At 49.1% G+C, this 143,779-nt stretch overlaps 1 protein-coding gene across 2 annotated transcripts; it reads right to left on the bottom strand.

Annotated features, from left to right (window-relative positions):
- Positions 1 to 23,438: 23,438 nt before the first annotated feature.
- On the bottom strand, positions 23,439 to 135,358 carry FLI1 (Fli-1 proto-oncogene, ETS transcription factor). 2 transcript variants are annotated; one of them, XM_004280476.4, is made up of 9 exons: positions 135,026 to 135,358; positions 74,374 to 74,585; positions 65,200 to 65,354; positions 60,869 to 61,072; positions 52,619 to 52,684; positions 30,102 to 30,167; positions 28,398 to 28,457; positions 26,490 to 26,537; positions 23,439 to 25,425 (listed from the first exon to the last, which is right to left on the bottom strand). In XM_004280476.4, the coding sequence occupies exons 1-9, from the start codon at positions 135,041 to 135,043 to the stop codon at positions 24,896 to 24,898; spliced, it is 1,359 nt and encodes a 452-aa protein (XP_004280524.1). In that variant the 5' UTR covers positions 135,044 to 135,358; the 3' UTR covers positions 23,439 to 24,895. The 2 variants fall into 2 exon arrangements, with proteins under 2 accessions (XP_004280524.1, XP_049569561.1); XM_049713604.1 differs by lacking the exons at positions 28,398 to 28,457; positions 135,026 to 135,358 and adding an exon at positions 101,965 to 102,148.
- Positions 135,359 to 143,779: the final 8,421 nt, after the last annotated feature.

Here is a 143,779-nt window from a genome sequence, read left to right as displayed (position 1 = left end):
CTCCCCAGCCAGATGCACCCAGCTGGACTCCTTGGAGCTGAGCCCTGCAGAGAGGGAGACCTTGCACGGGGGCTGCGGGGGCGAGGGACGGGTGTGGGCCCTCCTGCATCTCCATCCCAAGCACCCTCCACCGTCCTGGATGTCCTAGAGGCCGGGAGCATCTTTCAGGCGCGTGAGGAACCCCAAGTTTCTCTCGTGCTATAGTAGGAGAAGCTTACTCTGGGGCTACTTACTGACTTCTTACTATGTCTGAAGTCCTGTCTAAAGCATTTCGTATACACTACCTAATTTTATTTCCCCAATGATCCTGTGAGGTACTATCATTCCACCTATTTTTCACCCGAGGCAGCTCAGGTAAGGAAATTGTCCAGAGTCACTAGCTAGTCAGTGGCAGGGCTGGGACTCAAACCCACATCTGTCTAGAAAGCTTCTGGGTTTAAAATCATTCATGTCTACATCCTCTAACATGGATCACCCTCTGGGAGGACCCACCGGGGCTGCCAGGCATTTACCTGGGTCCCATCGATAGTCAGCACCCGTTCCTTGTCCCGTCTCATGCTTTGGGAGAAACCCCTCCCTGCTTGGCATGGGGTAGAGCCCCTGGACAGGGCTTAATAAATATATTTGGACTTGCATATTCTGGGGAGACTGGTATCTCCTATGTCTGCATATACCTTAAATATCTGTACTAATTAGATATACGTTGGTTGGTTGATTTCAATCTCTCAGTAACCCTTCATTTGAGGGAGAGACAGATATTTCTGTTTTGACAGATGGGGACATGGAGCCTTGGATAACCCTGGAGAACAGTGTCCATATTCTGTATTCACCTCTGTGTACCTACAGCACCAACACACTGCCTCACATAGTCAGTAAATGGGTTTTGAATCAGTAAATGAATCAATGATGTGCTCACGACAACATGGGTAATAGTGGCTTTCAACCCACATCTGCCCAAAGAACTTTTGGCCAAGCTACGTTATTCACTAGCAGAGGGTCCGTGACAAATAACTTCATCGAATCTCAGTTTCCTTATTTGTTAAAGGGAGCTTTGAAACAGGTTTAGGGGAGGATTAGATGAAATAATCGACGGAAAAATTCCTTTGTAAAAAGTAAATGACTTTTGGGCTTCCCTGGTGGCGCAGTGGTTGGGAGTCCGCCTGCCGATGCAGGGGACAAGGGTTCGTGTCCTGGTCCGGGAAGATCCCACATGCCGCGGAGCGGCTAGGCCTGTGAGCCATGGCCACTGAGCCTGCGCGTCCGGAGCCTGTGCTCCGCAACGGGAGAGGCCACAACAGTGAGGGGCCCGTGTACCGTAAAAAAAAAAAAAAAAAAAAAAAGCGTAAAAGTAAATGACTTTTGACATGGCAAAGTGGGGTAGGAGCGTGGGTTTGAAGCCAAGAGCACTGGTCCCCGGGGTGGACTCCCGGCCACCTGATGCTTCATGGGCAAAGGAAGAAGGTACCTGGTTGGGGCACTGACAAAGATCAGAGGTCTGAATACTGCATAGGCCATGAGTTGGGGGAATCTGAGTAGAATCCTGGTACCTTGGGCTTCATTTCAATCCAGTGGGTGTTCATTGAGGGCCTCCTGTGAGTCAGGCACTGGGGATGCGAGAATGAGGATGCAAGAATGGTCCCTGTCACTGTGATAAAGGATCCTGAGGGGCTTAAACCAGCTTGGGGGACCAGAGCTAAATCAGAGAAGTGCTGATTGTAGAGAAAGTAATTTTTTGCCTTATGAAACATGCATATAATAGTTTCCCAAAAAATGGCATTGACATTACTGCTAACAAGGAGACTATTGATTATGGATTTATAATTATTGGGAATTTTAAAAAATCTTTATAATATATCCTACTGGGATGTACAGTCAACAAACTGCTGTCAAGTCACTTGAGGGAGTTCTTTTCTCTATGTGACCGTGCAGCAATCTGACATAGAATTAGGTCCCTTTGTCTCAGCTTATTTCCAATGATGAGAGCTTGCGTATTGTTTTCACTGTTTTCTTTGGTTAATCGCGCAAAGAACGGCTCTATGGTTTCAAAATCCTAGAACCGGATTTAGAAAACTCATTTCTATTCCTGTACCCTCTCCTTTCCCTTCCTCTTATATCAAGGTAGCCATTCTCATTAGTTTTATCATGATTCTATTTCTTTTTGAAAAATATAAGCCATATACATATACTTATATCCCCCCATTCTTACACAAAAGGTAGCATTCTAGAAACACTGTTCACTTAACGATACCTCCTGCAGATTACTGTGTAGGGACCATTGTTTATAGATAATTCTGACACCTGTGGGCTCCCCACCCCACTTGCCTTCACTGGCTTTGCTGTAGTTGCTGGGATCTTGCTCCAGAGGCCCCCTGCTCTGCTGTTACGAGCCTGAGAGATCATGGCTGTGCCTGTCTTGCATTCCTCTCCCATTGCAGAGCGCCTGCACGGCTTACCCTGCTTGGCAATGAGCTGGATTCTCAGAACCAGGGTTCTCAGTGGGAGCCGATCTGCCTGGACTAACAGCTCTTTAAGGATGAAACCTTCCTGGAATTTTGGCTGGTGAGAACGTCAGAACAGGTGTCCTCAAGAGAAACAGCGCCACTCCGGTACCCGGTCTAGGGTCTCTGCTAGGAAGAGGGGGCTTCATTCCCAGGGCTTCTGGGTCATCACCTTCTGATGAGGATCCAGGCACCCTTTGGGAGATGGAGGTCATAGAAACTACCATGTACGTGAAATTTTGTGCACAGGTATTAAAATTGAATTCAATGAATGAAATAAATAAGGTGCTACAATTGAAGTATGAAGAAAATGTTGAGGGGGCCAGAGGAAGGGGAAGGCTTCCCAGAGGAGGTGACAGCCAAGCTGGGCTTAGTGGATGGGTAGGATTGAAAATAGGGAAAGGGGTAGGCTAGAGAGCTGAGCATCCGCTGCACACACGTCCCAGACTCATGGAAGAGCAGGATGGACATTTGCTTGGGTCTCCTGGGAGGTGATGTGGTGTTTCCATGGCCACAGCATTGGCACAGGAGGGAAGCATCACTCTGTGGTCAGAGCAGCCGGGGGCTTGGTGCTGACCTGAGGTTGCATCCTGGATCTCTCAGTCAACCACTGGGGTCCTTGCAGGGCAATGACATGATTAAATGTGTGTTTTAGGTATCTATCTCTGGTGTTGGTGTTCAGGGTGGAATGGAGAAATTAGAAGCAGAAGCTCGCTTTTGGGGGCTGGGGAGGAAAGTGTTAGCGTTCCCATTTTCCAGGAGGGGAAACCTGCTCAGAGAGCACATGGCTTTCCCAGGTCACTAGTGATGCAGCGGGAAGGTGGGGCGAGGGCCCTGGGCTTCTGCTTTCGAGTCGGTCAGGGCTCTTTCCTGGGGCCACCCACAGACCTCATGCCTGGGGGTCACCTTTCCTGAAGGAAAGCTCACCAGGAAGGTGGCAGCCAAGGTCAGCGGGACTGCTCACCAGGACCAGAGGGAGTGAGTCTGGGGAACGGAGAAGCACATCCTTGAACTGGTTCTTTGGGGACACAGAGGTCACATGCATCTACCATGGCACTGATCACCCAAGGAGTCTGGGAAGGTGAGAGGCTTGTCCACATCCCAGAGGTGACTTCCTCTGTCCCAGTGACATGAAAAGTAAGCGATTCACTGACGTGTGGGCTCTGGACCACCAGCACTGTTGGTTTTAGTTGAGCTCAAAGTGGCGGTGAGAGACCACAATGATCCTGACGGCTTTCTCACTTCCCCATGTCACTGGTGGTGGCCACACACGACCTGAGCCTGGGACCGCCTCTGAAGGACACGCCCTGCTGGCAGCATGGAAGAAAGGACGGAGGTGATGAAGAACAGAGGTGAAGGCAGGAAGTCCAGTGTGAAGTTCAGGGCCTTGGAAGACAGACACACTTGGGCAAATGCAGCTTTCCCCCTTGGTTGTGTTGTTTAAAACTAGTTCTTAACCTTTCTGAACCACTTTTAAATATTTAAAATTTTTTCCATTTTTTAAAATTAATTTTCATTGGAGTATAGTTGATTTACATGAACCACTTTCTAAAAAATCATAAATAACGATAATCCCTCTCTTAGAGGCTCACAGTAAGGACAACAGTGTGAAATAATACACAATGAAGTAGTATGTAGAGCACCCAGCACAGAGCCTGGTACAGCCTCCCAGTAGATGGTAGCTTGAGTGATGCTACAGCCGAGGAGATGATTCTGATGATTAAGACAAGGTGGAAAGGTGAGTCTGGCCCTGTGGTTGGTCCCATACTGTGCCTTGTGCCCTCGGCCTGAGCCCCACCACTTCCTTTCGCTTTCTAGTCCCAGCCTTGATCTTAACCTGAGACAAAATAACTCACCTTCCTCCCACCACTGCTTCTGCTTCCGCTGCAAATGCACCAAATCCTAGAAGCTTAGCGGTGAAAAGGCCCCATGAAAACCCTGACCAACCTTGTCATCGTACAAGTGGAGAGACAAGTGGGTCCTGGAAGGAGATGGCTTATTCAGTGTGTCTTCATGGATCTCGGAAAGCGCTGGTTGCTGACCTGGCCTGTGCTTTAGACACTCCATCAGGTGACCTGGGGAGTAGAAACATAAAGAAGATGTGGCACATATATACAACGGAATATTACTCAGCCATAAAAAGAAACGAAATTGAGTTATTTGTAGTGAGGTTGGATGGACCTAGAGTCTGTCATACAGAGTGAAGTAAGTCAGAAAGAGAAAAACAAATATCATATGCTAACACATATATATGGAATCTAAGGGGAAAAAAAAGGTCATGAAGAACCTAGGGGTAAGACAGGAATAAAGACACAGACCTACTAGAGAATGGACTTGAGGATATGGGGAGGGGGAAGGGTAAGCTGTGACAAAGCGAGAGAGTGGCATGGACATATATACACTACCAAGCGTAAAATAGATAGCTAGTGGGAAGCAGCCGCGTAGCACAGGGAGATCAGCTCGGTGCTTTGTGACCACCTAGAGGGGTGGGATAGGGAGGGTGGGAGGGAGGGAGACGCAAGAGGGAAGAGATATGGGGACATATGTATATGTATAAATGATTCACTTTGTTATAAAGCAGAAACTAACACACCATTGTAAGCAATTATACTCCAATAAAGATGTTAAAATAAAAAAAGATATTACGGACCTACCTGGAAAGGAAGGTGAGAGGGAGGGGAATCTACGCAAGCCATCAGTCGTAAGCAAGCTGGCACCTTACGTTAGCGCCTCTGGCCAGCAGGTAGCGCCATCCACTTCCAGATCACGAAAGTGAAAGTGGTCTGAAGTCCGCCTCCAACTGTTAGGCAGGCGGTGGAGAGAGGGCTTTCGCAGACCCGGCAAGCTCTTTAATAGCCATTATGCTGTTTAAATATTTAACAGAGAGACATAAGATATCTGGGTCATCTAATCATTACTGGGATGATAAAACAACGGTGGAAGACTTTGGAAAAGTAAATATGATATCAATGTAGAAGTTTATAACTCTAGAGAGGGTATGGTGGCAGAAGAGACACTTGTTACTGTTTATCAAGAGGCTCCTAGAGTGCAAGAACTTTCCATTTTCTCTACAACAAGCTGAAATAATATTATTATCCCCATCTTATGGGTGAGAAGACTGAGGCTCAGATACTTGCCCAAGGTGGCTAGTGAGGGCAGAGCTGGTATATATCTACATATTCAACATGTATAGCTTACTCATTTTTTTTTTAATTTTTTTATTTTTTGCGGTACGCGGGCCTCTAACTGCTGTGGCCTCTCCCGTTGCGGAGCACAGGCTCCGGACGCGCAGGCTCAGCGGCCATAGTTCACGGGCCCAGCCGCTCTGCGGCATGTGGGATCTTCCCGGACCGGGGCATGAACCCGTGTCCCCTGCATCGGCAGGCGGACTCCCAACCACTGCACCACCAGGGAAGCCCTATAGCTTACTCATTTAATCCTCATAACTACCCTAGGAGGAGTAGGAACAATCCACCCATGCAAGCACAGGTCATGCTGTGTCAAAATTCACGGCTTTCCACCAAAAACAGGCCAACTCCTGTCTCCTGGTCAGGGCCCAATCCTGACCCTTCTAGTTGCTTTCTTATGAATTTGGGGCGTTACTTATTCTCTCTGAGTCTTAGCTTTGTCATCTGTAAGATGTGGATTATAACCGCACAAGGCTATGGAGATCAATTGGGGAAACACAGTGTTCATTTTAAAGCAAAATTCTATTTTATGGCATTATTTTTACTGCAGACACCTAATGGCTTAATTCACATAAAGACGTACACAAGGCCATTTGTCACAGGATTATTTGTAGTGAAGAAAGACCTCCGTGTACCACAACAGGGAGATGGCATTAGTGCTGTGTGGACCAGAATGAGGTGAGATGCTATGCTGCCTTCAACAAACATTTGGGCACACAGCAGAGTCCTGGGACATGCTGGAAAACGAAATGCACTGGGAGCACCGTGGAGCTCAGATTCCAGAGACAGCCGACAGGAGACACAGTTGTCAAAGGAGAGACCAGGCACAAGGGGTCCTAACCTTGTCAGGGGCACCAAGGAGGGGTGCCCGAGGAGCAGACATCAAGGTGAAGCCTGAGGCATAAGGAAGAGTTAGTCAGATGATGGGGGCGGGGTAAGGAAGGATCATGGGGTGGGCAGTGCTCCAGGAATACACCACTATGCGTTACAAATCGCATTTAACAAGTGTAATGATTATAGACAATGGTCTCAAAAATGTCACATGAAAGAAGTATGAACCAAAAGTGATAAAATTAAATTTTATAAAAATTGTTTAATTAAATTAAAAAAATAAAACTTGAAATATTTTTTAAAAACACACAATTTTGTTGCGTATATATACATATGTGTACATACACATGAAAGAAGACTCAGAAGTAACCACAAATCCATTCACTCAGTCATTCATTCATTCATCAAATGTGTTTGGAGGGCCTGCAGTTCTGAGACTGCTGAGGGCAGGGGGGATACACAGTGAGGAAGATGGTCAAGGGCTTCACCTTTACGGACCTACTTTCTAATGGGGGGAGGTGGAAAATAACAGTACATGCAAATACCTTTAAGAAAATTTCACATAATCATACAGGTCACAAGGAACATTCAGGTGGGTCAGGACTCAGAATGACTGGATGGGAGGAAGATGCTTTAGACAGAGTGGGGACGGAAGACCTCTCCCAGGAGCTAACACTGAGAAATGGCCAATGGTAAGGAGCCAGCTACGCAAAGATATGGGAGGAGAATATTCTAGGCCAGTGGTCCTCAACCTGTGGCACACAGGCATCACATGGGGAGCTTCAAAAAATACCAATGCTCGCCACCACCAACCCCCGGATTCTGACTTAATTCCTTAATGGTACAGCCTGGCACTAGGACTTTTCAATCTTTCACAGGGATTTTTACAAGCTTTCCTGGTGACACTAATACACGCTGAGGCTGAGTACCACTAGACTAGGTGGAAGCAGGTATAAGTGATGCACGTGACTATCTGATCATCTTTGGGTGGTAGCATAATGGTCATTTTCATTGTCATTTTTTAATATTCTGTATTCTACAGGTTTTCTTTTAAGCCATGCATTTCTTTCACAATAATTTTAAACAAAAGATAACTTGGACAACAAACTAGTGAATATAACAGAAAAAGAGAAGCAGACTCACAGATATAGGGAACAAACTAGTGGTTGCCAGTGGGGTGAGGGAAGGTGGGGGGAAGATAGGGGTAGGGGATTGAGATGCACAAGCTATTATGGCTAAAATAAGCTACAGGGAAGTATTGTGCAGCGCAGGGAATATAGCCAATATTTTGTAATAACTATAAATGGAGTATAACCTTTAAAAATTGTGAATCACTGTACTGTACACCTGTAACTTATATAATATTGTACATCAACTATACTTCAATTAAAAAAAAGATAAATCAGAGATAATACAGTGTAGTATCTAGGGATCTAGGTAAAGATCTAGGCCTGGACTGGATCTAGGAAATTTGAATTCTAGCTGCTGCTGAACGAATGAATAGCAGTACGGTCTTGGGCAAATTCCGTTACCTCTCTGTGCCCCAGGTTTTGCTCATCTCTAGAACGAATGCTATAATTTCATGATTCTAGGAACTGGAGTTCTGAATGAGGAAGAACTAGCAGACACCTGAACAATTATAAACCTGGCTTCATGCGAGGGAGGGTCTCCAAATAAGAGCCAGCTCTAAACTGGCAGCTTTGGAGAATCTTCCCAGACGCTTCTTTTGTTCTTTCATGTACTTTTCATGTGAACTTCGTTTCAGTTGTTTTCTTATGTCGGCTTGTGAGGAAGCACAAAAGGATGAACCATGCCCTTCCCTTCATCCCGTTCCTCCCGGCATGACCTCACTCGGCTACCCACCCCGTCACAACTCCAGCCCAGTGCTTCTGAGGCCCTGGTTAGAATCGTCCAAGGCCAGCCGGCAAAGTGCCTTCTCTTCGGCCTCCCATCTTTGGCAAGACTCTACCCCATTTCCCAGGATCACTCTCTTGCTTCGTTTACTTTCCCCCCCAGAGAACACGAGCCTCGGGAGCTGGGCACTCAGGCCCTTCCCCAGCCGTGCCACATTTTTAAGAACTTCATGATGGCAAGGTGACGAGGAAGGAACGGCAGGCGACATTGTTTGTTTACTGTTCTGCTTCCTGGTTTCGTTCTGGTTGTGGTCAAAGTCACCAGGATGTGGGGCTCACCCCCCGGCTGTGTGGTCATGATTTCTGCTAACTAAGAGGACTGCCAGGCTCTGCCGTGGTCAGAGCCCAGGATTCACGTTCCTCTCCCGACTCTGGACCCAAGGAACCGTCGCTTCATTGCTGTGGGTCTCAGGGGAGGTCCGAGTGACAAGAGCCGAGGGGGCGCATCTCTTCCGGGCTCTGAGTTCAGAGCTTTCACGGTGGTTGCCTGAAGTCGGCCACGTGGAAGTCTTTATACTCTGGAAACCAACAAATGCTACAAATCAGGCCCCCTGCTGCCACCCCATCTCAAGAGCCGGTTATTAAACATTTACCAGCATACAACTGAGGCTGTCTGCCCGGCGGGGCTGTGTCCGCATCACCTGAGAGGGCTTCTTATAAATGCAGAATCCCTGGGTCCCACTGCACACCTCTGGAATCAGGACATTTAGACGCCCTAGGTGATTCCAAAGACCTGTGCACTGGACACTGGTTTTCTAATGACATGTCCTTAAAGGTGATTTTTAGCTCTAAAAAACTCCGCTTCTGGTTGTCACCTGCTCATACGTTGGTGACTGTGGCCGCTTTGCCTCAGTGGCCAAGCCTGCTGACGTCTTCACCTGGAGCAGATCATTCCTGCTCTCTGGTCCCGGGATGGGAGGACTTGTAACTAGCCCGTCCTCGCTAGGCTTGGAGGGAAAGCCAGCGAGGTTGCCAAGATTTCCTTCCGAAGAGGCTTCCCAAGGGAAAGCTGAAGAGCCCCAGGCACAGCGAGGCCCCCAGGGCATCCTTCCTGGCTCCGGTTCCTCCTGGTGGCGAAGCCGTCCTAGCTCTACGGGGGCTGGCCTGCTGCTGACGCCACGTTGGCCTTAATGGTAGCTCTTGCTTTGATCTGGGGAGGAGAGGAAATCACTGCCAGAGAGACAGAGATGTTCTGAAGTAGACACCACTGTCTTAAAATTCTACCTGAGCACACCTAGCGTCCTGCCAGCAAACGGACCATCCGCTCAAAAGCAGCCCCCAGAAAGGTCTTCTCCAGCGAAGTGAGGGCCTCCCGGGGTGGGGGAGGGTCTGTGGCTGAGCGGGAGGGCGGTGCCAGGTCTGTACCCGCCTCCATAGCTGGGGAGCTCTTTCTGGATCCCCTCTTGCCTCTTGACAGCACCCTGCCCTCCTGTCATCTGACCCGGACAGGATAGGTTTACTGCATCTCCTTTCTGTGTCCTTAGCTTATTCCCTTGCCTCTCATTTTCTGCCCCCGGCCGTTCTGTCTTCCAGAATCCCTCTGAGTTAGACGGTTCCTGCTTCCTATGCCCCATACCGTTTTCAGGGCCCAGCCTTCCACCCTTGGCTTTGGATAACCCCCTCTGGCTGCCGGGGGCGGCCTCCTCAAAGCCTCTTCCAGAGGTTGGTTATGGCCGTAGGCTCCGGTCTCCCCACATGGACTAAGCAGCGGCCCCGCTTTCCTCCATAGCTCCCCTCACCCACCCAGCCGCCGCTGGCCTTGGGAAGAAGGTGAGCTTTGCGATCTGCAGATGCACGTGAAGACTTCTCAGAGGCTGGGGGAGGGAGTGGGAACGCGCAGGAGCGCCCCTGAGGGGATGTCAGTGCTGACCCTGGGCGGGAGGCCGGGCAGCGTTTGCGCGTAGAATGGGCGAGAGGGGACCCACGAAGGGTCAGACGAGGTTTCGGCTTCCTCCTGATTTGCGCCCCCCCACACACCAGGTCTCCCCTCGAATCAACATTATCTTTCTAAGAAAGCCACTTTATCACTGCCAGGTCACATGAGGCTGGACCGGGGAGGGCCTCACGGTGGAGCCGGATCCCCGCTGCCCCGCCGGGCAGGGGCGCAGCCTGGCACTCACGCGGCCCCCGGCGCCTCCCGGAGCGGCTCCGGCTGTCTGCCCGCCCGCGCTCCAAGGCAGCGGGGTGGATGGCCAGCATCCAGCCCGGCCGGCAACTTGAAAATACAAATAAAACAGAGGGAAAAGAAAGAAAGAATAAGGAGCGCACCGGCAAGCCAAAGAAAATATAATTCCCAGGCCCGGGCAGGCTTGGGGCCTGCAGCCGGGCCGGGCCGCGAGCCTCTGGCAGGGGAACCGGCGGCCCTTTGTGCTGCCCTCGGCCGCCCCCCGCGCGGCCCCGTCCTAATTGGAGAAACACAATCCGGGTTTGCGCCCGACGCGCCCGCGGCCGTGGAGGCCGGAGAGGCCGGCAGCGCCCTGCCCTCAACAGGGCCCGGCTTGTTCTTTGTGCGGCAAATATTTATTTTGGTTCAAGTGGACCCCTTTCCACAAAGACCACCTGGTTGTGATCAATAACACCTATTTTCAGATAATCTGCCGCTCTCTAGGCAGAGCCTAAGGAGCTCACCCAAACAGAGACCTTTTCAAAGGGAATTGTAAATGGGCTGGATTCACGGCGGGCGGGCCGGAGGGGGACCGGGTAGGGGCAGGGGGGAGGGGGGGGAGCCCGCGGGCCTGGGTGGTCAGGCCAGAGCTGGGCGAGGCTGCCAGGTGGCCGGCTCCGCTCAGACCTGGCTCTCTACCCTGGCTGGGGGTGGGGCTGCCCGGGGGAGGGGGGGCGTGGGGAGGGCTTCCAGGGACCTTTCTCAAAACAAATTCCAATTCTTTCTTCGGTGGCCAAGTCTTGCTGCGGAGGTAAACTTCTAGAAACTCCGACAGCAGCTTCCTCTTCCGCCCCAAAGAGCATCTAACTTGTCAAATGAGGGTTCGGGGATGCCGCAGTGTGAGGCTTCCCGCGCCTTACCTGCAAAGTGAGCATCCGACCCCGGACCTCTCTTGGGGCAGCTCTTGCTGCAGGGGTGCACGCTGAGCACCCAGGGGTTCCCAGCGCTGGGATGCAACAGGAGACAGAACACAGGGACCCTGCCCTCAGGGAGCTGACCTTCCTGCACGGAGAGCCAGACGAATCAACAGGTGAAACACTTAGTGATGTACAGGAGAAAGGAAGCATGTGAATAGGTATTTTGAAAGCTGTAAAGTGCTTCATGTGTCAGCTCTGAGATGGAAGCAGCTCTCCCGCTGGGCCAGTTTGTCCCCTCCACGACAGGTGTCAGGAGATGAGTTCACGCAGGTGGAAAACCCCAAGGAGACTCAGGAGGTGCTGTGAGCTCCGGATATCTCAGGGGTGGACCCAGCAGGCCAGAGTCCAAGTCCACCTACTAACGAATTTCAAAGCCTCGGAATCCTTGAAAAGGAATTGGGCTGGATAACGTCCATCTCTTGGGTTGTCATGAGGGTTAAATAAAAACTGAGACCACACATCCATCAGTATTAGTTCCTCCCTGCCCCAAATGCCATGGAACCACGGCACGTAACCAGACTTAACAGTCTGGGCCCGGTGGAGGTGCAGTATCTTTTTGTAATATGACAATTTTAGGGTTTCCATAACATAATTTAAGATTTGGGGGCACAGACTGGAGACCAAATAAGTTCTGGTAGCTGGGGCCTGGGATTCCTTCCACAGGAGACGCTACTTGGGGTGGTCCCGCACTCGGGGTCGTCCTCACTCTGTCGGTAGGGATGGCCTAGGCTGGCCAGTCTGGGTGCCTGCCGTGCCCTCAGCTCCACTGGGGAGAAGCTGGGCTGATCCGGAATAGGTGACGCCCCCCTCTCCCAGCTGCCGCCCCTGGGCCCTGAGCCCTGAGTTGAGGACAGCCAGTGCACAGAATTCAACTGGATGGACCTCGAGGGGTCAGAGTTAGGTGACAGTAATTCGCTTGGCAAACCTTCTCTCTCAAACGTTTTAACTGGGTTAGATGTAGGGTTTGAGGCCCGTGGTGGTGGGAGGACGGGTGGGAGGATGTGGGGAGTGTGTCTTAGCCGTAGGAACATAGGTGCGTTCTCCCTCACACCCCTGGGTCCCCAGTAGCTTTCTTGTTCCGGCTCCAGGAGGCTGTCTGTCCATTTTTAAAAGGTCTCCATCTCCCCCAGCACCCATGGGTGTTTTACAGTCAATGCCCAGTTCTCCAGGAAGCCTGAGTGGCTGCCTGCCTCTTACGACTCACAGAGCCCACCTTCCCTGCAAGCTGTCTAAACACTGCAGGGAGGCTCTTCAGCCATATGTGGCCAGGCTGGGGAGAGGGGAAGGGCAGACCAAGGGTAGGATGAGTGTGCGCGATGGTGTTAAAACCTCAGCAGGTAAAACTGTTTCAAGAGTTTTCCCTCTCTGTCAGTTAGTAAAGGCCTCCATGCTGTCAGAAGACCTGCTGTAAAATCTTGAAAAATAGCTTCTCGTATCCTGGTGCTGCCTTCTCCGTACTCGGATGTGGCTGGAAAGAGGGGATAGACTGATTTACTTCATCTTTGCACTGGTTGGGCCAGGCTGGGGCTGCGTTTATGTCACCACTCGTCATCAAGAATGTGGCCTTCTCCCTCTGATGAGATGTCCTCAGTGTTGATTCCTAGCTCCGAGTTTGCTGAGATTAAACCTGGATTCAGACAAGCTAGTGGGGGGTTGATGGCCCAGGAAAGATTATGATAAGAAAGGGGCGAGGGACAGGAAGGAGGCTGGTGTGTCGGAATTTGGGATAATTGAATTTGCGGTGCAGCCAGCAGTTATGACCTGGGTCATCCGCTGAATCTTTGGTTGTAAATCCGCTAAGACCAGGAAATTCCATGATTAGGCCAATCTTTCCATTTTTTCTCAAAAGACCAAGATGGCTGAAGATTTAGCTAGGGACGGTTTTCACCTTCTAAAGATACTGACTCTGAGTAAACTAGTATTTTTGCATTAAGATTGTTTAACTTATGTCCTGGAAACCAAGCGTCGGTCCCCCTGTCTTTTTGTCACAGTTTCTCCCAGGAAATCCAGCAAGCCCTCATACTTAAAGGACATCTATCCATCTGCCCTGATTACCCAAAACGCTGGAGGCGGAAAGGGTTTCCTCCAGGGACCTTACTGCATGTGAGTTTTGAGGCCATAGTTTTGACTCCAGTTTTCCCTCCATTGCCTTTTGGGCATTTGCTAATGCAAAGCTGTGGGGCCGTTTGCAATGAACTCTCAACAGACTGAAAAACTGATGTCCTGAAAACGAGTATTTCTTGCCAAGTAAGATATAACCTAAGTGCACACTGAATGCATATGTGATGTTTATGGAACCTTGAGAGTTTTCTGGAAGCTCTACAAATACTCAGGATTTCCCTCTTGGACTTAGGCAAATCCCCTCGAGGTGAAGGGCTTGCTTCTTTAGGGACACATTCTTCTGACCATGCAGAGCCGCTTAGGGGATGACTGTGTCTTTGGCCACGAGGCTCATTGCGGGGCTGGAAACTCCTGCTCTGCTCCACTGCTCCGCCTTCACTCCCCTTTGCCCCAGACCTTCCAGGGTTGGCTTTGAGCCCAAGTGGCAGCCCTCTACTTGAAAAATTAGATCCATCGGAGTTTTGTGCCTTGGATTCTGATCAGGTAATCAGTGAAGTTTGTAAAGATTCGATGCGAAGGGAAAAGACTGCAGATCATCAGAAATACTCTTTTAAAAGCAGGTTTAAGCTACAATTTGATTAGCTTTGCTTTCCAGAAATGAGTGGCAAGCTCATTTTTCTTCCTCACACACTAAGTATCTGTGGCTAGAAAATTCATATTCTCTACTTTTTGAAGTTCTCAGATAGAGGTCTGGTGCAAACTGGTTTCTTAGTGGTCATATGTTCTATTATTATTTTTTTAAGACAAAACTTTGAGTTACTCAGAAAAATGCTAGATAAGTAGAAGGTCCTAAAAAGACAGAGAAAGAGCAAAAGAAGGGAAGTTTTCAGGAAGAGCTGGGATGTCTGGAAAGTATTCCTAGAATATATGTGATGCTTGACTAGACGTTTCTGAAAACCAGGGCCTCCGGGCACTGCAATAATCAATGGGGAAAGGAATACTGCATCTTCTGGGGAAACCAATTGGCACCAAACACTGACTTGGTAGAAATTGTTAGCAAATTATAACAATGCTCTGGTCTTATACTTTAACTGTGTCTTCCATGTTTTTTATCTTCTCCATGTATCTCTGGGACAAACCAGAGCAGAGGCTCCCACCCTGCCTCTCAGAATTGCTGGGCAAGTGGGCCTGGACAGTTTCTGTCCAGCAGGTGCAAACAACAGACATGTATCGGATCCTTCTATAAAGCCAGGCGCTTGCTAGGTGCTAGGAATAAAAAGAAAGAATTAGACACAGTTCCTGCCCTTCATGTCTTTATAGTCTAATGAAGGACACAGATCTTCAAGCACAAATAGATTCTGGGGTCTCAAGTTGCCGTGTCTTAGCATTGCCCCAAAACCAAAATTAATAAAAAGTCATGCCATTTTTGCCTCCGTTTCTCTCAGAAAACATTAAAGGCATATCCCAGAGCATTGCTTTTCCACACTCACCAGCCATATCCTGTCCCTCCTCCTGCTTCCAATTGTTCCCCTGGATACACAGCACAAGATTTTTTAAAAAATTTATTGAAGTGTAGTTGATTTATAATGTTGTGTTAATTTCTGCTATATAACGTAGTGACTCAGTCATATATATATATTCTTTTTCATATTCTTTTCCATTCTGGTTTATCATACGCTATTGAATATAGTTCCCTGTGCTGTACAGTAGGACCTTGTTGTTTATCCATCCTATATATACAAGTTTGCAACCACTAATCCCAAACTCCTAATCCTTCCCTCCCCCACCCCCTCCCCCTTGGAAACCACAGGTCTGTTCTCTAAGATTGTGAGTCTGTTTCATAGCTATGTTCATCTGTGTCGTATTGTAGATTCCACATATAAGCGATATCATATGATATTTGTCTTTCTCTGTCTGGCTTACGTCACTTAGAATGATAACCTCTAAGTCCATCCATGTTGCTGCAAACGGCATTATTTCATTCTTTTTGATGGCTGAGTAATATTCCATTGAATATATGTACTATATCTTCTTTAGCCATTCATCTGTCACTGGACATTTAGGTTGTTTCCATATCTTAGGTATGGTAAATAGCTAGCAAACAATTTTAAAATGTCATTTTCTCCATCTATCCCCCATTCCCAACTAGCTCCTAACTTGTAGTCTCTCTAGTTAATTTCCATCCCTTTCTCTCCTTTCTCTAACTGTTCTCCAATTCTGCACCGTGAAAAGTGCAGGGGTGTGTGTGTGTGTGTGTGTGCGCATGCCCTTTTGTGCACACACACACACACACACATTTGGATGCGAGAATGCAGAGACAGGCAAAAACCACAAGTTAATGAATCTTGTAATCCCTTGTCCCCACCCACATCCACCACATACACATGTCAATGAGATACACGCAGTCTTCACTGTGTGTTCATGGATCTTCCCTTTTTCCATTTTCCTTCCTTTCCCTCTTTCCTTTTCCTGTCTTCCCCTTTCCTTCCCATCCAGAAGTATTTATTCCTGAGGCCACAGGTGGAGCAGAGCAAGGTAAGTATCAGTGCAGTGGTGTCAGGGCCTGAACGGGGCACCAGATGGAGTGTCCTGGAGTGTGGTGTTTGTGTCCGAGCAGAGTAAAGAGAGCATCCGTGGGGGGGACAGGGGTGCAGCTGTCACAGCAGTCAGGTTTGAGCGGGTTGAGGGTGGAGTCCCAGATAGGAGGGAGTCCCAGCCAGCCAGTCCCAGGCCTGTCTCAGGACGTCAGAGCTTGAATGGGGAGAGGAAGGCATCCATATGGAGGCATGGCCTGGTGTAGGGTAAGGAGGGTGTCCATGCAGTGGGGTAGCCAGGATGGGAATTGAGAACCACAGCAGGGCTCACGTGGGGTGCAGCAGAGATAGGAGACTGGTTACATCCAGAAAGATTGATAAGTAGGTATATATATTATGCATAATGGAAACCATGTTTCTCGTTGTCGAACAAGAGAATAACAAATGTGGGAAGGGAAAAAAACTGGGGTGGGTCTTGTGGTGTTAGATTGGAAATAGATGCATCTGAGTCAACTCCAGGCTTTTGAGATATGTGTATAGATATAGAAATAACTATAGATATAAATGTCTATGCATATGAGACGGCTAATTTCATGTGTCATCTTTTTTTAAATAAATTTATTTATTTTATTTATTTGTTGGCTGCATTGGGTCTTCGTTTCTGCGCACAGGCTTTCTCTAGTTGCGGTGATTGGGGGCTACTCTTCGTTGCGGTGCGCGGGCTTCTCATTATGGTGGCTTATCTTGTTACGGAGCATGGGCTCTATGCGCGCAGGCTTCAGTAGTTGTGGCACTCGGGCTTAGTAGTTGTGGCTCATGGGCTCTAGAGTGCAGGCTCAGTAGTTGTGGCGCATGGGCTTATTTGCTCCATGGCATATGGGATCTTCCCGGATCAGGGCTTGAACTTGTGTCCCCTGCATCGGCAGGTGGATTCTTAACCACTGCACCACCAGGGAAGACCCATGTGTCATCTTGATTGGACTAAGAAATGCCCAGATAGCTGGCAAAATATTATTTCCAGGTGTGAATGTGTTTCTGGGAGAGATTTGCATTTGAAACAGTAAACTGAGTAAAGAAGATCCCCCCACGCTAAGGTGGGTGGGCACCATCCAATCCAGAGAGGAACTGAGTGAAACCAAAAGGGGCAGAAAGGGTGAATTCTTTCTCTGCTTGAGCTGAGATGTCCACCTTCTTCTGCCCTTGGAGACGTTGGTGTCCACCTTCTTCTGCCCAAGGAGACGTTGGTGCTCCTTGTTCTTGGGTTTCCTCAGTCAGACTGGGATGCAACACCACTGGCCTCGCCCACCCGTCATTTTCGAGCCTTTAGACTCACTCAGACTGAATTACACTATGTGTTCTTGAGCTTGCAGACAGCAGACTGTGGGTCTTCTTGGCCTCTGTAATTGTGTGAGCCAACTCCTATAATTAATCTCTTCTTATATCTATCTATCTATCTATCATCTATCTATCCATCTATCTATCTATTTATATTTTCTTGGTTCTGTTTCTCTGGAGAACTCTGATTCACACAACGCATGCATGTATATAAAAGTCTATGTATGTATACATGATGTATATGCATATATACACATAGGCTTCCTAGCTCTGTCCACTTGAGAGGTCTTGGGAGCAACAACATTGCAATGGCAATGAGCACATCCAGCACCCTGATATTGGCTTCTAAATATCATTTTCCACTAAAAAGAACCAGTGATATTTGGAGAAATGAATGACTCCAGAGCTGAAACAGGGAGCCTCAAATATGTAACTGGGGGAGAAAGCAAGACAGCGCTCAAAGACTGAGGGGAACGCATCAAAGGACATGGAGGCCAGCTTGAATGACCTCCCATGGGGACAATGTAATCATCCAAATAAATAATTGTAAGAACTGTCATACCCACTGAATAAAATAGGAAAACACCCATCTTTAGAGACATAAATAAATGAATGAATTTATTGAAATCTGATGATGAATGGAATATTTACCTAATTTCAAAGTACCTCCCCACAAAATACTTATTAATTACAAAGGGGAAAAGAGTAACCTTACAGTGGAGAAGCCTGGCAGACACCATACCCTAATCACATCATCGAAATGAACACCGTCAGTCCTGGGGTACACTGAAATTGTCAGAGGCAAGGAGGAGGCAGCAGCATCAACTCTGTGATGTCGGAGATGCCTAACATCTAATCATGAAACACCAGACAGCCCCAGATTGACGGCCATTCTGCAAAATAACTGGCCTATAATATTCAAAGTTGTCAAGAGTCCTGGAAGTTAAGGAAAGTTGGGAGTGTCCCAGACTAAAGGGATGTGACAACTAAATGTAATATGTGATTCTGGATGAGATCCTTTTGCAAAGACGAGACATAACAGGGCAACTAGTGAAGCGTGAGTGGTGCCTGGGGATTACGTGGCTGTCTGCCCATGTTCATTTTCTTATTGTTGTGATTGTCCCAGATCACGTGGCAGAACGTTGTTGTTTATAGGAAACACACACTAATATTTGGTGGTGATGGGGCATCAGGTTGGCAACTCACTCACATGGTTCCCTAAAAATGTTCTTTGTGCAGTTCCAACTTTTCTGTACGTTTGTGACTGTCTCAAGCTTTTGTAACTTTTTAAGTTAAAAAGGTATATTTGCAACATGTGAAAGAATGGAGGAGTACGATTGACTCCTCTGTCTTAGGATGAGAGAGCAGAGACCAGGACAGAGTTTTGAATGATAAAGAGGGACTGCTCATCAACTAAGACAGTATCTGGTACTTCTGTCCTTCTTTTCAACATACACAGCATTTTTACTTACAGTCTCATACTTAACTCCTGTCATAACATTGTGCGGTTGTGACTATAATCCTCATTTTACAGATGGGAATCAAGCTCAAAGACAGTAGTTATAATTAGGGAGGTGTAAATGCTGGGCTTATGTTCAGACCGCGCTGACTGCATCCCTGTTCTTTACATATCCACTCAGCATATAGTTACTGACTAACTGCTGTGTGGCCAGGAAGGCAGCAAACGAAACAGAGGCTCTTCTCTCCTGGAGCTTACAGGCTCTTTGGGTCTGCAAAAAAATCTGGATTCAAGCTTACTAGGCATAAAATCCCAGCTCCCAGCCTCTATTTCTTAGCTGATTTGAAAACCCCACACAGCATTTCTGACAAAAGTGCATTTTTAGCATTCCTTCACAACAATCTCCTTTGCAGCGTTCTGCAGCGTGTAAGCCTGGTCTGCTGGGCTTTAGGGGTACACAGAACCAGTGGAAGGCAGGAGGCCAAGTGGGGTGTGGCGAGAGCCGGGGATGGGGAAAATCCAATGTACTCCCACTTTTCACTCATTTGGAAAATGCCTTTCTGACTGTAAAACAAAACCTACACTGTATTGCACCCCCCAGACAGAGTGCTCTCTGGTTACCAAGGACTTAATAAAAGTTCTTGGAGAAACTTAGCAAACACTAACAGGTAACAGTCATTATATATATATATATTTATATATATATATATATATATATATACATTTTATATTATATACATGATTTTATTTATGCATATATACTTCCTGTACAGTATTTTGTAAAGGGTTTTCCATGTGTGTCATCTAATAGCTCACAGGAACTCTTGCGGGACTTATTACTCAGCTCCCCAGTCCGTAGGTGCAGATAAGTTGCCCAGTAGGTGGAAGGGCCAGAATTTGAACCCAGGGCCTCTGGAGTTACATCCCTGCTCATTTATCTGCCTAAATTGCCTCTCTCCTCCCACTAAGAAAACACATGAGGTAACAGTTAAAATCCAGAGGGTTAGTTGAGCCATGGTAGGTGAGTGGTCTCCCTGGAAACTTTTTCTGTTTCCCCCTAGAGCTTTTAAGCTAAGTGTAAATTGACTATGAGCTTAGGAATTTACCAGCTCAGACAGACTGAAACAATTACAGTGGAGGCCAAGTAAGAGTGAGAGAGGGAGACAGACCCCAGGCGTGTGAGCTGAGCAGACATTCCTTTTCAAAGCTTCCCTCCATCCCCTTTCTCAATTGGCTGAAACCCTAGAGGTTTGACTGGCTAAATCACTTCCTCTCAGAAGTGTCCGTCCCCCAAGGGAGGCTGGGATTTGTAGTCTTGAAATCAGCCGACCTTTCAGAATCCTTCAGCCAGACTCCCTGGGTGAAGGAATGCAGTGTCGATTTCAGTAGCTTTTCTGTAGAATGAAGTGGCCAGTGTGCTTTTTGCAAAACTCAGAGTCCTTCTTGGATGAGAAGAGTTGAAGCCTCTGTTTGTGCACCAGGACCCCGTCTCCTGCCCCCCATTCCAGTTCTTTATTGTCTCCCCTCTCCTTCCAAAGAGACTAAGCACCATTTATTGCCTCATCACTGCTGTTGATGAAAGGGAGACCTGCGGGCGGTGGGGGGGTGGGGAGCAGCTCCCCGGCTAGGTGTGGAGCAGGGCTCAGCAGCAGAAGAGCCTTGCCGGAGGGTTGCTTCCCAAAGTGGTACCTTTTCAATAGCTTCTAAGGTAACATGTTTACATAATGGGTGTTAATAATAGATTTTAGAGGAAGTAGAGTGTGAAACCAAGCCCCCAGACCACTTAAGGACAGCACTCACGTTGTTTTGTTTTGCTTTTCTCTAATTTCCTCACCAGCCATCGCCTTGGCCTGGCAGCTCCCTGGCTTAGTGCAGAGTCAGATGTTCTCTTCCACCTGAGAGTGCTGGAACCTCACGTTCTCGTTTGGTCTAAGCTAGTGATAACCTGTGTGAGGGCCCACACTTTATGCATGACTCATGGCCTAAATAAACATTGTACACATAGATGGTTCAGTTGCATGTACATGTCATTGGTTTAATAAAATAATGATCATTTTAGGTGTTATTACCTTCCTAGTGGTCATTGACCATTAACAATGTTGTAAAACAACAGATTGGAAAATACAGCTTTCCTTGCATGGGAGTCAACGATATTTTTTGGCACACACACACACACACACACACAATGACTGCCTGCTCAAAAGGGCTGTTGAGTAGCATCTTAAACTGTGGGGGAGACGATTTCCATTAGAACTGCCCACAGGCTTGCCATGCTCCGCTCTGCTTGGCGTGCCGTTTGTTAGACTGAATGCACTTCATGGCCTCGGTACAGAATGGTTGAGAGGGGGAAAGATTGGGCTAGCAGCCAGGATGGTGAAGATCGTGTGTGTCCTCTGTGACGAGTCAGCTGGCTGCCTTGGAGTAAGTGAGCAAACCCTAAATCTGAGTATTACAGGGACTAACTGTCAGCCCTCACTCCATACAAATGCTTCTAAGGAGGAAATGGTGTCCAGGTCCTGTTACGAGTGGACCAGCTTCCTAAATGTGGAATAAATCATGGGGGGATGAGTTCTAGGGGCAATATTTGGTCAAAGTTCCAAGACCTTGTAAAGGTCTTAGCCAGTGCTTGAATAGGACATACTAAGAAAACCTCTTAAAAGGGTGACCTCTCCAGGGTCTCAGCATCCCATCCTTCTCACAGCAGTCAGAGGTATGTGCCTCTGTTTCCCCAAATGACTACTTAGCAGATTTCAAAATTGATGGGAAAATTACTTGGCTGAGAAAAAGATTTGCAAAAGAATCCAGCTAGACAATTCTTAAACATCCCTGGCCTTTATCATTTCTCTTTCTATGCTTAGGCCACTTATATCAAATTTTTATTTTCTTCTTTCTTAGAAGTCCACTAGAAAACACATACAGGTGTATACATACATATTTATTCCTCTAAAGACTAACATTCTTATTGAGTGTTGACAGTGGGAGATATGCAATACAATGAAAGTAGGAAGAAACCATTAGAATTTCAGTTACAATTTATTTTTATATCACTCTTTAAACTTGTTTATTTTGTGTTTGTTTTATAAGGTAGATAATAATAATGTAACAGTTTTATATATGCTTTATAAATTAATGTGCATACACTGAGAATATTTGCTTACATTTTTTGGTTTTTTGTTTTTGTTTTTGCTGTATGCGGGCCTCTCACTGTTGTGGCCTCTCCTGTTGCGGAGCACAGGCTCCAGACGCGCAGGCTCAGCGGCCGTGGCTCACGGGCCCAGCCGCTCCGCGGCATGTGGGATCTTCCCAGACCGGGGCACGAACCCGTGTCCCCTGCATCGGCAGGCGGACTCTCAACCACTGCGCCACCAGGGAAGCCCTGCTTACGTTTTTTAATGGCAGGGTGCAAGTTAAAAAATTTAACTGGGACATGTCTCCTTTCGTTTAGGTAGACAAATTGTCTAGAAGGTACTCACTGTCACCCAGGGAAGATTACAGGGTGATCAATGTTGTGAGTCTAATTTCTCACAACATCAAGGACTTTCCAAACCTCCTTCGTTTTCATTATAAAATAGAGGAAATGAAAATGAGCTAACTAACAGTGAAACGATTTGAGGCTGGTTTCTTCCTTGGGAAGAAAAAAGATCTTAAAAATCCACATGGGCCATGAGCTCCTGGTACAGGACCAGAGGCAGCTGGGCCGTCTGATTCTCTGCTGGAGTATCAGGGGGGTGGCCACTTGGGTTTGAGGTGCTCAGTGGATGCAAGAGTGAAGTCCAATGGATGAGGTCTATCCTGGATGGACCTGATTGCTTTCTTCTGGTTCTTGGACGCAGACTCTCCATGGCCTTGGCTGTCATCCTATAAAACCCTTTTAGGCTGGAGGAAGATTTAAATAATATTAAAAAAAAATCTCTGCAAACATTAGGCACAACGTGAAGGTTAATTTTAAGTATCATTTTGACGGTGGCCAATATTAAACAGTATTTCCGGGTATGTAAGTGAGGGTGTTTCTGAATGAGATTAGCATTGAATGTGTGGACTCAGTGAAGTAGACTCCCCTCTCCAACGCCGGCCAGAGCACCTCATCCAATCACGGAGGGTCTGAAATAGAGCAAAGAGCAGAGGAAGGAGGAATTCACCCCTGGCTCCCTGCTTGAGGTGGGACTTTTCTCCTGCCCTTGAACTGGGATTTACACCATCAGCTAGTTTCCCTAGTTGCCTAGAGTTACACACCACTGGCTTTCCTGGGTGTCCAGCTTGCAGACCGGGGGACTTCTCAGCCTCTAGAATCACATGAGTCGAGTCCTCATAGTAAATCTCCGTATAAATCCCATTGGTTCTGTTTCTCTGGAGAACCCTGACTAATACAAACAACAATAAAAACCGAATTGATCCTATACTTTCTGCTGTATGTACATGTGAAAAAGTTTTCATGGTGCCAGAAGACGTCAATAGGAAACTTCCCCTGGGAAAACCCTTGGACCTGAGGGGGGCAGGGGAGAGAATGCTGGTTGTGAATAAGAAGACGGTGTCCTCGGTTCTGAGAGAAAAAGGCACAATTTATTTAGTCAAATTATTGTACAACATAGTCTTCATTGACAGTTGTCAGCTTAACACTTAATATAGTTTAAAAAAGTCAATGATTACCTGCAAAATTATATATATTTTAATATCTAAAAAATATATTGCATATATAAGGCAGGAAGATCCCTTGTACGCACAAGGGAAAGTTTGGTTGTTCTTTTCCAAGTTATGATTGTTGCAGTTCGGTTATTTACAAACATCTCCAAAGCAGGAATGGTTTAAAGAGTTTGCCTTGATTTGCTTCTGCTCACTTGTTAAATAACAACACCAGTGGTTCTCTTTCTAGTAAGTCAGTGACTTGAACGTCCTGTGTTCTTTTCCGCAATAAGTCACATTATGCTTTTTTAAAAACCAGCTATAAAAAACATACAAACAGCTCAAATGTACAGATTGACAAAAGATGTACAAATTACATTAAAAAAAAATAACGACTGATTTGATAGTAACATTGTATTTGTGACCGAGGTCAACTCGTTTCTTTACTCTTTTTCACTTTTTAATTATTTATTTTTAATACTGCGAGATATAGGAAAATAACTCTGCATAATTTATACAGTAAGTTGCCTTCTGGTTGGTGGACCCTGGACTGATCTGACAAGCGCACAGCACTTGCGAATCTGTTTGTGTTTAGAAATCCCTAGGACTTTTCAAAGTTCTGGGACCCACTGTCATTATTTAAAAAAAAAAAAAAAGTTATTTAACTCTCTGGCTTTCAGGAATGTCTGCATTTGCATTAACATTTCTTAGTTCATATCTTGACTATTTCCAGAGAGAATGGTCAGCCTAGTGCATATTTACTGCCCACTGAGAAAGATTTTGCAATGCCCGTGGCTTCTTAAATACACACTTGTTCTTTCTCTGAAATTCCAGTTGGGTGAAAACTTCACTAGCCTTACAATCAATGTTCCAGTTTGCTATCCACTGAGTTAGGTCTTCCTAAGATAAGATGATAAGCTTCCTGCCTCTATTTTCACTAAGTCTCAAACCAGAGCATAACTGGTTAAGTCCATGATTCTTTATCCTATGAACCCTTCAAGGTCCAAGATGAGACCCGTGTGTCGATAAGTAACTGCTTTGGTCCTAAAAATATAAATCTACAGTTTCTTTCCCAGAACCATGACACAACTATTCCAGTAATCTAAATATTCAACTCGTAGGCTGACAGGAGACTGAGACTCCCAACTGGCATACTGGCCCATGGAATTATCCATCTCTTTGTTCAAGGTAGAGGAAGCAGGAGTTACCAACGTTAAAAAAAAAAAAAAAAAAGAATCGTTTTTAAAGAACAGGTACACAAGTTCTATCCAACAAGAGAGAGCATCCAGTTTTGTTTTCTCTTCAAGGCCACGTATGTCCAACAAGAAGTGTGAGGAAGGGGACTTCAGCGAGAAGGCCACCGGTGATGAAGCGTCTAGTAGTAGCTGCCTAAGTGTGAGGGCACGTGGGTGTTTGGGTGGCGGGGGACATTGGGGTTGGGGTAGATGCCACCCGTGGGGGAGGTCCAGTACTGTGACGCTGCTCCAAAGAGGCTAGAGGAAGTGACCGGCATGGAGGACGGGGGGGGAGGGACAAAGTTCACCTTCTGCTGGTGGGTGTGGTAGGAGGGCATGTAGGAGATATCCGAAGGGTACTTGTACATGGACGACTCGGTGGGATGTGGCTGCAGGGCCTGGGCGATGCCGTGGAAGTCAAATTTGTAGGCATACCTCTTGCCGTGCACTTTGGTCATAATGTTTTTATCGTAGTAGTATCGGAGGGCTCGGCTCAGCTTGTCGTAATTCATGTTGGGTTTGCTCTTCCGCTCCCCCCAGCGCCTGGCCACCTCATCGGGGTCCGTCATTTTGAACTCCCCGTTGGTCCCCTCCCAGGTGATGCAGCTGGCGTTGGCGCTGTCCGACAGTAACTCCAGAAGGAACTGCCACAGCTGGATCTGCCCGCTCCCTGCAGGCAGCGAGGCAGACAGGAGGAAACAGAGGCTCAGCCTGGGAAGTCAGAACCTAATTTCCGAAGTGCAAGGGTCCTCTCACCCTGGTTAAGAATCCCTTGATTTATTTTTACGGTCAGAGCCCACTGGCCCCTGACGCTGGTGTGATCAGCAAGGTTAGATGGTAAGCTAATCTGCCCCGGGCCAGGTGACGTTCGCCCAGAACCAGCTGTGTGGTTTTGGGCCAGCCACTCCCCACCCTTCTGGGCAAGGTGCTGACTCTCTTCCTCTATAAAGGCCTGAATCACTGTCTTCTCTTTACTCAGTGCTGAAGTCCCTCAGGGTCCCGGGGGGAAGGTGTGACAACGCTTTAGGCTGATGGGACCTGGACTGTTCCTTAAGCCCTCGTGCTTGGCTCTTGGCTCTAAGCTCTACAGAGAAGAACTTGGGCAGAGAGGAAACCAGAGGAGAGGGAGCTGGTGCGTTCCCAGCCTTCTGAGCAGGACCGGCCTGGAGACACAGGCAGCAGGAATTCCCTGGGTGCCCGTCTCACTATTGCAAGGGCCTATTAGCTCACACAGGAGGTGAGTTTCGTTTAGAGCTCGCTTGAGAGTTAGCTTAATCACAGACCCTTAAAATACACTGTCAAGTTTATTTTAGTTGCAACCTCTTTCATGTAGCCAGATAACGCTGCAATACTTTCTAAAGTCAAGACTAAAGAGCCTTTGGAATATGTATTCACTTACGTGAGGAAGATTGCTGTGAGCTGGCTGGAACTGTTTCCTGGTACCCCACCCCCCATCTTTCCCTACTGAAACTTATCTCAACCTCAGTGCAGATACACAGGGCTAAAATGTTTGTTGTCCAGAAGCATCTCCAGCTAACGGACATTATCACCATCATGACAAGTCCTGTCCTCTCCTGTGTGCACCAGAGAAACAGGGGTCGAACATTTCAAGGAAAGAAGTACATGCTACTCCCAGGTCAGGTATCTGAACTGAGGACACCTAGGAGGTCCCTGTGACCACACAAAGCTATGGAACATTCTGGAAGACGACCTCTCAGGTCAAAGGAAACTCACCGGGATTGGCTAGGCGACTGCTGGTCGGGCCCAGGATCTGATATGGATCTAAGGAAACAAGAAAGGAAATTTGCTTCACTGTTATTAAAAAGATAGAATCAACAGCATTAACAATGACAATACCCCAAGGGTTTACACTTTTATTTCAATATCATAGGAAAGCCTGATTTCAGAAAATTGCACTGCCTTTTTTTGCAGACCTCAAAGATCTTGACCAGTTACTGTCTTTATCCCCGTAATTACAGAAACAACGTGAAATAGTATCATTTTTTCATACTTGGTGTCTAAAATTTGTAGGTAATGCTGTCATTACCTAAAACAGAATAGTAAAACCACTTGGAAGGGAGCTAGCTAATATTCAATCGTCATGAAGAAGGTGAAGTATGGCTTATTAAATGGGCTTAAAGAAGTCTAATGATGACTGGACTTTAATAGCTCTAACTATTACTGACAACTTTACACGTCTCTCTTTTTCTGATGTAGCAGAAACACATGCCCAGAAATCAAGCAGCCTGGGTTCTAGCCCAGCAAAGTTATAAACTAAATAACTCATTGGACAATCTCTGGGTATCGGTTTTCTCATCTGCAAAATGATGGGTTGGGTTCCTGGATTCCCCAGTTCCCTTCTAGAATAAGCTTCTCTGATTTTAAGCTTGGAAATGTCAACAGCAACCAGAATTTGGATTTTAGCTATGAAATGATTCTTCTTAATATCTCAGTTTACTTAAAACTTATGTAATTGTTTAGCCATAAAAGAAATCTTGGCAATATTGACTTATGTGAGGTTTATCTTCTTTTTGTCAGGCGAGGGAATCACGGTGGAGACCTGGATCGCAACTTGGCCATGCTATCGTAAGTTTGATACTTTACAATTTTCATAATTATAATTTTAAAAATCGACACGATTTTGGGGGTTTTGCTTACAACCACAAATTAACTTGAAGAGTCCTTAAGCCCTCTTAGTCTACCCCTGTTTATCCACACGGTATGACAACTAAAATATTTTGGGCAGGTAATGTCTAATTTCGTTGTTGTTGGGGATTCTTTAAATCCCCTATGTCAAGTCCTCTTTGTCTGACTTGTGTTTCACAGTCAGCAAATTCTCAGCCTTCCTGAGGAAATGTAGGTCAACTTTCTCTCGCTTATGGAGATGGAAAACAATGTCTGTCCATCCCAAAGCAATGGCTTGTTTGGAGCTCACTCTTAGCTCTGTCCCACAGAGAAGACCAAGCTGGGCTTGGAAGGGGCACAACAGCTGTCTTTAGGTACATGAAGGACCTTCACAGAGAATGGGAGGAAGACCTCTCCTGAGGGCAAACTGGAAAGCTTGAATGGAAGATACAGGGAGGGGGACTTTGGCTCACATGGTGGAATTGAGCCTAGCCAGGTAGTGAACTCCCCGTTGCTGTAGGTATTCAAGTGGAGGTGAGGTAATCATAAGACTGAGATGTTACAGGAGGATGTTGTAGACCTAGATGTCTCTAGGTTCTCCTTCCATACTAAGAGTCTCCAATTCCATGGTTTTAACAGTTCCTCTGCCTTAATTAAGTAGATCCCCCACAGGGAACGTTTGGTCAAGCAACTTGGGAGTCTGGGATGGTAGCTCTAGTTCTCCCATAAGCCAGCCGTGTGGCTTTTCGCAAATCACTTCACCTCTTTGGGCCTCAGTTTCTTTATTTTACAACGTGAGGCATTTTAATCTTCAGGCTCCTTTCACCTCTGATATTCCACGAGTCTCTATGTGATTCCAGTGTCAGGTACCCAATTCACAGATCTATTATAGTGTCAAATATAGGATGCTATGAAAGACACAAATGCCGTATATTGTCTAAATCCTCCTCCGCTGACCATGTGGGACCAAGGGCCACATAGGAAGCAAAGGAGGGTTCGCACATCATGGACAGGTACCTGGTTGGGGCCGCTGTTCAGTATTCTTACTCATTGTTTGTGCTCCTGCAAGGGGGGGACCTGCAGCAAGAAGAGAAATACGGTAAGTGGGGCCATTCTCCACGAGGGGAGGGGAACACCTCGTCCAACGCCCCCCCCTGGAAGGAGGACAAATGTGCTTTCTCATTCATTCATTCGCTCACGCTACTCATTTATTCATTCTATTTTATAAATATTTATCCAGAATCTACTCTGTGCCAGCACTGCTCTCGATACTAGAGAACCCAGCACTGAACCAGTGATTCCTGTTTTAATGGGGAGACAATGATAAAAAGCAGTAAGTATGTAGAAGAGCATGTCTAACGGTATCGGGGCTGCGGATTTCATTTTTAATGAAAATTTAGAAAGGTCCTGAAGGAGAAGGTGACATTTGAGCACGGGTCACCTGCCCCTGCGTTTCCATGTTTGTGAGCTCCCCTCCATGGCATCTCTTAGGTACACCCTTTCCACCCCTGTCATCATGTCTCCATGTTAGAGCTGCACTGTTTCTTGCACTGTCTATGGACTCATCTGACTGGCGTGCAGCCCACTTCTCTCTCTTCCCACCGACCCATCAAATGCTATCTAGCCAGTTTCATCTCCCTAAAACACTACATCCCACCATCCAAAAACCTTAGTGACTCACTGTCGACTGAAGCATTGAGGTCTATCTTCCTGGCATCTTTGCCCTCCCTTCCTTACCTTTCCAGACTTATTTCCCTTCGTGCATCCTAAACCCCAGGAACCCAAGTCCTCCTGATTGTCAGACATGTCAGCCTTGATGTCTTTCCCTGGCCCCACCTCTCCTGGGAGGCCCAGTCCGCCCCACTGCTGCGGGTCCAAATCCTGCCTCTCCTTGCAGAGCCAAATCATATGGCCCCAGGTCCACTTGGTCTTCCTGATACCGCCCAGAGGGAAAGAGTTATATGTGTGCATGACTCCTGTCCCCTGCCTGAGAGATTGGTCCATGTCTGATTCAACACTGTGTGCCCCATAGGGCCAAGGGCTGGGGGCAGAGTAAACAGATAAGGCATATTATTAAAAGGGATGGTGGTTATTGCTGGCATTAGTTTTCAGTCCCAACCTCTTTCTTGAAAGAATTCCCTTCACCATCCATTTCTGTGTTTGATACTTTACTTCCTAGAGATGGTAAGACTGACACATTCTGGGTCGGGACCATACGAGTCAGTCTTTCCCGCTACTCCCTTAATGGAAGATTTTGGGTCAGATTTCAGCACAAATTGATGTGTCAGACCCCTACCATCCCCTCATCAGGTTATCCTCCCTCTCAGCCTTTCATGAAATCAGGGTAGAGATGTTGGTACAACTACATCTTGACAATTAGAAAAGCAAAGCCATAGAGGGTCATTATCGTAACTTAAACGACAGAGTCTGAATCTGGTGATTTTTCATTCATACAGACCTTGTCATGAGAGAAAGCTTCCAACTTCAAAAATTCTAAAGCCAAATGCAATGAAACAAAACTCACAGGTCTGAGTGAAAATCCCATCTTTCCAGGACTAGGTATCACTGACAGGTCCTACATTGGCAATTAATTTTGATGGCCATTCAAAAAGCAGGAAAACAAAATGCTCACTCCTCTCCTCCTTTATCTTATGACCCTGTTCTCCACCCCGTCCTCAGAAAAAGGTTTTCTTCCCAAAGAATAAGGTGACGTTTACTTACTTTTGTTGAGACCAGAATTCATGTTATTGCCCCATCCTCCTCTCCTGACTGAGTCATAGGAAGGGTCTAATGGAAAAAACAAATAGAGGTACATCAGCATCTCCTGCTCTTTAGAAAGATTGCGTGAAGATTGTCGTTTAGTGACCTGGAGAATTCTGCAATAACTTTTCAAGCATCAGTAAATTCCAGAAGTGTACTCTTCCCCTGGGACAAAGGGGAATGAATGGAAGGAACATTGACACACTGATTGGGAGCCCAAGTAATGGAAAGAACCCTGAATTTGAAGTCATAGGGCTGGTTCCAAATTCTGTCCTTCCATCATTTCTTGTGAGACCTTGGATGAATCCAGACATCCTTGGGCCTCAATTTTTTAAAATACGGAAATAAAAATTTACATGATTTACCTACCTTACAGGGTTGTGCTGATGTTATCAACGGAATATTTGTGTCCCCTGCACAAATTCATACACTGATGTCTAATCCCCCCAGTGGAATGGTATTGGGATGCGGGGGTCTTGGGAGGTAATTAAGTCATGAGGGTGGAGCCTCCACGAATGGGATTAGTGCCCTTACAAGAAGAGGTCACAGAGTTAGCATGTCTGCCTGCTTCCTGCCATAGGAGGGCACAAAAAGAAGTCAGGTGTCTGCAATCCAAAAGGGAGCTCTCACCAGAACCTGACCACGCTGGCACCCTGACCTCAGACTTCCAACCTCCAGCAGTGTGAGAAGTTTGTTTCTTTTGTTTGTAAACCAGCCATCCTATGGTACTTTGTTACAGCAGCCGGAACGGATGAAGACAGGTAATGATCAAATGAGATAGCACATGTGAAGCATCTTATAAGGCATTCTACAAATATCATCTAAGTTTAGCAAGAAAAAAATGTCTGAAGCTGTATAGCAAAGCCCTTTAAGCAGCTCTGGAGAGATGGGTCACGTCCAGATTAAAGGCTCACAGGCAGACTGTCTCACAGTGAGGACCCTGGTGGCGGCTCCAACCCCTCACTCCAGCACACTGATGCTGTGGGCACGTCTGGACTCTCCTCGGCCTCTCATGCTTTTTTGCTGATAGTGAAGAGGGCTGGGTAATGACCACAGAGAAAGGAAAAAAGCCAGAGGTGTGGCTGCAACCAGAAACGAGGGGCTGGAGAGATGCTTCCTGCCTGGAAGTGCAGAGAGGTTTCCAGATCGCCTTGGCGGACACTCCATTGACATGGAACATTCGTGATCCCAACCCCTTTCTTGAAAGAATACACATGCCTCCCTAACCCCGTTCAGAAATTGCTTAACCGACTGGCTGGAAACATCCTCCTTTCCTTTCTCATGGTGTGAGTCCCATTGAGACACGGAGCAGGAATAGCAGAAGAGCTTAAGGATACAGAATGATGACTTTCAAAGTCTTTCCATGGACAACAAAGAAACCATAAAAAACATCTGAACAAATGGAGCACAAACCTCATCAAACAACGGTCAGGCGGGGTGAAACGCAAACCATCCCCCTCCACCCCTTCTGAGCCTCTCAAACGAATTAGAATAAGAACTGCAAAGACAGACCGGCTGGTCCCATGGCTTGTTCTTGTTGTTTCTGGCTAAGAAGAACCAAAAGACAGGAATGATTTCCTTGTGGAAAAATCCACGTGCGGATGCACATTCCTCCTGGCTCTGGAAAAGCCAGTGCAGTTTTAAAATTACAGTCTTTAGCAATTGGCATGAAAAGCAAAACAGAAAGTGAGGGGGATGCAGATGGGAGGAAGGGGAGGGAAGGGGGCAAAAGAGAGACAAAGCTCGGCTCGTTTGAGTCGTCTGTTTTTATTTTTCTTTGACTTTTTTTTTTTTCACAATTCCTCCTGCAAATAGATTCTTGTGCTTTCTTAAAAACAAAATAAAACAAAAACAAACAAAGAACCTAAGTTGTTTTCAAGCTGGGGATGCGGTTGTAGATTCTCATGGGTATCTTCTGGGCTGTCTTGCAGGGGTCTGCAGAGTGTGTGCGAGGCTGGGGTATCCTCGAGGAAAGGCCGGGTTCTTCCAAGATTTCTCTTTGGTGGAGGGGGATGCTGGTTAGGCCTCCAGCAATTTATCTGGGACTGATTTCTGCCATGTATTGTGTGTTTGGCTATACAGTGGATGTGAACAAATATGACACAAGTCCCCAGTGCTTGCCTTTAAATAGGAGACAATAACAGATTGTGAAGAAATATGGGTCGTGTACCAAAGGAGTGCTGGAGATACTGGGGGTGAAGGAGGGAGAGGCTAGTGTGACTGGGTCTGGGGTGACTTGAGTGAGGCCTCTTTGGGAAGGAGAGAGTGCGCATACCCGGCGGGCATATGGCGGAAGTGAGCAGTGAGATGCTAACGTGTCGGATGCGGGGAACCACGCTTGGGGCTGTGGGACTGCAGTGGGGGGACACGGAAGAGAGGGCCGAGGCCAGGTTCATGGCCAGGTCCACGGCCGCTCAGCCAGCTTAATGGCTCTGGGTTACAGGCCATGGAAGAAACCAGGAGAGGCTTGGGGCAGGTGGCACTACCACGAACCCACGGTGTGGTGGAGAGTGCAGCTCGTGGTGATGTGTAGGATGGATGGATGGGGTGGGTGCCGGGGGAAGGAGATGAAGCTAGCAGGAACGGAACAGAAAGTGGAATAGAAAGTGACAAATTCATGAAAGAGAAAAAGCACATCGCTAAGTTCCAGGAATTGGTGTGACTTAACTTCTGACTTACTGCACTGATAATATCTCTGACTCAGAGTTTTCTAATCAGCGTTTCTTCTCAATCCTTAGTTTACCGGAGGCTTCCATCCTCTCTTGCATCTTCTCTAAAGCTATGTTATATTCGTTCAGAAAAACCTTTTTTCTTAGTCCAAATTATGGCCTTTGGCTATAGTTATACTTGACGTCTTGCCAACTCTTCCTCCTATTCTTTTATTCTAGCTCTGGGGGCACTGCAGACAGGCAAAAGCTAGAGAATGCTTGGAAGAATTCCCTCTAACCAACAGAGGGCGGGTGGTGGCTGGATCTTTCTCTGAGCGCCCAATCATGTTGGAAGTTGATGCTTTATCAGAGAAGTGTCTGGCAGCCCCATCTTTCCCGTGATGCCTTGGGGGTTGGGAGGGGAAGCCTGACCGGGAGGACTTTCGAGGTCCCAACCAACCTTAAAGTCCCCTAGTAGGTGAAGAAAGCAAGGGACAGAAACAGAGAGGCCACCAGCCATCAGCCTGGACTGTGTCCTCCTGTGGAGTTAACTGAGCAATAAACTGCAGCGGGCCGTGCCGTGAGCCGGCGTCTCTAGCCGGGGGTCCCGGAGCAGAGTGTAGAATCAGAGCAGCAAAGGCCACCAGGCTCCCTCCCATGTGCTCTTTCATTCCTACCCACCTGCATGGAAAATCCTGCCACTGGCACCTGAGTCTACAAAGGACACCTGGGTCCATTTACTGGGGAGTTTAACAAACGCTCTCTGTGGGCCCTGGGGTTTGTGGGGTCATCTCCTAAATGGAAGATTGACATGAAAGCCAGTGTTTTTGGAGTAAGTCCTACTGCAAAGACAAAGCTGAAGATGGAGAAGGCCAGCATCAAGAGCTAAGGTCTGGCACTCCGCCTTAGAGATTGGAAGTACTGGGGCAGCCTTGCAGATTAAATTAGATATCCAAGCAAACAGCTGGCCCAGCGCCCAGCACAGCATCAAACTCGGTAAATATTAGCAAGTAACATTATTACTGTGTTTGCATCATTAAATACCTTAAAATGTTCAGACCCAGAAACACGTTTGCCAGCCCTACCAAATACACATTAACCCCCCTCTCCTGTTTCCATCCGCCTTACCCTGCTCTACTTCTTATTTTTCCACTTATCACCTAATTTAATCAATAATTAATCCATGATGTTTATTGTCCACATCTCCCACCTGAACGTCAGGTCCATAAGGGTAGGGACCCCTCTTTTGTTCTCTGATAGAACCAAGCACCTAGAACAGTACCCAGCCCAGAATAAGCACCCCATAAATATTTGTTGAATGAATGAATAACTGGGCCAATTATTTTCTCCTTCTTGCTCAATATACACACTTCCTCCTGTTGTTCACTCTCTTCCTAGCTGGAGAGAATTCAAAGCCTCTACCCCAGCTGCTCCCCACTAAATGAAGTCTTCAGGGCATCCCAGTCTGGGTGATGGGTGATGGATGAGTGTAGACTGTTAACCCTGGCTGTCCTCTGCGCAGAATGGACAGCAGTCCATGTATGACAGGGCGTAGGCTGAGACCTGTCCCCACAGGAAGCCCAGGGCTACATGCCATTCATTCAGGTGGCCGGCTTTTTGTTTCATATATGTTTTAACAACGTCATTGTTGAAACGAGGGCTTGTTTTCCTCCTAAAAGTCATACCAGTGAGAACTCAGCTGTGTGGTCAGCTCTAGTCCCAGACACACAGACAGAAATATGTCTACAACCAACATGGAAAATCCTGGACCCGGAGCTACCCAACGACTCATATTCCTGCACAAACACTCTTCCTCCCCGGGCCTGACGCCCGACGGTGCCAGAGCTCCCTGACCCTCGGCTGCCCGTCAGCACGTGGGTTGCTCTCCAGTGGGGTGTGCCCGGCCACAAGGCAGCCTGAGCATGCCCTGGGCGCCCCCACCCTGAAAACGGTGCATACTGTCTGCTTTCTGAGAACTGACTTCTCAAAACACACACTTAAGGGAGTGGCCAAGGGCACAGAGGGCAAAAATGTGACCGTTAGAGACCCACAGAGCAGCTGGTCTCAGAACTTCTGGGTGGTGGCAGACGCTTGAGCAGCAGAAAATTACCCCTATTCTGACCCTCACTTTTTACTTCAGTGAAGGCTGGTACCCCTGGCTTGATGACGAATCTTACTGTGATGCGTTTTCAGGAGTCCTCCCAGAAGGGCTTTGCCTGGAGCTTATGGTTTCAGGCGGTCCTGAGATCAATTTTTGCCAAAGCAAAGAGAGACCAGAGCCTTATTCTGGGGAATCTGGGCACTGCCAGGCATTGCGGGTAATTCAGCTTCAAGTATATAATAGTCTGAACAGTATCTCCATCATGGGATGCCCGGTGCGGCTGACTTTGACCCTAAGTGGCCTCTTAGATTCCAGGAGAGCCTCCCGGGGTGGAGAAGGATGAGCATGGAGATTTTTTTCTGAAAAGTCCTTGTGGGAAGGGGAAAACTTTCTCTGGACGTGACTTTCTCGCAGACGTCCCAGCGTTAACTCAGCTTCTGTGTGAAGCTGTTAAACGGGTCCTAGAAACCTGGCCAAACATCTCCGGAAAGACATCTCTTTCTGCTCGGATGCCGACGGTTCACTGTCTGAAAGCCCAACATCCCAGGCAACGCGCAGCTCCACACTTTGTCATGCCCTCACCTGGAGGCCAAAGAGGCAGAGACACCAGCACAAAAGCCTCTCTCTTCATCCCGTATGACATGAGACCATGCTCCCGATTACTGGATAGAAAAAGATGGATTTTCTCTGAGACTTCTCTTCGAATTTCTGGTTGGCAGTACCTATAGTCCTGCTCATCCTCGGAAAGGCCGGCTTCTAAATGCAGACCTTTTAGCAGAACGGGCAAGGCCGCCCCTGCTCAGGGCAGAAGCTTCTCTCAGTCCGATCCAGACCTCTTTTCTTGGAAGACTGAGGATGCCAAAGGAGAAAAGCTCTAATAAAGGGGACCCTGAACCCAAAGCCCCAAACTTCCCAAAAAAGAGCCAAGTCCGCCAGGAGGAAGACGCATCGCCCAGACTTTCCCCCATACAGGGAAGCCTGTACACGGGGGCAACATCCTAGCTGCTGGCAGAGGACGAGATGTTCCTCCAAACCCCTCCTCCCTCTGAGGCCCTGGGTTAGAAGAGGCCCAGCCTTTGAGGAGAAGCAGGGCCCCACTGGCCACCAACCCCATTCTGCTTCCCTCTGGGCTCTCCCTCCTGCGGTGCCCACCCGGGACAGCCTGCCCTGCTTCCCGAACCTTCTCAACTCAGGACCGGCCCCTCGTCTGCCACTGTCTCCATACGACCCCTGCCGGCGACCACTACCAGATGTCTGACCGGTTGGCCTGGCCCCCCACCTCCAAAGCTGTGCAAAGGCGACTGGCGCCCGGGCTGTGGAAGGTCGTGGAGGGCGAGGACGCCCTAGTGCAGACATCCTTTCTCTCTGGCAGGTCAGTGGTTACGATGTGGCATTTAGAATCAGTCCACCCTGGGTTGGGACCCCAGCTCAGCCATCTACTGTGCCAAACAATCTCTGTCTAAGGGTTCCTCCTTTTGAACCCCAGGTTCTGCTTCTCTAAGTTAGCCTTAAAAACACATTCCAATATACATTAGGTGCAGACTAATACTGTTTGATTCCACTTATACGAGGTCCCTGGGATAGTCAAATTCATAGAGTCAGAAAGCATACCGGTGGCTGCCAGGGCCCCGGCGGGAGCGGGAACGGGGAGGCCGTGTTTGCTGGGGACAGGGTTTCAGTTTAGGAAGGTGAAGAATTCGGGAGACGGATGATGGCGAGAGCTGCACAGCCATGTGAATGTACTTAGTGCCACTGAACTGTACAGTTAAATATGGTTAAAATAATATGTTTTATATTATGTGACTTTTACCACAATAAAAAAAGGATTAATAACAAATGCTTTAGAGGATTGTTAAGGGGATTAAATAAGCATTCGATAAATGGCAACTTAAAAATATACACAGTATACACGTGGTCTATACCATCTTGTTTGCACCTCTAAGATGCTGACCTTGGTGAACTGAGGTTCAAAAGTCATTAGAGGAGGCCCTGAAAGTGAAGAGAAGCGCAAAAGAGGAAGCATAATTCCTGTGCTCCGAGATCAGTGATTCCCAAATCAGAATAAACGCTGGCTCTCTTTTAGAAGAAGAAATGGATTATCCTGTATCCCAGTTTAGAATCGCCGGCCGGGAAGCTGGCTCTGGCTGGTGCCTGCTGGTATATTACCAGGCTGAGGGTTTACCCGGCATCCTTCCTGCTCCCCTGACGGTCCGCTCCCCCAGCTCCCTGCCCAGCCAGCCCTGGAGCTCCAAGCTGGGTCCTCACCTCCTTTCAACCCCGTCTATAAGGGTAGCTTGGCCTTTACCTCAGGGGCATCTTATGTTCTAAAGAGCAGCAGAGGATCTTGGCTTCCACGGAGATCTCAGGAGGAGGGCAATATCTAGGGAAGGCTTTCCTTAAACTTGGAACGCACAGAAAAAGAACATCCTGGATCAGATTTCCTTTGCTCAAGGATCTTGTCCTGGAATCCAAACAGCCCCTCAGCCTCAGAGCCGGCCCCGCTGCGTGGAGGAGAATAAAACTACTGTTTAAGACATTCCACGTGCAAAGGGAAGAAAGGACACGTGAGAGAAATGCTTGAAGAATGGATGGCTTTCAAGGATGAGAATTTGGAGAGGCCAGCGGCACCCTTGTGGGCACAGCCTCGCCACGGTCTCACGAGGCTCCCCACCCAGCCGGGACCCTCGCTCGAGTTCGTCCCTCCCGTGGGCTCTGTGTCTAAATGACACACGAGTCTAAACGACCTCTTTATTTTGATGAGGCCTCAAAGTGGGATTTGGGGGCCAGCCTTGTGTGGAAAAGCAATTTATACTGACTCAGTTAATTGGGTGTTTGCCCAAACTCCCCTCCATGTTGGGCCATGCAGACGCAACTAAATTGCAGCCTTCCTGGGTCAAATCTGCCTCAGGTTTAAGAGGATTCTGGGTCAGAAAAAGAAAACCTAACAGCTGACTTAGGTAAGAGGGCTTGAAGGTGAATGAGAAGCAGTCTGTGTTTAGCCCCCTGGGCTCTGCTGAGAGCCCGGATCTGATCCTCTCCCATCCGCGTTCCTCAGCTGGGTCGCCCTCACTCTCTGGCGATACGGGATGGTCTTGCATCTGTTGCATGCTTCAGCTTCTGCATCTCTTTCTTCCAGAGTTCTGCAAAGGCTCACCGGTGAAAGTCTCGCGTTTATTGCCCTCATCTTGTTCAGCCTCCTGGTGTAATTCTTTGTGCACTTATGCCCCTTTCTTGGTGAGCATCTCTGGGAAGACACGGACTGTATCTTATCACCTTGCTTCCTTCTCTTGCCCCCAGGTTCTTCCTCTTCCCAGCACCAGCTATTGGGCTTAGCTAATACCTCACATCCCACTCACATTCATTCATTCAACAACATTTTATTGAATGTCTACAATGGTGCTGACCCTGTTCTATGTGCTGAGAATACAATGGTGGCCAGGCATAGATCCTTGCTCTGGGAGCTGACATTCAAAACAAATAGCAAACGACATCGTATCTAAGAAGGTGGTGAGTGGTATGGAGAAAAAGAAAACAGGTGAAGGGGAGCGGGTAGTGCTGGGACAGGGAGGGCCTCGCTGACAACACAATTTGAACAAAGACTTGACCTACCTAATGTTATGGCAATAAAGCTCTCCACAGTGCCATAATTTTCTTATGAAAAGTGACTGGGTCGCCCAACACTGATTTCAAAGCCCTTCTGGAAAGGCAATCCCTCGTTAGCAGCTCTTTACCTTGTGAGAATTACTTTATGTTGGAAGACGAAAAAATAAGCTAAAAAACTTGACAGTATCGGTTTGATGTCTGGGTGAGAGACAGTAAAAGGCGAGATGAGCTTAGTCTATTAAAGAGTTCACCAGTTTTTTGCCTATTTAGAATCAGGGTAATTGCCAATTCTGTTGTCTTAGAATCACACTGACTTAGGAAGGCCATTCAAATGAAGAAACTTAAAATCCCAGCGCTTCCTAGGATTTGTTTTTGACCTGCCTCTGAAGCGTTTTGCAGGAAAGGGAGTTTCTGAGGGGGTCAGTGTGGTTGAGAGGAGGACAGGTGAGTTCTCCCTGAAGGAACACTCCATCTTTGTGGCCTGGCAGGTGAGCCCTGGAACACTCCCACCTCTGTGTCCTGCACCCACACATCAAAAAGCACAGGAGTTAAAGACAACCATCAACTCTGGGCAGGTGGAATGTGGTCTCACTTATATAATAGAATCCGAGGTTTCTTTTCAGGCTGGAGGGGACTTCAGTCATTATCTAAACCAGACATGCAAATTAGCACAGGCCTGGAGGCCCAAAGCCTGAGAGAAAGCATATGTGGCCATATAAGAATTTTAATAGAAATTGAAAGTATGACTCATAGCAGAAAAACTGCCTTTCTCTCAACTCCTCTAGGATATTGGGCAGGCCAAAGACTTTTGAAGCTCGAAGAGTTTTCATAGTTATACCAAGAACGGTTTTCATTTCTTTGGAAGAGGGGTACCTAAATCTTATCAAGTCTAAGGTCATTTGTGGTGTTATTAAGGGCTCTTAAAGATTTTCATGGGAAGGAATTCCATGATTTCTCTTTAATCCATTCCAAACAGGGAAACAGTTCACTGCCATGGAAAAAAACTCTAGATTGAGGTTCAGAACTCCTTGGTTCCCCACCCATTTCTGCCAGTTATGAGCTGTGTGAACTTAGGCAAGTGACAATCTCTCTGAATCTGTCAACCTATCCGCAACAGGGGAAAAAACGATTCTCCTAAAATTTAAGAATTTGGAAAAGCAAATAGCCTGTTTAATCCTCACAGGGTTCTTTTGAGAATCAATGAGATCATGCATGTGAAAATGCTTTACACACTCCAAATGTCTTCTAAGATTATAGCTGATTTTCTTTTCCAGAGTTTTATTCCTTGGGAAGAAGTTAATCTTTCTTGTGTCAACCAAGGCTAATTTCTTCTGGTTCTTTGTTTAGGGAAGCAGAAGGATTGAGTAAATATTTAATTAAATTGACAAACTAGATTTTCCTTCCCCAGTGAATCTATCAGCTGTCAATGTTATTTACTGAATATCTACAGGGCTGGAAAAAAGGGATACAGGACAAAACTCACCATTAAAGACGATAAGATAATCTGTAATTAGGTCCATTGATGGCTAGTGACTGAGATAGGGTCCCGAGAAGAGACTGTAGTCTTTGTGGGTAAGGAAAAAGTATCCTGACGAGGGTGGCACTTGAATTGGGCTTTGAAGGATGTCCTGGATTTTGATAAAGTAATAATCTCACGTAATTTACCACTTTCTCTTTAGAATGTGCCTAACACACGAATTTGAACTTCATCAGAGGTGTGTTAAACTTTTTATTGATCCTCACATGGGATTGCTTACAGATCTCTGAGGCTGGAGGGGAGAAGCCCACGTGGGTTAGTGTTTCTAACCATAGTATTTCTTCCTCAGAGACTTTATCTTCTCTCAGAAGGATATTTCATGAGAAATAATTATTTATTATCTTAGATATGGGCTTCTCTGAAGAGAGTATGATGTTACATCTATAAAAAGAACTTGGGAAAGGTTTTTATCTTAAGATAACAAATGATGCTATCTATGCCCTGGCTTTTCACTAGAAGATTCCCCAAGTCCCTATACCTCTGTCTGGCAGGAGAAAAGCTTCTCTCTTTCTCTGGGGTGGGGAAGGGGGGAGGGAGAGGGGAGGGAGAGAGAGGGGAAGAGAGATGGAGAAAAATTTGGTTTACGAGCGTGGGAATAAACAAACTTCTTTTAAATACTTTCAGCAACTACTGACCCTCAAACAACCTCTCTGTAGAATTTCTAAAAATCAGTGTATTTTGCAGAACAAATGCATTTGGAAGATTGTGTGTGGAGGTGGCCACCAGTGGATTACCTAGAGCACTTGTGGACCTTGCCTTTTCTTCCCAGAGTACTCTGGGACCCCCACTCCTCAACACAGCTAACAGCCATCACTTCCAGCTTCTATTACAAACCAAGACCCTGCGGTCATGGAAATGGAGTTACATCAACCAAGGCCAATTTCATTTTGAGTCGGAGCTCTATAATCTGGAATGGGATGACATGTCTGAGTCAAAGTGAAACCTGGTAGGGACGGGAGGGCTAAAATAACAGTAGTCAAGAGTCTGGAGATGAATTGGAAATGCAAAACCCAAACGGCCCACTCAGTAAGTGTGAAACGCCACTGACAAGTTAGTGGAGCTGTGGTGGCACTCCACCTCACCCACCGAGTGTCCACCGTCGGGACACCCCTCCCTGGCACTGGCGGGTGGAGCAGCTGTCTGGCCGAGTCCAGTTGCAGGGGTGCTCTGGAGGTCAAGTTGGCCCCAAATACCTTTCCCACAGCCTTGCACCTCTTCCCCTCCCGCTCTGAGGTTTACATAAAGCGTTTTTCTTTATTAAGGTGCAGCTGGGTTCATGTTTTCACTGTCACCTTCACTGACGTTGCAGAGCACGGTGGCGCCTAGCAGATTCTCCGAGGAAGCATGTAAGAGCAGTTTTGATAAACATGACGAAAGATGCCCAAGGGGGCAGGAAGGCCAAAGTGGGCACTTCGAAGCAGCCAGGAACAATACCAGGGGCCAGGATGCCTGCTGGCACAGGGAAGAGGAGAGACCAACGGTGCAATGGCAGAAAGGACGCCGATGCAGAGCAACGAAGGCACACTTTGTTAAGTATTCAAGTAAAACTTGGCTCTCGGTGGTGGGGTGATGTGTGGGGCGAGAATTTCATAAGCAGTGGGAGACGCCTACTCTCAGAACACTCAGCTCCAACTTCGCCAACCAAGGGCACCTATGGATGGAGAAGGGGGTGTAGGCTGGGATGCTGGAGCAGCCTGGCTTGTGTCTTTAAAATGGTCCAGGTGATGCTGATCTCCTTCCTTTTCCTGGAGAGCCATGGGTCAATAAAGCTTATTGAGGCAAGGCCTTGCCTACCTCTTGTAATCTGAGGAAATTTCACAACTAGATGTATCGAGCTAATATCCACCACCCTTGTTTTTTTAAGTTACGTTTACTGCAATCCTTATTGATCAACAGAGTGTTACTCAGGATAGCATTTCCTTTTCTAAATCTCTTCTTTCTTTCTTTGATTTTTAAAAATGTAATATTAAACACACAAAATGTATAATGTTGTATAAATTATAAAGCACAATAAAGAAAAGGACATCTGTGAAGCCACCTAATATGCTTCTTGAAATGCAAGAACCGAGTACCCTGAGTGAGGGTCCTGATTTGGGGACCATAGCAGAAATCAGTGAATCTCACCGTATCATCTTAACAACTAGACGACATCGGCTTCCTGGAAGAAATGGGCCGTTCCATGTTGTGCTGGATGGAAGAGGGAGATGCAATTGGGGGCCTGGCACTGCCTGGGTGGGGAGTGGGCTGCGGTAACAGGCTCTGTGCTGCTTTCTGATTCCTACTAGCGTTGCCATTTGAGCTTAACGCATCTGTGCCCCAGTTTTCTTATATGCAAGATGGGAATAATAATCGTACCAACTACATAAGGTGGTTAGGAAGCGTAAAAATGAAGTGAATAGAAAAGTTTTTGGCACAGAATAAGCCCTCAATCAATGGCAGTTGTTATCGTTATGGGGTGGGGGGGGGGTTGATAAGAAAGGTAAGGAAAGGAGGGTTGAATGAGCAGGAGTTAACCTTTCCTGCAATATGACTTTCCCTTGTCCTGGTCCTGTCCTTGGCCTCTTTCTCAGTGGCACCCGTAGCAAGAGGACCCAAATCTGAAGGGCCTCCAAGGGGAGTGTAAGCTGATAAAAAATGGGGCAAAAGGGTGTGATGTGGAACCATCACCTTGTTACTGAAATCTGCTCTCGGCAAGCTCTTCCCTCTACTTCTGGGTGGGACCAATCACAGCCTGGGAGGAATCACGTTGGGGTCAAATGAAGGGGAAATTGTGGCAGAAAGGGAAAGGCAAGTCCTGAGCCCATCTTTGCAGTGGATGAGGCCAAAACATCACTCTTGGATTTAGAAACATCACGAAGGGTGAGTTTTACAGTAAGTCCTTGGGGAGTAGTTTAAGGCAATTTGTCTATATTTTCCATCCATCCATCCATCCATCCATCCATATCCATCACCCATCCATCCATCCATCCATCCATCCATGCATCCATCCGTCCATCCATCATCCATCCATCCATCATCCATCCATCATCCATCCATCCATCCATCCAACCATCCATCCATCCATCCATCCATCATCCAACCATCCATCCATCCATCCATCCATACATGGCCTTTTCTAAGGCACTGTCCCTGCCTCCAAGATGCATCAGGTCTTGCAAGACCAAAGGCTGTTGGATATACTCTGTCGGATGCTTCATTGGGAAGACAGTGGGTACAAGCAAAGCGCCGTGGGGCAGGGGTGGTTGAGGAGACATCGTCTGACCTGGGCCACCAAGAGTGAGTGTGGCTCATAGGGTGTGGATTGGGGTGGGAGCGAGACAGCCGAGGATGGTATGTCAGGCAATGGGAGAACGGGAAACATTCAAAGTTCTGTTTGAAATGGTCTAGACAGGAATCCATTCACATTTGAAGGACACATTTTTTTGGTCGGAACCTAAATGGGTAAAAACTGTGCTGCTGGCCAAGCTGTCACTCCACCCAGACCCCGAAGTGACCCAGGCCGCGCTGGGCGGTACCTCTGTCCATCCTACTTGGCGGGACCTGGACAGCCTGCAAACTTGCACACTCCGGAAAGGGCGGGTTTTGCCTCACGATCCCTCATGAGGTTGCGGCAGTCAACTGATGTGAGTGGCTGGAGAAAGGGGAGCAGTGCCTGCTTTACTCCAGGGGGTCACCCAGTTGCGCCTGCCTGTCTCAAACCCTGGGGGCTCACGGCTGACACCCACCTACCTTGGAATTCCCTCCCCGAGATGAGAGAGACCTATGGTGGTAGATTTCTTTAAAAATTATCAATTAATCGATCAAACACAGAAACTGAGGGGAACGATCATCGGAAGATATATTTATACATATTTAAAAAAAAAAATCTTCGAAGGAATAAAACGTACACAATTTGAATTATTCCTGAGATGGAAGAGCTCCTTCAAATAAGGGGATTCGTGCCGTAACTGGGACTAAACAAAATGCCCCAGCGAAATCCCTTTACCTGCCTCTAACGTGCAACACGGAAAGCCGTTTGCATCGTTATCCTGGAACAAATTTACACTTGTCTTAGGAAACAGGCTAAGTGTTTCCAATAATTTAGAGAGAGTGTGTTCTAGTCGCTGTGGAACCCACACATGCGGTAACAGCGCACACAGCACACCCACGGAACAAAATAACAGTTCTTTTACTCAGAGAAAGGAAGGATAATGGTTACTTAGAAAGTGTCCCAGACAAGCTGTCAAATTGAATTCAGAGAGCTGGAGTCTGACTCCAGGACAGGGCTGGCTGGCTCAGCTCCCTCGGGATTGGGGTTTCCTGCCTGCTACAGCTTACAGACAAAGATTCTTTGTTTCCAGCACTCTCTCTCTCTTTCTCTCTCTCTTTCTCGCTCTCTCAATCTCTCTCTGGTGAAAACACACACACACACACACACACACACAACATGTAGCTCTCCAAAGAGGGTCAGATTGAAAGCAGACAAAACATTAAGTCTGGAATTTCAAAGGAAAACAATTAAAAAAAAATAAAACGGAGAGAGCAAGCTACTGTCTGTTCTATAATCATAAATCTTGCCTTTGGACACAGAAACAGCACACACTCACACACACACACACACACACACTCAGCAATCATCCCTGCTTTTGCTAAAAATGGATTAGGGGTAGTTCATCATAAAGGAAAAACATATAATGACAAAGTTCTTAACAGGCTCTCCTGGGAGGCCTGAATACCCTCAAATTTTAAGTGCACATTAGCGGACACAGACAGAGCCCGTGGAGCCACATAACCTGCTCCATGAGAGATGTTATTTACTCCCTAAAAATAACAGGCGATTACCTCACAGCATTACAGGCCTTCTCCTCAGGCACACGTGTTCCAGACCAACCCGCACTGGCCATCCCGCACAGGGCAATACGCACACGGCCCAAGGCCCCGCCAAACACACGCTCACCCCCTGAGACCCTGACTCAGGCTGCTGCCTCGAGCCCACCCCCCCATGCTGGGCCCCCAACCTGCCACCCTTGTTCACTGCCACACACACAGGGCACAGGAATCCACATTCTGCACGCATCTACATTTTCTCCATCAAAGCAAAACTTCTCGGGGCATCTTTTAAATCATGGAAAAATGTGGAGATGTAGGAAAGCAGAGAGAAAAGTCTACTGCACCCCGAAGGGCCCTTCGGCTTTAACAAGCATGAACTCACGGTCAACCTGACTTCAGCTCCCCCCACCCATGCCCCCTCCCTGCCCTGACTATTTTGAAGCAAATCCCTGGCTCCTTTGCTGAGCTTCCTGTCACACAGTGACACTATACCCGTCTTTCGGTTTCGTCTAAACCACTAAGAGTCCCACCCAAGGCTCCCCCATCATGCTCGCGTCACACACCCAGGCCCTGGTGTTCCCAGGGGGCACACTCAGGTATACCCACGGGAGCCCACCTGGTCCCGTCCCCCAAACCCAGCCCGAGCACACGCAGCCCCCGCACAGGATAGATCCAGACATGCTGGGTCTTTGATGCCCACCTTCCCTTCATTCGATACCCATTTCCAGCACGACCGTGCTGGGTCCTTCCAGAGGCCTCCCATCTTTCACTACGACCTCCATCATTAAATCATCAAGGACACCCCACAGGCGCTGAAAATGCAGGGGAAAGTGCCGAGAGGTGGTGCTGTAGCAGCCGTAGTCAATACGCAGCACTGACTTACAGGCCCATCTGTATCTCTGACTACATCCTCCTGAGGGTAGCTGGCTGGGTACCACGTTTCCGAAGCTCAGCCTAGCGTCCCATACATGGTAGGTTCTTAATAAATGAAGAGATGCGTGAACAGGGTGGAGGAGGGCACGAGTCCTGACTAAGGTCCTGAGAGAAGCCCTTCCCTTCCTGTGTGGTCTTGGGGGAACCCACACCTTCCCTGGCCTCCTATCGCCTCTGTTCCATGAAAGGTTTGGAGTGGATGGTCCACTTTAACATTTAATGATTTTTCATCCCTTCATTTCTCTTAGGGAACTTCTTGTAGGTCACATGCATTTTGATTATATGCAGTTTCATATAATTCCTTAATCGTTCCATATGTGAATCTCCCAAATAAGATTTTAAACAACTTGGCCATCTCATCTACGGTGTTACCACGCCATCTGATATGGTGTCTTTCATAACCCTGGGCGTAGTGTCAGCATGTGGTAAACCCTCAAGAACATTCTAATGATTTTGTGATAAAATCCTAATTACTGCTGTAATCCATGGAGCAAGCATATTGTGTACTTCCTGGTGCATCAGATGCCCTGGTAAGTGATTTCTAAGCATAATAGCCCTCTTGAAGGGGCACTAAGATTGCCTTCATTCTATACGGGAGGAAACTGCGGCAGAAAAAAGTAAGTGACTTGACCAAAGTCACACAGCCTGTTTGAGTCCAGAGCCTGGGTTTTGAACCGATATGCTCTAAGGCTGAGATATGAGATAAATACCTGCCTTGGGGAAATGGAGAGCATTAATTAAAGAAGGTTTAAGATGTTTGTTAGATGCTTGATGCAAACTATTATATAGAGAATGGATAAACCACGAGGTCCTACTGTATAGCCCAGGGAACTATATTCAATATCCTGTGATGAACCATAATGGAAAAGAAGATGAAAAAGAATGTATGTATATGTATAACTGAGTCACTTTGCTGTGAAGCAGAAATGAACACAACATTGTAAATCAATTATACTTCAAAAAGATAAATTTTTTAAAAAGATGTCAGATGCTTGAATGAAATATGTTGAGATGATGAGGTGAGAAGCAGCCTGGAGGGAGGAGTGAACAGCAAGACCTACGTTGGAGTCCTGCTCTATCCTAAGACCTGGGTGACTTCAAACGGACCCTGTTATCTCTGTGCCTTGTTTCCATTATCTACAGAACGGGGATAATAATAATATCAGCCCTGCCAGCTCACGGGATGGTGAGGGGTGCAAACGACGTAATAGATGTGCAAACGCTTGGCAGACAGTGAAGGGCTGCAGAACCGTGGTCCCGGCTATGTGCACAGGTCCTGCCATCTGGAAATCTCCTTGCAAGAAGCAGGGCTCTCATTAGCATAATCTTCAGCACCGGTTAGGCATTTCACTCTGAAGGACATGGAAAGGTGGTTTCTCCCCCTCTCTCTCCCACACTCAGCATGCAAGAAGACAGACTTTTTATCCATTAGCCCAGGTGACTGCAGGCCAGGGCTGTACCCCCGGCCGCAGGTGACCTGCGTGGGTTTGCATTTCACAGCGGGTCCTGAAAGGCTTCCCGGGCGGGGGCTAGAGGCTCAGCTTCCACGGGCCGGTTTATGAGTTCCAGGAGTTAATAAACAAGGAGCTCAGTATCCTCTGACTTTTGGAGACTCAGAGGTATTTAAACAGATCCAGCACAAGGAGCTAAGGAAATGAGGGTTTAGGATGCAAAGCAGCTCTGAAGCAGAGCGCTGCTGCCCGTCCTGGGGATGCGCTGGCAGGGCCCAGAGCAAGGCTGCCCGGAAACACGGTGGAGCTCTGACCTGCATCCCGGGCGGACACACTCATCCCTGGGCATGGAGGTCGGAGCTCGAGGTTTAGAGAATCCTCAGTCCGGGCCCCGGGACTCCCACGTATTGGGTTGGCCAAAAAGTTCGTTCAGTTTTAAGCAAAAATAAGACACATCTTTCATTTTCACCAAGAACTTTATTGAACAATGTATTCATTAACAGAACGAACTTTTTGGCCAACCCAATACTTGGAATGGCCATTTAACTTCTAGAATCCCAGTGCTCTCCGGATAAGATCAGGTAACCAACACCAATCCCAATGACTACTTAGATACACACGATAAGAACATATAAGAATGGGATTTCTGAGAGCTGAAGGGATGGACTCATGTAAAGCTGTTGGAATCAATATCAATACAAATTATAACCTCATCAATGACAAGGATGAAAAAGAACTAATAATCCAGTGGTCAGTTCAACCTGCTCTTCCATTAGTATAGCATGAGGTCCTGCTCTGTCTTTTCTAGGTCAATTTGGGGCCAGGAAAGATAAAGATCAACCTCCCAGTGTGTCTCCAAGACAACCTGGGTGGCTCTGAGACGGGTCTCCCTTTCCTCTTTCTGGTTCCTGTCTGCCGTGTAGGTCAGCACTGCTCACTCTTGGCTGCAGGTTTAAGAGTAACGGGGAGAGCTTGAAACAATTCCCAACGCCCAGCTGTCACTCCTAGAGATTCTGAATCAGTTGGTTGTGTCTGGGACCTTGGCATCAGTATTTTAAAACATTTTTTATTTTTACTTCTGTTGTATTTTTTTCAGATATATATATATATATTTTTTTCCCCTGTATTATACAGTAAATCCTTGTTGCTATTTTATACATAGTGGTGTGTATCTGTTAATCCCATACTCCTAATTTATCCCTTTCCCCACCCCTTTCCCCTTTGGTGACCATAAGTTTGTTTTCTATGTCTGAATCTGTTTCTGTTTTGTAACTAGATTCATTTGTATTACTTTTTAGATTCTACATATAAGTGGTATCATATAATATTTGTCTTTCTTTGACTGATTTACCTCACTTAGCTTGATAATCTCTAGGTCCATCCATGTTGCTTCAAATGACATTATTTCATTCTTTTCTATGGCTGAGTAATATTCCATTGTATGTATGTACCACATCTTCTTCATCCATTCTCTGTTGATGGACCCCTGGGGTGCTTCCCTGTCTTGGCTACTATAGCTAGTGCTGCTATGAACATTGGGGTGCATGTATCTTTTCAAATCAGCATTTTTGTCTTTACTGGATATATGCCCGGGAGTGGGTTGCTGGATCATATGGTAACTCTATTTTTAGTTTTTTAAGGAATCTCCATCCCGTTTTCCACAGTGGCTGCATCAATTTGCATTCCCACCAACCGTATAGGAGGGTTCCCGTTCCTCCACACCCTCTCCAGCATTTATTATTTGTAGGCTTTTTGATGACGGCCATTCAGACTGCTGTGAGGTGATGCCTCATTGTAGTTTTGATTTGCATTTCTCTAATAATTAGTGGTGTTGAGATCTTTTCATGTGCTTTTGCAGTTTTTATTGTGGTAAAACATATATCACATAGAATTTACCATTTTGACCATCTTCCAGTGTACATTTCAGTGGCATTAAATGATTCACGTTGCACAGCCATCACCATCAGTACTCTTTCATCTTTCCAAACTGAAACGCTGGGCCCATTAAACAATAACTCCCCATTCTTCTCTCCTTCCAGCCCCTGGCAACCATCATTCTACTTTTCTGGTCTCTGTGAATCTGCCCATTTACGGTCCCTCCTATGAGTGGAGTCATACAATATTTTCCTAGGGCATCAGTAATTTTAAAAAGCTCTCCAGCTCATTCTCTGTGCAGTTAGGAATAGAGGGTAGTGCCAAGCAGGGGTTATGTATGAATTCATCTTTGGGAGGAGAGGGTAGTGCAGGGATGTGGATGGAGATGATAGTAGAAAAACTGCAGGGACAGAGAAAAATAATGGAAAAAATTCACATCTCCACCCACACGACATTTAGGCAAGGTGTTGCTTTCATGAAAAGCCAGCTAGAAGGGAAAGGCTGTGTTTGTCAGGGAGACTATCTGAAGTAAGGGATTTTGAATCCTACACCCTGGGTTTGAATCCTTGTTCTGCTGTTGAATAGCTGTGTGCCCTTCAGGGAGCCATTTAATAGTCCTGAACCTCACTTTCTCTGTCTGAAAAATGGGGCTAATTCAATCTACCTCTCGGGGATGTTGCCGGGCTTAAAAGCAGAGGCAAAGCACGTGAAAGTGTCTGAGGCATTGCAGAATCCTATACATATGACAGCGGTGGCTGCATTGAAAATGAGTAGCAGTTGCTTCCATTCTAATTTATTTTCTTAAGTGCATTAGCCTTGGTATCCGGTAGAGAGAGCATAATTGTTCTAGCTCGGTCCAATCTGTGACCATAGAATATTTAATTTTGGAAAAAGCTTAAAAACTGCTACAAATTAATTTTTTAAATCTAGCCTTACTTCTTGGGCACCAATAACCCTTAGAGAGTGCAATTGTTTTCAAGAGACAAGCTGGAAGGATGATTACGCCATTTTAAAGTAAAAAGACATACTCATTTGATAAGCACATTGAAGAAGCATTCATAGAAGCATTTACCTCTTCAACTTCTTTCTTTTGTGCTTGATGCCAGCACCTGTCCTTTGTGAAATAAACACGTACACTCATGCACACACACACACACACACACACACACACACACACAGAGCTCTGGTCCTCTTGTTGGACTCGGTTTGTTTGGGGCTGTGTGTGTGCCTTATTCAAACAAGACAGAGCTAAGGTTGCATGACGTCTTCTCTTTATTTTTCCATTTAATATTTTAAGAACCCAAGATAGCTATTAGAGAAAAGCAGAAGAGAGAGGTGGGGAGGAGGGTGAAAAGCAGGGAGAGAGGAGCGTGGCTAGCTTTGTCTTGCTAATGTACTTTGTTTTGTGGACGATGGGCCGTTTAGACAGATCCAGACCACCTCAGGAGGGGGAAGGCGACAGAGCAGCAAGACAACTCAAGTGGAAAGCTTTACTGGGGACAAAAGCTGCACCTGCAAAGCGCAGATGTAACCGTTTCTGGAGGCCAGGGCCGATGCTGGGAGATAAATGCCCAGCACCACCTGACTGAGGGCTTTGCAGTGCGCACTTGCCTGGATACTGCAGTTCATTCATTTCAGAAGAGAGGCAGCTCCTGCGAAAGCCCCAAAGAGCCCAGCGTGGCATTACAAACTCACAAAAGGACCGAGGGAAGGAACAGCAGCGCAGGTAGGGGAGAGGCTGAAAGCTAGGACCCCTGGAGGAGTAATGAATCGTTTATCAGCGCAGTTCAACCCAGAAAAACTTGCTTCTTAACGAAAATCTGTATTTTACGTCCAATATCAGATATTCTCTCATAGGCTCTGCCCCCAGAGTCTCCCTGGTTAATCCTGGTGGAGTTAGCAGGTCCCAGCCTGCAGAACTGGAGGAGTTTTCAGGGATCTCCTGCCTCCCTCCCTCCCTTCTTTCCTTTCCTTCTTCCTTCTCTCCCTCCTCCCTTCCAAGACATGGATCCCTATCTGCAGACGAAACGAAGTTCAGTAAGTGAACCAGATCAGAGCAGAGGGGGCCTGGACGAAAGCAGACCCTCACCTGCAGCAGCCAGGAGCTCGACAGTCAGGGGTGACTCTTACTGGTTTAGTTTGGCCCTTTTATTTGACAGGAAACTGAGGTTCAGGGCATGAAGTGATTTCCCCAAAGTAAACCAGAGGTGCTCCGACCTCAATCTAATATGTTTGACACTGTAATATATTTTGTCTCTTATGGACATTTGCAACATGATGGTAAATGGGTCACCTAATAAAATGTGGCTTGGACTGTATGATGAGTCAATATGACTTCAGATTTTTTATGGCAAAAGCCAATAACTCTGACTTTGAAAGAAAACAGTAGCAGAGACTGGCCCAAGGTGGGGTAAGAGGTGAAGAAAGTCACAGAAAACCAGGAAAGTTTACAAACATATTCATTATGTTGAATTTTTCCTCCACAGAATTGTCTGGTCATCATCTGATTATAAATTGTTAAAAGGAAACAGGAAGTCTAATGTGATCGAAGGTGTGAACTTGGTCAAGACACCCAGGCTCACTGGGTCTCTGTTTCCTCCATAACCGAAAACAGTTTTGAACCAAATGTCTCTAAGATTCTTCCCTTAGAAGAGCTTTATGTTTCTCTGAAATATTATGCTGTGCTAACTCCATGCAACCAATACTGAAAACTTCTGCCTTCATTCATTCTATGCAGCAGGTGTGCCTTAAAGAAAAAGTATTGAAAGAGAGAGAGCCAAGGAAGAGAGTGCCCTTCATACTCCTACTCATCCTTCAAGGCCCCACTCAAAATGCCCCTCCTCCATGGAATTTTTCTTCTGCCTCAGGCAGAATTTTTTCACTCCCATTTTTTCTCCCTTAAACCAGGTACCATGAATCATTCACTTGTTTAAATGCCTGGAATCTAACAGTGTCTGGAGCAGGAAATCTCCACAACGTTGTTTCATGAATAAAGATGCTGAGAAATGTATTGTAATGTTTGCTAAAACCCTCACTGGCGAAAACCATTGTCTGAGACCATTTTCTTTCTCTTTCAACCAAAGCAAAGCAACTAGACCAAATCTCCAAATCACCACTTTAAAAATGAATTGATATCGCTTAAATTTCTTACCAACACCCCCCTGAAAATATGACATTGCAAGAATCCTTGAAATCTTCATTTTGTTTCCTTCAACAAAGAAATCCCCCGCCTTTTGGTTTTGAAAGTGAGCAGCATCCGTTTCCTTCCAAGAGCAACACGCTTTCGTTCATGGAGTAACAACCTCAAGTCGCATCTTTATGGAATTATCACAAGATATTTTACAACCTTGTCATGTTTTTGCAATGAGCAGCATAAGGGGGATCAGCTTAGGCTTCTAGAAAAGCTGAGTGGACAAGAGAGTTGGGACACACACCTGAGGTTCCCCCACCGCAGTCTTACCATCGTGGACTGTGCTGGGCTGGTAATGAGGACAATTCTACATGTGAGAGAACAGACTCACCTTCTTTGACATTCAGTCGTGAGGACGGGTCCGTGTGGGAGGTTGTGTTATAGGCCAACAGTGAACCTGAAAGGCGAAGCAAACGCATCAGGTTATAACCAAGACACTCTTCCGAGATCAAGACTAGGAGATGGGATGAGAAGTGAGTGGGGAGGGCAGGAGACAGGGAGAAGGATGGAAGGACAGATGACTGAGTCCTTGAGAGAAAGAAACAGTTAATGTCACCCATTTGGGGGGCCAATCACGCAGGACTGTAATAGCTTCCTGGAGTTAGGGTCTGAGGAAGGTAGGACAGAATGCTCATGGGCGGGACACACACAGCCCTCCCAGCAGCCACGTTTAAGGTTCTAAAATTCTTGGGGTCCACACTATGTCATAGCAGGAACACAGGGCTGGGCACCATGTCCTGGTCCTTCGACCGACTTCCTGTGTGACCGTGAATGAGGGACTTTACGTGTCTGGATCTTGATTTCTTCGCCTTGAGCTACAAAAGGGGGTGGCAAACTTTTTATACAGACCAGATAGTAAATATTTTAGTCTCTGCGGGCTGAAGATGGCCTCTGTTGCACATTCCTCTTTGTTTTTGTTTTGTCTTGTCCGTGGGCCAGCGCTGGCCAGATTGGACTGCAGCTTGTATTGCCACGCCCCGGAGGAGAAGCCCGGCCACTTTCTTCCCACTGTGATGTCCTTTGGGTTTACAGGTGGGCAAGGTGCTTGGTGAAGGGGGTGCTAGGAGCTGGGAAAGGGGTGGGGCTGGCAGCGCTCCCTGGAGTAACTTTTGTCTCCCTTTATGCGTAGCTAAGAGAATACAACTCAACGTGAGGCGTAAGCCGCTGAATTTTCTGTCATCACAGGGTGCTGATATACAACCTTTTAGAATTAAATGTTCATGCAGAGCTACTTTTAGCAAGCACTGAAAGCAGTTCTAGTCTGGGCATTTTCTAGTAGATTTAGTCTGGGCATTTTCTTTTTTTTATTGTTGTTGCATGTAAAAAACTTCTCCCTTCTTTCCTAAAACTAGACGTGTGCCTTTGTTTCCAGCAAATCCAAGAGCTTTATTTTGGAAACGTAGGCATTTTTGTCGTCCTCCTTGAGGCTCTCCCGTGGAAACTCTGAAGCACCATCAGGTGGGCTGGGATCTGCTTTTATAAGCTTTTGACATGGGTGCTGGGAGCTAAAACATCCTTCTAAACCATCCTTTGCCTGCTCCCTGGGACCGAGTGGACGGACTCGGGTGCCAGGGCTTGGAACAGGGAATGGGCTGTCAGACACTCCTATTTTTAGTCTCAAGTCCCGGAAGGGACACGGGAGTGGAGTGGCTGCCTCACCCAGCTGTGGGCGTCTGGTTGCGTGCCTCAGAGAAGCTGTGCGCCCTTCCAGGCCAGATGACGAAGAGAGAATTTTGGAAGAGTCATCCAACTGCCTAGAACCTCTGACTTTGGGCTTGAGCAACTATTCCTTTCAGCTCTGCAACAGTTCCAGACAAAAAAAGCAGAGGGGTGGTGATGGTACTGAGAGAACTCTATGCCAAAGTGTGGCTGTGTGGAGACACATTTAGAAAGGAGGCGGTCATGCGCTTGGAATAGCCGAGAATCAGATGCGTTTGGTTCTTCCATTCTCAAAAATATCAAGGACAAAGCGATTTCTTGCACTTCGTTTAATATACATTTTTATGCACATGAGAGTTTAGAATTAGACCTGCTTCTTACCACTTACTAGCTTGGTGACCTCCATCAATTTACCCAATCTCTCTAAGCCATAGTGTCCTCCTATATAAAACAGGCTAATAATAACACCTACCCGATAAGGTTCTTATGAGGAGTCAATAAAATAATACACACAGCTGCTCGGAACAGACCTTGGCTCAGAATGAATGTTCAATACACGCTAGGTATTATCAAGACTATTTTTGTATCTTTTCTCCCACAGACACAACAATGACACACAATAAACTCTTTATAAAAGAGTTTGCTGGGCATTTGCCTTGTTCTCTGGAATTAGAGTTATGAATGGGTTCTGCTGCAATAAGAAATAATCCTCCATGACTGGAAGGAGGTTAAGAAATGGAAACAAGTGTTCCAAGGGAAGAGAAAACAGTCTCTGGAGTAAGACCAAGAATGTCTGCCTCTCTGTCCCTGACATTCTCGGCCTCAGGCGGAAACCTCACGGCTGGAGCAAATAAAGAAAAATGATGGTCTCGGAGGACCGAACTGCCTGAGTCATTAGTGCAGATGTAGCTGAGAGCACGAAGCTTAGATAAACCGCACTTATTAAATTTCCCCCTCGGTGAAAGTTCTTCCTTGGGCACACGTGAATTCCAGAGGAAACTCCCAGAAAGCCAAGAGGAAGGGTCGTTTGACCTCTGCAAAGCTTGCATGAAATACATATTTCATGGTAACCTAGGAGAAGGATTTTGCCCTGAAGACTGTTCTTGGTTCAAATTTCACTCCTAGAAGGAGAGGCTGCCTTCCCTGTGGAGGGGCTGATTTGGGGTGTCTGACCTCCTTCCCAAGGGACCAACTTTCCCTTCTCTCCTCCCATTTTTTACTTAACCAGTTCCTCAGGCTACAGAGAGTGGCAAGGCACACTCTTTCCTTAAAGGAATTTGTTCAGATGCAAGAAGGTCCTCCCTGGAGCCTGACCTCTCACTCTGTGGCTTTGGATATCTCTCTCTCCTTCTTTGAGTCACCTTCTGCGTGGGGCGAACACCACCTTGTCAGAGGAAACAGGCTGTGATGCTAGGAGGGAAGCCAACACTCTCGGGATGCTTGTCGTCATGCGCCGGATGCTTTCTGTCTATTCTCTCACTTAACTCTCACACAGATGATGAAATCAATATTCAGAGAAGTCAAGTAATTTGCCCAGGATCACGTAGCCAGAAAGCCCAGGAGGCAGGATACCCATTCTGGTCTATCTACAAAATCTGCTCTCAGCCCAGCAGACCCTGCAGCCTCCAGGCTAAATCGAAGAAACAGACAACACTCACCTATGGTGTTGGAATCAAGACAGTGGCTGCCTTTGGGGAGGAAGTGGGGGTGATGGAGTGGGGCACACGGGGGCTTCTAGTCTCCCCCTTGACCTGGAGGGACTCATATGAGTGAGTGGATTCACTTTGTGATAATTCCTTGACATGTGCATTTATGGTTTTTGCACTTCTCTCTCTGTGATACTTTAATTAAAACGTTTGTTGCCTTATCTGTTTACGTATTTACATACACATGAGGGCTTCTATGTGTATCTATGTATTTGGGGCCCCGCAAAGCACGGAGCAGCTGCTGCTGAGAACGGAATAGGCTCCCCAATGGGAAAGCACAAGGACAAAATAATTTCCCATTGTCGCGTCCATCCGTCACTGGTACAGTATTTGGGATCTGAGAGAGGATGGAAATGAAGAGTGAAGCTTGCAGGTGTGGGTGGAGCCCAGCAATCGGGCTTTCTCCAGCTCCACATTCCCACGAGCGGACCTGGCCTTCCTCTGGGGCACCTGCAGACGAGACAACGGCCGTCTGAGCGCCAAAGCCTTTGTCTCCCGCCTTGCAGACACCTTGCGCGCCCCACTGCCAGCCTCTGGAAACCGGGCTTCCTTTTCTCTGCACTGCCATCAATGGCTCTGGCTGGAGGGTGCAGGTGGGCAGGGAGGAGGGAGGAGGCTCTGTGTTCTCTCTTCTAAAATTTTTTAACATCTTTATTGGAGTATAATTGCTTTACAATGGCGTGTTAGTTTCTGCTTTATAACAAAGTGAATCCGTTATACATATACATATGTTCCCATATCTCCTCCCTCCTGAGGCTCTGTGTCCTGAACAACAGGCCTGGCTGACGACTGAGTCCCGGGAAATCTGACCTTTTGTTCTCCTTCACCGGTCAGACCCGGCCTGGAAGGGATAATACTTCACTGGCTTAATTGCCCAGAGCCATCACCTTTGCCGGAACATCTGAGGCGGCCGGTGGGGACACCACAAAACGCAAAATGTGTTTTCCATTATGTTTAAATTAAAAATGGGAATCAAGATAGATACCTTTGCTGTGGTCTCCCTGTCACCCCATATATTTCATCTCTCTAGCGCTGCCACTATTTCCAAACGCATTTCCTTAGCATTTTTCATGGGTCAGACGCAGACAGACAGACAGAACACAACTTTCTGTAAAATGAACAAAGGCTCTTTCCTTCTGTCTCTGGCCGCCCCACCCAGGACCTTTTGGACTCCCAGAAACCCCAAACTCCCCCCAGCGGCCCTGGGTCTGAACTGCCGTTTGGGGACAGCTCCCACTTCCTTTGAGGTCCGTCCCAATCTTGCCTTGTGACATCCAATCTCATTTCCCGCAGCCCAAGACTGTAAATACGGCCTCTGCCTGCATGAGATACTGAAGGGGCTGCCCGTCAGGTCCAGAGTGTGGGGCGCCGCACGGAAGAGAGACGGGCAGAGTTGGCGTGCAGATAGGTTTGGCTTAATCGGCCTCATTCCAGGAGGCCACAGGGAAGTTTTCGGAAAGCATTTATCTCTGGGTACAAAAGAAAACAGAAAATGTTGTGGGGAAAGCGGCCTGGCCCTCCACACGGGAGCCCCAGGGGCGTGAGGCTAATTCCACAGCAGGGGAGGGAAAGACCGGGTGGCCCAGGTGAGCGGGCGCTGTCTGTGCAGCCTGGCCTCTGCCCTCAGAGCGTGAGGCTGTGGGCATAGCTGCACCCCGGGTCTTAGGAGGCCTGGGTCTCGGACACCAGGCTGCTCTCCAGGGGCTGGGCACGTCTGAACCCATTTCCGAAGCACTCCAGGCCTCATTTGCTTTGGCTTTAAAATGGGGATTTATAATTAGTTGTCCATGGTGTCCACAAGGGGGCACCCTGTCTGTCCCGTAAAGTGAATGACACCTGGGCAGATGCAGCCTGAGCCCGGGTGTCCCCAGGAGACTCCGGAATGATCCCAAGAACTGTGGGCATCTCCCCAGACCCGGCCCCCACTGTCCTCCTCCCATTTCAAGTGCGGGTGACATTACAGAGGGATGGTATAAGGTACAGTCACTCCGTCTGGGCCAGCTGAAAAGCCAGGGTATGGAGAACAGGAACCTCCAGGCAGGCCAGGTAAATCCTAGCACGAGACAGGGGGCTCAGGACACTGTTATTTCTTCTCCACCCTGGAAAATACATTTTCAGTTTGGAGTTTGGTTTTTAAAATTTGAAAGTATAGCTCCTGTTCTGACAACGCGAATAAATATTCGAGCACCTTTTGTGAAAGTGTAAATTTGGTGTCAGAGCTTCTCAATCCTACCATGTCCTTTTTTCTACTAAAGTCCAGAAAGCTCGGACGCCTCTGGAGAGGCGCAGCTGCCCTGCAGTCTTCTGACCCGGGGCTAAGTTAGAAGGGCTCCAGTTCTCTTCTATCCACTCTCCTTAGCCCCACTGCACTTCCTCCCTCTGTGCTGAGGAGCTCAGCTCTTTTCCTTCCACCTCTTGCCAAAGTGGAACTGTTTGAACGCCACCCCCTCCTCCACGAAAGGACATATGACAATGCACGAGGCATTAGCACCCTTCTCCCAGCCTCAACTCAGCTGCCCCAACCTCTCCCCAGAGCCCTGGCCTCCCTGCCTCCACACAAAACATCCACTGCAAGTAAGTCTGGAAAAACAATACAGTGTTTGAAGCCAAGTCGGTGGGCCTTGCGGGGTTCCCAGCAGTCCTGAGAGCAGACAGCCACCATGCACGTGACCTCCTGCAGGCGTCTCAGTGGATCCCCCCACAACCAGGGGTCCCAGAGGCTGCAGCTGAAAGTGGACCCCAATTAACAAGAGGCATGAATCAAAAATTGTTTCCATGATAGCAGATCATTTTAAGTCTAGGTTCCTCAAAAGGCCTCTAGGGTAGTACAACACTATGCTGGGGCAAGTTTTTTTGGACCTTAATACAAGTATTTTAATTTTTGTTTTTGCAGGCAGACGTGGTTTTGCGTCGTTGCTCAGACCCCTTTATATTTTGCTGTTGCACTCAACTTTGTCTCATATATGTGCTTTGTTCATCTCCACTCAACTCTGGAAATTTGCTCCGCTAATAAGCTCCTTTCTGGAAACTTCATATTATTATTGCTTTGGGGGCATCTTCCTTAATGTCTACAAATACTCTTAGAAAGAACGAAGAGAAGAAATCCACCCTTTTTCATGTCCTGCTACAAATACCCAGAAACCCAACCCTCTGGCGTCCACTTCTTCCCAGCCTGCTTATTCCTTTGCTCTTTCTTATCTGTTCTCCTCCGATAGAAAGCCTCCTCAACAGTTACCCACGACCACCTTATGAAATTCCTTGGCCTTCTGAGCATAGGTTGGTCTTGCTTCAGGGTCTGTGGCTTGGGTTCTTCTGTGAGAGGAAGTCCCAGCGGGGACTTCAGTTGTTTATGGACCCGCCAGAAAGGGCCTGGAATCACACGGTCTGAATGGGCTCTCCCAACATCAGTCAGAACGTGCTTGAACATGCCCTCAACAAGGGCATCTGATAACTGGGCCCTTTAAGTGCTCCAAGCTCTCTGTCCACACTGCCGTCCATCTCTTCTCCCACAAAGTGATTCCCAGACGTCCAGCCGTATGACACCAGGAGGGGCAGAAAGGCAGAATCAGTCAGCGTTTTTGCTTTGCTGCTCTCTCCTTCTCATGCCCAGCTTCTGTGTGCCCACTTCCACCTCCTGCCCTGCCCAGCTAGCATTACTGCAGGACTCTGTGCAAAGATCCTTTTTAAAAAAATTCTATAAACACTTAAAGAAATACAGATTGTTAGAAAATGCTCATTCTCCAAAGCTCAGAAAAACTGGGTGGAAAACTGCCCCCGTTTTTGAAATTGTCATTCCTTGGGCTGACCTCATGCTGCAGCAAGACTCAGACATGAGGTCATTCCTCTGGTGTTAACATACACGGCATCACCCACACAATCCCACTGCTTACCAGACGCCTCGGAGGGTGACTGGGGAGCCCAGAGGCACCAGTGGAAACTTCCGAAGGCATTTTCAAATTCTTTCATTTTTACACCCAGGGTGTGTTGCCCCTACCCCACAGAGTACACTGTTGCAGGAGACAGAAGATTACAGGAATGGTGAGCTGAAGACCCACTGGACAACAGAACACGGATGAAGAACTAACTAACCCAGAGCCCAGGAGACCAGGGAAAGCGGCCCGTGGGCACTGTCCAAGGATCTCAGCGTTAAAGCGGCTTTAAAATCATCAACCTCATTCTTTCCGAAGCTGAACTCCTGCAAGATTCTGAGCAGCCACGGACAGCAGACACTGCACCCTGAGGCTGCCAGTGGATCTTTGGGCAGGGCTGGCTGTTAGAAAGCCCCCTTGTAGAATGAATCCACAACTGTTTTCCTGTAGCTTCAACTTCCCCATCTTAGGACCATCTTTTCTGGCCACAGAACAGTCTTTCGGTACTTGGGGTCACCGATATACCACCTGTATTTCTGGGGAAGAGTTAAGGCTGAGGTTATTAGCACGTTTATCAAAATTCTGCTCTGATGTGTATGTTTCGTATCAGATGAAATTCATATCAAATTGATGGGACTTGGCAATAGAGAAGCCTCGTATCGGATAAATCCTTTGAACAACCGCGCACTTTCTTTCATAAACTCTCCCTTTCCAAAGCTCTTTGCCTTCTGACTCTGCCAGGAGAAAGCTTCCAACAGATCCTAACCCCGCTGTAGCATCTGCTACACTTCCTGTTTAGTTGGGAAGGGTGTGTAGGTAACAGCGGGTAAAGGTGGGTTAGGGGGTGCCAGAGTGACCCCAAGAATAAGAGGAACTTAACGTGTAAATATTCCAAAACGTAAATCTAGAGTTTACTGTAGGAACTTTAAATCATCGCTCCAGACAGTACCAGCCAGGGTGTCCATCTATTTATAGTTTGGGGCAAAGTAGTTTCTGGAAAGTTGTTCTCATGGGAAGAGTGTGACTCGCCTCTGGCAGACCCCACGGGGCTGCAGCTCCCTACTTTTTCTCCATTCCTCGTTTTCCTTCCCTTGTCATGGCAGGACTGGGTCAGTCCCCTCGCAGGGTCTCTGGGAGCCAGTGCGACCTTGGCAACTTGACACCCAGATGGGCTGCTCCTATAGCAACCGCCCAGCATAAACCGACAGCCCGGGACCCTATCTCCTTTCCCTGGGCTGGCTCCGTGGGAACCAGTCTTCATCCTGAGCGGCTGGGCGGAATTCTCTCCCAGCCCTGGGGGCTTGGGCTGCAGCCCCTGGGGTGTAAGGAAAAGGACCAGGTACTTACTTTCCCTGAGGTAGCTGAGGTGTGACAATAGCACTTCCGTGTTGTAGAGGGAGGTGGCTCGGAGGAAATCCTCCTTGTTCAGTTTACACAGTTCCTTGCCGTCCATGTTCTGGAAGAAAGATGTGTCGATCTCCATCAAGCCGTACTCCTTTATCGCCCACTCCAGCCACTGCCTCACGTGCTCCTGCGTCCACAGCGTGGGGTCTGCAGGGGAGATGGGCTGTTAGCAAGGCTGCAGGACGCAGGGTTCCACCCCTTCTCTGTCTCTGCCTCTCTCCTCTGTCTTTTCCTCTCTCCCTCTCTCCCCATCTCCAACTCTCTCCCCTCCCTTCCTCTTCCCCTCCCTTCCCCCTCCTCAATCCCCCCTCCCCCCAGTGAGAAAGTGGTTCCCTCCCAGATGGTCCTCCCAGAATGCCCATCCGGCCCCGTCACATCTGGCGCTGCCTGAACCACTTAGCGCTCTGGAAAGGTTCTTAGACGCCTCACTACGCATCTGGACAGGACATTCTCTTTAAAGCCTTTGGAGGGCAACCGAAACCTCTGCCTGAGAAATGGTGGCATCAAAATGAAAACAAGCACAGTTTCCAACACCCAGGGCCACCATCTGTATCTTAAGAACATCAGTGATTTCACGGAAGAACAGTGATCTCTCCGATGGCTGCAGAAAAGAAGATGTACGTGGACACTTGGACCACAATTCCATGTGTGCAGTTGGAAAACCCAGTGGTGTTAGTCTTAATAACTTAACCCCAATCTGGGTTTTCTCCCTTTGGAGACAGCTGTGTTGAAATTTCTTTAAAATCATCCTGACAAAGTTTTTAGGATATTTAAATCCCCAAAGATGGGAAATGGGGAATTCCCTGGTGGTCCAGTGGTTAAGAGTCCACCTTCCAATGCAGGGGTCACGGGTTCGATCCCTGGTCTTGGAACTAAGATCCCACATGCTGCGGGGCAACGAAGCCCTCGTGCAGCAATGAAGACCCAGCGCAGCAAAAAAAAAAAAAAAAAGATGGGAAATGGTGTTGGAGGGAGAAAACATGTTAGCTCTCAAGTGAACATACATAATGTAAGGACTGAGGTTGTTAAGGTCTCCACTTGGGACCCTCAGACTCCTCCCCAGCCAGGTGTGTGTATATGGGGAGCATGTGTACTTTGAGTGCTGGTGATGAGTTCTAGCAGGTTCCATGCTAGGCAGAGCCCTTATATCTTATCATGTATCACCACGTCTTTCCTTGGCCCCCAATTATTAGAGAGTCCAATATGCAGTTAAATATGCTTATCACAGAAGAAAGCTACATGGGTCTTGCGCTCCTGGAAGATGATCCACACAAAACGCTAGGGCAGGAAAGCACGGAATTAAGCAGCAGATTTTTCTTGTGGCAGTTCGAGAACTCGTGGCAGAAGGGGTCACTGTGGATTTGGAGTCATGGAAGGCTTCCTGGAGGAGGGGAGATTTGATGGTCCCCAACTTCTACTGGGCCTGTTTTATTGGACTGCTCATTGGGTAGGAATATCTGTGCTACCTCTCAACCACCTCACCTCTCATTCTAAGGGTCTGTGAAGGCTCTTGGCAAAAATGGGAGCAGGTCTGAATGATTAGGAGGGGTTGTGGGGAAAGAAACAAGGTTTATGCCAACCACCCAGAGCCCGGTAACTCATAACACTCCAGATTCTGAACGCCTCCTAGGTGCCTGCTGCTCCACGTGTGCCATTTTTCACTCATCGAGAAAAGCCTGCAAGGTGGCTTTTCTCTTCGTTTTGCAGTTGGGAAGTGGCATCTTGAAGGCTTAAGTCCCCAGCTCAACCTTCAGTCCCAGTCTGAGCTGGAATTCCAGTCAAAATCCTCCCAGGACTGCACTTAGTTGAGGGTCCCCCACCCCAAGCCTCCTCTCCTCTCCCCTCTCACCATCCTGCCTTAGCTCCCCCGGGAGGTGCTCTGCCATCACCCCAAAAAGCGGAGCTACTCGGGGCTTCATTGTACAAGTCTGTATCTCTCTCTCTCTCTGTCTCTCAGATAAATTTCTTGCTCTGTCTTACTCTTTTGCTCTCCAGGAACAATCAGGCACAGACCATTGGTAAATGGAAATAATTTTGCACCATTTCAGAATTCTAAAGAAAAGTGTCCTGGGGGAACTTGGATTACGTAGCATATTAATTTTTTTTTCATCAGCTTTGCCTCTGCCTCTCCTAATTCCTCACTTTGAGTATCCAAGGCCTCAAATACAATTTTACCCTGTAGATTTTATTTATTTTCTTATTTCCTCCCTTGCTTTGGGCTCCGTCACAATATTCTTTCTCTTCCTTTTACAGCACACTGAATTATAAATTTTCCGCTGTGGAGCATGCTAAGCTCTTCCAAATATATTTCCTGGATGATTGAGTCCTAGTTTCTTCCCATCGGAACTTGGAACTGGTGGTGAACTAGGGACCTCGTTTATACTCGTCTTAAAATCCCACCATAAATTCGGTTGGTTGTTCCACTGATGCTTTATTGCCTTGATGTGTGGACTTGCCCAAATGAGACTTTCTGTTACGTCCAGGAGGCTGACCAACATGTGTGAGGATAATCCTTCACCTCTGGACCCAGCCAGAGGTGAAACAATGAAGTGAATCCCTAGGTAGGGAATTCATGACACCAAGTGCTTTGGAAACCCTTTGATAGGAATTTATGCTATTTTCATTATTACTGCTGGGGTTACTCTCGCCCCCTAAGACTGCCATCCTGATACTCCTTTGAAAGTATTTCAACACCACTTCAGAGTTGAAGGGTCAACCAAACAGTCTGGTCATTTCCCCCCACCCCTTCCCTACCCCCGCCCAAAAGTGACTATGGAAATGAAATGGTGTCAACATGTGGTTCAGAGACAACCTCTGGCCTCTTAACTCTTCTGTCCTCAAGATTTCCTCCCCATGCTGGCCGCTGTTTAGAGGAGCAGTGTGCAGGTGGGAGGGTGGGGTTTGATTCCAAGTCAGCAAAGGCCTGGAGAGGTTCGGCTCCGATGGGGGGAGTCCAGAAGTTTCCCTCCAGGCCAGCTTTAGCTCAGCGTCATTTCTGCCTTCTTTCTATAATAAAGGAGAAGGCACCGTTTTCTTGCCTCTCACAAATGCACCCGAGCTACACACGCCTAGCTGGTGTTCCCGGGGAGGGGAGATCGGACGTTACAAGATAGAAGTAGGGATGAGGCCATCTGCACAGCGCCTGGCACCGAGAGGCACTCAGTATACGGAGCTATTCTTCCCCTTCCTCTGTGAGGTCACGCGCTTGTGGAGAAAGGAAATAAACATGCTTTCTGAGCGGTTTGCAAGTCCTGCCGGGCACAGAAAAGTTCCCGCTGGTCCACCCCTCTCCTGCCTCACCTGTTCCCACACCTCCCGCGCCTGCCACCTTGAGTCTAGCCCAGAATACAAGCATGTGGCTGTGTTCCTAGGAGACGGTGACACACGGCTTCCCATGGAAGGGAAACATACAAAGAGCCTAGGACGGAGCGGCCCGTTACAAAACCACACCTTCTGGACCGAGCCGCGGATTCCTTTGGATTTACCTCAAAGAGACACCTAACCCTTGGCGCTCAGACACAACTGCATTTACACTTTTCCAAATGGAAGGGGTTGGCCTCCTTGATAAACTGATTCTGGTAAGTCATTCACTTTGCTTCAGATTTGGACACCCTGGCTCCTTCTACCTGGCATGGACTCTACACATGGTAGTTTTTCCTCCCTTTTCAACCAGGCAGCTGAGTTCACCAGCCGAGGCGGAGGGTCCAGCCAATGCACGGAAGGCTTGAACAATGATTTTATCTTCTGTAACCCAAAGCACCAATACCTAGGAAAAACCGCCTCTTTTTACCTCATGACGTACCTCGCCGCACACATGCTCAGCCTCTCCTTCTGTTAAATACAGTTACTTCTGTTTTGAATCTGGAAGAGCTGCCTGCAGTTTTGGAGAGGTGAGACCCTGCAGCTGCCAGGAAGCGCCTGCCTGATGGACAGACCTCTGTAGCCACTCTTCTCCTTAAAGGCAAGGGTGGGCACATCTGGGTGTCCCCGGGATTCCTTTTGGCCTCGTCCTGTGGAACCAGGCACCAAGGCTAGACTCTGTGATGTGACCTGTTAGAGGGCAGGGCTTCCAGAATCTGCGCTTCGGGGCTCTGGTGACATTTGGGAAACTGTCTTGGAGGGCAGCCAGGGAAGAAAGTGGGAAGTGCAGCTTCCCCAAGGAAGCATGTCCATAGAGAACAGGGTACCAGGTGAAGGTGTAGGTGCCCACTGGGACGACTAGCCCAGAAGACTGAGGACGCGGGTGGCAGCCAGCGAACTGGGTCCCAAAGTACCTGCGGGGACGATGACCCTCCTCTCGTTGGTGGTCATGTTGGGGGGAGGGGGGCCGTTCTTCTCGTCCATGTAGCTGTTGTAGCTCATGGCGTTGGACTCGCCTCCGCCCACTAGCTTGCCGCACTTGCTAACACTGCAGTCCACCGGAGACTCCCTGGAGTAAGAAAAGACAAAGCCCAGAGAAAGTGATCAGCATCACTGCCACCGCTGCCACCGACACATCCGTGGAGCCACTGCCCAGCCCCATTTGGTGGAATGACGAGGACGAGGACGCTGCTGACGCTGCTTTATTTCTATCCACGCGGCCACCAGAGTTTTCTCCAAATCCCAGCCCAGTCCTATAATTACGGTACTTAAACACTTTCTGGCAGCCCCTCGCTGCCCTCAGACTGGAGTCTGGGCCTCTGAGCTCGGCGCTGCTGCCCTCCCGCTCTGCCTGCAGCTGACACTTTTAGCCTTGTGGCCAGGCGACCTACGGTCCCGAGGCGCGTGCACTTGACCTCGCTCCCAGACAGGCCTTTCCCCGCTCCCAGAGCACCCTGTTTCTGCCATGGCTCTAGGACTTGTCACATGATGTGATGGTTAGCCTGGCAGGTGCCCTTCCCCTGGCTGGATTGGGAGGTTCCTGATGGTGCCATGACTTTTTTTTTTTTAAGTTTTTTTAAATTATGGTAAAAGTCTCATAAAACATACTATTTTACCCATATTCAACTGGACAGTTCAGTGGCACTAAGTACATTCACGTTGCTGTGCGACTCTCACCGTCATCCATCTCCAGAACGTTTTACCTTCCCAAACGGAAACCCTGTCCCCAGCAAACACTGCCTCCCCGTTCCCCTTCCCCGCCCCCATCCCCCGGCCCCTGGCAGCCACCAGTGTACTTTCTGACTTTATGAATTTGACTACTCTAGGCACCCCGTATAAGTGGGTTTTAGACAAATACACCTTTTTAAACCCTCTCTATAGTGCCTTACAGAGGGGGTGAGCCATCACTGTTTTTGGAGTGAATTATTTCTGTTGCATGCATATCATTTTAAAGTGTTTCTCATACAATGTTCTATTTGAACTTCCCAATCACCCGCCAGGATAGGCATGGCAAGGGTTAATATCTCCTTTCTATGGTTAAGGAAACCAGAGAAGTACACGGCCAGGTTAGCCCCTGATACTTTGCAGTGTGGGAGCAGAGGGCTTCAGCTCAGCGACGAGCATCTGTCCGATGACTGAGCTGACATCTCAGTTGTGGCCACCTGGTGCCCACAGCAGCCTGGCAGAACACTCTGCCTACCCCGAGCCCAGGGCCATGGAACTGCCCCCATCAGGCACGCCCAGGCAGTGCCATCCTACCCTGCCCTCGCTTCCCCTCAGCCCCTCCAGCAGCAGCAGGACTGAGGGAGGTGACTAGAGGCCAAGGAAAGGCTGCGGCCCTGTCTGGAGCAGGGAGCATCAGCTCTGGCAACCTGGGAGACAGCCAGTCCTTGCAAGAGCTCCAAGCCAGGCTTTCAGACCCGGGAGTTCAGATAAGGTTCAGATTACCGCCCGCCAACTCCGGGCCGCAGAACCTCACAGGGCTTTCCAGAGGCCTGGCCGCTGCCCTCCCTCACTCTGCTGTGGGCAGGAACAGACCATCCCGAGGCCTTAAGGACCAGGGTTGTGCCAGATCGACCCGCCCGTCCTGCAAAGGCCGAAGCCCCGCGGGCAGGAGAGCAGTCGCTGAGCCGGGAGAAGGGAGTAACAGCTTGGGAGGGCGGGGACTCGGCAGGGTGGGGGAGGCCAGAGCACATTCAATAAAGAAAATTAAATGAATTTGTTTCTTAATCTGAAAGGAAAAAAATATTGAAGATCACTTATCATAGCTGGGAGATAAATGCCCCACTGAGATATTAGAAGTCAGACGGTAATTTTTTCCTGATGTCTTACAGAGGGGAACATGGGCTGAAAATGAAAATAAGATGTATAACTTACACATGTTAGAATTTAAGGTTTTACTATTCGCCTACTGTTTTTCCAGGCAGAGAACCAAGAACCAGCCGTCAGAGCCCCAGATTGTTAAAGGTTTAATGTCCCCATAGCAGTCTGAGAGGAGGCAGTAGCACATCGGGGCTTTGCACCAGAGTTTGGCCCTTTGGCTTCTGCTGCAGAAAGACTTGGCCTGAGATGAAGCAGTCCCAGAAAGACCCTGGTGCTGCGTCTGAGCGCAGCACTTGCGGAGCTGGCGGGGTCTCCTTCACCCTCCTCAAGGCTAACCGCAAGTGGGCGCATGCGCACACAGGCGCATAGGCCACCCATGCAGGCCCACGCACAGATGCACGCATGCACGCACATGCATGCATGCACGCACACGTACACACACCACCACGGCCTGGCAGCCTTTCCCAGCATACTTGTCCATGGTGAAACAACCCGAGTGCAGCAGAAGTTTGGAGGATTAAGTTGGCCTTTAACCAAGAGAGCAACGTTTTCATTGGCTGGGAACGCAGTGCAGAGGGTGAGGTTGCCAGAGCACTCACTTCCCCTGGCGGGGGCCAGAGAACTTTCTGCGAGGGGGCGGGGCCAGAGAACTTTCTGCGAGGGGGCGGGGCCAGAGAACTTTCTGCGAGGGGGCGGTGTCGGGTGGGGGCGGGCGTGGCGGAAGGGGACTTGCCCTCCGCGGGCTGCGCCCCACTTTGGGAACATCGGGGAGACAAGTTGTGAAAATTCTTTTCCACGTCAGCTGGGCCACTGGGGATTTCTGTGCCCAAAATGGACCCCTTGCCATGCAGTGGTGAAAAGTCAGACCTCAGAAAGCATCGCAGTGAAATGACCCCTTATGCCATAGGTGCCTGGGGCAGGGCCAGTCCCTGGGGCCAGGAGGAGAGAAAAATAAATTTGGAAAGAGGAATTGTTTGGTAAAAGCTGCCTGGTATGTCACCTGGTAAGGAGTCTGAGCACTGCGGTGAGAGAGGCACCTGCTTGCGGGGGGGCGGGGGGGGGGGTGGCCAGGCCAGATCCCCGGGGAGGACATCTGAACAGAGTCAGGCCCCGGGTTCTCCTGCTAGGGTGACCACGGGGGCCGGCCAGTAATGGGAACCTTCTCGTTTCCTATCGCAAAGAAGCGGCCATATTTCAGGGTCCAACCCCTCCCCCGCCCCGTGTTCGCACCTGCTCCCCAGCGGGGCAAGGTGATCTGCTTGCCCTCTCGCCCGCCTGGCTGCTTCTCCTCCGGGAACAAGGCCCTGTCCTTGGTTCCAGACCCTAAGATCCGCAAAGGGGCGCCCTAAGGGAGAAGCCCTGGCCACCACCCTGGACTCCGCCCTTGCGCAAGCTGGCCCTCCTCCGACCTCTGGGAGAGAAGGAGGGAAAGCCATGCCCTCGCCACCCACCTGCCGCGCTCCCCTACACGCTGGGGCTCTCGGCTCTGTGACTCTGCAGGCAGCACAGGCCTCTCTCGAGGCCTCCCCAGCTACTGCGAGGAGGGGGTGGGGGGGTTAGTGGGGTACAGTTGAATCAAGCATAAAGGCTGCTCTTTAATGAGGCAGCTGGTGCCTGTGAAGAGGCCCGATGACAACAAGGGGGGGCACGCACGGAGGGAGAGAGGTTTTTGCCATTCAGCTTGCCCATAATGTTGCTGATTTGTATTGAGACCTGTACTTACAGCTAGCATGGGGTCAGGGCCCACAGGCAGCTGATAGCACTGGGACAGGTGACAGGAGGGCCTGGGGCTGCCACAATAGAGCGGGGAGGAGGTGGTGGCTCTGAGAGTGTAACTCAGAGCATCTCCCGTTCAGCCGTGGCTCAGAAAGCCACGCAGCGGAGGCCACAGCAAAGGAGTCGTGACCCTGCAATCTTGTTCTTTCTTTTCACCGCTGGACATACCCTCTATACTCCTCTGGTTTTACTTGTGTGTGTTCAGGGAACATTGCTTCAAAAAGGCTACTGCTGGTTTCCAGAAGTGCCTTGCAAACGGTCAAGTGATTTAAAACAAGATGAGAAGTCTTGAATATTTGGATAAAAGGAGATTTCAAAGACTTTGCCCAAAGATAACCCCTTCAGACTATGCAAACATCTTCTCTACCTTCCCTTTCAACTCAGAGCAACTTAACTCAGGGTATGTCACCCAGACCCACAGATCTGCAGGCCAGGCTTACTGTCAATGGATACGCAATATCCACACAGCTAACGTGAGGTCCCAAGGGCTACTGGAGCCCTGTGGTTGCACGAGGACTATCAGGTGTGTCTTCCACATCATGTGTGTCTTCCACAACATGTGTACACTGTATGGAAATTAAGCAAATCTGTGCTGTCTTTAGGATTTCCGTAGGAGCCATGCAGAGATGTGTGCATATGTCTTTTTTGTTTTTGAAAAGGAGATGCAATATGTTAAAAGCAAATTTCAAGACAAGAAATCACCTGTAGTGAAGCCATCACCCTAACTCGTACGTAGCAGATGCTCACAGCTTCTCCAGAGCCCTGAGTGCGCCTCCCACCAGCTTATGTGTGACATGCTTCATACTGTGAGGTTCAGAACTTTAGGAAGCACCTTAGGAAGGGACTCTGCATCTGGAGGCAGAAGTGACAGGGTGTGTGAGGCTCGTCTTCCTGTATGTAGAACTGAAGTCTGTAAGTGTTGAATAAGGGCATCTGGATCCTGCTGGCCAGTCTAGGGAGCGTCGGGGCAGACTAATGCTAAACTCTGGTCCAGCAGGTCAGGCAAGCGGGTCTTTGCGTTTCCCCTCTATAAGTTGATATATATTTTTTTCCTTCATGGGATGTTATCCCCAAAACCCGTGGTTGGGACAGGATGAAGCTGAGAGTTAATTGCAGACCACAGCTTGGATCGAGGTGCTGAAGTCTACAACCATCACAGAGCCTCTGTGCCACACTGTTTGAAGAGCAACCCATGCTAACAGATTCAACAGGGGGAAGGTACAGAGAAGAGAGCGAACCTTCCTCAACGCAGGCAAGCTCGAATTTCGATGAGCTCCTCAGACCTCCGTCTCTCCACCAGGCCCTGTGACTTGCCAGCGGCATAGGAAGCAAGAAGGGTCTTGTAGCTTTAGGTGCACAGGATACCTCCTCCAGTGACACATGTATCTGTGGGGTCTCTGATAAGCATCAACTAACTCAGGATCCCAAGTTAACAAAGAACATGGAGAGAATTCACAGTGAATCACGGGACGGTCCAAAACATTCTAGCCCAGCACTGTCCAATGGAAGGGGCCACATATATAATTTAAAATTCTCTAGTAGCCACATTTTTAAAATAAAAAAACAAGGTAATATGAATTGTAATAATATATTAAAATGTATTCATATATCAATTCAATACCACCCAAAGATGATCATTTCAATAAAAACAATATAAAAAATTAATGAGATATTTCACTTGTTTTCTACACTAAGTCTTTAAAGCCAGTATGTTAAAATATATTTCAAGCACATGTCCATTTTGCATAAGCCATAGTTCAGGTGCGCCAAAGCAACGTGTGACCAGTGGCTACTGCCTCGAAAAGCACAGATTCAGTCTGTTAGCCAAGAGATCCCAAATTTTACACTCTGGTTTTTCCATCTGAAGTTAGGAATTATCTTTTGCATTAAAAGTACCATCATCAGTGTTACTTGGAGGATAGAAGCACAGAGTGGCAGGTGAGAGATTTGAATAGGCCGGCATCTGTTTCATCACACTGTTTCTTCTTGAGTTTTCAAATAATGGGATCTGACGTGGTTCCATCTTAAGAAAAGACATCTTTTCTGAAAATCCTTGCTCCCTGCTGCCCACCAGTCCAGTTTCCATGTGGGCACTTAGAGGATATTTATGAGGTGCTAGTGATGGCTGTGCCTCGCCTGCCTGGCTCTGAGAGTCCACTGGATCTTCTTTATTTCCCAGGAGGGGTGAGACTATATCAGTCTCAACCTACTCTGGTCAAGACGGGCAGATCAAAAGCAGGGGCTGCTTTGTGTAACCAGGGCCAGGTAGATATCATGTCTGGTCCCTGGGGTCTTCACACAACTCGTCTCCAGCTGGCTTCTGGTGTGACCGGAGCCAGGGACGAGCTGGCAAGGGGGTTCTGAAAACTGATTTCCTTGGGGGACCCTCCTTGCCCAGGATTAGTATCTTGCAGTGCTTGAGGCTTCCCTGGCAGTAGGGGAGGGAGCAGTCAGCTCACGAATGCAGGCTCACCTGAGCACAGACACAGGCTGGTCTGAGGCGCTGCCAGCTCACTTGGGTCTCTGTCCCGGCTCGTACACGGATGACCTACATGACTGTAGAGGAACATCTTCACCTTTGATTCGCGTTAGCCACGCGTTCGTTCACATATTTACCAACCGTGTGTTGAACAGCCAACGATCACGTGCCAGGTGCTGTCCGGTAAACAACCGAAGCCCTGCCCACGCTTTAGTGAGGGGCGTGCCGAGAGCCGGGAAGGACCCAAGCAGGGTGAATACTGGCGGGTGCTGTTTTAGATCTGGTGGTCAGAGAAGGCCTCTGAGAAGGGGACATTCTGGCAGAGACGTAAAACAAGTGAAGGAAAGAGTCAGAAGACCAGATGGAGTTGGAATGTTCCAGAAGGAAGGAACACACGTGCTTGGCATGCAGAAGCAGCTAGAGCCTTGTGTGGCCGGTGTGGACGGAAGGAGAGAGACGGGGGTGGAGGGTGAAGAGGGTGTCAGAGGGCTGCTGAAGGACTTTGGATTTTTGTCATAAGCCGTTAAAGGATTTTGAGCAAGAAAGTTAAATATTTTGAAAGGAGGACTCTGGCTGCTGTCCAATGACGAGATTTCAGGAAGGCAAGAGGAAGTGGGAGGAGGAAGGGTGCTCCCAGGTGGCTTAGAAGGATAGGTGCTTGGGTGGGGCAAGGGCAGTGGAGGGGAGCGGGGGTTGGATTCAGGCTACAACAGACCAAAGCCTGTCCAAGGGTGGATCTGGATTGCCGGCAAACATCGGGAGTGCCTGTGTTCAGGCCAGTTTGGGAGGCCTTGCGGAACGGCCCTCCATGCTGCGGGGTGGGTGTCGGCAGACGTGAGACGGTGGCAAAGGCACAACACGCCGGCAGAGGGGGCGGAAAGGTGGGCCACGGGGGGCCAGGATCCGAGAGCCTGGGCTCCGGGGCCAGCACCGCCTCCTCTGAATCCTCAGGCAAGTCATTTACCACCGTAAAGCCCACTTTGCCTCTGTATGTCAAGATGCAATTACAATATGGACCTCACGGGAGAGTGGTGGGAGCAAATGGTAACGTGGAAAGATGTTTGACAAACTCCGTCCTCCCTGCGCTGGGGGCAGGTCGTTACCCTCATTCTCACTCACTGCAGGGGTTCCTGGCTCGGACCCCCTGAGCCTCCCTGAAATCCTAGAGGCTGGGGAGGTGGCTGGGATCCCAGTGGCTGGTTTGGGTCAGTGGGGTTGGAGTGTGTTGGGACTGGGCGTTTCCACAGGCAGGTCCGAGACCAGGGCCATCCGGGGGGGGGCCTCCCCACCACCCGTGCAGCCCTCCTGCTCTCTCTAGACTTGTTTCCTCCGTGATCTCATCCACCAGCACAGTTAGAACTCTTCCACAATGATGCCCAAGCCTAAATTCCAGACCCCAGTAGTATCTGAGCTTCGGTTTCCAGGGCCTCGTAGATGTTTTTATCTGAATGTCCTACTGATTGCTCCCGACGTATCTGATGGGCAACGTTGACATCCCTACTCAAAGCATGTCCTCCTCCTACCCCCGTGACTGCTGCTGGCACTGTCCTTCTTGGAAACATCCAAGCTTTGCCAATCTTCGATTCTTTCCTCTCACAAACCCCTCCCCCCAGTGCAATATTTATCCACCTAAGCCCCGTGAATTGTCCCCCGGATATGTCCCTCACGTGTCTTTCCGCTTTTATTTCCACAATCAGTGCCATCACTCTAGTTCAGAACCATCTGATTTCCTACCTGGGATATTTCTAACTAACTTCTTTACTTATCTTTCCGACTCTCCCCTCCCCACTCTCTGTGTACAATGATCCTTAGCTTTCAAGTCACAGATCTGATGATGTTCAGATGTCACGTCTATGTTTCAAGTGGGCATTTGCATGTGGAATACATTCCCTATTTTTTTTTTTTTTTTTTTTTGCGGTACGCGGGCCTCTCACTGTTGCGGCCTCTCCCGTTGCGGAGCACAGGCTCCGGACGCGCAGGCTCAGTGGCCGTGTCTCACGGGCCCAGCCGCTCCGCGGCATGCGGGATCTTCCCGGACCGGGGCACGAACCCACATCCCCTGCATCGGCAGGCGGACTCTCAACCACTGCGCCACCGGGGAAGCCCCAGGGCGCTCTCTCAATTTCTGTTTTCATCTCCCTGTGCTGTAGGCCCCTTGGCTTGCCTGACGTTTCATGAACGAGGCACCATGTTCTCTATTTTCGACCTTGGCTCATGACGGTCACTATTGGGATATCCAGCGCTTTCCTAGTCCAGGGCCCTGTCCTGGGTCCTTTCTCCTACAGCATCACTGTCGACCCTTGTAACAAGCCTATGGAAGAGTAAATGCCCCAGCCGTGCAGAAAGGAGGCCACTGGTGCTCAGAGGGACCCGTAACTGGCCCACGTTCAGAGGCAGGACTGGACCCTGGGCCACCCGTCCCCCAGGTGTGCTCTCCCTCGTCGCTATGATTTTCTTCTCCTCAGTCCTCTCCTGTCCATCTCTATCTGCAAAGTCTTCCCAGCCCAGGGCGGCACTAACTCCCAACACACTTTCCAAGTGTGACATGTCCTCCCTCGCATGGGGAGCCCTCAGATGTGTTCACCCTCATCATCATCCTGGACTTTTACTCCAAGAATGGCTTGGTCATCTTTGCTCTGGTGAGACCCACCCAGAGAGGCCAAGTATCTGGAACAAGACACGGAAGAGTGTCTTATTGCTTCATTATCCCTAAGAGGGGCTGCACCTGGGCCTGACGTAACGTAGATGCTCCAAAAGTGCCCGTTAGTGTCGTGGGCCTGAGGGCTGCCTCGGAGCCCAGAGAGCAGGGGGGCTTCCGGCCTCTCACCCCAGCTCTCTGGGGACTGGCTCGGGCTCCCCGGCCCAGCACCAGAGCCCCGTCTGCTGCAGACACCCCTCAGTGCCAGATCTGCTGACCCAGCCCCAGAGGAGCAAGCCGGGGGTGGGGTGGGGAGGGGGCCCAGCCTCCCCCGGCCCCCGACCCTGGGCAGCACAGGCCTGGCGGGCTTACCTGGACCCGTTCATGTGGTCGTACTCCCGCTTGACACTGACCCTCACGGGCTGATTCATCCACTCCTGCTGCGGGGGCAGGGGGTTGATCTTGTGGGGCTGGCCGTAGTCGGGACTCCCGGAGGCGGTCATGTCGGCCTTGGGGAGATGGGCCGCCGGTCCGTAGGCGGAGTCGAAGAGGGACTGGTCGTCGCTCACCACCGACAGAGCCTCCTGGAGGGCAGAGAGGAGACAGAAGCCCCGTGTCACTCTTCAGCCAGCACCACTCCCCACCTACCCTCCCTGGGAACCGGCAGGCTGGCCCAGGGCTGCCCAGTTGCGCGAGCTTGATGGGTTCTCTGCAGGGTACCCTGGGTGATGAGGCAGTCTGGGGAGTGGAGCGGGGATGCAGACCGCCGGGAGTGTGTCCATCTGTTGGGTCTATAGGCTGGGACCCCCAGAAAGGAGTGTGGGGAGTGGAAGGCCAGGAAGAATGGTCACACAGAGCACACGCGTGGGTTGGGGTGGTGGTTGAACCCTGGGCTCTCTCGGGATAAACAGAAGTGCCCCTTACTAGCTGGGGAAGCAGTCAAGCTATGGGGCATAGGAGTGGGGACATTTCTTTTACAGGTGAGGCCAGTGAGACCCACCCAAAGAGGTTAAGTATGTGGCTCAAGGCCACACCAGGGAAGAAGGGTGAGGCCCAGGGTTGTGGTCCCCTCCAGCTTCAGTTTTCTTCTCTGCAAACAGGAATAAGAATAGCTTTTTCAGAGTTGATAGGTGATTGAATGAGAAGACCTAGGTACAGGTGTCTAGCTTGTTTGCTTAGAGGTGCTCTAGGATGTGCTGGGGTATCTTACACATCTGAGATGCAGATGGGAGGCTGCCTGCCTCCCCGGGACACAGTGCTCCTTCATCCTTTCCTGCCTGATTCCTTCAGATGACAGTTTCCAGCCCTGATTGTGAGGATTCAGCCTGCCCAGGAAAGAGGGCGGAATCCCAGCTATGTGGATGGAGGAGGCAGGGCTGATCTTCCCATGCCTACTGTCCCATCACCTGCCGGGACAGGTGGAGACGGCGGATGAAGAACGGCGGCAGCATCGCCCTTTCCGGAGGTCTACCGACCAAAGCAGGGTAATGAGATTCCCTCATCATCTAGCTCATGGCAGATCACAGCGACCCAGGTCGTGGACTGGGGTGTGATCGTCACTAGATCACACAATTCCACCAAATCAAGTTGACCACGTTTCAGAAAAGGTAGTAATTCACCATCTAGAATTAATTATAATCAATATAATCTAAGTATAATTACACAATCTGTAATCGTGGAGAGGTGATGTAATATTACAGGAGAAATGTCTAGCACAGTCTCTGGCACAGAGTGACACCCAGTAAAGTTAGCTTTGATGGTTATTAGCTTCAAGTAAAGATTCTCTTAGGCCACCTGCTATGGTCCGAGTCGTTCCCTTAAAATTCATATGTTGAAGCCCTAACCCCAGTTCCTCAGAATCTGACTGTATTTCGAGATAAGATTTTTAAAGAGATGCTTAAGTTGAAATGAGGCCTTTTGGGTAGGTCCTAATCCAATATGACTGATGTCCTTATAAGAGGAGGATATTTGGAAACGTGGAGAGACACCAGGGGTGGTGGGCACAGAGGGACCACCATGTGGGGAAGCAGCAAGGGGGCAGCTTATCTGCAAGCCAAGAAGAGGCCTCAGGACCCGCCAGCACCCCATGTTGGATTTCCGGCTCTCAGAGCTGGGAGAAAATGCATTTCTGTTGCCTGAGCCACACTGTCGGTGGTATTTTGCTATCGCAGCCCTACTGTGGCACCTTCACTTTAGCCCCCGCTCCCATACCTATAAAATTACAATCTGCTCTACCAGCTAAGTGTCGCCCTTTCTCCCACGGCTGTTCTCAACCCCAGCAGGAGGACAGCCATACTTCAAAGGAAGAGGCTCTTCTGCAGCTGTTTCCGGCTGGGATCAGGAAAGAATAACTGGAACATAGACCGGGAAGTCTGCTCCTACACCAGAAGGCTTTGCAGAGTATAGACATGGCCGGAGACGGCAGTTTCAAAGCTGAGCTGCCTGCACAGTATGGAAAGGACAGGGCGGGTCCCTTGATTCAGACCTAAAATCTACTGGGGCCCTTCACTTTCCACCTGCTGCCCTGTGTCATACTCAGAGGAAAGTTGTGCTTCTTGGAACCATTTGTGTGTTGGTTATGATATCCATCGTCCATTTCAGTTAGGGATCCGCGCTGGCTCCACACCCCGAACCAGGGATCTGAACTGTCCTCCAGGCACACAGTGGTTCCAAGTTGAAAAGTCAACTTGAAAAGTCACTGTCATCTTCCAGAGGCCTGAATCCGAGCCCATGAACTTCCTGGGGTTCTACACTAGGAGCGGAGATGCAGTACCAACTAGGACCCATGAATGCCCTTTTGGTGACGGATGAACAGTCACCAGTTCTGCTACAAAAACAGACTACACCTAAGGAATCGCGTATCATCTTCCGCCGTGGAGAGCGGCTGACATGCTTGCTTGATCACGCGCAAATCTTGGCGTTTCCAGTTAAAGTGTTTCTTCCACCTCCTTTCCTCTGGGTTGGGGGAGAGGATGATGGAATAACGGAGGCCAGGAGGCCTGGGAGGCAGGACCGGTGATAGTGATACTCGGGCAAAGTTCCCTACCATCATTATCCCCAGAGATGGCAGGTCAGGGAGCAGAGAAGCAGGGTAGTCAAGTCAGAGGGACCAAGCAGATGGTGAAACCAGGGTTCACAGCAAAGAGGTTGCAACAGAGGCCAGATAAGACCAAGCTGGGATTTCTGGAGGCTGACCAAGGAGAGACTTCTTAAGTAGATGAGAAAAAATCCTTTACAGGACAAAGTGCAGTGTGGTAAATGGTACAAAACCGGTTTGAACTCATTTTGGGAAAAAGTTTCCTTCAGTTCACAATCAAAGGAAACTCCAGTCAAAGGGGCCACGTCTCAGGAGGAGAGGACCCTGGTTTACTCCAGAACACCTCTCCTTCCCCTTTCTGTCCAGTCCTGTCCTCGGCTCCCTCTGCTGTGTTTTTCAGGCTCTTTCCACCGTGAGCGAGCACCCAGTCCCTCACCCAGCCCACCCTGCACGTTCCCCCACCAGCTCCCTTGAAAGCTGTAAATACTGTCATCTGCCACAACCCCGGCTCAGATCCCTCCGACAGCATCCTCGGTTTCATCCATCGCAAATCTATTCTCATCTGCCTGTTTTCCAAGAACTCAGCTTCGCCCCGGCGGCCCACCATCCACGTTCCCCGTCCACGACGTCCAGGCTGCACCTCCTGCCCCAGGCTCGCTGTTTCCACTGCTCCACTGAACAGGCCTTCAAGTGCCCTCCTGTGTCTTAGACTTTGTGAGCCCGTGCGCTGGGAGCATCCTTTCTTTGCCCCCTGCTCCGGAAACACATCCAATTCTTCCCATTTTGTAGGTAAATGAAATCTTGCTCCATGAAATCTTCCCTGATAATGATGCCCTGTGACTCATTTGAGCTTTGAAAGGTCAAGTGAGACTACTGCTTGGGTAAACATACACACACACACACACACACACACACACACACTTTTCTGTTTGCAGCCATTGATAGGGAAAAGGCTTTCTTAAAAAATTTCATCACGTGGTGGAGAAAAGAATTGGTGGCTGGGAGAAGCTGGGGAGAGAGAAGATGCTAGAGAACGGTTCCTTGTCTGGCCTCCTGGACTGGATCAGAAAACCTAACACGAGCAGGGGAAGGAGATGAGGACCATGAAGTGGGGATCGTAGATTTGGGGAGACCAGGCCCCAGACAAGCGGCTTCGGGGTCCTGGTGAAGTGTGAGAGCTGGGGAGAAGATTCACACTGGCTCTGAAAGGAAACAACGGCGTTTTGCCAATTCAAGACCAAGCCCACGGCACGTTCCCAACGGGCAGTGGCGAGCCTTTTCCAAGCTGCTTTTGGGGCAGCGGCGTGTTGTAGGAAGACAGGCGTGGGGCAGGAAGAGGCCGACAGGAGCACGGCCTGAGGTGAGTGTGGCCGTCGTGCTTGTGTGACAGAACCTTGTCCCCACTGGGGGTCCCGGCAGTCCCTGGGGGTGAGTTGATGGGGCGTCGGCACCAAGGAGCTGCTTTGTGCAGCTGAGGAGCTGTCAGCTGGCGTCGGATCAACAACATGCCTGTAGCCTGTTACACACTTATGCCTCTTGTTATTTTCCCTATGTCTTAGAAGCTGTTTACTTTTACTCAAATTCTTAAAACTTATAAAAGTTTCAACATGAAACTCTTACTTGTACTTAAAACTCTTTATAGGAATGAGTACACAGTTGGGGTTCAAGACCTTTATACTGAGGGATGGTTGCTGGGTGTTTACCTCCAGGATGATGGGCTGAAGACAGAGAGAACATCAGCATAAACGTTCACACACTGTTCTCGGGGTGGCTGGGTTCCTTCACTTCTCCTTTTGACTTTGGACCTGACACTGATCCCTTCATTCAAAGGAAGTCAAATGATCCTTTAAAGCCTTGCTGAGTCCGGGCTGCTGCAGAGCACATGGCAGGGAAACTGACTTATTTGGGAAGGACAGAGGGCGTGGCCTTAATCCCGTGTGGTGCTGTCTGGGGTCTCTCTCGGCCCTTGTCGCTGTCCCTGGGAAGCCAGCCCTGACTTGCTTAGTAACTGGATTCTGCGAAGCACATCCCTTTGCTCTGCTGAGTGCTGGGAAGGAAAGGCCTGTCACTTAGGATGCTCTGGTCCCTCAGCCACTGAGACCTAGACCCAGAGGGAGGCACAGGGCCCCTTGACTCCAAGCAGGGAAGTGGTCCAGCACAACAGTATCCCACTTGACCCGTTTACCAGAGCACTCAGGCAAGGGCAACTACTTGGAATGGCAGCTTGACTTCCGAGCTAAGCGGACAGTCATACTGGTCGTAGAAATGCTGACCAAACTGTGTCAGCGTTCCTTCCCAGGATGCCCTGCTGGCCCAGGGAGCCAGCAGATGGACACGGCCAGAGGGCACTAGTCTCGGTGCTTCTTACCCAATTTATGTTAAGGTGCCTTTAACACATCACTTATAATACATCCCTGTCATCATTATAGAAAACAGATCAAAGTAGCAGACAATTATCATAGCATTTATTTAGTGCCAATCCAGTTTCCCTGAGCAATCTAATTTAATCCTCCCTGCAATTCTCCGAGGGATGTACTGTTACCATCTCTATTTTTCAGATAAGGAAATGGATATTCAGAGAAGTGAACTCACTAGCTCAGGTGACGTAGCAAGTGAGTGTGACCTGGGATTCAAATTCAGATCTGCTGTCTGGGCACTTAACCATTACCATCCACCTCCCAGTTAGACTATAACTTCTTTGAGGGTAACTCTTTATGTCTGTTGAGATGTACACAGAGCACAATCTTTGGAGTCAGAAAGATTTGAGTTCCAGTCCAAGTTCCATCAGTTAGTCATCAATGCACCACCTAGTGCAATTTATTTATACTTCACAAACTTCATTTCCTCATCTGTAGAATGGTGATAATAACAGTACCTAATCTGGCAGATTTTGAATAAATATAAAACGAGGTAAGTGAACTCCCTAAATCAAGAGCCTAAAGTTCTTAGGACACAGCAAACACTAAAACAAAACAAAAAACAACAAAAAAAGTTTTTTTTTAAAAGAAGCACAATGCTGAGAGATGCCTTGGGACCCTTTGGGTTGGAGATGGGGGCAGGGCGAGGGGAGACAGATAAAGCCTGAGAGATTCCTTCTTCTCAACTGTGTTGGTTACTTAAAAGTAACCAAGGTTGCCCAAGGTTCAAAATGAAAGGGTTTGAAGATAATAGTTGGATTTGAAATGCAGATTCCATGGGCTTCTAGAAAAGAGAACCTACTTCCTAATCTATGTTTCTCCTTCTCCTTGCAAACCATCAGATTGCTCCATTGCAGCTTCAGCCCTCTCTCTCTTTCTAGCTTCTGAATTCAGGCCTCTAGGAGGCACAGATAAGGCACTGAAATAATCCTGCAAACGAGGGGAGGAGGTGGCCAGCACCCACTCATCCTACATCAGGCATGTAGTAAATATCAGAAGAATGCCACGTGCATAACTGTGAATTCACTAATAAATAAACTTCCCTTAGTTTGGAATTTGCCATATATACTTTTTTTCCCCTCTCTTTTCCTTTTTTTTTAAAAAAATACCAGCAGATGTGTCTTCCACCATTTGTTTCCCTTAGATTAAGCAAAGGATATTTTCCATGCTCACATCAGTTGAGTGATGGGGGATGTGGTCAGAGCATGGCCACATGATGGCCGGGCTGACATCAGGGGTGAGCCAACAACTGCATCTCCAAAGACCTTAGCAGAGATGCAGGCAGAGGGGGAAAATGCTGGAGAGGGTGCCGTGAGGATCTCCCCATTCTCTGCAGGAGTGCATGGAAGAAATGTCTGCCGTCGTCCATGTGCAGCAAGGACACACACGGGCCACGGTGATGGGCCAAATGGAGTTAGAGAAGGAAAAGACCCAATTTTCCCCCACCTTTTCCTGATTCTTACAATTAGGCTGAGTATTTATTTCTAGCACAGGGAATGACCCAAAAGATGGGCCTGAGAAGAACTGACCCTACGTCGTTTCCTTCCCCTCCTCTCCCCCGTCCTGCCCCGAAACTTGTAAGGACAGCTCTCAGTGGCTCAGGAACTCTGCTGGAGCAAGTGAAAAAGATGTCAAAAGCGACCAGACTGAGTTCCCTGCCTCTGCCCCTGCTCAGTGGGTCCACGACTCCCAGACCAGGCCTCTGGAAAGCTCATCCCTGGGTCGCCGCAGGGAGCCCACGAGCTGTGGCTTTTGATTACATCCTTTGCATAATGACGTGAAGTCCCTTCTCCTGGCAGCCAGAGAGCATACAAAATGCAGACAGGATTCTAGGGAGCAAAGTCCTCTGTCTTCTCTGTTTTGGGAAACCAGCAGGCTCTGCAGCAGTGTGTGTGTGTGTGTGTGTGTGTGTGTGCGCGCTGGGGGGTTGGTCAGCACATTCTCATCTGAAGTGTCAGGAGAGGTGGCTCCTGTGAGTTTGCTCAAACCTTTGCCTCTCCCTCCCTTCTAATTGCCAGCCCTGTGCCCAAATATTGCCCGTTATTTCCATCCCACAGAGGGCAGGTGCCAAAGGGAAGAGGAGGTAAATGTTCTGCAAAGTTGGATAAGGAAGAAGGTGGAAACATTGATCAGTCACCCAACTTTAACTGAAAGCTCTTTTGCGCGGAGCAGCGCAGGTACCCTGCTCAGGTCGGGAAGGTTGCCTTTGCCCCCAAAACAGCCACATCAGTATTTCCAACCTTTGCCACTCCCCACCGAGAGGCTGCGTCTATTTCCCTCCCCTTGAACCCAGAGGAGACTTTATGATGCCTCAGCAAGTGGAAGGTGGCAGAAGCGGCCTTGCAGGACTTCCAAGGGCAGGTGATAGACGCATTGCGACTTCCACCTGCTTCTCGTTCTCTCTTGGGCCTCTAGCCCTTGGAAACCAGCCACCATCCCGTGAGGAAGCCCACACCAGCCCGAGCAGAGAAACTACATGGAGAGGTCCACACACAGAGCAACTGAGGCCCCCAGCCACCAGCCAGCATCAGCCTCCAGGCCTGGGAGTGAGGAACCTTCAACGAAGGTTGACAGAACCCATAAGCATTAATAATTGTTTTGTGCCACTAGATTTGGGGGTGATTTCTCATGTAGCGACGGGAGCATCTCCTATCACTTTAATCAGCAACAAGAGATCCATATTCAAAGGAGGTAGAGGAGGATTGTGTGAGTAACCTTCTCACTATGGTGACTGGCAGGGGCTGGCAGCAGTCAGCACCAGGACAGACTCCGTGGGGAAGCGGAGGCCCAAAGCCTAACCTCTCCAGGTTCGTACAGTGAGGGAGGGTCAGACTCAGCCATAAGGCCTGACTCCTCTGAGAACCATGTAGGGGAAATACCCCAGACAAACAACGGTGAGAAAACAAACAACAAGCAGGGACCACTTTTTAAATTAGAACAAACAGAACAAGTATAACATGATAACATGAAGCTTTCAAGGAACTTTCACAACCATCACCTCATTTAGCCTTTTAGGATGTGAGTTAGGATTCTCCTATTACTGTAGAGAAACCTGAACTAGTGACTCTCCAACCCGTAGCCTGACTGCAAAGCTTATACTCTTCCCCCCAAACTGTTCCCCATTTGCTAACTCTGTCTAATCCTATCCTGGGCTCTGCCGCACGGCCAAATCGGCCCTGGAAACTCAGAGTGTTTGGCTGATTTCTAAAGCAGCTTATTGAAATTTCTAACCTCATCCCCGCCCCGCCCCCAGGCCTCCATGCCCGCTCCTTGTCGCTTAGATCTTCACTAACTGGGGAGGGGGCTTCTGCTGTGGCCCGCCCAAGAGAAAGGCAGCCAGCCAAGTCCGTAGAAGATGGAATGGGAATCCTTTGCAGATGAAAGTACTTTATTTAATGGAGTTTAATAAATTAAGGGAATGAGCCTAAATGAGTTCAGTGGAGAGGGTCTTGGCGTTCCATAAAGATGGCCATGTAACAGAATCCAGAGCCGGAGGCCCCTGTTAATCACCGTCTCCCATTAGATGCTTCTCCACGTCTCCCATGGGTATTTACCTTTGCCTGTTGACATTGAGTTTTCACAGTCACTTTTTTGACCCTAACCACATTTAAAGGGATCTCTAAAGATCAAAGTTACATTCTCCTCCCACAGAGAATGACTTTAATGCTGAAAAGAAGAAAAGTGCTGAATGTGGATACTAACAGGAAGGCAGATAGAAGGTTAGTCTGAGCTCCAAGAAGGGAACATTTTACAGTGCGTTGCCCTTTCTGTTTCTTTACAATGGGGCTGACCACTCTTCAAGCTGCTTTCCCTCAATGACGATGGGGAGTGTGAAAAGGCCAGCCATGATCTGTTGTGTATACCTTGTTACATTTGACACTCCGGGGACCAAGCCCCTCTCTAATAATAAGGAGTGACCTGACCACAGAGGTGGACCCCGAGGTTCCCAAGGGACAGGGTGGCAAGAGGGTGGGATGTGCGGCCTTGCTGTGGCTGGCAAGCTTAGATGTTCTCTTCTGTGAAATCAAGCCCGTATTCTCCTGCCAGTTCTGATTGGCTGGAAGGGTTAAATAAAGCCCTGCCAGGTGCAAAGGGGTGATGATGAAGAGAGAACTGTCAACCATCAAAACACACCCCCAGATGCCATGGGGAGAAGCAGGAGGGCAAGGCGGCCGTCCTGGACACCGGACCAGCCGTAGTTCCCAATGGATTTCGTCCCTTGCACTGGGACTGTATTCTGCCTCGTTGCACAGCAGTGGCTGTACCAGTCATTAAAAATACAGGATGCTTCCACACTGGTGGCTCAGTGCTGTTGCTCTGAGCCCCCTCCTGCCCTTCTCTGCCCTGGGATGATGATGACTAAAGGGTCGAAGATTGGCACCGCGGGTCCTCTGGGACTCTGCTCCAAGACCAGGAGTTGGTGCCCTGGTGCCCCCGAGGCACCACGTGAGTGGTTATACATCAGAATGTTTCCCTTGCCCTGCTTTTCCGATTGCGGAAGTGGTGGCATGAGACGGGCTGGGAGCCGCCTTGTCCCCCAGAGGGTCCCCGAGCATGTCTGCTGCAGGAGGGGTCAAAGACAAAGGGTACAAAGGAAGCAAACCACTTCTCTGCTCTCTTCACTCCATAGGGTGCCGTTGTAAAATCCGTTCCAATAAAAGGCACAGGCTGCCAGCTGGGTCAATGCGGGGCTTTATTGGCTGTGCAACTTTGGGCAAACTACCTAACCTCTTGGTTCCTGGCAAATTTTAACCGTCTTCTACTGAACGTTTAATGCTCTTTGACGATGATGAATGGCCGCACTGCCTGATCACGGAGAGCTGAAAGCTTGGAAGAAGCATCCTGGTGGGGAGTGGCTGCAGTGCGTCCTCACAGAGTCTGAATTTCCCCCATCGTGGGCTGATGGGACGGGCCAGGGGATGGGATGCAGTTCCTGAGACTGGGGAGTGGGGGGCTCTAAGAGTTTCCCTTGGGACTTGATCTTTATGGCTCTGGCCTGCTAGCTGGACCAAGGCAAGCTCAGTCTGGTCTGTGGTGACAAGAGAGTGAGGAAGGGAAGAAGGGAGCGGAGGCAGTTCAGGTCTGAAACGATGGGCTACCCCAGGGGAAGCAGACATTGGTCTACCAGTCTTGATGACGCCTTCTGACATCTTTTGCAAGCGTCTGGGAAAGGAGGAAATGTAGATGGCATGTATCCTTGGGTGCTTCTCCAACGCCACGGGTCCTGGGAACTTTCCCATCCTTTGTCTCAAAGACCAGTTTTGCTGCTAGAAGCAGCCCAAAGAAAGGGACCACGTCAATCTTAGTCACTGTCTGCATCCAGCAGCTTGCACAGTTCCTGGCACCTAGCAGGTGTGCAACAAATTTTTTTGACGGCTAAGAACCCCAGAGCATGATGGGAAACACCGAGAGCGTCCTTCTCCCGCCAGCACCTCTGCTGCCAGCCAGACCTCCGGCTCACTCTCGGCCACGAGACATTAAGCCTTGCACCCAGGCTTGTCCATTTTTTTAACCCGCCGCACCCAGTGACCGTTTCTTGTTCAAATTTAAACACGAAGCCACCGACTACTCCGCACCCCCCCACCAAAAAAGCACTCGAGGTCCTTTTCCTAGAAGCTGTGATCTTATCTGCTGATTTCCTCATGTGATGGTTTCCGTGGCAACGGGTGCCCTCATAATCACAGGAAGCCCGGCAGGAAACAAGCACGTAGGGGCCCTTCGATCTATTCTTCCAGCTATACCCTGGCAGGGGGGCAAAAGCAAAACCAGCCTCAAGAAGCAGGGTGTCCATATCTGTGGGCCCTGCTGGCCCTGGCCAGGGAGAAGGGAGAGTCCACTTCACCTTGATGGACACCCGGGGCCCAGCACGAGTGACTCCGTTTGACTTCACTTTCTCCAGGGCGTTGGGCAGAGAGGATCCCGAATCCATTTCCCAGTGCTTAATAGCTGTTTCCTTTCTGTCATTCATGCCCAAGGAGCCACGCTGGGTGACCTCAGGCCCAGCTAGTCCTGAGTGTGCAGGATTTCCAACTTTCACATCTGGAAATTCACAGCTACTCTAGCCAAGGTGTTTAGTTCTTCTGTGGCCCCAGGGCATATGGTTACCAGATTGCTGAAGCAACACAAGGATGGGAGTGACCAGAGGAGGTGCCCACAGAGGTCCGTCTTCTGGGCTGGCTCAGCCACCCTGGTGCCGTCTCTGCCCACCTCCTGGGTTTACTGTACTTTGCTCCTCTACTCCATTTGTACCTTCTGTTCGTTTCCCCCTTTCTTGTTCCTTCTCTTGCATTTTAATGTCCTATTTTTTAAAATTAATTTTTATTGGAGTATAGTTGCTTTACAATGCTGTGCTAGTTTCTCCTGTACAGCAAAGTGAATCAGCTATACAGATACATATATCCCCTCCTTTTTGGATTTCCTTCCCATTTAGATCACCAGAGAGCACTGAGTAGAGTTCCCTGTGCTGTACAGCAGGTTCTCATTAGTTATCTATTTTATATAATACATAGTAGTGTGTATATGTCAATCCCAATCTCCCAATTCATCCCACGGCCCCCTTCCCCCCTTGATATCCATATATTTGTTCTCTACATCTGTGTCTCTACTTCTGCTTTGCAAATAAGTTCACCTATACCATTTTTCTAGATTCCACATATAAGTGATACTATACGTTACTTGTTTTTCTCTTTCAGAGTTACTTCACTCTGTATGACAGTCTCTAGGTCCATCCACGTCTCTGCAAATGGCACAGTTTCGTTCCTTTTTATGGCTGAGCTATATTCCATTGTGTATACGTACCACATCTTCTTTATCCGTTCCTCTGTTGATGGACTTAATGTCCTATTTTCAATAGTTTCTCCCTTTGTTATATAAGACCTGCCACCCCTTTCTCCCCAGCATGCTTGGCCTGTAGACATCTCTATAATACAGATTTCTGATTGCTCTTTGCGTGTCTGCAAACACCTATGTGGACACCAGCTTTCTTCTCCCTTTGCTCTATCCAGACATCCCTGCATGGACCCTTCCTCATCCCCTCTGCCTCATGAAATCTCAGCTTTTCACCAAACCTTTATGGAGGACCTTCCACATGTCAGGCATTCAGTACAGGGGATGCAAAGACAAATGCGCCCCAAGGTGCTCAATCTGGGGAGAAGGTTGCCTTATGTAGGGGACTTATGTGGGGGGGATGGGAGGGCAGTGAGTGAGGGCCTTGGGGGTTGGCCTCCTGGAGGAAATAGAGCCTGAGGGGGGTGGAAGGGACCTTCTAGAACACCTGGAGTTCCACCACGTCTTCCAGGAAGCTTTGCCACCCTGCCGCTCACCGCAGTAACCTCTCACTCTGCTGAAGTCTGTAGTACTTTCCATCTCATCGCTGATTCAGCACTTTATTCTAGACTGCCGTGTCACGTTGCTTTTATTTGTATTTAACTCCTTCTGGATACTGTAGTTTTTCACAGGTTGATGCTCTGTCTCTCCAGAAAGTAAATCCCGCACGGATGGATTTTCTTTGTGGTTTTCCACAGACGTTATTAACACTTACAAATACCTTGGTTTCCTCATCCCTAAAATGGGCACAATGACAGAACCTACTGCAAAGGGTTAATGTGAGGATGGGGTGAGGCGAAGGGCTCCCCACTGTGTCCTTGCTCTGAACGGCGCAGTGCTGGCCCCTTAGAGATGTTGCTTCTGGTACCTCTTGTTAGTTCTGTGACTTTAGGCAAATTCTTTCATCTCTCTGTGCCACAGTTTCCTTTTTGGTAAAATAGCGATGATGTTATTAGCATGCTAACTCATGCCTGTCACACAGTAAAGCACTCCTTAAGCTTAACCTTCTTATTCTAATCCACGGGTTTTAAGATAGGAAAAGCACTTCATTTCTCCGGGCCTATTTCTTTACCAAAACACAAAAGACCGAACTAGGCGAGAGCCAGTTCTGAGCCAGTGCTTCAGTCCTATCATCGATTAGCAGATTGATCCTATAGCCTCATTTGCCTGCGACGGTCCCAACTGATGCCTTTTGTGCCAGAAAATGCTTAATAATGCCTCCTTTCACTCTCAAAATTATCCTGGTTTGTCTGATGCGCTATGGGGCTGCCCCATCTATGGTAACTCAGAGATCGCAGTGTGCCTCAGCTCCTTGCCCTCCCCCTTCCAGGGAAGAGGTAAGGGGAAACGAGGACAGCCTGGTCTCCACACAAGAAGCCAGGCATCGCTCCTCTTGGAGCTCAGACTCTGCCTCTGGTACACAGCTGGTCTCTCGGTTGGCAGCCACCCTCAAAGCAGTCACCCACTGGGTTGGCCTTCGTACTCGTTTGACTTGAGTGCCAAGCCTAGGCATTCTGGCATTGGGCCTCCTGTCTCTCGGCATCCATCTATAAGGAAAAGCAGATATTTTGTGAACAAGTCCTGCCAAGGGCTTCCAATGAAAACATCTCAGTGGGATTACATGGAGGTATTTTCTTTGTCACTCTCAGTAAAGCTGGTTGAGCAGAAAACCCAGCTGAAGCCCCCTGACAGTTCCTAGGGACTTGGGACTGATTTGGTTACTTTCTCTATAAAGCGTACTTAGTGTTTGACTCTTGGAAGCTTCTGGAAGGACCGGCCTTGCCGCGTAGAAGCCACGCCTGTCTGTCTGTCCCAAGGACAGGAGTCATGATGGCAGTAAGGCTTAATCCTTGACGTTCCAAAAACTTATGGGAAATGGGAAACCGCTCTCCTAGGTGGGAAAGCCATGAGGAGGTGTCCAAAACCTCATCAGAAAACCTCAGCTCCTTTCCCTGCTTGGTTCCCTTTACTTCAGGATCCACTGACAGTCGATGACTGTCAATTCTCATGCTGCTACTTCTGCTTGGGTTTCTTCACGGTTGGGATCTCCCACGTTCTGTAGGCCTTGGTGATTTTCACGAGAAGGCCACAGCCAACAGTGTCAACCTTCCCAACCCCGTGCTTCTTGGAACCCGTCGTCACCTTGCTCTCTCTAATCCCAAACCAAGAAAGGTTTCAGGTCTCCCATCCTGAATGACTTGAAAAAGTGTTAGAGATTGTGGAAAGGAGGAACGAGGGTTTGTATCCTCTTCAACTTCAGTCTTGTGATAAACTCGGAATTAAGACACAAAAACTGTTTACATAAACCTATGATCCCTTTACATAGAAAGAAACTAAACTCTTGAATTTGGTCCTTCAGACCAGCGCTGTCCAGTAGAACTTTCTTCGACAGGAACCGTTCTCCAGTCTGCACTGTGCAACGCAGAAGGCACTAGTCCTGGTGGCTACAAGCATTTGAAATGTGGGCCGTGTGACTGAGGAGCTGAATTTTTAAATTTTAGTTAATTTAAATTGAAATAGCCACATTTGCTAGGGATTGCCACGTTAACCAGCATGGGCTCTAGACACTCGTGCTTGGTGGCCGGTCTACGTACTACTCAAAATGTGTGACGGTCACTTTGGATATTTCTTGAACACGTCCTGTCTCATTATGGGATCGTGAAACATATTTGTCACAAAAAGCATTCCTTCTCTGAGGCATTCATTCATATTGGTTGGACATGTGCCTTGTTCCAGGCACTGTGATAAAAAGTCAAGAATGTGTCTGTGGAAAATGACATCAGAGAGTTTTAATAGCATTTGTTGATTGCAATGGAATTAGGAGATTTGTAGAAACTTTCCCTCCTGCTGATCTGGCTGTGTCTGCGTAGTGAAGTAAATGCCTGCAAGTGATTTTGTGAATAGAGCGTCCCCTGAGAAGTGAGCAGCCTCTCCAAGTCTGCTGTGCAATCATGACTGTGCCCAGGGCGGGGGGGAGGTGATGCTGGGAGAGGGAGATGGGGGAACATCCTGAATTAAATACGGTAGGAATTACGGTATGTTGTGAGGACCAAATTAAAGAAGAGCGAGGTCTGCAAAAGAACTCTGGAAAGTGTAAGGCGCTGCCTTTTAATGCTACCGTGAGCTCATGCAACAATCCGGGCCGATGGCTTTCCCAGATACCCTGGTGTAGCATCTCCGAAAGTGATAAAGCAGCTGAGCAGTGCCTCCCGAGAAAGAGGCAGGGCGTGAAGTAGACAGAAGACAACTGCCAAGGCAGGGGGATTTCAGAGGAGGGGAGAGCAGTGAACTGAGCAGGAATGAGGGGAGGGGAGGGTGTTAACACTCTATTGCCTGTCAATAAATGTACGGCAGGGACTTTCCTGGTCACAAATATTCAGCTGGGACCTCACGGAAACATTGCATCCCCTATCTAAAGAGCACAGAGCAGGGAGAAGGGGGCCTAGACACAGCGCCCCGACCTCCGGAGGCTTCTTCCTAAGGGATTTGGAAGGACACCTTCTCCCTTTAGAAAAAGGTTGTGGCTCTCACTGCAGGGCCTTCAAACAACACCCGGATGTTGAGCGATCTGGAGGCACGGTGGGAGGACCCCACAGTAAGACTCCCTGCACCCTGGCAGGCTGCTCAGCCCCAGAGCCCAAGTCCCAGTGCGTGGCGACTGTGCTTTAAACCAGAGCTTCAGCCTTTGCACTCTTGGCCCCGTGACACATCACGGGTGCTTCTGGAAGGCTTAGCCCTTAGGAGACCGGCAACTCTGAAAGGCGCAGCCCAGGGCTCTGGGTGCCAGCTCTGCCTGGAAACCCTTCTTCCCATAACATCAACGTTTGCATGCAAACAGGATCTTTGCCGCTGCACCTTCTCTCCCTTCCTTTCTGGCCACCCTGTCCCCATCCTTCCCAGGCCGTGGCCCAACATCAACTAAGCGACCAAACCACACTCTACCCCAACTCACCTCTGAGAGGTGACCCGACCATTAGGATGCCTCAGCTCACCTAAGCCTCTGAAGGGAGGCCCCTACGGCACGGACCCACTCCAGGTCCCACCTGTCAACATTTGATGGTCTGAGCTCATTGAGAAAGAGTTAATCTGAAATATTCACTCTTATATTCCAAAGAGACCGCTACAGTTTTAGAGGGGTTTCCCCTTCCCTCCCTGCAGATAAATCCTCTTAATTGTTTTTAATAGAGGCACATTTTTTTTAAAATGCATCCTCTAAGCACACAGAAAACTAACTGGGACGATTAGGGGAAGAGGAGGGGGTAAGAGCATGGTGGGCCCATGGTCAGGCCGGCTGACAGGAAATCAAGTTGACCACATTCATGGGGTCTTGGTCTTTGACAGCCCAACAGTGTTCAAGGATTTCTCTGGCTTAATGTCAGGACTCCCAATGGGCCAGTCCTTCTATAAACACCAAATGTAAGCGCCAAGGGGAAAGGATAGGAAAGATGCTGTCTTTAGGTACCGTTATTTGCTGTGATCGCACATTTACTCTTTCAGACCCCGTGTGGGTCCCTCGAGAGCTTTCCGAGCACACCTTTCCGATAGAGACCATCTGACCACCACCCTCCCTGTACACGTGTGTACACATATCCCGAGTAGTTATTTCAATATACAGCTGCCCTTCCCACTTTGGGTCAGAGGGTTTCTTGGGAGATTACTCTCTGCACTCATGGAGCACAGCCATACATAGAAGTTGACGGCCAGGAGGCCTCTGTTTCCCTCTAACACCAGAGCACGTGAATCAAGACCATGTGTCCCGCACACGTGGGGACACGAGGCGTAGCCAGAGGGTCTGGCCAGACCTGATGCAGCTCAGACGTGGCCCTTTGCTCTTGCGGCAGGAGGAAAATCCTGTCAAAACGGCTTAAAGATCTTCTAATATTTCCATGCAATTAAGGCCACATCTGTCTCCCAGGCCCCCGCACTTCTTTGCTAGTTCACAGACATGAACCAAACAGTCTGTCTTGTCGATCTGGAAGGTAACAAAGAGCTCCATTCATAACTGTAGGCAGTTTCACCATTTTTTTTTTTCAAAGTAAAATAGAGTTTTCACTTTGAGAATAACCTGTGTGGCAAGCGAGCGAAGGATTTTTTTCCCCCCTAATAAATCAAATTCAACAGCCTAATAAAACGCTGGCTCCCCCCCTCCCCCCACCCCATTCCCTCCCTCCCTCCCTCCCAGGGTCCCACTGGGCTGACGACTGCTCTGCATTGCGAGCTGTGGGTGCCCCCGAGGAGGTGTGGGAAGGTGAGCTGGGAGCAAATGAAGGGAGTTCAAACACCTTTGGAAGGTGCGATGGGTTGTTCGGCAGATTAAGGACTGGGTGGGCGGGTGGGATGGAGGGAAGGTGGGGGGCTAGTCTGCTTTCCCCTCCCCAGCTTCACCTACTTTTTCAGCCTTTCAGAGCTTGTTTCAAAATATTCCTTTCCTTCCACAGCTCCCTCTACCCCAGTACCCATCCCTGAACATGGGGTAAACCTTCTGCTTCCTTCTTTTGCACGAGGAGGAACAAAAGCGCCATGTTCCGAAAGATGGAGCAAGGGCTCTGGGACCACACCTGCAGCCGAAGCCCTGCAGGGGCCTGCCCCTCCTCAGAACGAGGCTGAGAGATCTCCCCTGTCTTTGAAGCCTCCAGAGAGTGAGTTTGCAGGAGATAAGTGCTGATAAACATCGGGTTGGGTGCTTATCCGCAGCGAGCACAATCTTTTGAGGTTCTCTCTGCACTCACAGGCCGTAGAGACTCTAATCAGAAAACAGAAGGGAAAATGCAAAACCAAGCAGTATTTGCTGCTGCTTTTTCTTCTTCTTTTTTGTTTTGTTTTGTTTGGTTTCAGTCTACACACTGGAAAGCCCAACACGGATGCTGTAACACAGGGGACTCCAGAGCAGAAATGCAGCCCTGGGTCTTTGCTTTGTTCAACGTTTTTGTTCTGACATCAATGGAAGAAATATTTTCAGTCCTGTACATAAGAGGATGAGTCAAACGTTGATAACAATGATTATCTATCTCCAACATTTTCTTTTCCCAAGTGCTTTTACAGGCGTTGTGTTATCTGGCCCTCATGACAACCCTCTAAGGAGGACAGATGGTTTACAAGGGAAGAAAGTGAGCCTGGGCTTGGCGGTATGACTTATCCAATGCCACACAGCATGAAGTGGGGTGGCAGAAGGAAAGCCCAGATTTTTCTGGCTATAAAGCTGGGTTCTGTTCATTCTATCCCATGCAGTGGCTCAGTAGCTAGAAGATACTCAGAAATCAGAATGGCCTTGAGCCTGGGCAAGGCATCTGGAAGGATCTGGAAAGCTTGGGTGGCGGTGGATGAACCAGGGTGGAGGGGAGCTCTGAGCTTTGCAGCACTTGAGTAATGCAAAAAGGGCGGAGCCTTGGCTGTCCTAGGTTTCAAGGTATTGGTGATGCCTGATTTGGGGTCCTAAGCAAAGGTTGCTTCTCTGATTTTCCACTTCTCCTTCGTAAAATGAAAGAGTGGGACAAGATGGTACCTAATGCAGAAGGGTGGGGGAGAGTGAGGATAGCACGGAGAGCGTTTTCTCCCCATGAGCACATTCTCTTAAAAATTATGCAACCACAAAGGCAATACTAGGGTAAAATGTTGACAAGATTTGCCAAGACTAAGACGGAAAGCTCAGTGGTAGAACCTGGCTATCCCTCCCAGCTCCCAAGTTCTAGGGTGACGATGTAGAAGTCTTTAGCTCAAGGAACCACAGATGGCTATTTATATCCGTAAAGATAACGAGTTATTTCCACACAAGCTTTAATTAAGCAATTCTGCACCTGACTGTCAAGCCTCAGTATTATACGTACTATTGACCATCTGCAGTTGGATAGAAAGTAAACTCCACAAAAACCTCACAAGTCACATTACAGCAAGAGTAACTGGAACTCAGCCAAAAAGAAAGTTTCCTAAGGGAAAAAGTGATATACCGTTTGTACAATGTGTCTTAGGCCCCTCAATAAACACTCCATGGCCACTTCTAGGATGGGAAGTGAGACTGGGGTGTGGTCTCACCCCAGACTCAGGGGGCTCAGCCTTTAGTTGATTTTTTTTTTTTACAGGAATGTATTCGTGTTATTTATTTAATTAAAAATCAAATTGAAAAGAAGGGTAGAAAAAGGAACATCTTGTTCATGGCTGAATTCATGGTTTGGAGGGGGTGGGGCTGGATGAGATCCCCACTTAGGACTGGGTCAAGATTGCTGAACCTGGAGAGAAGCCCAGTGTTGCAGAGGGGCCAGTGTGCAGGTACGGTGGAGGCCGTCTGGAGAGATGCAAATGTGCCCCATTTGTGTCTGTCCTACCAGTCTCACTCATGAATACCTGACTTTGTGCTTCCTAGTCTAGTTTTTCAGCTCCCAGTTGAAGACAGACCGGAAGATAATGCTGGGAGGTGGTCAGAGAGGCTCCCCTCCCCTCTACAGATGTGGGGATGGAGCTATGCTGGCCCCAGGTCCTTTCCTTCCCTTGGTCTCTATCTCCTGCTCCCACCGAGAGCCCACACCATCATCACTGCGTAGCTGGCTGGATTCAACAAGTTCAGTTAAGGGTTTTCAGAAGTCCCTGTCATTATAAGAGTTAAATCTACTGCAGAAATATGCCTCTAGGACTCAGACACCCATATTCTTATACATACACTGATCCTTTAGAATACGTTTGCTTGGAGTTTGGGGAGGGAGACTCATCTGGTTAGTATCGTCCTTTGGAAACTGGGCTGGACTGGTCTAGCGTGCTGAGTCAGACTCTCCCACCAACGACAAGAGGCCTTAATCTTTTTCACTGCCCTCCCCACACCTGCGCTCGCGCGCACACACACACACACACACACACAGATACCCACAAATTACAATGCATTTTGAAACTACTAAAAATTGAGCTATAAATATTTAACGTATGCAAATAGTATTACAGCAGAAAGAATGCACATAGACAAAGTGGCAGTCATCTATCTCTTCTAGAATCAAAAAAATAACCATTCTTTCTAGTTTTCTTCTGATCGTACAGTATTTACTGGACATTTGCCCTGGAAAGCCATTAAACAACACACTTTATTGGTGTCCTATTAGCCATAGGCTTCTGTTTTTAGATGACACAGCTTGAGTGGAGATTTTTATCTGTACCTGGCACGTTTCGGGAGTGTCTGAAATGAGTGTGTCTCAGGAACTCTCTCCAGGTTCTCGCCTCTCCACAGTTGGTCAAGTGACAAACCGATTCAGGGTATCAAGCCAACAATCGGAATCTTAGATCTGACGCGCCTGCTACAAGTACGTAGCCTAAGAATTCGTAATATCTAAGAATTGCTAATATCACCATCAAAAGCTGTAGTTTATCAATTCGTATGACTCCTTTTGTTGGAAGTCTCCTGAGAGTAAAATTCCTGAGGATAAGAATTATCACCGGGTCTTCTGTTTCTAACAACTTCTGATTGCCTTGCATCTATGAAATGAATGTACACAGCTCATCATAATGAATGGAAAGCAAAGAACAATGTATTTATGCTGGGTGGGGTGGGAGGGGGGCCCTGGGGGGCGGTTGCTTGTTCAGCTCGAGCAGCTTGCACTTCCTGTTTAGTGGGGTTGGGTGAACGATTGAAATAGGAAAGTCTCAGTGCTCAAGCAGATAGATGGCCTCCTTGGTGATGCCCAAGGAACAGATTTGGCCTCTGATACCAGATGCAAGTTTTAGTGTTAGGAATCTTCAGGATCAACCCGTCCCCAATTCTAGCTGCTTGTTTCAACTGGCCTCTGTCTTCCCGTTAAAGTGGAATTAAATAATTCCTCAGACCAGCACATGAGATCCTTGAAGGAAAATTAAAAAAAAAAATCTTATTCTTAATCCTATTTTCTGCTTGTGGGAATCAGATGAATTTCCAAGGGGGTCCAGCACATAAGGGTGGTGAAGGCTTGGGAAGGCCTATGAAATTCATTAACATTTCACAATTTATTCTCCAACTACAGCCAAATTCAGACTCCTGGTTCATCTAGCTACCTAGGAAATCATAATCACACAGATGTCATAAAGTTACCTTATATTCGCCTCTCTTATCTAGACACCTAATAATACTGATAATCACTATGATCATTTCTTGATCATCAAACTGATCTCTTAAGGAATTACACCAACTACACGGTCACAAAGTTCTACTAAATTGAAGGTCAGCTCCCTGAAAATTAAAACCAAATGGTGTCTTAGGAAGTATGTTATCTTCTTGGCTTTCTCCAAATCTTAGACATGATAAGTTCATCCTAAATCTTTCAATACAAATGATAACCATGATTACCTTTAAGTTATTACAGAGGAATTAAGCAAAGAGTGAGGGGCTAGAACAGAGTCCTGGGCTGGTTTAATTCCTGTACTCAGCTCAGTCTCTGCCTCTCTCTCTTTTTAGTGGAAATAGCAGAAGATGCATCTTCTAGACTGATTTCCCTCCATGCTGTTACTATAGCATTAATAATAACTAAACTTTTAGACTATTTTATAGTGTAACGCATTTATCAGAATAGAAGCCTTCCCACACCTATAATCGTATTTAATCACCATAATAAACTAAAGAAGTAGGTAGTATTATTCCCCTCCCCCATTTTGCTGATGAAGAAAGGAAGGTACAGAAAGACTGAGACCTCATTTCTGGTCAGAGAAGAATGTGAGCCCACCTTCTGAACCCCAGGAACCCAGCCCTCCCCATGGGGCCACCCTTTCTCTGACGCATGCTGTGCCCCAAAACACTGTAGCAATGAGTACATTTATTATTTTTCTGTTAATGCCATTTTTCCTTCCCTTTTGATCTCGCGCCCTTGGTTAGATGGTAGGCAGTCTTGAGGCGAGATCTTTATCTCTCAGTTACCGGTTTAACTGGCAGTGGGCTCCTCGGGGGTCCAGAGACACTTGCTGATGGATGGCATGCACCGGACAGGAGGCTGCTGGCTTTGACATTTTAAAACTGCACACTTCCTGCAGTGACACAGTATGCCCAAGCGACAGGCCTCACTGCCATTTTCTCAAAACCAGGAAGCGAAACTGGCCACCAAGAGCAAATGACCACCAGCTAGAGCATTAGTGCAAACCAAGCAAAACACAGCAAGATGCAGACCGTGCGGGTCAGAAAGACAAACACGTTCAATGTGCAGTTATCTTTGAGGAAAGGTACTTCACTTCTTCTGTCACCGTGGTTTGGGTCACAACCACCCTGAACTTTTAACCAGGTTCTATGTATGTGTTCTTACACAAAACTCATCTTTAGACCTGCCTTGCACAAAAATCTCGGTCTCTGGCAAACACACGAGTACAGCCTTCCCTAAATTTTTTGGCTGACTGTCCCGAAAAGGACAAGGCAGGGCTGTTGAATGTGCAAGAAAACACTATTTTTCCTCACATTTTTCTTTCTGTGTCTCCTCTTCCCACCTCCGGTCTCTCTTTTAACCAACTCAAATCTCTGGCAAATTGGGCTTAGGAATGACACCGACCGTGTTTTCTGTCTGCAGCTGCGGAGTCCTTGGAGCTCTGGGGGGTTGCTGGGGCCCAGGTGAGTAATCTGAACCTTGCCTCTTAGCAGCAAGCCCTGTCCGGTCACGTGCTCGGTCCCCCCTCCTCGGGATGCTGATTGCAACCCAGATAGGAGGGGCCTGGAGAGTCCACCCCCACCACCACCACCACCACCCCCCGCAAAGAGCCCCTTTCTCCACCCTTTTTCCTTCTGTTGGCCAGGACAGGAGGGAGAGAAAATAAAACCACAAACTTCTTTGCATATGAATGCATCAAGAAGTGGCTTTCTGAGCACTTTTGTTCCATCTGAAAGCAAGGGAGGTGGCTAGAGAGCAGGGCTAATTATACAAAGACAGGCCGGCGCATCCTGCAGAAACAATTTTGCTGGACCCCCGTATTTGCACGGCTTCAGGAATTTTCGAGGCGCAGCATCGTACGTATACCACACGTTGTATACCGCACACGTGTTCCTGCCAACCGAGTCCAAATGACAAAGGTGTTCTTTGTAGCTCCACGTGTGACACCCAACAGATTCTAGACCAAGGGCAAATTTGCTGTCTCTGACTTATTTTGCTTATTATTATTACTTTAAAAAAAGTCTGTCCTGGCCCAATAACGTAGCTGTGTTCACCCAGCATAAACCAGATTTAAAGGAGTACGGGGAGCCAGGAAGGCTGGTCACGGAAGTAAGCCGAGCTGCTGAGACGCCCCTCGGAATTCTAGTCCTATTAGTTTTTCTCCAAGTGTGGTTCCTGGATTTGCTGCCTCAAAATCACTTGAGGTGTTGATTAAAAAGGAAGCTTGCCGGGACCGTTCTAGATGGAGTGAATCAGCCTTTATTTATCAGCATTTATTATTCTGCCCAAGTGGGTCTCAGGCAGAATCAAATTTAGGTTAGGTGCTCATTGAAAAAAGATGTTCACCATCACGTATTTTTGGAAAACACTGCAGAAGGTATTGCCCCTCTCCTTCCCTTAGAGATTCATGATCTATATCAGCGTGCGCAAGGTTCTGATAAGTCCTGAAACACAGGTAAGGTTCTGATAAGTCCTGAGACCTAGGCTTCTGTATGTGTGTATAAGCCAGTACTTCCCACACTAATTTGAACACAGAATCCTGTTTGCATAAAGCACCTGTGAACATCTCGCAGACTCACTCCCTCCCTCCCAGCAATGAGGTGCCCTAATAGGACTTTTATCACAAGTCATCGGCGGACCCTACCTCCTTGCGTCTAATTTTTCCCCTCTTTTCCGGCCATAAACCACCTCCACTATTGGGAGAAGGAGGCATGGTTCCCTCGGTAAAGACAAATGCACTTGAACTCAAGAGAGCAATCATTTCGGGCTTCCCTGGTGGCGCAGTGGTTGGGAATCTGCCTGCCGATGCGGGGGACACGGGTTCGGGCCCTGGTCTGGGGACATCCCACATGCCGTGGAGCAACTGTGCCCGTACGCCACAACTGATGAGCCTGTGCTCTAGAGCCCGTGCTCCGCAACGGGAGAAGCCACCGCAATGAGAAGCCCGCGCACCGCAACGAACTAGCCACAACTAGAGAAACCCTACACACAGCAATGAAGACCCAACGCAGCCAAAATAGATACCTAAAATAAATAAATAGAAAAAAATTGAGATGAACTAGTTATAAAAAAAAAAAGAGAGAGAGCAATCATTTCTCTTTTTTTGGTAAGTAGTTGCTTCTTAGAATCATAACTTGCTTTGGTTTTGTGTTGAAAAAGCAGTGATGCATGGTCCTTCCTTCCATGGTCCTTCTTTGTCATTTACATGTAAATATCCTATCTTCAGAGGGCCTTGCTGTGACTCCTCAGACTAACTTACATCCAGCCTTGAGTTATTTCTCTCTACCCTTCTGTCATCACAGGAACCACATTTAGAATTTAACACTCATTTGTGCAAAAGTGGGATTAAGGTCTCTCCCCCACTACACAGAACTCTTTGAAGGCAGAATCGCTGGTCTAGTCTGTTTACTCCTGCACCCAGGCCTTAGCACCAAGCCCGGCAGACAGTAAGCATTCAGTATTTACTTGTTGCCTTGGTAAATTCCAGCGTTTTAATTTAGCAATTCATGGAGAACATGTCAGGCGAAGTGATTGAGAGCTACAGTGATTCTGTCTGCACAACAAAACTTCCTGAAAAGCTTTTAAATAAATGCCAGGTTCCACCCCAGACCTCCTGCATGAGGAGGGGGGCCAGTGCCCAGGAGTGAGGTGGCAATCGCTGGCCTAGGAGATGGAGAACGGTGGGTCCTGGTGAATCCTTTGCCGGTCTCTTCTCCTGACTTGCTCTAGGTTTGGGGCAGGTCTCTGCATTTTTGGTGCCCTGCTTAGTAAAGGGGGAGTCTTGTCGGCAGCTCCAAAATGACACTGTGAGATGTCTACTCAAGCATTTGGAATCCTAAGCTGAAAGGCCACTCTGCGAGTCCAATCATGGCTGCCGTTCCTGGCATTGTGGGTTTCTAGCACGTGGCTGTGACCCTTGGGTTTCGCCAAATGATTTTTAATACAACCTCACTAAGGACGTTTTTACTGAAGCTGCCCCTTTAACAGAACAGGGGCCGCTCCATCTGTTACCACCCTTTCTTACTTGACCTCTCGTTCTGTGGTGCAGGAGTTACACAAGCAGACCGTTAGACACGAATGTTGGCTGCTGGCTTTTTGGTGTTTTTCGCATTGACATCAATCTGCAGCGAGGCAGTCGGTAACGGGGAGGATGGGAGTGCACCTCGCAGACACCCACAGACACCCCAAGTCAGGTCTTGGGGGCTCCCTGCCGCTGGGCAGCTCTGAGCAGTGCTGAGCTGGTCCACCCGGGCAGTCGGCAGTACAGGAAGCAGAGGGCACGGCTAATGTACATGTCACCGTGTGGCTTATGGCCACGGCCTCACCCCACCTTTGCTGTGCGAGCTGCAGAGCAACAGGAAACGGCCGCGGTATATATATAGCCACATTGTGTTTATCCAAAGGTGCTGTTTTGCACAGATTCTTGTGCGCTTTTTCACCGGGAGAGGACATGGCATTCGCCTTTTCCTCGGGGCCTCCTAGGTGCTTGTAAAAGTAATTGCTCCACCTGAGAAGGAAGAGGGGCATTTCGCCTCTTTGGTTTCTTCATTTTCAAGGTGAACAGACCCATGCATTTTCTTTTCCAGAGGATTTCCGGATCCATTCAGCTGAGGCTCAGAAAGGGTGGGAAACAGCAGTGGAAAAATGCAGGATTTCCAGGAGCCTCTAAACACAGCCCATCTGGGAAAATCATTCATTCCACAGATTGAAACTCACTAATTAGGCTTTGTTTCCTCCCCATCACAGCCTCCTGGCAAATAACTAAGCACACCCCTTTGTGGTGTGTTCATCACACAGCCTTGGTCTAGTCCACAGAATCCTAGCAGAGGCAGGGCTGACAGGGTAGTCGTGGTGTCAAGACCTGGGGGGTCCCCTCTGATCTCACACAAGAGCAGCCAAAGGGAAGGAGAAAGACCTCTCAGCCCAGGTCCGTCCTCTGAGCAGAGCCCCCTTCAGCGCTCTGGAAGTGGCTTCCTGGGAGTACCAGCTTATTTATCAACCATCTGGACTGAAATGCACGTTCTTGAGCTGGGCCATGGGTTTAGCAGCAGAGGTCCGCCCTTCACCATGTTCCTCTCCCCGCTGAATGAACACGGGACGAGTATCGGGACAGTGGAGCTATTGAAACACTGGTCCCGTGAAGCATGGATGGAAATGCTTTGGTCTAAAATGTGCACCGGGGGACCTTGGGCAAGTTAGGAAACCTCTCTGAGACCAGGTTTTCATCTGTAAAATGGGGATCACGAGGCGGTGAGAGAGGATGGGTGAAGTTTTCAGCATGGGACCCATACAACCAAAGACATACACGGCAGGCAGAATGGAGGCGGTGAGAACAGAAATCAAAATGGGACTTCAGAGCGGGAGGAATACTGCAGCGTACAAACCCTGATTTCAAGTTCTTCAACGTTTCTAGGACCCACAACTTCTTGCTCTGAGTCAGTTGGCTCAGCCAACACAGATAAACTCTGTGTTGGGAGATGAGAACAGCTTGGGAGGTCAGGTGTGGTTCAGTATAGCATCGCAGAGCTCTCCCTAGCAGCGTGCCACTCAGTAAAGGGGGTTCCTGAAAGTCTTGGTTCTTTCTACTCTGAAAAGTCGTTGAAGTTACAGATGCATTTTGAAAAACTAGGCATCCCTTTAGCACAAGGATTCTGGAGAACAGTTTACAAGTTTTCCCCATCTCACAGTCCCCCAGCCGACGCTGGGACGTGCTTTCCAAGCAGGTTCAAAAGAAGCCAGCTCAAGAAGCAGAAGTGAATGCCTCTCGTTTCCATCCTTTAAAAAATGGTGGGAGGTATGTGTGTCTCCTTTGCATGCTTTCTCCTCGGTGCATGGAGGCAAAGTGAGTAAAAGACCTGAGCTGGATGCAGTCGGGGTTCCTACTTAGTGGGCCTGCATCTCTCATGGAAAGCCCCAGATCCCTCAAGCCTCCCCCAGTTCTTTTCCCACCTCTTTAATCGTCCTGAGTCCTGAACCATTGTTCAGTCTCATTACTGAAAGTCAAGCACACGGTGGCAGGGGCCAAGGCCTATGGCTGTGTGTGCCTGAGATTAAGACTTTTATCTGATCTTTGACAACTTGCAGAGGAAATCCTGTTCCAAAACCCGGACCCCTGAGTGAAAGGTTGCCAGCGGTTCCTCCCACCCACCTGCGAGATGAATCAGGACACCTGAAATGCGAACATGGGCTCATTGTTTATAAATATAATAAGCTCACTTCCTGTCGCTCTATTAATCCCTCCCCCTACCTCTTTTCTTTTAAACACGGAGCCTAACAAGGTCTCTTGGCAAAGGCTGGCCGAGCGTCCTTCGTGTCCTCATGCACACCGGGTCACGGAGTGAGATGCCAGTGCAAGGCAGATGCTCCCTGCATGACACTACGAGGCTGCCCATCTCTAGCGCCTTAGGATTCACACAGGAGCCCAGCCACCTCCTCGTGGACCGAGACAGGCACCGGTAGCTCTGCCATCACCGTGGAGCCCAACGAGGAATAAGAGAACCCCAGGCAGAAGGCGTGGCTCTGGTGGTTGGAGTACAGGTTCGGGGAGTCGTAGGTTTTTCCCTCAGCCCACCCCCCAGCTAGGGTGCTAATGGACTGTGGTTAGTCTTACATGGTTTATTGCATCCCTCAGCATGGTGTAGGTGAAGCAGGCACACCAGGTATTCAGGTAAAGTTGGTGATGCCCCCTGGGGTATACGGGGAGTGGAAACAAGATACTTCCGGTAACTGACGGAAGGAATCCCAAGACGGAATTTGCTGGGGCGTCTGCCCCGATTCTGCTCCTTTTCCCACCACTCCTATCACTTCCTTTACTGCAAACAGAAGCAGATCTGCTCATCAGCTAGTCCACGAATCTGCCCAGGGCTGTGCTGGGTGCCTGCGGGGAACACACAAGAAAGAGGAGGCTTCCCCGAGGGAGTTCACACCTGCAGGGGCCACAGGAATGAAGGAAGAAATGGTTGAGGAAAACACGGGCAAGACAGGGAGGTCTGGGTGTAGACCTGCCCCAGCTGAGGGGGTTGACCCCATCCATTCCCTCACCTGGCAGCAGGTAGGCACACAGACCATCCCTAAGCCACTTCCAGCTCTGGCGTCCCGGGAACCTGTGCCGGCTGCCGCCGGATAATTCACAGAGGACGAAGTCAGACACTGTGGCCACTCCGCAAAGGACATGAAGCCTCATCAGCTCCCTGAGTGGCCACTGCAGCTCAGGGAGCGCGAAGCAGGGGGGACATTAGCTCCCAGAACAAGGGTGGTGACTCTGGGGCCTGCACCTGCTGACCCCTCTTAAAGCAGAGCTGAAGGCCTCCTGGAGAGAGCACTTGTTTTGTTTTGTTCTGTTTTAGCTTGTGAGGAAAACGAACTTGCTAGTCAGGATGGAAGTGGCCTGAGGGGAAGTTGGTCCTGGGAGGGAAACTTTACTTCTACCCACTGGAGGACAGAGGAGACGGCAGGGATACCACTCTCCCCCTTCAACGCCTCACCCTCTGCTTAACAAACAAGAAGCAAAGCCAGGCCGGCCCGGGGGACGGGCACCCTTCCCAGCACCTGGATGGGGACGCAGGAGGCATGGATGCTGGAGCGGGTTCCCATCGGGAGACCTCACCGCGCGTGTCTCTTCCCAGCCCCAGGTTCAGTGTCACTGCTGGCAGCTTGAAGGCGGCCACGGTGGGAGTGTTGACACCACGGAAACAGGTTACACACCCTGGAGAGCTGGTTGTTAAACATTTATCAGCACACGTGGGTGCGTGCGCCTGCTTCTCCATCAGACGGGACTTGAACCCTTGCCCCGGGGCCTCTGGCTGCAACAGGCCAGCGTTTGAAGCTGATGTGTCGGCCCTGTTCACACTCACTGCTGTGGACCCAGCACTCAGATTGACTCAAAGCTTGGCTAACTTAATCCCACCGAAAGGCTGACACAGGGCTGACCTGCTGAGATGAGCGTGAGTCCAATTGCTTACACTCTCTCCCTTGGGGACTTCAAGCAGTTTTCTGTGGCTGCCTTTCTAATCTGTAAGCTATACAATCGACACGACGGGTCACTATTGATTTAAGAGCTGCTCTTTGCCAGGTACAGGACCAAGCACTTTGCGTAAGTCATTTCACTGCATCTCATTCTCACCATAGCCGTACGAAATAATCCCCTCATTTTATAGTTCGGGAAGGTGTGGCTTGCGAGGTTCCCTGGCTTTTCAGTGGCAGAGCTAAGATGTGAACTCAGACGGCTGATGCTAAAATGTGCTCCTTCCAAAGTCTACGTTCTTGCCACTACATAGCAGGGCTCTTGTCAATAAATCATTCTTCCTGCCCTGAAAATATACGCAAATGATACTAACTCTAGGTGGAACCACCAAGCGTGGCCCAGCTCCCAGGGCCACCAGGCAAGCAGCGTTCGCCCTTCCCAAACCAGCCCCCTCCCCCCACAGGACACACTTCCTCTTCTCCCTCCTCTACCCAGGCCGTTGTCCCTCCCCTCCTTCAACCTCTACTCAGAACTTACTTCCTCCTTGAAGCCTTCTGTCATTAACCCCACCCAGCGTTGATCACTTCACCAATTTCGCTTCTCCTCAAATACTGATACACTTAGCCTAGATTTCTTTGGCCTTGTTTTACAGCTGGAGTCCACCGGGCTCTTCTGCACTGAGCTGTGCTTTGCCCCCTGTCTTTTGTCTTTTCCCACAGGGCCTGGCAATGAGTGTGGTCCACGGGGGCCTCTCGGGGTTGGCCTCGGTGGTCTCTGTGTGTGGGTCTACGGATGGCCTGCTCTTGCTGTCCGTAGCACATCTCCCAGTGATCTGGCCAAAGGATGCGAGCACCCCCTTCATTCTGGCCAAAGATGATACTGGTGTGGCGTTTGGGCGGGAGGTCAGAAGAAGTAGCCCAGATCAGTCAATGTCACTCAGGAGCTCCCCTGTCCAGCCTAAACATTCAGTGAAACTTCTGAGGACTACTCTTTCCAATCTTGGGCCAGAAAAGGACTTGATTCTCTCTGAAACGGTCTTAGGATTTCCTGTCAGGTCCTTCCTACACCTTTACCTTGAGTGGTAGGTTGAAACTAGCAACTAGGGTAGGAGTTTGGGGCTGGGTATGGGGAGGTACCTTTCTGTTTAATCAGGGTGTTCCAAAAGGTGTGAACACATAGGTGAGTGTGAGTGGGTGTTAGCTGGGGACGATGGGACTGAGACAGGCCTTAGGACACACGTACAGGCGCTTCAAAAGCTTCTGAGTGGACTTAGGGTAGAAGCCGGGCCTCAGGTCTCCTGGCGGAAGATGCCAGTAACGTGGTGGTGACAGCTGGTCTGATTTGCATTTGGGAAGCCAGACTGTTTCAGACAGCTCATCCGAAGCAGACAGCCATTCTTGAGAGCCTCCCTGGCCGGTTAAGACTCTGCCCTCCTCCAGAGGCCTCTCCTGCCTTGTCCCTGCCTCCCCCGGGCCCTGGACACATTACAGTTCCTGCCACTGTGAAGACCCAGCCGTGACCCTCACGCTCTGTGCTCCTGACACGTGAGCAGGCTCTCCTCCCGCACGGCCTGCCGCTTTTAGACTGGCACACAGTTTTCACAAGACGGGTTTTTGTGGTTTGGGTTTTTTCCTTCATAAGTTTGCAGCTGCTAGTTTTGAAACCACCAGCCCTGAGGCAACTCAGTCAAAAAGAGAGCAAGAAGAGAAAAGAAAGAAAAGGAGAGAGAACACAGAAAGGGAGGACAAGTTGTCTTGCTATAAACCATGCACTACACGCACAAGGTCTGTGCAGCAGTCTCGGCCTTGCTTGGCCAGCTCTGCAGGCTTCTGTTGGGGACAGGCTCTTGGGGGGTCCGTGGGCAGGGTGGATTTGAGGAAGTGGGCCCTGGATCCCCGGCTCCTGGCTGCCTGTGGTCACAGGTGAGTTGTGACACGCCAAGACTTTCGGTTATGATCCGAAGGGGACCTGCCAGCTCCCTGGCTCTGCTCAAAGGTGCGTGCATGTAGGGACAGCGAGGTGTGCAGGGTGGGATGAGAAGGGGGAGGAGGGGGGAGACACAGGAAGACCCTGATTGAGTTTCCCAGTCCAATTCAGGCCCACCTAGTGGGTTCCTTTGCATAGGCAAACAGAAGGATTTAGCTGAACACACAGACTCCAGGCAAGAAGGAGAGCCAGAAATAAACAACTCCAGAAACAGCTATTCACGTTCAGGTCTCCCCCTCCCCCTCTCACATTCACGGGTGTTTGGGGCAGCTAATTATAGTCTTTATCTAAACCGAACACCTAGAGTCCCAGCCTCAAGTCACAGCCCTGGGGTGGGCGTGGAGGCCAGTCAGGGCACGGGGCTGTCAGGCTTATTCTGGGCGGCTTTGGGGCGTCCCCTCTTTGCTGGCAGTCCGACCTGAACCCCACAGTTCTCTGGGGGGCTGATAAAAGTGCTTTTGCTGGAGGGAAGAGGGAGAATCCTGGGGCTATTACCGAGGAAAGGAAATGGGAAATGGTTGGGCCTCGAAGTCAGGTCTGAGCAGGCAGGGACACATGGGGCTGCTGGGAATCTCTGCCTCCGTAGACCTGTGTCCCCTGTGGAACAACCTTGCATCTAAGTTATTTGCGCTCGTTTCTCCTCACCCTCTCCATCGCTCCTCTCCACAATTATTGGGGGTCCCTTGAAGGCTTGGAATATGTTTTCTTTGAGTGACCCATAAAGCTATCCAGCACAGCGAGTGAGTGTAGTAGGCGCTCTATAAATGCTTATTTAACAGAATTGAAGAGCATATTGCTGGTCATACTCTCTTACAAAAACATGTACTGAGGTTCTTGTTGTCTACAACATAAAATCCAAATTCTCTAGAGCCTGATATAAAAGTTACAGTTTTTAGGCGCAAGCCCTAGCTATGTTCCAGCTTCCCCACCAGCTCTGCCATGCATGCGGTGCTCTTACTGGCATTCTTTCCTCTGTTCTCGCTCCCTCTCCCTGGAATACCCTGCCAGGTAAATTCCAAGTCACTTAAAAAACCAACTCCAGGGCTTCCCTGGTGGCGCAGTGGTTGAGAGTCCGCCTGCCGATGCAGGGGACGCGGGTTCGTGCCCCGGTCCGGGAAGATCCCACATGCCGTGGAGCGGCTGGGCCCGTGAGCCATGGCCGCTGAGCCTGCACGTCCGGAGCCTGTGCTCCGCGACGGGAGAGGCCACAACGGTGAGAGGCCCACGTACCGCAAAAAAACAACAACAACAACAAAAAAAACTCCATCGTGAGCTGCCCTCTGCGAAGCCCAGCTCTTCCCAGCAGAGTTGGTTGTTTCTTCAGTTGGTCTCTTGTGACATTGAGTACATAGTATTGTGAAAGCACTTACCCTTCTTTAGAGTGAGTATTCAAGTCCGCCTGTGTCCATCGGGAGACTCTGAACTCAGCAAAGACAAGGATCACGACTTACGCATCATTGCATTCTCAATGCTGCAAGGTGCTTGGAAATAGCAGATGCTCAATAAATGTCTGACGATGAAATTAATGAAAGAAAGAATGGGCTCCATCCATCTATTCCTTGGAAACCCCAGCAGGGTCTTCCTGCACCTGTTCTCCTTCTTTCCTTCTCTTTCCCACATGTGGCCACCTCCTGGCGCTCAGCACACAGATGGCACCAGGGACACAATTCTTTGATTTCCACTTCTGAAGTGTCTCTATCCTTGTGCACAAGCTCCACAAATCATCCACAGCCGTTGCTGCTCACCACTGCTCACGGGCCGCCCATGTCTGTAAAGATGTTGATTCTGGCCCTTTATTACCCAATGGTATAGACTCCCGCGAAGATGAGCTTTTCTGAATCACAGCACACCTCCTCCAGGAAGCCCTCCCACACTAGTCCAAACCCACAGGGACTTTCCTTTTCTTCTGATCTGTTTTTGGCTTATCCGCTTATACTGCCCGATCCTTCCCTTTCACCGTTCCACTGTTATTTTGGACTTGCATGCAGTCGTCAACGGATATTTCTTTTCTCCCGATTCTTTGGAGAGTCCCCCCAGCACACTTCACAATACTTGACACACAATCAGAATACAAAATGAGCGACTGCGGTAGATGCTCCTCCGCTGACTTTGTGCCTTGACGTTCACGTTCCTCAGATGGTGGGTTTTCCCAAGGGAACTTTACGTGGTCCGACTAGCCCCTGGTCAGGCAATAGTAATCAGCAACATCTCAATGACTCTAAGTCCTGCGGTGGAAAAATTCTCCAATAATTGGCACGTTGCTGACTCACATAGTTGCGCTTTCCTGTGGAAGCCGTATTACTTAGTCCCTTGCTTCAAATACTGATAAACATTGTAGAATCTTCCCCAGCAGAGAGAGCTGTTCTCCCTGGACTTTGATCTGGTACGGCCCTGCAGAGTGTGCCGGGACCCCGAGGCCACAGGAAAGAGAGGGAATGCCCCATGGGAGGGCCACCTGTAGCCAAGTAGGTCAGGTGGTTTTCTGGAGTCTACACTCAACCAAGGTGTCTCCAGCCTGTTCTGTTCGTGGTCTGAACATCCCCCTCCTGTGCTCCCTTCTCTGGCTTGGGCCTCTCTGAAAAGCACCCCTTGACAACGTCTCCTGTTCTCTCCCTCCCCACACCCAGTCAGAATTTGCCAGGTTTGCCATAGTCAAAGGACCTTGCTAAGATCAGCTCAGACAGTCACGTCAATGAGTAAGTTGCATTTTGACATGAGCTTCCTGAGGCTCAGAGGAATCAGCTCATGGTGATCATTTCAGGCAGATGGGATACTGGGGAGGGAGACTTTTAGGGGATGGGTCGTTCAGAGCCGCCCAGCACAGCTACTGGGATGCTTGTATCTAGGGCCAGCTGTGGACAGGGGCAAGGTCCCCGCACCCCATCCCTGCCTCAAGATGACCAGGGAGTCTCTGACTTTAAGGTCACTTGGGGGGAGTTCAGTCTGGAAGGGTAGGAAAGGAGGTCTCCCCAATAGATACGTAGCCTGAGTCTTCTGGTTTGGAACTCAGGGTTTGGAAAGTCACCCGAATGCCTCATTCCCAAGTCCGACCTTCTAGAGAGTCTGGAGCTGGCAAGCTTCAGATCCATTTGCGTCAACATGTTGTTTGGTTAATGCAGCTGAGCATCTAAGCCCATTTTCTTAGAAACAGGAAATCCCAGTGTGCCAAGAGTAAACAGATCCCAGCCCCCAAAGTTCGAGTTCATTTAGGAACTCCCTGACCACAAGGGTCTGTGGGGCTGTGCGCTTGAGCCAATAACTGATCTTGCACAAAGAGATGGTGTCTCTGCAGCTCAGCGGCTGGAAGAGCTGTGCGCTCAGGAGAGGCTGTGCAGCCGGCTAAGGGCAGGCTCCCAGTGTGAACCCTAAGACAGAGGGGTATCAAGGGTCTTTTGTAACTTGGCAGGTGTCTCCCCTGAGACCCCCCCCCCCATTAACTCATCAACTCCAGTTGCTTCCCTTTATAATCTTTGTGTCTTCCATGAGAGCAGGGGTCTGGTCTCTTTTATCCTCCATCCTGTCGATACTGTCAGCACAGTTCCTGTAACAGGAGGCACTAAATACTTATTGGTAGGGCTTCCCTGGTGGCGCAGTGGTTGAGAGTCCGCCTGTCGATGCAGGGGACGCGGGTTCGTGCCCCGGTCCGGGAAGATCCCACATGCCGCGGAGCGGCTGGGCCCGTGAGCCATGGCCGCTGAGCCTGCGCGTCCGGAGCCTGTGCTCCACAACGGGAGAGGCCACAACAGTGAGAGGCCCACGTACCACACACAAAAATAATAATAATAAAAAAGTACTTATTGGTGGAATGGATGAATGATGGACAAAGCAGCACCAGCTGAGTCCAGGCTCTGACGAAGGGCTTGGCTGGCCCAGCTCTGCGAGGCACCATGCCTGGGCGAAGTGGCACAGCTGCTGGTGCTCCCTCACAGCCTCCCAGCACCCAGCCGGGGAGGACTGAGTCTCCGGAAGCTGCCGGAAGGTTCAAGCTCCTCAAGGCTGGCTGAGTGAGCTCAGGTTGGAGGAGAACGATCATTGGCTGGGTGGAGGGGGACAGGCAGGGGGGTGGCCAGAGGGCCTCCTGCTGCAGAGAGGTCCCGCTCCCTCACTAGACAAAGAGCCCTCAGAAAGCTACCTTCCCAGCCTCCAGCATACATGGAGCGGGCGGGGAGGGCCTGGCCTCTTTCTGACAAGCAGCCCGGCTAACCCTACTGCTGGGAGGGCAGAGGTGTGGCAGACAGCTGCCCCAGACGCGGAGTCGCTGAGCAGTCACGGCGGGGCCTGACGATGGAAGGAAAGAGGCAGCTCTTCTATTATTAGTGGCTGCTTTCCACGTATGTGTAAGTCAAACAGACTATGCAAAAAAAGAGGCCTCATGGTAGCAGGAAACTCAGAGTTGTGGGTGTCCTGGCGCTATCAGATCGGGCCCTGGGCTGGGCCAGCTTCCATCTGGGCGACGCAAGGAGCTGAGCCCAGGCCCTATTTTCTGACTCAAGGGGGATCCTGCGGCTGCTTAACATCCCATTTTCAGCATTTCACATGGGCTCATTTCTCAAGCCCATCAAGAATATGTTATTAAAATAAAAAGAAAGAAGTCTAGCCCTGTTACCAAATGCCATCCCAGGTCCAGAAGTTGGAGAGCAACAAGGTGACACATACTATCGAAAAGCCCAGCACTTAACATTTATGCATGGTTTAACTGTACATCCATTAGACACAGTGATCTACAGCAATACCTAAAGATACAGGGAAATGGCCATAATTTAATACGAAGAGAATAAAAGGAAATTACAAAACAATACGATTCTGGTTATATAAAAGCAAGACATGTGTGTCTATATATTTGTGTTAAAAAGACTGGAAGGGAAGGCACCAAATATTAATAGGTTGTCTTCTGGGTTGTTAGACTGGGAGTGCGCTTTGGTATTTTTCAATTGTGATTTTTCTGTATTTTCTAAATTTTATACAAAGATGATGTACTGCTTTGGAAATTATTGTTTTAAAAAATACATAAAAATAAGCAATACATTTCATGAGTAAAAGAAAAATGTAAGCCAAAAAACAGAGAAGGAAAGAAGTAGCAGCCTATGCAGCGTAGACTTGCTAAGGCAGCTGATTGGTCAGCGTTGGGTGGATTTAACGCACTTTACCTTCCTGTCCCTGACTCGCTCTCGCTCTCCCCTCCTTTCTCACCCCTACCCAGCTCTGCTCCTTCCAGCCAATGCCTGGGCAGGGCTCCGACAGCACCTTGCTCTCCTACTGCACCTGCCTGCCTGACACTCCTGTTAGCTTGTTCCAGGAAACAAGAGGCCCCAGAAGCAAACGCACATGTGATGAAGCTAACTCAGCTTCCAAAGTCCAGAGCAAGTCTCACTTGTTACTCCAAACTGCCTGAGATCTTTCCAGGCCCTCAGAGCTCTCATGCATTTTGCATCCAGAGCCATCAGTGCCTGGGTGTGGAGGGACACTGGACAGTGAATGAGGCAGACCTCAGTGACCTCCAAATGCCACATCTATCAGAAGCTGGCTGCCTTAGACCCCTGGGGGAACTTATTCCGGGTATAAATAAATAATACATAGACACACAGGCACACATACCTCTATTTGGTATACGTGTACACGTAGACATGTATGTACCATACAGCCATATATGCACACATCATACACAAATATGTGAGCAAAGAGGAGAGAACTTGAGCGTGCAGGTTTGCACGCACGCGTGCACACACACACACAATTTTGTCCTCACAACGTTATGAAATGGTATATTTTCTTCATCAAACTGATGAGGAAACCAAGTGTCTAAGAGGTTAAGTCACACAGCCGGAAGTGGCAGGGCTAGAAGTTGAACACAGTCCTGTGTCTCCCGATCCCAGACCCTTCAGCAGAGAGCCTTTTCCCCTCCTCTATCGCCATCCTGGCAGGCTGCTGTGGTCCCAGTGAGCCCGAAAGCTCCATAATTACTGGGTTGGACTTGGCCTCCAGAATAACCATGACAAAATTTGTGGAAATGTTCACAACAGCTCTTTACTTCCAGGTTCTGAGATCAGAAACGGAAGTTTCAAAATACCGAAAGTTCGTTTATGTTGAACATACTGCTTGGGTTAAAAGCAGGAAGTCCAAGAAAGCCTGATCTCATGAGATTTTTCAGCCCAATTTGGATCCACATCTGCACTGCTGGATTTTCCACTGAGTCCAACTTCAGCTGCTCTGCCGCTTCTCCCATTTCACTGACTCTCCACCTATGGGGGGCACAGATAAATAACACAGTCTGTGGCTATGAACTAAGAGTTATCCAGCGATTGGCCAGTGGCAAGGTGGTGAGCTGGGACAGGCAGTAGAGGGGAGCAACTGAAATTTGAAAAATCTGCACGTTTCTTTCTGTAAATTTTTTTAAAAGCCAAACTAAAACAAACAAAAGCTCTAAACAATAAGTCATCCAAATAATGGCGGCTGTGCTTGTTTCCAGGTGCAGGAAACAAGTGGAGAGGAATCCTGCCACCTACTCCTTCCCGCAGACCTGGACCTGGCCTCGCCACGGGTCAGACCCCAGCCGGGGTGGGAGAGGACGGGAAGGTGGTGGGCTCAGCAGCGGGTCTGGGTCACCAGCTTTGGGGAAGCCTCAGGAGATGGGGAGAATCGTTTCTGTATCCCAACTAGTTGACGGCAGGAGCTGGGATTAGAACCCGGGTGGAGGGCTTCAGGCTGCCTCTCTTTCCAGCTATACTAGCTGCCCTGGCCACCTCTCAGCATTCGAATGAGTGAACAGCATCACAGAGTTTTTAAGTGACAGAGGACAAAGGGAACATTAGCTGTTATAGTATTTATATAGTGGGTGGTTATCGCAGCTGATGCTATTTTTAATTGGAGTCCCCTTCCATTCCAGAGTCTCCTGGGGATGCCAGTATCTCTGAGACTTCCCTGCTGGAGGGTTCAGAGGCTCCCAGGGACACCTACCCTCACCACCCCCACACCACTTTAGATGCCCCCAGGGCAACATCTGGAGGACTTCTGCAGAGCAAGAATCCTCAGTGCCGTGTGGTCTGGCCTCCTCTCCTCTCCTCTCCTCACGGACTGGCGCACACTCTCTTGAAGTGCAATTTTGAATCAGCCACACCCAACTGAAGGAGAGGGGCAGACCCCACCTTAGAGCCACCCACTTCACCCCATTTTCAGTTTGAGGAGCTCAGGCACACGTGGGTCCCTGCCTCGCCTTGTGAATCTGTGCAAACTGGGTCCAGAGGAGGGGCAGGGTAGCAAATGTAGCCACTGTGTGGCCTTGAGTGAATCACTGAACATCTCTGGGCCTCAGTTTCCTCCTCATAAAATGCTAAGTGCAATATCCATCTCGTGGGTGGGTGTGGGCCCAATAAAGTCCCCAGGGCACACGTGGGCGTGGGCACTTCCTGCCTGCCCTGCGGTCCAACCCCACCCTTTGGGGTAAACCCTGGGGGCCTAAGTGTGTTGGAAGCAGCCCTTCTGTGCTCTAGAACTGCCAGAATCTGGAAGCAGAAGGCCTCCAATCTGCAGTGCACTTTCTTTTTTTTTTTTTTTTTTTTTTTGCGGTACGCGGGCCTCTCACTGTTGTGGCCTCTCCCGCTGCGGAGCACAGGCTCTGGACGCGCAGGCTCAGCGGCCATGGCTCACGGGCCCAGCTGCTCTACGGCACGTGGGATCCTCCTGGACCGGGGCACGAACCCGTGTCCCCTGCATTGGCAGGCGGACGCTCAACCACTGCGCCACCAGGGAAGCCCTGCAGTGCACTTTTTAGGGGGAGGAATTTCCTACGCTTAGCAATCATTAAATGCCACCTTAGAGCACAACCTTAATAAACCTGCTTTACTACTAGAGAGGGCCTTGTGGGCATCGCCTCTCTCCTTACACAGGTCCTGCTCTGTTTCGCTGGCCACGTAGCAGGTGCACATCCTTCGCTGGGTACCCTGGCTTGGGGTGCACTTGAAGCAGGATGAAGAGGGTTAGCTTCCCCATCACTGGAAGCTGCAGGAGGAGGACACAGGGCCTTTCATGTGGCAGGAGCGCGCACTCTCCCCAGAGCAGTTTGTGCCCCAGAAGTCAGGCTGGTGGGCAGAGGCCGCGGCCTCTGCTGCTTCCTCCCCACCTTGGAAAATTACACAGAGTGCCACTCTGCCCACTGGCTGCCAGGAGATGCCCTGCTGCTTTCCAAAACGATCCCACCTCCTTAGAATCAAAAACAACAATGTGCCTGCAGTGACCAGCTTGCCCTGTCCTCTTCCCTGCCCTGGAAAAAGTACAGCATCTGTAAACAAGTCATTAGATTCGAGATCCTACCCAATTTAGACCTTTGTCTCAGTTTTCTCCAGAGTAAACTCGTGGTCACACCCACCCAAACCAAGCAAAGCCCAGAAGGAATGCAGAGTCCTGCGGCCAGGCTAACCACAGCTGACCCCGCCGTGTCGGGGCTCGGCGCACTCCCGGGGGCTGGGAGAGGACAGCAGGGAGGAGAGAGCACTGGGATCCACCAGGGCAAGAGCCGTGCGCTCCGACGTGCCAGTGGCTGAGAGCTTGGTCTCTGGGTTCAATTCCCCAAAGCAGTGTTCATTTTGCAAATGCCTCCCCAAACTATCAAAACCCAAAAGTCTACCTCCTTTGAAGTCTGGAAAGAAAACCCCCTCAGATCAGCTTCTTTTTTATTCCTGTACTTCCCGTACAGGCAAGCTTCTAGAAAACAGAGGTTGGAGAAAATGAAAGTCAATGCCAAATACTAACCAGACAGAAGAATAACTGCTTTTCCCCACAGCCCTCCACCCCCAGCTCTGGCATTACGGGCTGGGGAACTGGGCCCCTCTCCTGCCGCTGTAGATCTGTTTATTCTGCACTCCATAAAGGGAAACCAGGCCCTTTGCTGACATTTTGGCTTGGAGGGGGTGGGGAGAGACGGAGGTCCAGAATTTAAACTCAAAACCAGATCAACTTCTCTAAATCTCCTGGTGCTTTTTCTGCAATTCCTCAATGGGCCACATTGTACGATTCAGGCTTTTAACCCTCCCAGCCCGTGCGCCCCCGTCACTAACAGTCTGGCTCTGGACTTCGATGAATGCCATAAACCGCAGTGACCCCTTCTTGACTTCCCACCCCGTCGGGGCTCCCTGATCTCACTGCACCCCTAGCTTCTCTCTGCCTCTCCTGCCCGCCGACATGTGCCCCAAACCTTGCTCTCCTGAGTGGACGGGGCGGGGGGTGGGGGTGGGGGGCGGGGGGGCTTCCTTTGAACAATGAAACAGGGAATTTCCTTTGTCCTGGAAATGTTCCACTTGTCATCCACGTTATCCTTATCAGCAGACCACAGTGCAGTGAGCAAAGGCCCCTGCGTGCTCGGGCCCCGGGGGGTATCATTGCAAAATGTTTTCTTCGCTTTTTCCTCTGCCTTGAATTCAAAGCCTGACCTTTACGGGTGGAATTCAATCAGGTCATCGCTCAGATTCCCCAGTGGGGAAATAAAAGTAGCACAGGCAAAGTCTATTGTTTCCATTTCAAGAAGGTAGAAATGTTGTCTTCTCCCTAGAGCATCCAACTAAATGAGGTGGGATGGGGGACAGAGGAGGTAATAAAAGGACCCTTAAAACTGGTTTAAGGTCTTGGTAATAAAACGTAGCCTAGATCCTCCCATTCTCTCTCCATTTACACAATCTGTTCTCATCAAACGTGACTGACACCTCAACTTCGGTCCTTCAGGGCTGGCTTTCACTGGTTTTAATGCAATTCATTTGTATTTGGACAAGTTTGAAAAAGATTTTTTTTTCCCGCTTTAAACAACAGGAGAGCAATACAGGCGCACCTTGTTTACTGACCTTCGTAGATGCTGCATTTTTACAAATTGAAGGCTTGTGGCAACGCTGCATCAGGCGTGTCTGTCAGAGCAGCTCATACCAAAGCCAGCAAGCACGGCTTCCAGAGCTCTGTGTGCCCAAGAGCTGCCTCACTCTGCCAGTCAGGAGGTCCACCAAGCTGAGGACAGGTCCATCCCAAACGCGACTGAAGTCTTCAAAGATGGAAGTAAGCTTTCTGGACTCTTCCTGCCCTTGACCTTTCTGGATGCGCTGCATATTCAACGCGTGCCAACCGATGCAAAGGTACTCTATGTGCTCAAACACTAGTCTGATCGCGTCTTTGAAACTTTGAAAGTTACTGTCCTCTCACGATGTTCATTATTCCACTTTACTTGCCTTCACTGAAGAAAATGGCTTAGGGACCCACAGACAATGCCTAGAGGGACTACAGTCAGAGTCACAGGTTTGTGACACTCCATTTAGCAGAGCTGTAGGAAAACTGCATTTCACTCATTCACTCATTCAGCAAACACTTCTCGAAGGCCTGCTCTCCTCCATGCCTACCCCAGCTTACCACTCAGCGTTCAGCCCAAATGTCACTTCCTTGGGGAAGCCTGAAACCTCTGAGACCAGGTTAGGTCCCCATAGTATACTCTCCTGAAGCATCTTCTACTTCCATTTTCACCGAGCTCTTTGCACTTATAACTGGCTCAATATCTCTTTCACTACAATTTCTGTCACAGCAAAAGCCTTGCCTGTCTTTTTTTTTTTTTTTTTACCACCGTATCCCAGCGCCTGGCACACAGAAGGTGCTCAATAAACGCACAAATATGTGTTAGGTGCTAAGGTGTCAAAGGCGAACTGGTAGAGTGCCTGCCCTCAAGGAGCTGACAGCAAACCACAGAAACCCACACTTTGATGCTCGCCACAATGTACCAGGAGTGACAGAATTGTCATGGTCACAGAATCGTATTCTACGCACACTTCCTCCCCTTTTTCCAGATGCAATCTGAAAAGAACAAAGGTGGAAGATTTCAAACTGCAGAGAGATCTTTCTGCAAATGCATAAGCCCTAGAAATATGGGACTAATGACGGATTTTATACGTAATCAGCATGAGGTGATCAAAGACTCGAACTGGGCATTCACAGGGGCCTGAGGGTTGATCCATATTTTCTCCTTTCTGGAGGGCAAGTGTGAGCGAGAAGCAGGACCACAATGGCTCATCACCCCTAAAACCATCATGGAGAGTTAGACCGCAGGGACCTTTGCCCTATTTCCTCTGTGGCATCTGTCCATCTTGATTTTAAACAATTCAACTCAGAAATGTGTGCCACTGATTCAGTGATATACATAGGATGGACCTTCCCAGTGACGTCCAACTGAAGACTTCCAAAGCAAAAGCCACCAAAGCTCTGCTCGTTAGAGAGGCCTTAGGAAGGAGGTCAGATCTCCCCAGAGAAGGACTGGGTGTTTATTCCTCACGGGCATTCCAAAGCCACAGCAGGTAGACCACGTCATACGTTTGATTGTCCACGGGTGAGGGCCAGGAAGGAAGGAGAGAAATTGCTCCATGCCTTGGACATGTCAAGCACACGGGTCTCAGTGACTTAGAGCACCACAAAGCAATGCAAGCCCAGGGAACACTCACTGGAGGGAAACAGGTTCAAAGTCACCACTCTAGCTACTTGTTTGCTAAGTAAGTTGCTTTGCTCACCTTTATACTTAAGGAGAAATCTACCTACAAGGAATTATAAGGATCTTGAAACTAGAAAAGCCAAGTCTCTGTTAATAGCATGGAATCCTCTGTAATAGGAAATCATATATTCACGGCAGGACAAAGCATTAGAGCTGAAAACGACCTTAAAAACAGTTGAGCACAACGCCAGTATTCTACAAATGAGGAAACTGAAATCACCATGCTGTAGAGGATTCCCTCTGGCTGAGGTCATTTTCAATGAAAAGGGCTACAGGAAAAGCCCACACCTTTCTTTGACAAGCCCAGCATATGTTTAATCATAATTTGTGAATATCCCTGTGGCAGATTCCAAGTGCACCCATTTTACAAATGGGAAAAGAAAGCATTATATTCTTAAAGGTCAGTGTAGAATTGGTAATGAAGCCGAGAGACTAGATGGTTACCTTAGTTCCAGCTCCAGGCCAGCACTGGTAGTACCTGGGTAACGCTGGACATCCACCCTTCATCTGTTTTTGCTTTAATATCAGTCATAAGAGTCAGTGGAAGTGTTAGTCTCCATGTGGACCACACATTGCTGACTCAGATAAAAATAATCCACATAAATATACCTTCCAACTGAATGCAGATTTTAAGACGTTTTTGACCTGAAATATATAGACTTTTATTGTCTAATACGGGAGCCACTAGCCACTTGTGGCTATTTAAATGTAGAATAACTAAGAGGAAATAGAATGAAATTAAAAATTTAGTTCCTCTTTGCACCAGCCACATTTCAAGTGCCCAGCAGCTGCTTGAATAGCTAGGCTAGCGGCTACATATTAGACGGCACAGAACAGGACATTTCCACCTTTGCAGAAAGTTCTATTGGACAGCCCAGATAATGACAGTTTTCTTAATCTTTCACTTTGCTTTGCCTTTAAGATCAGGTTAAGTAAGTTGAGAAGTACTGATGAAGTTTTCCAAATCTCTTATCCTAAAAATTGTACAAGAGCTACGTCTCTCATGAGGTTTCCTATACATCAATACTTTCCAAAGAGAGATGTTTGAGCCTTCTGCAGCCCAAGAAAATATCGCTCTCCCTTCCACCCACAGCAATTTAAAACCAGAAATTTAGTGCTATATGAAAAAGATGAGAAAGTGTTACATTAGCTATTTCCAAATCTGTAATAAATTTAGGCAAGACATTGGCTGTGGTTAAGATGGTAGGATGGGTGTCCAGAACCTTTATACAATCCAGTCTTCCAAAGATGGAGACCATTTGTCAAACAAAATGAATTTTCTGCAAGGCTGAATTAATTTCCATGAGCGAGATGCTCTTCATAGTTTGAAATATATATGTGAGACGCTCTCTAATCTCTTTACCTCCACTCGGTGGTTTTGGTGTAGAAAAACACAGAATGCTCCTTCAATACAGCGTACAGATCTTGGAGGTCATTTGTTTTCACGGAGAAAGAAGCAGTAGGGTGATCTTAGCTGGACTGAGGTTCCTAAAGAGCTGATAGATCAGTGTCTGAGCAGCTCAATGCCCTCCGCATGGACTTTGAAATCCCAATTCTGTTGGCTAAGAAGAAAACCCTAATCCCTAATTCAACACGTTCAGAAAAAAGATGTCAGGAGAAGCTCTTAATCTCAATCTTAAATGTCTGGATCAGCAGTTTAAAATGAAAAGAGTCAACTTCATTTTCCAGTTTTTAAATCTCATCATCACTTAGCTACTTCAGTGTGGGTAGAACAGGGGCAAATGTTCTTCCCCTTCACTCCACCTCTGGTCACACAGTCATACTGGTTGTGTAATGTCACATGGAAGACAGAGATACAAGCTCTCCTAAAATATTACGGATGCGGGATGAGAACAAAGACAAAGCTCGCCTGTCGAGGCTCCATTCGTGGGGGAAGAGACACCATCATTCCTGCCCTCTGCCCCAGCAGAGGACCACCTTCAAGGCCGATGACTTCTTTCACACCGTTGCCCCTTCACTCACACTTAAGTAGGTTAAATCTTTTAGTTCCTTCCACACTTAAACAATCACATTCCTTGATCAGGACCATTCAGTCCTACAGTCCCTCCTAGGTTGGAAAGCTCTTCTTTCTGGAAGGGGATGGTAAAGCAGAGCACATAGAAGGACTGAAATGTTAGCTCCCTCTGAATCAACCCACTTCAGGCCTTGCCCTGCATTCCCGTAACCCATGACCACAAGGACACAGGGAAGACAGAGGGGGTGGCGTAAGTGGACAACTGGGAACGGGGCAGCAGGTGTCTGGCTCGCTAGATGGGCATCCAAAAACCATTCACAAGGGGACGTGGTACAAGATACACGGTTTACATTCTAGGAGGGCTCTTCACTCTTTATAGGCAGAGACAAAAGTAAAAACAAAAACAAAAAAAACTGAGTAGCATAGGTTGGACAGGAGAATTTTGTTTCTCTGGTGTTTTCAGTGTCCACAGCTCTTTTTATCAGCAGCACAAGCCTGGAATTCCTGAAGCTGCACTCATATCCTGCCATCAGGGCTTTACGTAAAACTCCCATTGATGGGGTTGGGAGTTTCATGAGGAGAACAATGACCGGATGTGAGGGAGGGGAGAGGAATAGGTGATGTTTGGTCTGTACTGGTGCATTCATAGGGGAGAATGTCTATACTGGCAAAGATATGAAATAGCTAATTGACAAATTTTACCAAATGCAAGTCAGTCTTGGGAACCGTGAAAGCCAGAAAAAAGCAGCCCAGTGGACTCAAGTTAAGCAACATTTATTATCTGTTATGTTCAAATGTCGACCTTAGAGTCATATCTATGATAAGAATAACCAGTATTTACATAAGCTCTTTACAAAGTGGTTTTCCTTCCACACTTATTTTGATTCTTATCATTGGTCCGTAAGGCAGGTGGAAAACTTAATATTACTTATTACGATCACTACTAGCCTTATTTTACAGTTAGGAAGGGAGGAGATTAGAGGAGTTAATATCTGGCCCGAGATCATACAACCAACTTGAAACCTAGATTTTTCACACCTCGAATTGCACAGGGCTTTCCCAGAGCCATTCTGCCACCGCCACGATAATTTGCAAAACATTACAGCACCTCACTGCCCACCCGAATAAAAGTCTTGTGTCACCTTTCTTAGGCAAGAAGCACCAGCCAGCACACGGCATCCCTGCATTACACTGTGTGAACACAAAGTCACATTTTGTAACTCTGGCTAAAGAGGGCTAACCAGCCCCTAACAATAAAGAGAGAAGGGTGATCTCTCTCCAGTAAGATGTCCATACAAGGCTCAGGAATGGAAATGATCCATGATTTACAATTGACAACAACCATGTAACGAGCCACCCAACTGTTAGTCAAATGGTAGTAATTAATTGATGCTTTTCTTCAAGAAATTCAAAGCAACTCGTCAATCCAGATTTTCACGAAAGCCACAGGAGAAGAGGTTTGTACTACGGCCCCTCTTCATCCTTTTGGGTGGATGGAGAAGCTGAAGTTAAGAAAAGGAGAGGAACTTGTCCAATGTTACCCAGCCAACCTGAGGCAAAGCCAGGAGCGGAGGTCAGATTACCCCACACCCTGTGCCCACTTCAGCACTTTAGGGGGACTGGTACAAACGTAGAACCTGGGACCTCTCCCAGGTGTCCTGGGGGACCTGCTTCATCAGTCTCTTCTGCATTTAGTGCAGAGTTGTGCCCAGGTAGGTTCACCATCAAGGCTTTCTAACGAGTATTGAAGGAAGGGGTGGAGGATGAGGCTTGCTGTCACTGCAGACAGCTGCCTCCCTCCGGTCAGAAGGGAGCTGGAAGAAGCATCAGCCTGTGGAAAACGCCACTCGACCCGGTCGGTCCATCTCTGATGAGACCGACTGCCTCACTGACAGCTTGTTGATGCTGGCTGGCTGCTTTAAGAGGGACTCGTGTGTTTCCCGTAACACTCCCTTGACCCTTCCAGAGGAACTGAGCTCAGAGCACCCCTCCCTCCCAGCGGTGGGCACACCAAGGTGTCTACCTTCGGTCCTATTCCTTATTTTCCCACAAGAGTCACCTTCACCGAGGCATCTGTCTCTCGCTTTCGCCTCGTAAATGTGCTCGTTTTGTGCACATACAGTAAACATTCTCTCCTGTTTCCAATTATTTTGAACAGTTAAGCATGCAAATGTCTGAGCAACATTTATTAAACTTCTGTGGACTTTTAGGAGGAAAAAAAAAAGATGAACCAACAAGAATCTGAATCATCAAAGAGCTCTTACAAAACCAGCATTTTGAGCCTTTAATTGGAAATGAATCAGAAACAGGCATGTGAAATTTCCCATGAAATACACACAGGGTTTACATTTTTTTTATAAAGGGTGCTCTGGGCAGAACAAAATCTGGGTTATACACAGTCCAAACTGATGGGAAGAAGTCACGAATTCCGAGGTGCTCCAAACCCAGCCCCGCTCTGCAACATCTTCCCATGCAAACTCTGGGAAGGCAGGGAGCGGGGACCACAGTCTCCCTTTCTGGCCTTACAGATCCAGTAAGTACATAGGGAACCACAGATCTCCAGAAGGAAGAGCTTAGAGGCCCCAAGGTCCAGAGCAGCAAATCCACATGTCTGGATGCCTTTCCTGAGGCACTCTGGGAAAATTCTCCGCATGCCAGTTTCCTGAAACACATTTCCAGAAAAGTAGTCTGCCCTTCCTCCCTCCCCTTTCTCGAAAAGTGCAGCAAGTACAGGTGCCCCTCAAGTCCCTGACCTCTGGGGAAGTCCTGTGTTGCACCATGGACCCCATTTGAGCATAATTACCCATACCCACTGACCGAATATGCTCTTACTGTTGAGAAAGCCAAGGTCAGCACAGTCGGCCTTTCTTCCGGCAGGTTCCTCACCCCCAGGTGTAACCAACCGCGGCGGTAGTAGTATTTCTGACCGGCGGTTGGTTGAATCTGCGGATGGGGAAGCTGCAGCTACGCAGGGCTGGCTGTAAGGGACTTGAGCACCGGCGGATTTGGGTATCCATGGTGGAACCAACCCACCGGGGATACTGGGGGATAACTGTACCTAGATGGTTTTCTACAGACAGCGTTTTGTGGGCTGGGAGAGAAAACGCATGGATCTTTGTTCTAGGGTTCCTGACTGGTCATGGACTTAGGTACATGGCTGGCAGCAGAGTACAGAGCCGGGAGAAGAAAGATCTCTTGCTTTTATGTATAGGTGCAGACATTCTAACCCTCTTCCCCTGGCATCCCCAAAGCAGGTTATGTGAGGCTTAGCACCTGCCCTCACACACTCCCCTCACGCCATATAGTTTCTGAGCGATTTTCCTCTCAGAGATCACCTCTTCAGCGCATTGACACTTAGAGATGGTTACACTGAGGACTGGGCTGGGAAAAATCCATATGAATTCCCCATGATAATTCCTCTTGTCTTAAAAATACCTCTCTTGCCAGGGGAGCTACATTTCAGTTTCAATTGTTTTCTATTTCAAATCAGTGATCTTTGTAAAGAGAAGAGCTGCACTTGGGTGGCTGCATGACTGCTTAGCTGCCTGGGTGGCTCCTATGGAGAGTGCGGTGTTTGATCCCACAGGAGAATTACACAACGGCCAGGGAGTAAGACTGAAAGGCAAAGAAAGCAGGAACGCCTGTGGATTCGATAAGTCTTGCTGTCTTTGCTTCTGGAAACACCCTTATGGTGGAATGTGTGGTTTAGGGGAATGGATACCTGAGTTCTGCTGCCAGGGTCTCCCGCCCAATTCTCATCTTTAGACACATCAGACACATCACACCTTGAAGACTCAGTTACCTCTTCTGTGCAATGGCCTCTTGTGTTCTAACAATCTCAGGGGTACTCAAGTTGGCAACCTGCAATATTTGCATTAGGGAATTTGACAGAGATACGAGCGGCTCTCTTAGTGTTCTCTTCTCGCCCGGGATTACACTCAAGGCCTTTCAGAAATAACGTGTAGAGGAAGAGGTAAGGCCAAGTGGTAAGGGGTGATACGGCACCCTCCAGGCCAAAGAAGGAAGCAGAGCCTTTATTCCAATTTCTGGAATGTCTTCTTCTGTTGATGTCAATGACCCTTTGGATATAATTTGAAGCTTCTTTTCTTATACGCATGTTTCTAGAGTTAGAACTTCAAACACAAATAGGCTGAAATCTCTAAATAAGAGAGTTTCTTTGCTGAAGGATTATGTTGAATCAGGGTAACAAAAGCACAAGCCCTATACACAGAGATATTCCATGTGACTCCTGAAGGTGTATGTGTGTACGGGGTCGGGGGGCCCATGCAGTGTCAGTGAGGAGAATGGGTTAATTTTCCCACTTTGAAAGAAATCGAACTACAACTATGATGAGTTTGAGTGCCTCCTTGACCCTCATCATTGCACCCAGGGTCCACCATGATGCCATACAGAGTGCCAGGAAAAAAACGCAAAGCCAGGCACTCGGCCTCCGCATTGAGAACGAAAAGTTTAAAATAATAGGTTCTTCAGTGCTAAATGATGTTTGGTTCCAAGGATCCTTGGAGCTATGGTTTTCTTTGTTCTGCCAAAGGAAAAAGGAAATACATCAGGAAGCTGGGCCAGTCCACAGGAAGTCTCACTTGAGCTGATAAAAGGAACTGATGTGAGGTGGCTGGGGATGCAGTTATAAGTCAATCAGCCTTGAAATAACAAGAAATGCTATTCAGGAGAAACTGGAGCCTGAAGTTAGCCTTTCTCGATGATTTCCTTTTAACCCTGCAAAACATTCCTTTCTTTGTGTTTTATAGAACCCCCCCAAAACCAGGGCTTTTTTTAAGTGTGTGTAGTTAGTGTGTGTATATGAGTGAAAGAGCATGAAAAAGACAGCAAGAGTTAGAGCTGGAGAGAGGAGGAGAAAACACAGAAGGGTACAGAAGGAGGTATTGTCAAGTCACAGAATATGCTATTCTCTACTGAGCTACAAAACTTTTTTTTTTTTTTAAATCATCTTGGTAGCTCATTAAAGTAAAACAGAACCTGTTGGTTTCCTCCTCGCCTGCCTGCCTGCTCTCCAGTATACCTGCCAGCTAAGTCAGGCAGCGACGCTCACCTGGGGAATAGAGGGCTGAGGCCTTCTTCAGGAGAGGGTGTGGAGGGTGGAGCGAGGCCACGAATCTGCCCAGTGCGGACTGAGGGTGGGAGTCTCTTAGACAAACACCACTGCCACCTGCAAGGTCCTCGAGAGATGGGTTGGACATGTGTGTGGCAAACTGGCTACAGATCACAGTGGCTAAGCTATGAATTTCAGAGGCTAACAGGATAAAGTCCAAATCATTGCTTTTCCACTTTCTATCTTGATGGCCTTGGGTAAGTCACTTCACCTCTCCAAAATGAAAAGAGTACATACAGCATAGGATTGTTACAAGGATCAAAAGGGAATGTGTCCTAGAGAACAGACTTGTGGTTGCCAAGGGGAGGGGGGGAAGGAGGCAGAATGGATTGGGAATTTGGGTTGAATAGATGCAAACTATTATATGTAGAATGGATAAACAACAAGGTCCTACCGTATAGCTCAGGGAACTATGTTCAATATCCTGTGATAGACCAAAATGGAAAAGAATATGAAAATGAACGTACGTATATGTATAACTGAATCACTTTGCTGTACGGCAGAAACTATCACAACATTGTAAATCAACTATACTTGAATTAAATAAATTTTTTAAAAAGTATGTCCATAAAGGTGAAAACAGATATTGGCACATAGTAAGAGCTCGATAAACAGCTCCTTGTTTTTCTTCTTCTGACTGTGATTACCCATCCTCAACGCTATTCCCCTCAGATGGAAGGTGAGTGCATCTCTTACTCTCAGGTGAGGGGTAAGGAAAAAATGGCCTCAGCAAGGGCCATTGGGGCTCATGCAAAATGGTGGGCGATATGGTTTCCAGCTGAACTAGGGCCTTTCAGGGTTGACTGTGTTTGCCCGAAGCCTAGCACCACTTCCTGTTTTAAGAAGAAGAAGAAAAAAAGCCTCCCAGAAAACTCATTAAGAGGCTCAAAATTCTTTCTGGACATCAAATATGTCCTCAAAATAAATTTTTTTTTTTTTTTAAAGAGTAAGTGTAAATGAATCCAAACCAGACGAATTCAATTTCCCTTCAATTAAACAGAATTTTTAAAAAGTCCAAGGAAAAGGCACTTGGGACCAAATGTGTTTTGGGTTTTAAATGAGACCAAATTTGGGGAAAGAGTGTAAGACCCCAAAGCAGAGTCAGGCCCCATTGTTAGCTTACATTAATGCAAAGGGATTAACACAGCTCCAGTGTCACTTGGTAATAAAAACACCAGCTCACAGAAATTCAGGAAGCACCTCCTAAGACCCCCAGCCTCCAACTGGCTGCAAGAACACGCTATGACTTATCCTTGGGATTGTGGAGAAGAGCCACATGGGCCCAGATGGAACTTCTGTGAGAAGTTCAGTCGCCCACGTCCCCAAATAAGAAATGCTTTTAAAGCCTGCCTGGGATCAGAGTCTTATAAACACGGGAGCTAAAAGAAACTTTTGAAATCATACCTTCAATTTATAGATGAGAACATCTTTAACGTGAGGAAATTTACACAAATGCTGATGGCGTGAAGTGACTTGTTTAAGATCTCAGAGCTCGTTTGGGGTAGAACTGGAGCTAGAATTCAGGTCCCCGGATTCTTGGCTGGACAATTTTTCTCCATAGTTTACTGTGAAAGTGGGATCCCCAAATCTCTGAGATCAGCACACTGGGGCTAGAATGATGGTGCTCAGCTTACTTTTTACAAATCTATTTCTAATTGTCCCTCTTCATTTTTTACATCAGTTTTTGAAATTATAAAAGTAATATATACTAGTGATTGAAAAAGCCAAACACCACATGTTTATAGTGTGAAAAGTAAAAGTCTACTTTTCCCTGCCCAAAGGCAGCCCCTGTTTAAAAAAAACCAAAACAAAAAACCAAAACAAAGCAAAACACTGAAAACGCACACATATGTATGATTATTTATGCATAGACAATTTCTGGAAGGGTCTATCCAGAAACAAACAAACAAACAAATAAATAAATATTTTCAATTTTCTTTACAGAAATGGGACCACATATTTTGTAATTTGCATTTTCCCATGTATTAGTATACCTTGGAGAACTTTCTAAGTCAGTGTATATAGACAATTGATTTTATTCCATTCAACAATTGCATGATTTTTTTTATATGAGTCTTCTAAAATTTATGTATCTAGTTCTGTATTGATGGACGTTCAGATTCTTTCCAGTTTTGGCCATTTCAAACAATGCTACAATAAACATCTTGTATGTGTATCTTTGGTATCCGAGTGAACATGTCTGTGTGATACATTTTTAGATTTGGAATTATTATCAAATTTGTATAAATACTTAACATCGCCATAATTGTTTCCAAATTGCATTCCAGAATGAGTGTAGCAAGTTAGAGTTCCACCAGCAGGGATAGAGAGCGACATTTTCCCTTATTCTTTCTAACATGAGGCATTATTAAGCTGTTTTAATCTGTGCTATCCTCATAGGTAATAACTGTTGGAACTTCATTAATTTCATTTGAATATATAAATGCTTGAGATTCTTTTCATATGCTTCTTGGCCATTTGCATTCCTTTTTCTAGCAGTTATTTGTAGCATTTTTGCCTATTTTTCTGCTAAGAGGTCTACCTTTCGTTTATTGATTTGTAAATGGCCTTTATATCTTAGGACACGTGCCCTCTGTTTGATGTATGGGAAATCTTTTTTCTCAGTTTCTCATTTATCTTTTCACTTGACTTATGGCATTTTTCTTTACATTAATATATAGAGGAATTAGAGCTGAGAAAGGGAGAATAAGAAGAAGAAGGAGTTTCCTTGGCTGAAGCCCCGGACTTCCAAGAATGTCCATACAACAGACTAGTATCGCCAAGAATAAAGGGTCAATGGAAATTACAAGCTGGGTGTTACTCTTGGGAAAATGTGCCTACATTTCCTTATAATAAAAAGCCACAAATAAAGATTCCCCCAGTGAGTACTGCTTCTTTTGGAAACTCCAATAGTCAGAGCTTAAAATCAGTAAGCAGAGAAACTTCTACTCTCTAGAAGCCTGGAAGAAACAGTTGAAGGCATCCGGCTCTTGTTCGTTTATGTGGAGTTCTGTGGAGCACGGCGCCTCGCAATAGTTTTCAACACTTAGTTGAATGAGTAAACGCACGAATATGAATTAAGTGATAAATACCTGAAGACAAAAGGACTCTCAGGCATAAGAATTTTGATGTAAGTATATGCATCTATATAGATTGCAAAAGCACTGACGACTCACGAGCTGAGTAATTTTATAATATTAACCTGTTTGTTTTCACATTTCTGCTACATGAACAATATTGCAAAATTGTTCACTCTCAGACTTCTTCCCATGAAAAATCAGTGAATTCCCATATATTCGGACCTACCAACCCTGCTCCTGGTATGTTAGATTCCAGTAGACACGAGAAAACCACATATGTCTAGAAATGCAGAGTTAAAGTTCCCGTGACACCTGTAATGCTGGCCGCTTGCAAGTGTGCACTGGGATGTAACATACCGTCTTTTGTTACCTGGGACGCATGGCACTGTCTGAGTAAATGGGCCCTGCTGTGGGGAACACATTTCACATTTCAAGTCTGCATTCTCTTGGAAGTGGCTTGAAAAATTACATACTCTGGAATTCTGATCATGATCTAAATGGCAGGCACATTGCTCCCCAAAGATGGGAACTGTCTCAAATATTCAGTATTTTGGTTCATTTTTGTGGGTATAAGCCATTTTGAAGCTGTTATAAAGTTGATCTGAATTATCTGAAAGTGCATCTGAACACACAATCTCTGATCCTGCTTGGAAAGATGGTGATAACTCTGAGTTTTTGGTTTGCTTGGGTGAAATGTCAGTATTTCTAAGTGCGGTGACGGGCCCAGCAAACCGATGAAAGTCTGTCAGATCTGTCTGAATTTCCATAGAAATTGGATTTGAGTTTCAGGGAAACAACTTTTCCTTTTGTCTCTTCTCACTTACTCTCTGCTGACTCATTCTCAAAAGGAACTAAAGTGGTAGCCCAGGATAGATGGCCCCGTTGAAAAGACAGCTTGTGGTGAGATCTCTAGAACAGCTACGAAAGAACACACAGTCAAAGGAGGGAAAGGATAATCACACTTTTACGAGATCTGGTGAAACAGAGTTTCTCCTCCCTCTCTTGACTCCATATTTAATAAACAAACATCTTTAAACACAGCTGATAGCATGGTCTGGGGGCCTGAATTTATCACTGGTTTTCTAATCCTTTCTGCTGCTCACTTCTTATGGCCTCTGATAAGTGATGCAGCCGCTTCCATCTCCATTTCTTAAGGAGCAGGGTGAGAACAGGAAGTCTTCTGAAATGTGTACAATTACCTAGATCATCCCTCTATTAAAAATTTTGTGATTCCTCCTTTCTATGTATTTGGTAAGACCCAAATTCTTTCTTATGGTATTTAAGGTCGTCCATAATCTAATTCCACCCAATATTTCCACTCTTACCTTCTCCTTCATATGCCCCCCCCCGCAACAAAAGTATTCCACTTTCCTAGAAAGCCCCTGAACCATATCTTCCTGTGCAAGTCCTACCCATCCTTCAAAGCCAAGAGGCGGTGTGACTGGTGTGTAGAAAAAAACAAGTATTCTGTAAACAGAAACCCTGGGCTTGAAAACCAAATCTGTCACCTATTAGCTGTCATCTTAGGCAAGTTACCTAACCTCTCTGAACCTTCATTTCTCCCCGATAAAACAGAGTTGTGATGATATTACTTCCCATAGGGTTGTTTTGAAGATTAAATGCAAGGGTGTATGTGAAAGTACTTTGTAAACAGAAGGGACTAAACACATAACTCTCATTATTCGGTCTTTCTGTGTCTCTCCAGTTGAAATTGCTCTTTCGTTCCTTGAGGCTAGCAGAACACTACTGCATTCTGCTGTGCAAACACACACACACACACACACACACACACACACGGCTTCTCCCCCTGCTATGTCTCGAGGGCAGCAGCCCTTTTGCCACCAGCCTGGTGTCTTGACAAGCATTTTTTTTTTTTTTTGCGGTACGTGGTCCTCTCACTGTTGCGGCCTCTCCCGTTGCGGAGCACAGGCTCTGGACGCGCAGGCTCAGCGGCCATGGCTCACGGGCCCAGCCGCTCCGCGGCATGTGGGATCTTCCCGGACCGGGGCACGAACCCGTGTCCCCTGCATCGGCAGGCGGACTCTCAACCACTGCGCCACCAGGGAAGCCCTTGATAGCATTTAATACCTAGTTCAGCTCCTGCCTAACAGCCATGCAGCAGACCTACTGACCTGCATTGCTACAGCTGGCATCAGCTTACGATGCCAATGGGGTTAAGATGACAAATTCCCATAAGGCCAGCTAGCTTTGTACGGAAAAGGGTTATTCCATAGATTGTCTAATTCTGTCAAATGTCCAAGATATTGGTCCTACGGGTGATAATGTGGGGATAGACACACCCCATCCATTGCCTCCGGGGAAACATCTCAAAGTCCGTGGGCTACTGATGTTGGGTCCATCAGGTCAGTAGAAGAATTAGAGTGACATCACTTAGTAATACTGTCCCACTGACGAATTAGCACATGAATGGGATGAACACTATAGATAAACATCATTAAAGCAACAGAAAATGAAACAGTGTGTAGTCTTCTGCAGAGAGAAAGGCACCTGCACAGCTCTGAGATTTCCAAAAATGCTATTATGGCTGGTTGAAGATTTTGTGAGCGCGTGTGTGTGTGTGTGTGTGTGTGTGTGTGTGTGTGTGTGTGTGTAGATAGTGGCCAATGGCCTTTAGTCTTCTCAGTTTGTCACAAAACAACAAACAAAAGATAGACTTAGAAAGACTGTTTCAAGACAGGCCAAAAAAGGAAAGTCTTGTTATTCAAAACTGAACTAAACAAAAAAAATATTCTATACCTACATAATGCAACTGCATGTCTAAAATGAATGAAAATAGTAGGGGTTTTTTTTTCATTCTAACTCTAGACAGTTGGACCCTAATCTGAAAATCTTTCTATCAAGCTTCAGGTAGAATGAGACTTTTCCCACAGAAGACGAGGACCTTGCCGATGGCCTGAGTGTTGACTTACAATTTGGGGATATTTTCTGACGTTTGAGGGAGGATAAAGGCCTCAGACCATTCGAGATCCTGCCTGGTGGTTCATCATCATCAAATTTTCCCAACTCTTTTTTTTTTTTTTGGCTGGGGCAACTCAGTGCTAGCATTTGTCTAATATTACATTTCTAAAAAAGAGGTTTGGTTTAAATCAACCACCTTTCAAAACCAATACCAAATTAACTGGTTGACCCCAAATAGAAAGAGATATCGAAATCTTAAATCTTACATAATGTGGTTGGTATTGAAGACCTACTTAATACACAGACTACATATCTTGGGCCACAAGCTATGTTCTAATGCATCTGAATATAGTTTATTTAAATAGTCAAATATTCAATTATTAAAAGAATTGAAATAGGAATTCAGCCCACCTGTCCCTGGTCTGTAGAGCGGCCTATTGGCTATTTAAGTAAAATACTCTATGTTTTGTTGTCTCCTGATTATGGAGACCTTGTTTGTCTACAGAAAGAGAAGGGTTTATTTTGGAAAAATAAAAAAATATATTATGTAAAAATCCTATTCAGAAATTTGGGATTTTTTTATGAATTATGGAAATAATTCAAGATGGTAGCAGTACATTTTTCATTAAATAACAGAAGTGTCTTTAGTCTAAAGAGTCAGATTCTCCATGATATTTTTTAAAACCTTATCTCTCTGTCTCTGTCCCTCTCTGTGCGTCTCTGTTTCTGTCCCTCTGTCTGTCTGTCTGTTTCTCTTTCGCACACACGCACACACACAGAAACACACTGCCTCCAAGGTTCTATAACTCATAAAAATGTAAAGAAAGCAAATAAAATGTTCATGGTATAGTGGAAAGAACACTAGCCTGAGGGTTAGGAGCCCTGCATTCTCACCCTGACTCTGTCACTAGTCAACCATGTGATCTTGGATAATTCAGTAAACTCTGGGCCTCAGTTTCCCTTCTCATAAAAGGAGGATATGCAGCTAAATAATCTCTAAAGCTCTAAAGTTGCAAACCTGAAAACTTGAAGTTGCACAGCAGCTGAAGTGGTAGAAATTATTCACAAACGAATAGGATTCATTGTCGGGTAATTCCCCGAGGGAGGCAATTCTATGTGGTCACGGGACAGAGAAAAAGACACAGCCTGTTTCGCCTGGAGTTCTCGTGAATCTAGGCGCTATGAAGGTTAAAAAAAAAAAAAAAAAGATGCAGGTGGGTGAGCGGTTCACTCTCAGAGTGAAGGCAGCATCCACCTCTAATGACAGAAGTAAAGTCTTCGTTCCCGGGTATCCATCTCTCTGCTGCTTTCTCCCGGGATCCCATCCTGAAGTTTCCCGTCTGGACATGCACTGTCAGTGGTAACCTGCAGCCTGGGCCAGTCTGGCTCGTTGACGCTGCTGGTTTTCAAAGCCCAGCTGTCACCTCAACCCTCCTTTCCCATTTTGCTCTCCCAATATGTACTGGTTGTGTGATGCTGAGGTAAAGGGTGAAAGCTGATAGTATCTCTGCTCAACTGCCACTTCATCGCAAGCATCCTCCCTGACCATTCTGGCTGATACAACCACATCGCTTTCTACTCCCTAACCTGCTTTACTGTTCTTCAGAAGTTGTATCACCCTGGACATAGAATTATTTATTTATGTGTCTGTCACCTCTGCCAGAGTGTAAATTCCAGCAGGGTTTTGACCCCCGTTTTATCCTCAACACATAAACCAGAGCCTTGGAACATAAGAGACCCCTAATTAAGATTCATAGCATTAATGAAATACCTATTATAATAAATCCATACCTATGATCTAATTTTCTGGCCAATCGATCCCCACAAGCCCTGTCCCCAAGGAGAAATTCAACTAATGTACAGTCAACGAAGGTACCAGACTTTATTGAATCCTTACTGTGACCTATGGTAAGAGGTTCTTTGGCCCCATTTTATAGATGAGAAAACTGAGCCTCCAGAAGCTTAGTGCCTTGCTCTAGGACACGCAGCAACTGAGCAGCAGAACTGAGAATGAACCCAGGTTTTCTGACTCGGAGTCCCCAGCTCATTTCCCTATTTCATTCACCAGGTCTGCATTTTCTCTGACTGTTTCCCCATCTTTAATGGTACAATGTGCATTGACTGAATCAAGCTTCCCTAGATGAAATAAGTAGATTCAATTGAAGACTGCCTAGAACTAAGGTGCAGTTTTGGAAACCAGGTCATTCTTAAGGCAGCAACCAGTATCACGTGCTTTTCAACAACTGATACCATCACCGTGGGGAGCAGGGTGGTATAGGGTGTTGTTTAATATTTAGGCTAACTTATCTGTGGCAGAAGAACAGTAGAAGGCCTCCTGCAAACTTTGGTGCTCCCAACATGATGCTCGGAGCCTTCCCAGGAGACATTCTTGGAGAGGAGAAGAGAGCGTAATACAGAAGGACTTACTATAACAAGGGTGATGAAGTTAAGATTTTGTAATCACACGAGGTTGTGCAAATTATACACAAAGTAAAGAGCTTCTACAAAGGAATCCAGACTTCCCTGGCATTCTGGACCAAACAGCTCCCCAGTGATGAGACCCAGAGGTGTTTTGAAATATAAGTATGCTTCATATATAAGGAAGAAATACGCAGGTGCATAAAAATCACATGCCAGAATTAGTCAAAGATGACTTGTCAAGGCCATTCAAACTGGGAACACACATTCTGAATCTGTGTCTACAAATTCGACATGGTATGTGGTGTTTTCTGACCTCTCTCAGCCTAGAACTGGATTTCGTGGACATGTAGGTACATGTTCTTGCAAGAGCATGTGAGCGTGATATTTTAGGAACTGAAAGGATTGGAAAGGCACTACTGTAGATGTAATTTAGTCCCACTATTTCACTTTTACAAAGAGTTTGAAGCTCATACTGGCTGAATGGACTGTGCTGTGCATCCTCGCACAGAGACCAGAAGTCCCCTGGCCTCTCCTTGTCCACTGTCTTCTCCAAACACAGCGTTTGAACCAATGTGGGATTGGGGTCTGGGAACCCTGAGATCCGAAGGTCACCTGTGAACAGGAAACTGTGGCTTTCACACAGTCTCAATACCAAAATATACACTAAACACTCAATCCTTCAGAACACTGGGCAGTGAAGAAGCCTGCTTGAAAAGTCACTGCTCTGCCCACCAGAAGAGCAGCCAGGCGACCTGGATCAGAGACAAGGGTGCTCCGGGGGAGGGTCTGGACAGGACTCACAGGCTCCCATCACCCAGGTGAGAAGGAATGCTGTCACTCCCACCCTGGCATGACGTGCCAGGGTCCTGGTCTAAGCTTGTTCTCATTGACGGCCATGCCAATCCCTGTGTTTGCAGCTACAGAGGTTAGCACATCCTGGGTTCACAGACCACAGCTTCCTCCTTACCCTCAGGGCCTGTGCCGAGAGGTCTGAGCATCGGGGAGATATTGCTGCACTTCTCCTTAGGGTGTCCACATCAAGACCCCGGAGCCATCTTACCACCCTTCCGGGTCAGCTGGAGGCCTTCTGGGTAAGTGGCAAGCATCCTAGTGAGGGAAGTTTTCTAGAGCGGAGCATCTTATTATTAAACCAGGGATACTGAGACACTTGCACGCACCCACCAATGAGAAGAGAAACTGGCATGAAATGACCGGTGGGTGACCACCTCCCTACAGGAATGCCCTCTCACCCATGCACTTTAAACTGGAGGAACCCAGGCTCACAGAGGCTCCCTTCAACCCAATACAATCAGTAATCTCATCTCCACATTTTCAAGTTCCTGCTGTTGGTGCCTTTTACTTAAGTCAGCATATTTCAAACTTTCAGAGAGAGAGAGAAAAAAAAAAAACTTAGAAAATAAAAACCACTACCCCACCCAAATGATAAAAATCTCCTGAATTCTCCAAGCCCAACATCCTCTTCCTCAGCCCTGAGCAAAGACTTGATTCCTCTGGGTTCTGGGAATGGCGGGCTTTGCCAGTCCCCACCTCACCAGCCTAATAGCTTTTCCAGACCGAGTCGGGCTTGGTGTTGGGGGACAGCCTCGCAGCCAACTGCTGGTCCCATTCATTCCTCTCGGGCCTCTTAAGGCCAGTCTCATTAGGGGCTGTCCCTCCTCTCTGCTTCTGGCTCCACTTCCCCCTTCCAGAGGGAGCAGGCAGTCAACCCTCGTGAAGTCTGCGGTGAAACCCGGACCCTCACCCGTCCCTCTGGGCTGCACTTGGTAACGTGGACCCAGGCGCGAGGCGCGGGGTGAGGCTAGGGGCTGGGGGGTAGTAGGCAGTCGTCCGGGCCGCCGGCTCAGGGCCGCGCACTTTAGGAGGAGCGGCTCCGCAGGCGCGGGACCCTCTTCGAGAGGCCGGTGGGAGCCCGGGCGCGGAGCGCGGGAGTCGGGCGTGCGGAGCGGCGCGGACCGGCCGGGAAAAAGATGCCCCGGCGGAGGAGCGGCGAGGCCGGCCCGTTAGTCCCGAGGAGCCGGCAGCTCCCGAGCGCCGAAAGCCCGGCAACAGAAGTACCAAGAGGAAGGGAAACCGGCCCGCGCTGACATGTAAACAGGGCTTCCATCTGGAGCAGCCCGCGCACACAGAGCCCCAGACACACTCACTCGCACCCCGATCCGCCTGCAAGCAATCCACTTGCCTGCCCCTGGGCCCTCCCGGCAGGGGCCCGGGCTGCTGGCGGCTGCCCGCCCGCCCCCGCCGTCTTCGGCCTCGGGAGAGAGGAAGCCGGCCGCCGGGCGGGTGCCCAGCGCCGGGGCCGGGGTGCCCGGCTCGCCGGGTGGGAGTGGTGGCCCCGGAGGTCTCCGGCCCCCGGCTGCGATCGGCGTCCGGCTCCCCGGGTTTCACGCCGCCGCCGCCGCCCGCAGCCCGGCCGGCAGCGCGGTGGGAGGGGGCCGGGCTTCGCTCCGGTCAAGGGGTGCGGAGGAGATCGCCCTCGGCGGGGAGCCCGGCGGCTCGCCCCCGCCTGCGAGACTCGCCACACGAGCGCGGGAGGAGACGGCGCGAAGCCGGGGCGCGGAAGGAAGGGAGAGTGGCCACGTCTTCCGGGACCCCGGCGCCCCGCGCCCAGCCTGCCCGCCGCCTCGCCGCCCCGGCAGACCCCAGCGCTCCGCGTCCACCGCCCGGTCGCTTACCTTAATAGTCCCGTCCATTTGGCCAAGTCTGCAGCCGAGCCCCCCAATATTCCACACATTGACCCGGTTACAGCCTGACCTCGCAGCCCCTTCGGATTAGCCCGGCGCGGCCTCTCTGGCGCCCTGGGCCCTCCCTGCGTGCCCCCCGCGAGCGCCCTGCCCTCGCTCCCCTGTGCACGTTTGTTGTTGTAGCGGAGCGAAAAAGAGACAGTTAACCGGATGAAACTTTTTTTCAGCTAATTTTGGGAAGTGACTTCACTTTGCGAATGGGGAGGAAGTCCTATCTCTCTCTCTCTCTCTCTCTCTGTCTCTCGCTCTCCTCTCTCTTCTCTTCTCTCCTCTGCTCTCCCTCGTCTTCCCTCTCCCCCCCTCACACCCCCTCTTCCTCCCCTCCGCGGGTCCTGCTTTTCGCATCACACACACTATATAAATACACGCGGAGATGCCCAGATACATTCATGCGCTGCGCCCACAGGATACTTGCTCCCGGGAGATAAGAGCGAGCTGGGAACAATGCCGGGGTCCACGCCCAGCGCCCGCGCCCTGATTCCCGCAGTCTGCATGCCCCCCCACACACACCTTCCCCCAAAGTCCAACACCGAACGCCTTTGGCCTCCTTCCTTTTCAGGGGCCGTTGGCCGAAGGTGGCCCTCCTGACTCATTCACTTTCCGTTTCTTCCCACAGATACGTTCATTAATGTTTTTTCCAGCCGAGTCAAACTTTTTCTGGGGTTGGGGGGGAGGCGGGGGGCAGGAGAGTTTACTCGGGCTGGGGATAACCTGGAGCCTACTGCCCGGGAAGATCCGGACGCAGACCGAAGCCGACCAACCATTAGAAAGTGCATCCAATGGGAATTTTTCCACTCGGGCCCTCGGCTGCGGAGTCGCGCAGACTCCCGGAGCGGCTCACCCATCGACGCGGACTCGGGGCGGTTTCGGACGGACCCCGGCAGTCGGGGGCGTGGACTCGGCTCCCAGCGAGCTGTGAGCGGAGGGACGCACGCGGGGAGGAGCACCTCGGCCCCTCTGCTACTGGGGAGGTCCCGGCGCCCGCCGAGGGCCGGGACCTGCGGCACCCCAGACCACCGCTCCGCGCCTTCTAGGGTCAACTCCCTGGCACATACCCCAACCCGATGGCCCAAGCCCTGGCACTCGGGTCAAAGCCGCCTATGCAATGCCACCTTGGGCCCCAAGAAACCTACACTGCGGAGAGACGATCCCTCCAGGCTGGCCGGCGGGTCTCCAAAGCACAGCAGGCAACATCCCCACACCGACCCAGACTTCTCCCGGGTGAGACCCCCGGGGCCGGGGCTCCAGACCATCATCCCCACCCCGCCGTGAGGCCAACCTCCCCTCGGCCCGCCTTGTCGGGCCCCACCACCCGGAGACCTCCCGGGTCCCTCCGCAGTGCCGCCGCCCGCTCCAGTTGGCGCAGCGAGGGGACCCCCGGGCGCTCTCGGCCTGACTCGCTTCTCCCCGACCTCCTCCGAAACAGGTTACCTTGTCCACGCTCTCCAGACCACGCTTTGGACTTTCTCACTTTTATTTAAGAGTCCACCCGGAGAAAGAGGAAAAAAAAATCCAGAGGAGATCCGAGTCAATTGGAAAGAAAAATTTTCAAAAGGGTGTCCACAGCGGCGAAAAAGGTGACTTATTAATTCTTTATTTCTTCAGGAGCAGTTGAGCCCGAGAGCTCGCTGGCCTCCCTCCCTCCCCCCACCCCCTTCTCGAAATTAGTCTCATCAATTCAGCTCCAATTTTGGGTTCGAATACAGACACGGGTCTGAACGTGACCAGACCTGGAGTGGCGGGTGTAGCTTGCCAGCAATTGTGACTCGGTGTGCGTACGGGGGAGAGGGGTGGGGGGATGGGGTGGGGGTGGGATGGGGGCCGGGCCGCCCCCCCCACCTCCTGTCTGCTTCTCAATCCAGGGGTCTGCTCGGGGGCTCCCCTGGGACCGCCACATCTGGTTACCGCTAGCGGGGTCAGTCCCCCCCTTTGCCTGGGGCCACCAGTTCTGGAGTTCAATTAAAAGAAATCAGGCTTAACCCTTTCCTCCCCTCGGCCCCGACGCCCGCCCTCTCTCTCTTCCCTTCAGCGTTTCCACATGCTTTCCAGAGAGGAAAGAGGTTAAAGGGAAAGGAAGAATGAATTACATCCTTTCAAACCCCAAATTGTTTCCTTTTCAGCCCAGACTCTGCCGACCTTCAAACGACAACAAGGCTTTCAGAAGGGAGCGGGGAAACCGCTTCCCACACGGACCTGACCAGAAACCCGGCACCCCCGGCCACATTCCCCCTCTTTCAGGCAGAGAGAACTCCAGTCTACCGCCGGAGGCCCCCTTCCTGGTGCTGGGCAAACACTCAGGCCGTTAAAGGCCATCGCAGGCCAGCCAGCGTCTCCCCCTCTACACCCTGTCTCCCTAATACGTGAGAAGGCACCTCTGTGGCAAAACATTGGCCAGGTGTCTCTTTCCACCTCCTGTCCAGCCTGGCAAACAACAGATTGGCTTCACTGCCCTGATCAGTAAGTCACCTCAACATCTCTAGTACCCCCAACTCCTTTTAGCAGGAGCTGCCTCTCCCCTAGGGAGAACTCAGTGTGGAACTAGATTAAAATGAGGACTTGCCCTCCTGTTTGAGCTGTGGAACTCAACAGCACTTTCCGTTTCTGCCTGTAAAACCAAAGCTTCTGGCAATTTCGTAATTTTGAAGATGGTGGGGAGGGGAAGAGGCTGGCACTGGTACAGCTGTCACCCCTTAGTGACTCACTGACTGGCACTGGGGCCGCGGCTTTTAGTGTTTACCAGCCCCTCTGTCAGAAGCTCCTGTCTATTCACAAGGTCCTCCACCCAGAAAGAAGAGCCCCCCAACTCTGGAGAGCCCTCTGAGGGAACCTGAGTCTCCCTGTGACCCGCACTGGCATGGCAGTGGGCAGGGCTGCCCACTTATGTAACTCTGGGTTTGATGTCCCACTCCACTGCTGCTGCTGCTTTTTTAAATCCTGAAGGGGGAAAAAAGCCCTAACCAAACACAACAGTAAACAAGCCTGCCCTGTTTAATGTGGTAACCACCAGACATCTGGAAAGATGGTTTGATCCTGGCAGCTCACATTGTTTTCACGAGCAGCCAAAGAGAATATTTCGAATGTTTGCATTGAGACAAATTGATAGAGAGCCTGTGGTGAAGCAGCTACAGATGAAAACGGTCTTGGAGCTGGGGAGGGGGAATCCTTCCCCTTCTCTCTCCTCACCCCTCTTCGGCCCTCTCCCCTCCCCCTCCTCTTCCTTCTCCTGGCCCAGCTAGGGGCTGGTTACCCCAGCCCACGCATTTGCTCACACCCTCTTTCCTGGCTCACCAGAGACTGTCCTGCCTCTCCCTTTCCCAGACTAGGCAGGGCTGGTGACCAGGAGCTGATGCCCAATACCGTCCTGCCCACTCCACCAGCCCCGGCTGGCTTTCAAGGCAGGGGAAGCTCACAGCCGAACCCGCACTGAAAACAAAAGCCAGCAACCGGGGGTCGGGGTTGGGGGGGGGAACCAACAAAAGAGCCCACCACACGTTTCTGAGTCTAAGGTCACTTGCAGAACGCATGCCCACGGGGGCGAGCACTCAGGGAACCTTTGGACCTGGAGCATTTTCACTGCAACTGTGGTGGGGCGACTTGCCTCGCACCATCCGCACTTGACAATATTTTCAAAGATGCGGAAGTCCTGCTTCCCCCGGGAGGGGAGCGGCGGGGTGAAACGTGTCTTGGCTCGCTCAATGTCAGCCCTTTTGACCCGGTCAAGACTTTCCAGACGCGGCTTCCCGGGCTTCTTCGGTCCCAGCCCGGGTTGGGGGTGGGAGGACGCGACAACCGGAGCCGGGTCCCTGGGGTGCCTCCAGACCTCGGGACCTCCGGTCACTTGAAACCCCGAAAGATGCCAGGCTTGGCAGGGCGTCTCGGGCGGGTCCTTCCCCTTTCGTCCTCCCTCCTCCCGGCCCCTCCGGTCCGGCGTCCTCGGCGGGTATTCGAGCTGGCAAGGGGGGTGGGGGAGGGCGCGCGGGGGAGGGACGGGCGAACGAGCGCCAAAACTCCAGACTGCACAACTGCAGCTTCAAGTGTCTGGCCCCTCGCTCGAGGCCATAATTAATTTGAGATTTATTTTTATTGGAGAACTCGAGTCTCGTCTGACCTTAGCCAAACAAGGCAGCTCGAGCCGCCCCTGGATGCGCTTGAATGCCGGGGAATATTTCTGCAGGAAGGCTCTGCAGGCGCGCCTGCTTTGAATTTGTTTCTCAGACTTCATCGACTCACAGATTGAAGGAAGATTTAGAGCCTCTGCTGGCCCGGCCCGCTCCCCACGCTCGTTCTTGCCTTAGCGCCAAGAGGGTTCAAAACGCTACGTGGGAGGCCGCGGCGGCGGGAGGGCCCGGGAGGGGGAGGGTCTTTGCGCCCCGAGCCCCTGGCGCTCCGGGGCCGGGTCCCCAGACCACGCGGCGTCGAGGAGGAAATCCCAAGGGAGTCCGAGACTGACCAGAGAGCGCAGGCTGACAAGAGGTGGAGACCAGCCAGGTGCCGGGACCCTCACCCGGTGGCGGCGCCTAGACGGGGGCTTTGGGGGAAGGGAGAATTCAGCCTTTCCAAATCTCCAGCCGCCCTGCCTCCCAGCCGCCCCAAACAGCATGCAAAGTACAGACCTGTGTCCTTGAAACGCCGTTTCAGGACCTGCCGGCCAGATGCTGCCCCTGGGCCGTGCCGTTGCGAACATTCTGGGGCTACCAGCCTCTTTTCCTCTGGTTGGGGGGAGTCTCCCCCAGAATGCAGCGTGGGCTGAACCAGCACGCTGGTTGGAGGGGGAGCGAGAACAAGGAGTCTGGGAGACTCGTAAAGAGGGAAAGTGGGGGACCCTGTCAGTCTCTAGTGGGGCGGCGAGAGGTCTTCGGGGATGTGCTCCTGGCGCTGGAATTGCCAAGTGCTTTGCCCAGTGCGGGCACCTCGCAAGGACATGGTCAGGGTTCCTCCACTGGGTCTCCTGCCTCTCCCCGATACCTGCAAGTGGAACGTCCTGGTCGAACATTCGCATTGGGAAACCGGGCTCCTTGGGTTTATATTCTAGCTCTGCATTTACCAGCTCTGTGGCCTTGGACAAGTTCCTTAACCTCTCTGTGCTTCAATGTCGCATCTGTACGTTGGCTTTATAATAGGATCTACCTCAAAGGGCTGTTGTAAAGATGGAGTGAGTGTCTAGAACTCGCCTGGCGGTCAGCACAACTTCGCCCTTATTGTTTGTATCTTGGCTCTGCCCCTTGCAAGCTAGATTACATTAACCTCTCAATGCCTCAGTTTCTCATCTGCAAAATGGACCACCTCCTAGGGTTGTTATTAATATTAAATAAGTTAGTACAAATACAATGCTCTCCCCCTTTTCACCTTTCTCTTGCTCTTTCCAGCCTCAAATCCGCCCTACGCTCTCTCCTGCGCGGTCCTCCTTGAGCACTTGGAACCCAGATCGCTGCCCGGGTGGAGTGGGCACCCTTGGTTCCCCAGGGTCCGGCTCGTCTCCTGGCTCCTGGGGCCCCGGGCGCCTGGACCTGCCGTGTTTGCCGATAATATCGGAGCCGAGTGCTGAGGCGGGATGGCCGGGGCTTGGCGGCCGGAGACTGTTTGTGCCCCTCTGGCAAATGGGAGGCGTAGGGAGTCTGCGGAACAGACCCAAGATTGTCACCGCCATGCGGACCTCCCGACCTCATCAATGCACCTCTTTGTGCAACAATACAAACTTCGTGGCTGCCGAAAAATCCATTTTTTCCCCTTGAAAGGAGCTCCTGCGGCGAGCGGCTCCCCTGGCGGCCGGAGCTCATAGACTGCCGCCCTCTCCCCCTCCCCCAGCGGCTCCCTCCACTCGCCGGGGCCCGTTTGCTTTCTCTCTGACTCTTGGCCTGGGTCAGGCTCCCGGGCTCCCGCTTGCCCCTCTGGGTCATCCTTAAGGTTTTGGGTCCCCGGGTGTGTGCAGGCTCGGGGGTCCCAGTGGATGGGAGAGAGACTGCAGCGCCCCGCCCCGGGGCCCTTCGCGGCCCTCAGGGCAGAGCCCGGAGTGAGAGCCGGGTCAGCTGCGCCCCGCGTCCCGGGAGCGGTGGGGTGGGAGGGGTTACCGCGCCCATAACCCCCCAGGAAACCTGGACGCCGCGAACCGAGCTCGCTGTAGTCTGTGTCTGCTCTGCCACCTCCTGGGAGGCATCCATCCACCCATCCGTTTACTGATTACCCGTCCATTGATTGACTCGTTTTTCATTCATTCATCACTGATAGATTAAACAGCCCTTCCCGGCCAAGCCTCCAAAACCTGGCTTCCCCAAAGTGACTATGTGGACTCCTTCAGACCACAGGCGGGGAAGATGCTACTTGGTGTCCACAGATTTCCCTTGAGAGAAACAGGAGGAGGGCTGGACGCAAAATTGACGCGCCCAGATAAGACCCGAGAGTCCCCACGCCGTCGAGGTGCCCGGTGCCCGCAGACGGTCACTCCGCCCGGCTTTCGCGGATGCTGGACGCAGCGGAGGGGGCCAGGAGGAAGGGGCGGGGGCCTCTCGGGGCGGGGTTTCGGGAAGGAGGGGGCGGAGCCGAGACCTAAGGAGGTGGGAGTTAGTTTGCCAAGCCGCAGCGGTCCTTCCTTTTCGGAGCTGGGGAAGGATCTGGGCTGCTACCCGGAAGGCGGGAGGTCGCGCTTGGGATGCGAGAGGACCTCGCCGCGGTCCCCACCCCGGGCAGCTCCGCACCTTCGGCCCGCCCCGCTGGCGGATTTTCATTAAACGTGTAACCCAGATGTCCTGGCCTCGGTTTGTTTACATTCTTGGGAACTGCTGTGGAAAAGGAAAAAAAAAAAAAAAAAGCAACCCACCCCCTTCGATATACCTTCAAATACAGGAATCTGCGCTTTTGAGGGGCCGGTGGAGCCGAGGAAGGTGGGCTTGAGGACCGGGGGTGTCGAACCCGTAAGAGAAGCGCGTCGCGATCACTTGCCCGCACCCACACGCACGCGCTCACACCCTCACACTCTTGTCCACACAGACCCCTGACTCGGGGAACCTGCTGTGCACGGCGCGGCGTGGGCGCACGACCCATCGGGACCGGACGCTGGCCCGCGGGTCCTGGTGCCGGCGTCTGGGCTTTCCTGCACGGCCCTCACCAGGCTCGCCCACCTACATTCTCCCAAAGAGAAGCGGCCAAGAGGCTTGGTCCTCAACCAGGGATTCCCGAGGGTTTGCGCCATCCTCATCCAGTCTAGCTAGTGGCCCCAGCTCCACATCCATCTGGTAAGAGCGTGGTCCGCTCCACCCGCCTCTTTTCCCGCGGAAAGGGGGAAGGAACCCTAGGTCCGGGGAGAGGGTCGGGGGATGCTGGGGGTGTCATTACCTGTTTAAAGACGCTGTCATGTCTTACCTTGACGTAAGACGATGTGTCGGGGACTGTCTGAAACATCCTGGGTGGGTGAGGAAGGGTCGGGAAGGCCCAAGAACCAACCTGGGTGGGAGAAACCTCAGTCACCCGCGAGCGGAGCAAGGGTGAGACGGTGGGGGGCAGGGTGAAGTGGGAGAGCAAAAGAGAGACGACAGGAGGGCTGGGAGGCTCCCATCCACCTGGACCAGTGAGGGAGGGTGGGGTGCAGGCACCGTCACCCTCCCTGCGCCTCTGTCCCCCAGGCTCCAGGCTAAGGGGTGGTGGTGAGAGCCAGCTCACATCGTTGGGCCTCTTGCCTACAGTCCTGTAACCCTCGATCGGCAGCCGGAGATGCCCGTCTCCCCCAGGGCCTGCGTAGTTTCATACCTGGGGATGCAGGGGTGGGGATAGGGGTGTGCCCTTGCCAGAGGAGAGAAGGTGGCCAGGATAGAGGTAGGTCTCCTCAGCTTTGCAGCCCGAGGCTCCAGGAAACAGATATTTACAGAGTTGCCCACGCTGCGGCCCTCGGGGCACAGACCTTCTGCCTGACTCCCCTACCCACCCCCACCCGCCAGGGCTCCACTAGCGTCCAGCTGGCTCCCTCTTCCCTGCTGGGGGACCGCTTAGAAGGGCCCCTGGCTCAAGGTTCTGGAGGTCTATGGAGGCCCCTTTCCCAGAGCGCACCCCTCACCGCCACCGCTTCTGGAAGAAATCGAGTTTTCCCAGCAGAGACAAAGACAATGAATGAGGAGGCCTCATTTCTAGTGGCAGGGGAGGTGGGGCCTGAAGTTTGAATATTTGGACTGGAGGGCGCAAAAGCTACCCTAGGAGGCCAGGTGCCTCTGCGTGAGTCTCTCCCCGCCTGGGCCAAGTCTGGCGGCTGTCTCTCTCCTCTTCCTTCCCTTCCTCCTCTTAAGCCATCTCTAACGTGGCAGGGCGCAGCTTCCACAGCAGCCAATGTGTTTCTGATAAAACGCTTTTCTCCCCACTAACGAATTCCAGCTTTTTGGCTTCCGAAGCCACAACAGACACACAAGTTCAGGGACCAGGTACGTTTCTCCAGGCTCCTAGATTCCCATTCACTGTTCTCCCCTGGTGCCCTTGCTCTAGAGTCTCCCCATTTTCTTTGAAAGTTGGAGTGAAATTTGCAAGAAGAGTGAGCAGGGGGGAAAAAAGGACAGAAAAGAAAGCCTGGGAGAGAGTGAGAGAAGGAGCCCCAGAAAGCCTCCAGGCTGCACCTCAAGCAGGCAGCCGTGACCCTGCATCACCCCCAGAGATCCCTCGCAAACGAGCACCCACCTTAGACACCCCTTCCTGCTCCGCCAGCAGGGG

The sequence above is a fragment of the Orcinus orca genome, chromosome 8 (assembly GCF_937001465.1).
Source record: "Orcinus orca chromosome 8, mOrcOrc1.1, whole genome shotgun sequence".
In the NCBI taxonomy this organism is placed as follows: Eukaryota; Metazoa; Chordata; class Mammalia; order Artiodactyla; family Delphinidae; genus Orcinus; species Orcinus orca.
Note: the sequence above shows the minus strand (reverse complement) of the source record. Positions and strands in the feature narration are given on the sequence as shown.

Coding starts and splice junctions, on each gene's coding strand:
- FLI1 (XM_004280476.4), bottom strand. Junction 30,168..52,618: donor ACGACTGAATGTCAAAGAAG/GTGAGTCTGTTC, acceptor TTTTTCCATTAG/ACCCTTCCTATGACTCAGTC. Junction 26,538..28,397: donor TGAACAGCGGCCCCAACCAG/GTACCTGTCCAT, acceptor TTGTTTCCTTAG/ATCCATATCAGATCCTGGGC.